Source organism: Schistocerca americana, chromosome 9 (genome assembly GCF_021461395.2).
Source record: "Schistocerca americana isolate TAMUIC-IGC-003095 chromosome 9, iqSchAmer2.1, whole genome shotgun sequence".
In the NCBI taxonomy this organism is placed as follows: domain Eukaryota; kingdom Metazoa; phylum Arthropoda; class Insecta; order Orthoptera; family Acrididae; genus Schistocerca; species Schistocerca americana.
Genome location: NC_060127.1, coordinates 62,337,049 through 62,469,658, shown reverse-complemented (window position 1 = coordinate 62,469,658; position 132,610 = coordinate 62,337,049). Strand labels below are relative to the sequence as shown.

The 132,610-nt window shown below is 39.2% G+C and overlaps 1 protein-coding gene across 2 annotated transcripts; it reads left to right on the top strand.

The window, feature by feature from the left end:
* Positions 1–41,383: 41,383 nt before the first annotated feature.
* Positions 41,384–121,710, top strand: LOC124551051 (zinc finger and SCAN domain-containing protein 31-like). 2 transcript variants are annotated; one of them, XM_047125921.1, is made up of 9 exons: positions 41,384–41,488; positions 42,205–42,451; positions 42,594–42,739; positions 62,505–62,567; positions 65,234–65,302; positions 74,402–74,458; positions 107,274–107,323; positions 115,227–115,280; positions 119,740–121,710. In XM_047125921.1, the coding sequence occupies exons 1-9, from the start codon at positions 41,399–41,401 to the stop codon at positions 120,506–120,508; spliced, it is 1,545 nt and encodes a 514-aa protein (XP_046981877.1). In that variant the 5' UTR covers positions 41,384–41,398; the 3' UTR covers positions 120,509–121,710. The 2 variants fall into 2 exon arrangements, with proteins under 2 accessions (XP_046981877.1, XP_046981878.1); XM_047125922.1 differs by lacking the exon at positions 115,227–115,280.
* Positions 121,711–132,610: the final 10,900 nt, after the last annotated feature.

Sequence of the window (132,610 nt, the reverse complement as noted above, 5' to 3'; positions counted from 1 at the left end):
TGAAGGATATGAAAGGGAATCAGTAGTAGAAAAGGGTGTGAGAAAGGGTTGTAGCCTATCCTAGAAGTTATTCAATCTGTACACAGAGAGAGCAGTAAAAGAAGCCCAAGAAAAATTTGGAGAAGGTATTAGAGTTCATGGAGAACTTTGAGGTTTGTCAGTGGTTTTGTAATTCTGTCAGAGACATCACAGATCTTGGAGGAGCAGTTGAATGGTATGAACAGTGTCTTCAAAGGGTGATAATATATTAACATCAACAAAATCGAAACAGGGTAGTGGCCTGTAGTCAAATTAAGTCAGGTGATGCCAAAGGAATTAGATTAAGAAATGAGACACTAAACGTAGCAGATGAATTTTGCCATTTGGGTAATAAAATAATTGATTACAGCCGAAGTAGAGAGGATTTAAAATGTAGACTGGTAATGGCAAGAAAAGCATTTCTGATGAAAAGAAGTTTGTAAACAGCTAATATAAATGTGTTACAAAATAATTTCTGAAGGCATTTGTCTGATATGCCAATCTACAACTCTACTGAATAATGCTGAAGATTGATTGGGTAGAACACATAACTAATGAGGAGGTACTGACTGTAATTTGAGAGAAAAGAAATTTGTGGCATAACTTGAGTAAAAGAAGTGATCGGTTGATGTGACACATTCTGAGACAACAAGGAATTGTCATTTTAGTATCGCAGGGAAGTTGGAGGGGTGAGTTAAAATTGCTGAAGGAGATGTTTGTAGCAAGTAGCTTGAAATGGGTGTGGGATGCAGTAGTTATTCAGAGATGATGATAGCATGGACAGCTGCGTCAAACTGGCCTTTGTACTGCAGACCACAACAGCAACAAATAAAAAAGGTTTACCCCAAACACGTAAGTAGTTTTTATTTTTGCACGGACTTTTCAAACGCCCCTCATATGCACTGATATGAGACGTATTGGCAGATTAGAACTTTGGGAGGTAGGAGACAAGGTACTGGCGGAAGTAGGTAGTTCAGGCAGTTGAGTATTTGCCCGTGGAAGGTAAAGGTCCTGGATTTGAGTCCCATTCCCACACACAAATTTAATCTGCCAGTACGTTTCCTTTAAAAATGGTTTTCAAAACATTCATGCAACCCACTATAGAATACTACACAGCTGTGTAGGACCAAGATATTTTGAATGTGTGCAAAGAAGCACAGAAAAAATGGTTACAGGTGTGCTCAATTCATGGGACAGAGGTAAGTAATTGCTGAAAAACCTAAATTGGCAGACACCAATTATCTCGTGAAATTCTGTTTAAAAAAGTTTCAAACTCTGTTTTAAGTGAAGAATCTAAATATATACACATTTAACTGATAGCCAAACAAAAAATGCTATAAAAGGTTGTGGTTCAAATGTAAGTAGGAAACAACACAACGAAATTAAAACAAATGTGTGCAGTGGCTCAATATGTACAAATAACATCTCACGTAAACAATATCACACTTATACAGTGTCATATGTGTTGTAACCATGGCTGGGACAGTCGTGGGGTTGCCAAGAGCAAAAGCACAGCGGGACCAAATGGGAGCAGCCCGCGAACATTCAAAACAAACGGGGAAGGACGGACATGAACGACAGACGACCGAGCAAGACCAAATGAACAACAACACACAAATAGCAATGGGGTCACAAGCGAAACCTCACAAATACACAATGTCCACTCGTACATGGAAACCAAGTAAACACGCTGCCTGTAGGCGAGATGACGATAGACTAACGCGGATATCAGACTGCCTGCTGAGCGAGATTCAGGAGCTTAAGTACCTGATAAAGTACATTGTTATTGGCCGCTGGGCCCACGTGCTCCACTGTGGTGCCCTCACATTATCTGCAGGCCAGGAGGGTGCACCCAGCCACAGCTTATGGCACGACAGCTGGAGAGACCTCTAGTGGTAATCGAGGTCCATGCCACCTGGCGTGGATTCGAAACCCGAGGCGCTTGGTACCAGATCCCTCCCCCCTGAAACTTGCACATAGGGGCGGAAATGCCCTGGACAGTGCCAAGATGGTTGGCAGGTGGGAGAAGACCCAGGCTCATCAACTGCTGGTGGCCTGGAGGAAGGGATGTCCGAGGTGTCCATGAAGGCAGACCCAGAGGCCAGGGCGGCAGAGGGAGTTGCTGATCCACCTAGGGATGGGGTAGGCTGGCTGCAGACCCGCAAGGAGGCAGCAACTGGGGGCAGTGGCGTCAACTTGAGAACCATGTCTGTACCCGAAGGAGGTAGCGGAGGAGGAAGCGGCGGTGGGGGTCCTGCGGGAGCACGCAGGTGGAGCTGGTTATTATGGTGGCGCTCCAACCCTTTCGACGTCTACACCGATGTCACACGCCACCCATGAGCCACAACGACTATGGTGGGCATCCAACCCGTCTTGCTCCCGTACACGTGGGCCACACGGCTGCTCCAGGGGTGTAATGCTGAGAGGGCCGGGAGTGGGGGTGGGAGAGGGATGGCATCACCAAATGGAGCGGGGTCCACGGCTGTCGCCCATGGAGGAGCTCCACCAGACTGCAGCTGTCAATTGGTGTGGGGGGATAAGTGCTCAAAAACAGGGTGAGAGCTGATGTGGTTGGAGACGTGTCGATTACCTTCGCCAACTGTTGTTTAAATGTGTTGACAAGCCTCTCCACCGCGCCATTGGAGGAAGAGTGGAAACGCAGGCTACGGATGTGTTTGATACCGTTGGCCTGACAGAAGTTGTGGAAGGAGGAAGCTGTGAATTGGAGGCCATTATCGGAGACCAATGTGTGAGGGCAGGCCCTCTAAGGTGACAACCTGGGCCAGGGCTGTGAGTGTGGCCTCCGTGGTGGTGGACGCCATGCGAATGACATATGGGTTTTTGGAGTAGGCATCAACGATATGTAACCACATGGACCCCAAAAATGGGCTCGCAAAATCGAGATGGATGCGATCCCAGAGCCGGCAAAGCACAGGCTAGGGTGCAAACAACTGAGGGGGACTTGCCTGGTGAAGTACACACACAGTGCACCCGCAGACCAGGCGGTTAATATCACCATCGATGCGGGGCCAAGACACATGCCAGTGAGCCAAAACTTTCATGCTGGACACACCCCAGTGCACACAGTGTAACAAAGTGAGCACTTGAGGCCACAAATCCAGAGGGATGACCAACCAATGGGCATCCGACTCCTGGCTAACAAAAGGACATCATCGACCATGGAGAGCCTGTGGGTCAGGTGGCGCCAGGGGCTGAAATCGGTCCACATCTGACGAGTTATATAGGAGGGCCACCCATGTACCACGTAGCAGAGAACCTGCTGCAAGATAGGGTTGTGGCGGGTAGCCGCAGCAGTGTGCGCAGCCATAAGAGGCAGACAGTCCAGCACATCCCGGCGGGCGGAATCAATGTGAAAGCAGAGAACCTCCTGTTGGCCAAACGCAGGATCAGGGCCTGTTTGCAGACGTGAGAAAGCATCTGGATTAGCATGGTGGGCGGTAGGCTTATACCAGATGGTGTAAGTGTAATTTTGTAAAAATAACGCCCAGCACTGGAGATGTTGAGCCGTCCACTCTGGAAGGTGAGAATGGGGTCCAAAAAGTGTAACTAAAGGTATGTGGTCCGTCAGGAGGGTGAAATTTCTCCCATAAAGATATGTGTGAAATTTGTGGATGGTGAACACGATCGCCAGGACCTCTTTTTCAATCTGGGAGTAGTTCCATTGTACTGGGGTCAATGTCTTAAGACGCATAAGTGATGGGCTGTTCGGAGCCATTGGCATTCTGATGTGTGAGGATGGCCTAAATGCTGTATGTTGACAACCAAGGGGTGGTCCGGAAAGAAGGGAGTAAGGCAAGGGGCGGACTTCAGCATTGCCTTTAAATGGAGAAGAGCCTGGTTACAGGCAGGAGTCCAATCAAAAGACACATGAGATTGAATGTTTTTTTAAGAGAAAAGATTAAAATCGATCCACGGGAAATGGTGGGAATCCTTTTAATGATTGTTTCAAGCATCATCTATGTCAAGGTTATTGATGAAGCGGCTTGTGAAAGACTTCTACAATGATCACGGAACGGGTATCATTTCTGTCATGCCGACGAGAATGTTGGTGCGGTTACAGTCGACCATGCGGTAATGGGGATACGCACCATACGGGTCTCTGAACTTCCGTTTGAGGTCCCATCTGAACATTTGATTGATGCCTTTTGACCATACGGTACAGGTCTATCCCATGTGGCCAAAAAAGTGGTCGAGTTTTACCACATACCCCGTCTTAAATGGGGTGAGACAAATACAAATAGAACTCTGAAAGCATGTCCCCTCTTATTTGTAAATAGGGGGTTGTCAAGTGATTATAATCTATGATGGGCAACCTTGCACTTGCTTGGGGTGTGGGAAAGGAGGTCACGTCCGCTCGGAATGCCTCCAGTGATGTTTAGCGCAAACCCCGCGGGTCGACGTTCAGGCACCACAACAGATGACTGTATTACCAATGACCTTTATGAGGCCCTGAGAGAAGAAGTGAAGGAGATTTCTAATGGTTGCCAGCAGCTGCGCACTATAGAGAACATGGACACTAACAGATTGGAGCTCCGGCCACCGGTTCAACCACGGCAGACACATGACCCCATGCAAGAGATGCAGCTGACGGTCGCTCCAGGCTCAACCATGGTGGCTGCCAGTGCTTCCACCAACAGCGTGATAGAACAGGCCCAAGATGGAGGATATGCAACCCAAACAGCCAATGTGGAAGCAAGGCAACGGAAACAGCATTCGCCGAGGAGAAGAAAGAAATGTCGACTGACTTCTGCTGACGAGAGCCATAGTCCTGAGGGGACTGTTGTAAGGTGTCTAACTGGAGCTGCTTCTGCTGCATGAGCTGCTGCTGTTGCTCCAGAAGACAGATCAGCTTCGCCTCTTTGTTCCGGTTGTGGAGTTGCCGAGAATGAAAGCACGGTGGGACCAAACGGGAGCGGCCAGTGAACAAATAAAACAAATGGGGAAGGACGGACACGAACAATGACGGACAACTGAGCAAGACCAAATGAACATCACTCATGCACAGAAACCAAGTAAACATGCTGTCTGTAGGCGAGATGTCAATAGACTATCGTGAATATCTGCTGAGCGAGAGGCAGGCGCTTAAATATCTGATAAAGTACATTGCTATTGGCTGCTCGGACCACGTGCTCCACCATGGCCCACTCACATTATCCACGGGCCAGGACCACATGCCCAGCCATGGCTTACGGCGAGACGGCTGGAGAGACCTCTAATGGTAACCGAGGTCCATACCGTCTGGCGCAGATTCGAAACTCGCAGCGCTCGGTACCAGAATATGCACCAAATGTGAATAGCAAACAATCAAATGAAACTGAAACAAATCAGTGTTATGATCTAAATAGTCCTAACAGTGTTGCAAATATCACAAATGAAAATGCCGTAAAAAATGCAGTGGCACTTTTCCAAGTACACTGGAAAAGGAGAGGAAAAGTACATTACGACAATGAAGCACATTCTCCTTTGAGTACTGAAGGGGAAAAATATGTTGAGACTGTGGCTCAAGAACACAAGCATTGATACAAATGTGCACTTCTAAGTACCAAACAGAATTATCTTGCACCTGGAAATTGTTTTGTTGTTGTTGTGGTCTTCAGTCCAGAGACTGGTTTGATGCAGCTCTCCATGCTACTCTATCCTGTGCAAGCTTCTTCATCTCTGAGTAACTACTGCAACGCACATCCTTCTGAATCTGCATAGTGTATTCATCTCTTGGTCTCCCTCTGCGATTTTTACCCTCCACGCTGCCCTCCAATACTAAATTGGTGATCCCTTGATGCCTCAGAACATGTCCTACCAACCAATCCCTTCTTCTAGTCAAGTTGTGCCACAACTTTCTCTTTTCCCCAATTCTGTTCAATATATCCTCATTAGTTATGTGATCTACCCATCTAATCTTCAGCATTCTTCTGTAGCACCACATTTCGAAAGCTTCTATTCTCTTCTTGTCCAAACTATGTATCGTCCATGTTTCACTTCCATACATGGCTACACTCCACACAAATACTTTCTGAAACAACTTCCTGACACTTAAATCTATACTCGACGTTAACAAATTTCTCTTCTTCAGAAACGCTTTCCTTGCCATTGCCAGTCTACATTTTACATAAAACTGAAAACAGATGATGCAGCAGGAAGGTTCAAAATTCAAGGACTAGTAAAACCAAATGCAAGCCAAGTTGTTGACAGTGTTGAAGAAGAATGCAAGAATCTATCATCAAACGACTATGCAGTGATTATAGGAGGTGCTAATGATGTGTATCACAATGAAGCAGTTGCAGGAACAAAAGCACTGAAAGAGTCACTGGGTAATCTAACACATACCAATGTAATAGTGGCTAAAACACCTCACCGTTATGATCTAATAGAACAATCATGTGTGAACAACGAAATTAAAAAAGCAAATAACATCTATGATTCAGTATGTAAACATTTCAAAAATGTAACAGTGATTGACATGAATGATATTTCAGACTGCTGCCACACCACAATTGTGCCCCTTGGCAAACCGTGTCACTGTAACAGAGCTTGTCATACAAGCCATGGTCAGCATCTAAATGGCGTAGGAAAGTCACTTCTAAGCAAAAAAATACATGGGATTGTAAGAGAAAAATTAAGCTCTGCTAATAAAACAATTTATAGGCTTCAGTTCAAAGATATGGTACGGGGAAACTCCCAGTAGTGACCAATTCTAACACAAGTTGGATTTGGTCACAACAGTTTTCAAGGGACAGTAAAGATAATGCAACAGAAAAAGCAACAAGTATTCCTCCCAGTAACAAAAACAATTTAATGTTATTTCATGTTAATGTACAATCCCTAAGACATAAAGTTAATGAGTTACAGTACTTGGCAGACAAAATTAACTGTAGCATACTGTGTATTAATGAACATTGGTTGCATGACTCACAAATAGATATGTGTGTACCTTATGGCTACATATTAGCCACAAAATATTGTAGAACAAATATTGCACATGGTGGAGTTGCAATCTACATCAAAGAAAACTTAAATCTGCAGCGTCCAGTGATAGACCCACACAAACATTGCATTGAAGGTGTATTTGAAGTAGCAGCCATAGTACTCACCAGCCTCTGATGAGGAAGTTCTTATAGAAAAATTAAGTTCACTAATCAAATTATTCACTGAACACAAAAATCACAAATTTTTTATTGCAGGTGACTTTAAAATAGATATAATGGAAAGTAGAAAAAATGTAAATGACATGGTTAACAGCCTAAAGGCACTAAACCGCTACTGTATAAATGAAAAACCTACTAGACTATATGCATGCCTTGACAATGTAATTAGTAATGTAAATCAGGATCAACTAAAGCATGATGTGATTAAGTTAGAGTTATCTGATCGTGACGGGATATGGGTCAGAATGGGCAGTATGAACCCAGAGAGAACTAAACAGTTAGTCACTTTCAGAATACTAAAAGAGAGCAATATTATACAATTGAAACATGAACTGAAGGTGGTAGATTGGCCAAATACACTACACAATATAAAAAATCTTGATGAATGTTTCTCTCTGTTTCTATGTATCATTAAAAATGCAGTAGATAGTCACTGTCCACTTATCACAAAAAGATGCACCTCTAACAACAGAAAAAAACCTCAGCACTCTAACAAGTGGTACACTCCAGAGCTCAAGCAAATGAGGACACTGCTACTTATACGAAAAAATAATAGTGATAAAAATGAGGAAGCCAGGAAACACTATGTGACCCTTAAGAAGTTGTACAAGTATGAAATAAAATCAGCTAAATGTAAAGTAAATGATGAATATATTGCAAGCTCAAAAAATGCCTGTCAAGCAGCTTGGAATATAATAAAAAGTGAAATTAATATGAGCAAACATGAAGCCACAGTGCCTATAGATTGCAACATCCTTCACGAATATTTTATAAATTGTGCCAGCTCTCATTCTTCTTCTTCTTCTTCTTCTTCTTTTGGTAAAAATAATTCTGATAATATTTCAGCTGCTGTAACTCTTCTTAAACAACAAGCACCAGCAACCAAGAAATTCTCTTGGTCAAAAATCACCTCTGGCCACATTATCAAATCTATAAAGAAACTTAAAAACTCAAAAACAGAGGACTATTATGGGCTTAGTAACAGTATTGTTAAACACATAGCCACTGCAATCTTAATGTCACTAACATATCTGACGAATCGCATACTTGAAGAAGGAATATTCCCTGAATGTCTGAAAATGACAGTTACACTCCCAATCTATAAGAAAGGTGACAGAAAAATGCCAAACAATTATAGACTTATATTAATAGTTCCCATTATATCAAAAGTAATAGAAAACTGCATACATATCCAAATTTACAATTATTTTGAAAGTAATAAATTATTGAGTAAGAACCAGTTTGGCTTTCGATCTGAACTATTGACAACCAAAGCAGTTGAATGCCTCCTTAGTAATATATATGAAGTATATGAAAACAAGAAACTCACTTGTGCTACACTGTTAGATTTAACAAAGGCCTTCGACTCAGTCACACATGAAATAATGATTAAAAAACTAGAACATTAGGGTATTGTAGATAAACCATTACAATTTTTTCGATCATTCCTAAACAACAGGGTACAATTAGTAAAAACAAACTATCAAAAGTCAACACCCATGAAAGTAAAGAGAGGAATTCCACAAGGCTCAGTGCTTGGCCCTTTCCTGTTCATTGTTTACATCAATGACTTCTCAAATTATATGCCATGCAACAATGTACTGTATGCTGATGATATAACACTAATTACAGATGGAGAATATATGCAAGACATCATAGAATACAACAAAGTAGCAACTGAAATGAGCAGTGACTGGTGCAGAGCCAACCTTTTATCAATAAACAAATTGAAAACTGAATAAATTTACTTCACCCTGAAACCAATTGAACAGAATACAAAAAAGTCAAGTTACTAGGTTTACATATAGATCAAAAACTTACATGGGACAGACACACAAATTATCTATGTGGCAAACTTGCTCGAACTCTCTTTCTATTACACAATCTGAGACACGTTATCAGTAAAAATCTGCTAATCTCCACATACTTTGCTTTTTTCCGTTCACAACTGCAATACAGGGTACTTCTTTGGGACAACTTAGTGGGTTCAAGTACCATCTTCAAGTGGCAGAAGAAAGCAGTCAGGTGCATTTTAGGACTAGCACCAAGACAAAGTTGCAAAAATCATTTTAAATAACTAAAGATAATGACACTACCTAGTATATACATTTATAATTGTTTAATATATGCTAAAGAGAACATAAAGAACTTTAATTTAAGATCTGAAGTGCATGTTCATAATACACGAAATAATAGTATCATAGACCTACCATACACAAGGCTGACATTAACACAAAAGAGCCATAAACACCTTAGCTTGAAATTTTATAACAAACTCCCAAAGGCTGTGAGCGAACTACCAATGAATAAGTTTAAGCAAACAATAGAAATGTGGCTCAAATGTACGCCATATTACTCACTTGATGAGTTTCAGAACAGTGACACAAAAGAGATATGCTACATGAAACAAAAAACTGCCATATGAATTATACCTGTATGTTTGTGACAGTAATGTACCAACAAAGACATTTTACATGGATACGTAAGAAGTACCATAAATATATCTTGATACTGTCTCACTCCCTTCCCAACCACTGATTCCCTTTCGTGCCCCTCGACTCTTATATCTGCCATCTGGTTTCTGTACAAATTGTAAAGTCTTTCGCTCCTTGTATTTTACCCCTGCCAACTTTAGAATTTGAAAGAGAGTATTCCAGTCAACATTGTCGAAAGCTTTATCTAAGTCTACAAATGCTAGGAACGTAGGTTTGCCTTTCCTTAATCTTTCTTCTAAGATAAGTCGTAGGGTCAGTATTGCCTCACGTGTGCCAATATTTCTACGGAATCCAAACTGATCTTCCCTGAGGTCAGCTTCTACCAGTTTTTCCATTCGTCTGTAAAGAATTCGCGTAAGTATTTTGCAGCCGTGACTTATTAAACTGATAGTTCGGTAATCTTCACATCTGTCAACACCTGCTTTCTTTGGGATTGGAATTATTATATTCTTCTTGAAGTCTGAGGGTATTTCGCCTGTCTCATAAATTTTGCTCACCAGATGGTAGAGTTTTGTCAGGACTGGCTCTCTCAAGGGTGTCAGTAGTTCTAATGGAATGTTGTCTACTCCCGAGGCCTTGTTTCAACTTAGGTCTTTCAGTGCTCTGTCAAACTCTTCACGCAGTATCATATCTCCCATTTCATCTTCATCTACATCCTCTTCCATTTCCATAATATTGCCCTCAAGTACCTCGCCCTTGTATAGACCCTCTATATACTCCTTCCACCTTCCTGCTTTCCCTTCTTTGCTTAGAACTGGGTTTCCATCTGAGCTCTTGATACTCATCCAAGTGGTTCTCTTTTCTCCAAAGGTCTTTTTAATTTTCCTGTAGGCAGTATCTATCTTACCACTAGTGAGATAAGCCTCTACATCCTTACATTTGTCCTCTAGCCATGCCTGCTTAGCCACTTTTCACTTCCTGTCGATCTCATTTTTGAGACATTTGTATTCCTTTTTTGCCTGCTTCATTTACTGCATTTTTATATTTTCTCCTTTCATCTATTAAATTCAATATTTATGCTGTCACCCAAGGATTTCTACTAGCCCTAATCTTTTTACCTACTTGATCCTCTGCTACCTTCACTACTCCATCCCTCAAAGCTACCCATTCTTCTTCTACTGTATTTCTTTCCCCCAGTCTTGTCAATTGTTCCCTTATGCTCTCCCTGAAACTCTGTACAACCTCTGGTTTAGTCAGTTCATCCAGGTCCCATCTCCTTAAATTCCCACCTTTTTGCAGTTTCTTCAGTTTTAATCTACAGTTCATAACCAATAGATTGTGGTGAGAGTCCACATTTGCCCCTGGAAATGTCTTACAATTTTAACCTGGTTCCTAAATCTATGTCTTACCATTATATAATCTACCTGATACTTTCTAGCATCTCCAGGATTCTTTCATGTATGGAAATGTCAAATCTATAAGTTGGTACAGGAGATGAACAAGGAATGCTCTATGGTGGGAAAAAGGGCATGGCTGCATCTGAGCAGAGTCAAAAGTGGCACAACTCCAAAAAACGTCATTTACTTCCTGAAAAAGACCATTCCTAATCATGCCAGCTTTATTGCTGAAAAGCTTGAAACAAATGCTGTTAATAACAGTTTCAAAGTTAGTCTTGACTTTGAGCTTATAAATAAAGTAATGGATAACACTAAATGGCCAAAAATGTTATGATACAGTTTTTTATTACAAAGAATGACCAATATTCCTGTGAAATAAGCTTTTATGTTACAGACAGACACCAAGAGCAACTAAGTTTAAAGGAATCATATACTGCTCAGAATGTCACTCCAATAGTTATAAGCAGTGCCAATGAGGAATGTCTTAGAACTAAACTTGATGTATTATAATTTTTTCTAGAAGAAGTGAAGCCAGATGAATTGTCTGTGTGAACATTGGTTATCAACACAAAGAGCTGATTACTGCAACTGTATTGAATACCTAAATTTGGTAAGTGCATGGAACAGTGAATACCTAAGTTTGGTAAGTGCATGGTACAGAACAACTGCTGCCTTTGGTGATGTATCTTTATATACCAACAGAAAATTCAGTGTTAAAAAGTTGACTTAAAAAGGTTTTGTGTGGACCTAGATTTAGAACAGGTTGTTTTGGAGTTATTAGATCTTAATATAATTGTTTTCTCATAAGGAACCTCTTGAATGCAAGGTAGAAAAATACCAATTATGTTTACAGCATTTGACGTCCCACATATTGTCTACCAAGCAGCCACAGTACTGGCTGCTAAGGGCAACAGGATGTGGGACTGGAGGTATCCAATGGTGAACACAGCATGAGGCTATGGGGTGTAGCTGAGCTGATTAGTCAACGGGTAGCTCACAACAGTGCTACAGTACTAGTGGTGTGGATACAAAGCAGAGGAATGGCAATGACAAACAAAGCAAACATTGCACTATCTCTGCAACAACAGCTACTGAAGTTTCACCAGAAAGGAATCCAAGGGATTTTTCAGAGCAAGAAAGAAGAGGCAGATGAAATATCTGCAAGACGAGTTCATGGAATGTGAGGTGTCATATATGCTCGACTGTATGGACAATGTACATGAGGAGTACAGTGATGATGATACACGCTGAGACAAGTGAAAGTGATATTGAAACTGGTGCCATGTGGTTCATCATCCTTGTCAGACAGAGAGACACAAATCCAGGCTTCAGAGAAACACAGTAAAGGACAATCGTTTCCAAGGAGCAGGTGTTAAACATAATTTTGTACGTGGAAGATAATCTGCAGCATAATAAAAAAACAATTATGAACAGATTTTGAATAAGTCCACAGCAATACAACCATGTAGTGGATAAGAAAAACTATGGATAATCAAGGGAGGACAAGGGACACTTGTTACAAAAACTGGCATTTGAATGTTTCAAGCATGCTTGACACCGTTTACAAGATGTGCTTGATAGTGACCTACCATGTTACGCACATCTACATCTATACTCTGCAAACCATCATGATGTGCATGGCAGAGGGTACAGCCTACTGTGCCAGTTTTAGGGTTTGTTCCCCTTCCATTGACATACAGAGTGCTGGAAGAATGATTGATGGAATGCCCCCCCCCCCCCCCTCTCTCTCTCTCTGTCTGTATTTGTGTGTGTGTGTGTGTGTGTGTGTTTTGTTTGCATGCAGAAATTATTCTAATCTTATCCTCACAACCCCTATGAGAGACATATGGAGGGGATTGTAGTATATCCCTACAGTTATCATTTAAAATAGGTTGTTAATAGACTTTTTCAGGATAGTTTATGTCTATCTTCAAGAGTCTTCCAGTTCAGTTCCTTTAGCATCTCCATGGCATTTGTGATGGGATGGCTTAGTCTCACACTATCCTTTAAACAATCAGTCCACCTACCTGGATACGTTCCAGGTTGGCTGCCCCTTCACTCTGTGATGGTAGATACTGGTTTAGCCGACAAAAGCAGCACTGACGAAAATTCGACTACACCATAACTCCAGACACTGGAAAATGCCTAACATTTCCTTTAAGTTAGTTTATTGTCCTTAAAACATGGAAAATGGCTATCAAGTCTGTATTTAGTATCCCAACACCAATTACACAATGTTATTGATTATACCTGTTACAAGTTCACGTCTGAAAGCAGCCAGATGATATTTAGTATGACCCGATATTTTCAATGTCCTAAACAGCCACTGACCTAGAACCACTTGTGAGTAAACACATTCAGTTACTCGGTTACACTCATCTGGTGTGAGACATGAGACGTTCCCTGGGGGAGGGGGGGGGGGGGGGCACTGGGGGTCAAACCACACGATAACCCTGAATGAGTGGTTCAGTGTGGGGCGGCAGAGGGGTGTAGTGGACTGCAGTAGTCGTCATGGGGTTGAGGACCACTGCAGCTGCGGCGGAGATGGACCCTCTCCGTCGTTTCTAGGCTCCCGGTTAACATACAATACAATACAGTACCATTTTTAGTTCTGAAATTTGTTCAAAAATTGTTTGTCAATAACTGTTATCTCCTACAAAACACTATGTACACTATATGAACAAGATAGTGTAGAAAGAAAAGACTGTAGCAAAAGTTCTGAATGAAGAAGAGGTAGGCTGACAATATGAAAATGAAAAGGAAATAATATTGCCTACAACTCAGGATGCCTGGTGTTCATCAAACATCTGATCCTACAAAGAACGCAGGGGCTAAGACCAGTTAGTTACTACTGTCCCCATCGTCTTTCTGTACATACTTCTTTAGGTCAATAATGTTGTATAGTCCTAACGGTTTGTGTGTCTTACAATATTCTAGCCTATAGGCATTCGCATGAGGCCTACATATTCATCTGTGAATTCTTGGATTCTGCAGACAGGTTTTTTTTTTATTTTTTTTAATGAGTACCAAGTCTCCAATATGAAAACTTGTGAGAGGGGCCCTACCATCATATCTTCTCTTTTTTTCCAAGGCCTCCTTCCTAATTTTTGCCCTAGCTACTTTGTTTTTCTGTTCCATAGCCATTTCTGTTAGTTTTTGGATTTCCACTCGCTCAAATAATACATTATTAGGTCTAATCTCACGCATAAAATCTGCAGCAGAAATCGAGTGACTTCATGCTTTAAATCATACTTTAAATCATATTCAAGATAGTTGGTCCAAGATGAGAGTTTCTTATAACAATATGTCCTGCAAAGTTGATTCAGTTCTTTCATTATTGGTTCACACATATTACCTTGTGGGAAATGTACAGAAATCTTTATATGTTCAATATTTATATTTCTCAAACACTCTTCAAATCTTTTAGATGCAAATTGTGGTCCATTATCTGATAGTATTGCCTTTGGTACATCAATGGTCTCAGAATAGTCCTTTTCCAGTTTACTAACCATTACTGTGGAACTTTCCTTTTTAAAGTGGTAAAATCTAACATACTTACTGAATCCGCTGACTATGACTAGTAATAACACTACTCAAATGCCCCCTCCCCTGCTGCCCTTGAAGCAGGCAATAGGCCAGACAGTTCGATTGTCACTAAATCTAGTCAATATTGAGGTTCTACTGAATAGTTTGCCCCTGTACTATTCTCTATTCTGTTACATGCTCTCACCTTTTGACATTATCACAGGACTCTAAATGATTTTGAACTCTTCTTCATAAGTTATTGAAAATTACACTTTCACTCAACTTTTGAATTCATTTTCTGGCCCCACAATGTCATATTGCTGATACATACAGTCTATTAATAAACTGGCATGTCGCCCTGGAAAGCAAAGTCGCCAGTCCTCCTTATTCTCCTTTCTTTATCTATACAGTATAATATTCTGGTAATTTTGGAAAATTTGGATGTCCTAATCAGCTTTTAAGTAATTTCAGCTTATCATCTTGGTTTTGTTCTCTCCTAATGTCATTACAAATTCTCTTCAATTGTCCCTCCTTTTCAATGTGGGTTGTTATATTAAAAATGTGTATCTCTTCTGGACCTCATCTTGGTTCTACCGTCTCATGGTATTCCTCTACACTTTGTGACAATGCATCAGCTATCACATTCTCAGAGCCCTTAATATATTAAATTTCAATATCAAACTGCTGTAAATACAAACCCACCTTGTTAGTCTTGGGTGCTTTAACTTACGATTTTGCAAATAGGCCAAGGCATGTTGGCCATTGTACATGATTACTTTTTGGCCTAATAGGTAATGTTGAAATTTCTCTAACCCAAATATAATGGTGAGAGCTTCTAATTTGGATATACCATAGTTCTTCTCAGCCTGTTGCAAAGATCTACTAGCAAACACTATTGTTTGTGGACTTGCTCTTCTCCTTCATTTTCCATTTGAAACAATTCCAGCCCCAGACCATACTTACACGCATTTGATGCTAGGCAGAAAGGCTTGGAGAAATCGGGACAATTCAACTGTTTACCAAAGTTGCCTCCCTCTGACACTCCTCTGTCCATCTATATGGTGCATTCTTTTTCAATAAATCTTTTAAACAAGGTGCACTGAATAATTGTTCTGGAACAAATTTTCAATAAAACCAAATAGTCTGAACATTCCCTTCAAGTCTTTTCTATTTGTAGTGCTGCCAACTCTCTTGATAGCTTTTATGTTGTCAGGATCTGGCATTATCCCTTATCCACTGACAATATGCCCCACGAATTTTATTTCTTTCTTCATAAACTTGGTCCTGTCTAATTTCAACTTCATTCCACCCCTTTTCATGGCTTCCAAAACTCTATCCAGTAACATGCAAAGTCCTTCCCAAGTGGAAGTTTAAATTAACACACTGTCCACACACACAGTTTGCTTCAACAATTTGTCACCTTGTACTTGGGATATCACCTTGAAAAAACACGAACACTGATATTCAAACCAAATGGAATTACATTGTACTAGTAACATCATCCCTCAAGTAGGAAAGCTGTGTACTTCCTTTTGCTAATGGAAGATTCCAGTAACCACAAGTTACATCCATAAAGATGAAAAATTTCATGGCTTTAAATTTCTGTAATAGTTCCTCTATATTTTCGGGCCTATCACTTTCTGGTAATATTACTGTATTTTGTTCAAAGCTCTTGTATCCAGCACGACCCTAATCAGTCCCTCTTTCTTTGGAACCGTAACTAAGGAATTATCATAAACACTAATGCCCTTTATGATTACATTCCATTTAAGCTTTTTCTGAATCTTTTCCCTTACCACTTCTGTAGGCATCTCCACAATCACAAACAGGTTTTTGAAAAACTGTATATCATCTTGTACACGATAACATTTGTAGTTTCTGAATAGTCCATCCCGGCTGGTCTGAAAATGCATCTGAGTGTTTACTTAAACCCATTTTATCTCATTTTTTTCTGGGTTTCTGTCAAATACAATAACTCCTCTGCCTTTTCTTCAGTTCTGATCCTGACATTTTCTATTTCATCGGGACCTATTTCCTTCCTTTCTCCATAGTCATTGCACCCCATGATATCCTCTTTTCCCCTGCAGCAACATGTAGGTACACCACATTGTTCACCTGCCAGACATCACTTTCTTCCTCCAAATTGCACTGTTAAACACTTTCATCTACAGTAATGAAAGCCTCATTATTCCTAAAATGGACCTTCCCTTTGTATTTTTGCAGAAAATCTGCCCCAACCAGCATCGCCACACTTAACCCAAAAATTATCAGGAAGTTCTGGTACAGTCACTCACTCTGAATCTTTATGGGTAACATGACCTAGTGAGTTACTACTTTCTTACTTTTACCAGTACCTACTAAAATGTTTATTTTGGAGATGGGCAAAATAACTATTTCTTTCTGACTAGAAATAGCGTCAACAAAATTTTTTGACACTGCACATATATCTGAACCGCTATCAAGCAAACAAGGAACTTTTTCACCAAAAACTGCAACCTCTGTTATCATTTGTCCTGATGACTATTCAACAGTTTCATGACCTAGTTCTTCCAATAAATCTCACACTACCTCATGTCTGTTGAATTCTATATCTTCTGCAGAAATAACACACTTATTTAAGGGGTCTTCTCCCTCTTTAATTGTGGCAGCTCTAATTAATCTGTCTATCAGTGATAAGTCAAAACATTCTCCAAAAATTCACCTTCTCTAATTCTCTCAGATTCAGCAGTACTTCCTTCTGTAATGTCAGAATTTTCAAAATAAGCCCCAGCTTCTTCAGCTTCTGTAGCTGCATCACTGTCCACTGAGCTTTCTTCCACTCTATTTACACCTTCTTCAATGCCTGAAACTGCTCCATCACCATAAGACAGAAATTCCTCTACTCTACCTAAAACTCCATCTGCCGATATATCTTCCTCATTTGCTACACTTTCCCCATATACAGTGCTTTCCTCCACATTTCCTATACAATCCTCTATAGCACTGCAGTGCTCAGTTAGACTGAGATCCCACTCCACAATTTCATCAGATAACTCCTGTTCCTTGCTAAACTGGTTCCTATATTTGCAATTTTCATCTAATCTCTCACAAAATTCTACCACATTTCCCTGAAAAGTAAATATTCTCACTTCCTCCCTTTCCTTCAGTATGTTTATGGTACCTGTACCACTACTATGTTGTTGTGTTGGTTGCTGGCTTACAAAGAGCTTTGCTAGTGGATTTAACCTGTATTTCGGCAGTCTGCAAATGCTAGGACCCTTACAGACTGCTATTAGTTTTCCTCATCACCTACTCTGCCATTAGCCATAGTGTTCCATTCAACGAGTGTCTGGAGTGCTGTTCTGCTCTCTAAGCTGATTGCTGATTTTTGATAACTGTCATTCCTATTTTTGTTGTACTTTCTATTTCCAGTAAAACCCCCTTGTCCTCTGGACCTTCCTCTGTCATTGTTAGATCTCTGCACATCTATTCTTTTTACTTGCACTTCATTTTGCCTAGTAGGAGCCCTATAATCTCTATTATTATTTTCCTCTTCTTTCAAAAGATTCTCTGCCTGTCCCAAACAACCAATGAACTTGTTAATGTCCTCTCTGGGTACAGAATTTATTTTATTTCACCAGTATAAAGACAATTTTTTTTTCTAACCCCATTATAATTTCTTCTTCTTCTAACTTCAAAGTCATGTAAGACAAAGTAGTTACCCACTTCTGTACAAACTTCTTAATAGTATCTTTCTCTGGGTTAAACTTTCTACATGGCCAAAAGATATTTAATACTTCCATCGGTTTTCTTTTTCTGCAGTATTCCTCAAAGAAAGCCTGTTAAAAACTTTCCAATTTGTCATATTTGTCTACAGCTAAATTTCCCCAAACATGAGCTTCTCCTATAACATTAGATACCACAAAGCCTGTTTTCTGTTAGTCATTCCTTGACCTATGCAACATATCCTAAAAATCACTCCAGAACTATTTGGGATGCACACTCTTATTGGGATCAAATCTCAAAAACTTTCTGTGGTTGTTGCTGTTGTGGTCTTCAGTCCAGAGACTGGTTTGATGCAGCTCTCCATGCTACTCTATCCTGTGCAAGATTCTTCATCTCCCAGTACCTAATGCAACCTACATCCTTCTGAATCTGTTTACTGTATTCATCTCTTGGTCTCCCTCTACAATTTTTACCGTCCACGCTGCCCTCCAATACTAAATTGGTGATCCCTTGATGCCTCAGAATATGCCCAACCAACCGATCCCTTCTTCTAGTCAAGTTGTGCCACAAATTTCTCTTCTCTCCAATTCTATTCAATACCTCCTCATTAGTTATGTGATCTAACCATCTAATATTCAGCATTCTTCTGTAGCACCTCATTTCGAAAGCTTCTATTCTCTTCTTGTCTAAACTATTTATCATCCATGTTTCACTTCCATACATGGCTACACTCCACACAAATACTTTCAGAAACGACTTCCTGACACACAAATCTATACTCGATGTTAACAAATTTCTCTTCTTCAGAAACGCTTTCCTTGCCATTGCCAGTCTACATTTTGTATCCTCTCTACTTTGACCATCGTCAGTTATTTTACTCCCCAAAACTCATTTACTACTTTAAGCATCTCATTTCCTAATCTAATTCCTGCAGCATCACCTGATTTAATTCGACTACATTCCATTATTCTCGTTTTGCTTTTGTTGATGTTCATATTATATCCTCCTTTCAAGACCCTGTCCATTCCATTCAGCTGCTCTTCCAAGACCTTTGCTGTAACCATACAGTAAAGCTGCATGCCCTCGGGAAAAATTACGGCTGTAGTTTCCCCTTGCTTTCAGCCGTTTGCAGTACCAGCACAGCAAGGCCATTTTGGTTAGTGTTACAAGGCCAGATCAGTCAATCATCCAGACTGTTGCCCCTGCAACTACTGAAAAGGCTGCTGACCCTCTCAGGAACCACACGTTTGCGTTAACATAGACAATTTTTGATGATTCTGCATTATTATTTATTATTACATGACCACTACTATTAGTAATTCTCTGTTCTACATTTGTTAGTTTAGTATCATGCTCTTGTACATTACCACTTTCAGCTGTACTAAAGTCTGATGAGTTTGTTTCTAAATCAGTCATTCTTGCACACACTTGCCCTCCAAACAGTTTACATTTGTCACTTTTCTCCTGAATTTTACTAGCCGGAATTTTATGATTCTCATTACACTGTTTTTCAACAAGATCTACTTGGGCCTGTACTTTATTCGAGTCAGCACTTAACTGTTTACCTTGCTGTTTACTATGTTCATCAGCTTGCTTTAGATGTGTAGTTAGCTCAACTTTCACTGTTACAATATCATTTTTACATTCTTGTTTCACATGACAAATTTGTCCTTTCATGCTTTCATTAAGCTGTGATATCTCAATTTTTTCAGAATCAGTTAAGCCTGAAATTATGATCCATTTCCCCCCGAGTTTCCTCTTTAAAATTTTTCAATTTATTATCAACCTGTTCTGACTGTTTTATAAACCCCTGATTAATTTCAGAAACCAATCCACTTATTTTACTATCCACATCAGACCCAAATTCATTTACTTTTGTATTCATATTACTTGTATCAGAACCTTGTCCACTTATTTTACTATTTATTTCATTACTTAATCCATTTATTTCAGATCTCACTCCATTCATAATACTATTGTTAATACCAATCATATGTTTTGTAGTACTTTGGAACATGGTTGGAATGCTACATTTCTGCTCACGAGCCTCCAATGCTGGCTCTATTTTCAATTGAGTAACAGTAAATGGTACTAATTTGACATTACGAGCAGGTGTCTGTTGCCTACTTATTTCCTAAATAGGAGTACTTATATTTTTCTCATCAACTTCAAAACCTGACACCCTTTTTATTTCCTTCATGAGAAATGGTGCTTGATTAACATCAGCTTCTACTGGATCTTCCTCATTAATTGATGCATAAGCATCAGATACTGAATATGGATAACCATTGTCATTAATATGAGACGCATCAAAACTAAAATTTCCTCTCATACTATCATCTGCAACTACTGACTCATCAAAATATGCATCTTCCTTCCTTTCACTTATTACAGGCTTACCACTTTTCTCCATGTTGACAAGCTTCTTTCCATACTCACACACCATGCCAAGCAAAACACTACATAGCTCTTTCTCCACGTTGTCAGCATTGCAAGATGCTACTGTGAGTCCGTCCACTAAAGGCTGCGAGCTCCAGTACAGTTTCTGGGACCCCATAGCACCGTCCATAGCTGCCTACTGCTCCTGCTGCCAGTCTGCTATAGCTCGCTACTGCAAGCTGCTTGCATCAGTGTGCCTGTAGTTTGCTGACCTCTCTGCCTGCTGTGTCCTGACCCTTGCAAGTACTGATCACAACTCACTGCACTGGGCGTAAGTCCTTCTTCTATCGCCTCAGTTCAAAAGTTTATCTGTACATGAGCAGGTCTTTCTATCACTGGTTTTACACTCCCGCTTTTAAAGTTCATTCAACACTGAACTTTACTTTTTCTGGATTCTAAATGCACCAAATGTGGCTGGGTGGATTGGTCTCTCACTATCCTTTAAACACGTTGTCCACCTACCTAGATAGGTTTCAGGTTGTCTGTCCCTTCACTCTGTGATGGTAGATAGTGGTTTAGCTGACAAAAACAGCGTTAACAAAAATTCAACTAAATAGCTACCACACAATGGGCACATAACTGCAGTCCATGGGCAGTAGATGAAAGCATTTGGGATACTTGCATGACTTGTTTGAAGAAATGTCTTAAATTTCCTTGAAGTTAGTGTATTGTCTTGAAAACACAGAAAATGGCTATCAAGTAGCTATTTAATACCTGATATCAATTATGCAATGTTGTTGACTGTCTCTGTTATGAGGCTTCTTGTAAAGAAGTGCTCACCATAATGTCTCAATCTGCACGAAACATGCCACACGGAGTTTATGTATAACATGAAATGTTTGTAAGGAAACATCTCCTAAAATAAACGAATCAAAAAGCTCAAACTTTTACAAAATATTCAGTACTATAGTCACTTTTCATCAACGACATGAGAACTGACCAAATGTATGAATTTCCTCATTTTGGTACAAATCTAATCAGTGTGGTTTAACATAGATGTCTATCAGAAGATGGTTCCTGAGCGAATATCTCAACTCAGAGCTGACGCACAATGCCCTAATCAAAAGCATGGGAAATGCTGGATTTCTGTTGGCTAGTATGTTAACTAGCCAATCAAATCATCTCAAGCACTTCTATACTCGCGTTATTTCTAATGTCAGTCATTCAGTTTACAACAAGGAATTTAGACTATAAATCTTGTAATTCTGAAACTAAATAAAATTTAATGAAGAAAATTACTATCTACAAAATAAATTACTAATAGATAATATGTGTGCTTGTGTCTGTATATGTGTGGATGGATATGTGTGTGTGTGCGAGTGTATACCCGTCCTTTTTTCCCCCTAAGGTAAGTCTTTCCGCTCCCGGGATTGGAATGACTCCTTACCCTCTCCCTTAAAACCCACATCCTTTCGTCTTTCCCTCTCCTTCTCTCTTTCCTGATGAGGCAACAGTTTGTTGCGAAAGCTTGAATTTTGTGTGTATGTTTGTGTTTGTTTGTGTGTCTATCGACCTGCCAGCGCTTTCGTTCGGTAAGTCACCTCATCTTTGTTTTTATATATAATTTTTCCCACGTGGAATGTTTCCCTCTATTATATTACTAATAGATTTAATATTAAATGCACCTTCTGGCTGCCTTTTATAAAATCAAGCTCACTCGGACACACCTCACAAATTCCTCTACTGCACAACAACTTTCTCAAGCATAAATTTACATAGTTTTAATAAAATATCACCTTCTCACTTTATGTATGCTCATTACACCAATATGATTCTATATGCATTCTTTAGGAATGGATACCTAGTTGAACATTTTGCATGGTTTATAACTCCCAAGGAGTTCACCTCTCCTCTTGATGATGTGTACCTTTATTATCACTGCAGCACACCATTTTTCATTTGGTGTTCATGGTGAAGTTGATGGTTTGTTTTCAATGTTTCTTGGCTGCCGACATTGTCCATTTTGTGAAGTGTAATACAAATGTCCTGAAGAAGGATGATCTCTGCACCTCCGGGATGCTTATTTTCCATCATCTTCCAGATGCACATGGCGAGTCATTAGTAGCTAATATTTTTCCTTTCATAATTGTTAACACAACACTTTCAAATAAGCCTTACTGAAGATTGAATTTTCACCTCATGTTCAAGTGGTTCCTCATCAGTATACAATTCTCCAAATGGCAACTTTGAAAATTTTCTCATTCAACTGAACTCTTGCCTGTGCTAAATATCACTCTTGACATCATAAATTGCATTAGGCTATGTGATGATATCCATACACACGTTGGTAAACAGAATACTGAGGAGGGAGAATTTATTAACCTAGTAGCCAATTATGAACTATTTGTAATAAATCATTTACTAACAGAGGTGATCCAGAATGAAATTTTCACTCTGCAGCGGAGTGTGCGCTGATATGAAACTTCCTGGCAGATTAAAACTGTGTGCCCGACTGAGACTCGAATTCGGGACCTTTGCCTTTCACGGGCAAGTGTTCTACCAACTGAGCTACCGAAGCACGACTCACGTCTGGTACTCACAGCTTTACTTCTGCCAGTATCTCGTCTCCTACCTTCCAAACTTTACAGAAGCTCTCCTGCGCAGGAGAGCTTCTGTAAAGTTTGGAAGGTAGGAGACGAGATACTGGCAGAAGTAAAGCTGTGAGTACCAGACGTGAGTCGTGCTTCGGTAGCTCAGTTGGTAGAGCACTTGCCCGTGAAAGGCAAAGGTCCCGAGTTTGAGTCTCGGTCGGGCACACAGTTTTAATCTGCCAGGAAGTTTCAACAGAGGTGATGCTTGCCTTGACTCTGTGATCACAAACCTAAATACTTGGAACAATAAGATGACTGTTATTCACCCAATGATTTCTGATCACAGAGCACTAGTCATGGAAATTTACACAAAAAGAGCTAATAATCAATCAAACTGTTTCCTGCATTCTAATTATGTATTCACAAAAAGGGCCATGAACAAGGAAACATTAAGTGCTTTTCAGACAGCATTATCTGCAGTAGAGTGGCAGCTCGGATACAAGTAATGGCAGTGGTTAATGCTTTTAAAGAGTTCTTTCAGACGATCGAAACCAAATTTGACTATATCTATCAACCAAAAACCAGAAAATGTTCTACAAACATTTTACAACACAGGAAAAATGGCTGAGAGAAAAAAACGTGGTATACTAGAAAACCAAAAAACATTAAAACCCGTTATAGCCATTTCAGTCACTGTTTTTTCTTCGCCAATGAAAAAATTTATTTTTGTGTCTCTTGTTCAAATGATTTATCTCAACATGTTCACTGAAAAAACAAGAAATTACAAACATGGTTTTTGAAAAACATAATGTTGTCATTTGACACCTGTGTCACTATGGGCACATATAACTAAAGAATGTGGTCAACAACTTCTTGGTACAGAAATAATTAGTAAACCATTCAAGTGACAAAATTTATTGCAACAAATTACTGAATATGAAATTTTACAAAACAATTGTTATTTTTGTTCAAACAAAGTGTTATATGGCATTTGGAACACTGAACTCAGCTTCTACCAATGCATTTTTCTAATTTGCATCTTTGCTCCCTCCCTTCAGTGTAATGTGGCCAATGAGAAAACCTGTCATATCTGGTATCTGAAACTGGCCTCACCTCTCTCTGCAATGTTTTTACTGCATCCAATGTGGATTCTTCATCTTCAAACTCATCCTCAATCAACAGCGGATGTCCTCTTTTCCTCAAAGTGAAGCTGTTTTCCTTCTCCATTATCATTAAAGTTTCAGCTCCCTGATTTCTGAACTTCAGCAGATCCATTTTCTCTTTACATCCTTTTCCTTTGGCATCCAGACCTCTCAGCTATTGTAACAAGAGCTGCATATGGAGAAATTGGCCATATGAAAAATTACTTTTACAGGCCACTTCTTAGTTTTCATGCATTTTCTGTACCGAGAGATCAAAAAATCAATTTTGTCAACATTGCCCATAAATGAACAGTAATCCCTTATGATGGCTGGTCTTGTGACCTTCAGATGTTGCTTCTGTGCCACATTCCACCTCTTTCCTTTATCGATAATGTCTGCACTCACGTATGAGGAAGTGACAGTAACACCACTATTATCGGGCCAGTGAACAACACAGAGATCTTCTTCTGTGGTCACACAAACATTGACAGACCCTGTTCCTTCCTTCTTCAGTTTAGACTCGGATTTCAGTGGACACTTTTGTAACCAGTTTGCTCTGATGCTCCCGTTGAAAAAGATCTTCTTTTTCAACAATTCATGCACCAGTGACATAGATGTAAAATAATTATCAAAATACAGTTTGTACCCACAGCCTTGTGGAATACGTTCACTCAGTTACATCACTATGGAACCACCAAGGCTCAGGTGCTTGTGCTCACTTCAAATTCCCATACTTTTATCCTGATATTTTTCAGAATCATATACATCCCAGAAACTCCACAGTGAACAAAATCTTTTGGACCAACAGGGTTTGGTTTACCACAAACAAATTGCTTCATTACATTCCTTCCTTTGAAAGGGGTCATTTCTCATCAGTACTTTGTCTTTCTTCTTGTATCAGACTGGTACAAATTTCCCTGATTCTATTTACCTGTAGCCTTACCTTCTTGCAATATATGTGCAGTCTGAGAAATCTTAATGTACCCATCAAAACATGTACCCCAATCAGTTTTTGTATTTCAGAGTTGGTAAATTTCACTGGCACTCCATTTTCCTGCACTGAATATAAATTTATTTGTTGCGAAAGCAGTTCCAGAAAATAATCGGTGAACTATTCTGAAAAATATTCAGCAGGACTTCTTACTTCTTCATCAGCTGAAATATCTGGACCACTGGAAGTAGTGTCAAGAAATGTAAAAGACATTTTTTTCCATATGAAGTTACTGTGCGGCTGTTCATTTTCTGCTTGTGAAACTACTTTCTCAGGCTCTAGAGTGTCTCTTTCATGTTGTGAGGTCTGGCACTCCTATTGTGCTTCTTCATTCATCACATTTGCTGTATCTCCAACAGTTTCAGGTCCAGACTCTTCACTGTCTGAGAGCTCTGAAAGTTCACTGGCACTCAGCTATAGTAGAATCTGCTCAATTTCCTCGTCAAAAAGTTTCACCATATCAGAGTCTGAAAAATTAAAATATTTACTCATATGATCTATGTGATGTGTGAAAATAATCAGAATATCAATCAAATATATTAAGAATGATTATCTTCCAAAATTATTTCAACTGAACATTAAAAATAATATCTACAAAAACCAGAATGTCCATGCCACATGAACGCAAGTCATCACAATGGCGTCAAATGACAACACCCAGATTTGAAAAAAAATGTAGCTAACAACGTAACAAAAAAACACCACACAATAACCTTACCTTTAAGAAACTTGTAACACCTTTGTCTTCTATAAATTGTCGACAGTACCAAAACAGAAAGGAAAAAATGGAAGCACATTCCACACATTACAGTACATGTAACACAGCATGACGAACATTCAACTGTTGACTTCCCTTTTCAAAGGAGATGAAGGTGCTCACGCCTTTACTAGATTGTCGTCATCCACCAGCAGCATGACAAAATGTAGACATTCTGTGCTTCCAATCTGCAGTCGGTGAAACATGATGGTGTCAACTGAGAACATGATGAGCGAAAGGGCTACTGCTATTACATGATCATTTCAAAGCAGCAACAGATCCTTGTGCAAAGGAAATGTTTTACAGCAAATGTTTACAGGCAAAACGTCTTTGTAGGAGGGACACAGAAGAAGCCAAAAAGAAAAATAATGACAGGTCCATTGAAGGAGCTATCAACTCACACAAGGAAGCCTGGGACCTGATCAATGAACAAAGGAAAAAACCCACCTCTCTATTAAGCTTGTGCAGTTCAACAATTATTTTATTCACATTGTGAGAAACACTGTAGGTGCAACTCTTGTCTGGAATATAGACCCTGCAGCTGCTGTAAGAAATGAAAACAGATGTGTTAGGTGAAATGGAGAAATAATAATAATTACAATATAATAAAGACTGTAAAATCTTAAAAGTCTTCTGACAGTCAGGATACATATGGGGTGTCCACTTATGTCCACACAAAAATTATCCATGATATTGCTGAACCATTAACTATGGTAAGTAATAAATGTCAATCTGTTGTATTTCCGGTCTTGCATGGACAGTACCAGCTAATTATAAAGGATGACCCAGGCATAGCAGCAAGCTTCAGACCAATATCAATAATTCCTTTTTTTGCTGAAGTCACTGAGACTGCAGTGAAAGGCCAAATCTCAATTTACTTTGAAATTAATGAACTTCTCTCAGATGCACAGAAAGGGTTCTATAAAGGCAAATCTACAAAAGCAGCAGCACTAAATCTTTGAGATAGAGAGAGAGCAGGGGGGTCCAGTACTCCGTGCAAATTTCTGTTCTGGTTGTTCCGCCGTTTATTCTCATGATGGCTGATGGTGTTACGGACAACATTTTCTGTCAGTTGGTCGAACAACAAGAATCATTCACTATGGTGTTGCACCACCAATCACAGGTGCTGGACAATCAAACTCTGGTACTTCAATCATTGGCTTCTGTTTTGTCAAGTCAGCATGCTTCTCAGTCTGTGTCACCTGCTGTTTTGCCCTCCGTGGCTCCCATGGTTTATCTGCCTCCGTTTTCTGCACACAGTGAGTCTGTTGAGGAATGAGACACAAATCTGCACCAACACTTTCAGGATTTTAGGATTACTGACACTATTTTACATCATGCCTTGTTCCTTGCATGGATACTGCCAACAATGTAACAAGTCCTATGTCAACTCGCCCCTTTGCAGGATCTGTCTCTTTAACGTTTGACCAAATGTGTGAACTACTTTCAAAATTCTACCATAAGCACACCCACATTATTGCATCACAGGTTGCGTTTTACCGATCGAACATTGGTGGCCGAGCTCCATGGGTTAAGTCGTCCTCGTCATTTTGTGTCTGGTGCGCATAAAGAGCTGTATGCTGATCAGTAGGTGACAGATGCTATCATTCATTTAGCTCCGGATCTTGAGGGATGAGAGCATGACCTCCAGGGTGAAAATCCATCCCTGTCTGAGGTTTTAGCTATTGCACAGCCATTCAAGGTGTTGTACGCTATGGATCACCAAATTGAGTCATGGTGTGAGGTATCAGCAATTCAAGCCTGCTCCACATCAAGCTTCAGATAGTTCATGGGTGGAAGACACAGTCACGGTGGTCTGCACACCATCACAGCATCAATGCGGCAGGCCTCGCACCCAGCAGCAGCGTACCAACAAAGTATGCAGGCCAGTAAACAGAATTCCACATTCCCGCTCTGCCCTTATTGTTTCAATAATCCTGAGTGCCCAGGGGCCCAAATTATGGACTACCTGTCATAATTACAACAAAAGAGGTCACATTGCTTCTGCTTGTAATGCAAAAATTCAGCACAATGACCCTGATGAAGATATGGATGCAAATATTGTATCGGCTATTTCTGATGTGCCAAACAAGCTTTTCGTTGATGTTATGGATATTCATAAAGTTCTGCACATGCAAGTGGATGAAGGAGCTGCGGTAAGCTTGTTAAACTCATAAACTTATATGGACTTCAACTTCCCTCCATTTCTCCCTGTGTCACGGAAGTTAGGAAATTACAATAAGCAGAGTATTCCTATTCTTTGCCTTTGTGAGCTACAAGTCTAGCCTGGTCACTTACATTTCTTGTTGTAGATAATGCATGTATGGAGAATCTTTTTGGATTAGATGCTTTTAAGTTTTTTGGTTTTACTATTTAAGATGAAGTGAATTTATTGTCTGAGCAAGTGCCATATACACAGATAGATGCATTATGTTCTGAATTTTCCCCTTCATTCTCTCCTGGATTGGGGTGTCCCAACAATTTTCAAGTGCACATTACCATGAAACCTCCTGCTTGGGCTCATTTTTTCTGGGCCTGTCCAGTTCCAGTGGTACTCAGGGAAAAAATCAAGGATGATGTAGATCAGCTCACGGAATCTGATGTTGTTCAGCCTAATGCATCAAGTGAGTGGTCTACCCCCTTAGCTTTAGTAAAGAATCCTTTGGGCCGGTTATGCCTATGCAGTGATTTTAAAGTTTCTGTGGATGCACAATCTGTAGTGGATACATACCCGATACCGCACCCAGACGAACTCTTTGCAAAGTTATCAGGCAGTCAATATTTCTCAAAAATTGACTTGTCAGATGCCTATTTACAACGCCCTTTAGATACAGAGTACAACATATGTTAGTTTCAATACCCCTTTCAGATTGTACCTATACTTGAGATTGCCTTCTAGAGTCACCAGTGTTCCCGTCCGCCCCCGGTAGCTGAGTGGTCAGCGCGACAGACTGTCAATCCAAAGGGCCCGGGTTCGATTCCCGGCTGGGTCGGAGGTTTTCTCTGCTCAGGGACTGGGTGTTGTGTTGTCCTAATCATCATCATTTCATCACCATCGACGCGCAAGTCACCGAAGTGGCGTCAAATCGAAAGACTTGCACCAGGCGAACGGTCTACCCGACGGGAGGCCCTCGTCACACGACATTTCATTTCATTTCACCAGTATTCTCACTATTTTTCAATGTTTTTTGGAACAACTTACAGTATGTGTGCCAGGTTGTGCAAACTATTTGGATGACATTGTAGTTTCCGTTGCATCCACAGAGGAGCAGTCACAAAATTTCTGTACGCTTTTTTTTCTGTACTTGAAGTATACTGACATTTAGGAAAATGCCAGTGTTTTCAACCTTCTATCATTTATCCTGGGTTTGAAGTTTCTTGCGAGGGTCTCAAATCCCTGCATCAACCTGTTTCTGCTACTGTGTTTTTTCCGTGCCTTACATCAGTCAGAGAACTTGAGGCTTTTCTAGACAAAGTCACCTACTACCATAAATTTTAGTGTGGGGCAGCGACAATCACACAGCCGTTACAAGCATTGCTGCTCAAAGGGCATCAGTGTCATTGGTTGCCAGGTTGTGAAACCATGTTTTCCACGATTAAGACCATGTTCCAGTCTTTGTCCTGCTTAGTGACATACCAACCAGACCTCCACTTGGCCCTTGCAATGGACGCTTCCAGTACGGGTCAGGGAGAAGGGGGGGGTTAAGTGCTCATAGATATCCCAATGTCTCCAAGTGGCCTATTGCTTATGCCTCAGAAAAGCTGACGTCTGCTCAAACTAGGTACGCTCAGGTAGGAAAGGAAGCTTTGGCCATTGTGTATGCTGTTAAGAAATTCCACATCTTTCTCTGTGTTACCAAATTCCACCTGGTCACCAGACACAAACCGTTGGTCTCCTTACTCAGTCCTTCTGTGTCATTACCAGATAAAGCAGCACATCACATTTCTCATTGGGATCTTTTCCTTTCATTCATGTTACAACTATGAGACTCATTTCCAACCTACCAATCAACATGCAAATGCCGATGTACTGTTCTGCCTGCTGGCAAGTCTGGGCACAGGAAGTGATCAGGAGGAATTGCTTTGTTTCCACATTGATGTCACCACACAGCAGATGGTAGACAGTTTTCCTGTAAATTCAGATCCCATTATACACCAGGTCATAACATTTGTACAACTCGGTCTGCCAGATACACCACTTTCTCATGTGCCTGACCACTCTGTAATTATTACATCTTTCAACATTGATTCTCTGTTATGGATGGTGTTCTTCTTTTGGACACGGATCACATGGGCACTTGGGTGGTGATCCCCTCAGTGCTTCATTTAGAGGATCTCCACTTCATACATGCAGATTGCTGGGGTGTATCATGAACAAATGCATTGGTCTGTCGACATGTGTTTTGGCCCAGCTTGAACAGTGACATTACCCAACTGGTTGCATCCTGTTCACAATGTATGATGCACCAAGCAGCTCACTAGGTGTTACTGTCTCCCTGGATGACTCCATTGCATGCGTGGGCCTGAATACATGTGGATTTTGCTGGCTCCTTTCTCAACGCTTATTGGCTGTTGGTCATTGATGCATATTCTCATCTCCCATATGTCGTTCATTCAATAATAGCCCACAGTTTTCATTACAAGTGTTTGCAGCATTTTTTGATTCCCATAGTATCCTTCACATCCTCGCCCCACTGCTCCATCCACATTCTGAGGTGCTACACCTAGAGCGAACAGATGAAAAAGTATGTTGCCAACTCTTCATCTGGCATTGCCTTAGATCAGTTACTCTTCTCATATCATTTCATGCCATTTGGTGAGAAGTGATCAGCAGAGCCACTCCATGGGCAGCACCCAAGGACACTGCATCCTCCACCTAGACAACAACTAGTGCAGTGCCATTCCTCTTCCCTCTGGGAGTGGCTATCTGGGTGCACCGCTTCGGACTTCACCCTAAATGGATTCCAATTGTCATCATCAGTTGCCCAGGCAGCATTTTTGCAACATCCACATGGAGGATGGTCTCCACTCGAGGCACCATGGTCTGCTTTACCTTTGCATGAATGCGTGGGGGTGCCACCTGATGCCACACCGACACCTCTGTGCCCATCCATGTCGAGTGTTGCATCACCTGCTGCTGCCAGTTCTCCATTCACACACAGGCGAGTGCATTTATCCTAGGTGGTTGAACCAGCAAATTCTCTATTGCTTCTAACACCATTGTCAGGGATTCCATCATCTGTTCCTGAATATCAGCACCACGAGCACTATCACCAGAGCAGATACCTGAGGTCGACATGGAAAGAGCCCCAGTGTCACCAGTGTTGCCATATGGTTTGACATAGGAAGGTGGCCACACAATGTATCCATGACCAAAGCACTTCAGACTGTACACTCCCAATACAGAGCCCAGTGGATGAGAAGTACAATCCTCTAAGGGTACTGCTACAGCTATTTGTGTGTGTAATTGGCTCCTGCTGAAAGTTACTTAAATAGTGTTCAAGTTGTTATTGCTTCCATGGAATAAAGTTGTGTTCAGTCTACTGGCTGTGTTGTACTTATACCTAACTACAACAGTCACTGGCATAAAGCACAGTTTTGAAGACGCTAGTACTGAAACTTCGTGACCTTACCTTACTGATAACCTTCAGATCTTATCTGGAAAACAAAAAACAGCTAGTATCAGTCCAAGGAGCACTATCATCTGAATGGAAATTGGAATATAGGGTACCACAGGGACTGATAATGGGTCCCCTCCTGTTCCTAGTTTTTATAATTGACTTAAGCTCTTGTAATATGCAGACAATACAACTTTATACTCAAAAGGTATCAATGCCAGCAAGGCTCAAGAGGAAGCAGATGCTTTGTTTGATGTAACAAAAGAAAGGTTTGTTATAAACAAAATGAAAATTATGAGGAAAAATGGAAAAATTGATATGTAAACTCAGTGACAGAGGATACCTAAACTGTGCAGGGATTGTGAAACTTCTGAGGCTCATGGCAGACAGCAAACTACATCTACATCTACATACATACTCCGCAATCCACCATACGGTGCGTGGCGGAGGGTACCTTGTACCACAACTAGCATCTTCTCTCCCTGTTCCACTCCCAAACAGAACGAGTGAAAAATGACCACCTATATGCCTCTGTACAGGCCCTAATCTCTCTTATCTTATCTTGGTGGTCTTTCCATGAAATGTAAGTTGGCAGCAGTAAAATTGTACTGCAGTCAGCCTCAAATGATGGTTCTCTAAATTTCCTCAGTAGCGATTCATGAAAAGAATGCCTCCTTTCCTCTAGAGACTCCCACCTGAGTTCCTGAAGCATTTCCGTAACACTTGTGGTGATGATCAAACCTACCAGTAACAAATATAGCAGCCCGCCTCTGAATTGCTTCTATGTCCTCCCTCAATCCGACCTGATAGGGATCCCAAACGCTCAAGCAGTACTCAAGAATAGGTCGTATTAGTGCTTTATAAGCAGTCTCCTTTACAGATGAACCACATCTTCCCAAAATTCTACCAATGAACCGAAGACGACTATCCGCCTTCCCCACAACTGCCATTACATGCTTGTCCCACTTCATATCGCTCTGCAATGTTACGCCCAAATATTTAATCCACATGACTGTGTCAAGCGCTACACTACTAATGGAGTATTCAAACATTACAGGATTCTTTTTCCTATTCATCTGCATTAATTTACATTTATCTATATTTAGAGTTAGCTGCCATTCTTTACACCAATCACAAATCCTGTCCAAGTCATCTTGTATCCTTCTACAGTCACTCAACGACGACACCTTCCCGTACACCACAGCATCATCAGCAAATAGCCGCACATTGCTATCCACCCTATCCAAAAGATCATTTATGTAGATAGAAAACAATAGTGGACCTACTACACTTCCCTGGGCACTCCAGATGATACCCTCACCTCCGATGAACACTCACCATCGAGGACAACGTACTGGGTTCTATTATTTAAGAAGTCTCCGAGCCACTCACATACTTGGGAACTAGTCCCATATGCTCATACCTTAGTTAGGAGTCTGCAGTGGGGCACCGAGTCAAATGCCTTCCGGAAGTCAAGGAATATGGCATCCGTCTGATACCCTTCATCCATGGTTCGCAAGATATCATGTGAAAAAAGGGCAAGTTACGTTTCACAGGAGCGATGCTTTCTAAAGCTGTGCTGATGCATGGACAGCAACTTCTCTGTCTCATGGAAATTCATTATATTCGAACTGAGAATATGTTCGAGAATCATGCAACAAACCAATGTTAAGGATATTGGTCTGTAATTTTGAGGATCCATCCTTCTACCCTTCTTCTATACAGGTGCCACCTGCGCTTTTTTCCAGTCACTCGGGACCTGACGTTGGGAAAAGATTCGCGATAAATGCAAGCTAAGTAAGGAGCCAATGCAGTAGAGTACTCTTTGTAAAACCGAATTGGAATCCCATCAGGACCTGGCGATTTATTTATTTTCAACCCATTAGGCTGCTTCACAACCCCAGGGATGTCCATCACTATGTCTTCCATTCGGGAATCTGTACGAGACTCAAATGGCGGGATGTTTGTACGATCCTCCTGCGTGAAAGATTTCTCAAATGCTAAGTTTAAAATTCCAGCTTTTGTTATGCTGTCTTCCGTTGCCAGGCCAGACTGATCAGTGAGTGATTGGATGGAAGCCTTTGACCCGCTTACCGTTTTTACATAAGACCAGAATTTCCTTGGGTTTTCAGCAAGATCTTTTGCTAAGGTATGACGGTGGTAGTGGTTGAATGCTTCGCGCATCGCTCATTTTACAGCAGCATGAATCTCTACTAACTTTTGCCTGTCCTCATTCTCCGATCTTTCTTGTACCACGAGTGCAACTGCCTTTGCTTCCTGAGCATTCTCTGAATTGTGATGTTAAACCAAAGTGGGTCTTTTCTTCCGTAACCCACTTTTTCAGCACATACTTGTCCAATGTGTGATTTACAATGTGTTTAAAATTTGCTCATAATTCTTCCACGTCCACTGTACCGGAAGTAAATGAAGTCGATTCATTTACTAAGTGGGATGCTAACAACTGCTTATCTGCTCTTTCTAGTAAGAATACTCTCTTAGCCTTTTTGACCAACTTTTTAACTTTCATAACCATGGTCGTAATGACAACATCATGATTACTAATCCCTGTCTCAACACTGACACCGTTGATGAGATATGGTCTGTTCGTAGCTACCAGATCTAAAATATTTCCATTACACGTTGGCTGTCGATTTAACTGCTCAAGACAGTTTTTGGATAATGTGTTCAAAAGTAATTCACACGAAGGCTTGTCTGTACCACCTGTAATGAATCCATAGACATCCCAGTATATACTAGGTAGGTTGAAGTCGCCTCTAACTAATATAGCATGATTCGGGTACTTCTGCGATACAGAATGTAGACTCCCTTCAAATGATTCTAGAACCGTCACAGTGGAACCTGGTGGCCGGTAATAACACCCCACAATTAACTTTATTTCCCCTAGCCCTGTTAAACGTGTCCAGATAACTTCACAATCATACTCTACTTCGACCTCAGTAGATACAATATTTTTGTCAACTGCAATGAAGACACCATCTCCTACGGTGTCTAATCTGTCTTTCCGATACACGTTCCAACCCTCACTGAATATTTCAGAACTTCCTATCTCAAGGTTCAGCCAGGTCTCAGTCCCGAGAATAATTTGCGCGCCACATGCTTCCTGGAGGGGTAAATTCAGGAACTTTATTCCAAACACTCTGAAAATCTTGATAGCTGAGGTGTCTTTATACTGAGCGCGTCCTGATTTCCCTGCCTGCAAGACCCCAATGCACATGTGTGTGACCAACTGTCACAAGCCATATACCTCATGAGAAAACTGAAGCATGTGATAACTGATCAGTATCTCCTAATAGTATATTATTCATTGTTTCACAACCATATAAGCTATGGCTTGTTACTATGGGATGTCCACCCCTGGTAGCTGAGTGGTCAGCAGAACAGAACATCAATCCTAAGGGCCTGGGTTCAATTCCCAGCTGGGTTGGAGATTTTCTCCACTCAGGGACTGGGTGTTGTGTTGTCCTAATCATCATCATTTCATCCCCATTGACGCACAAGTCGCCAAAGTGGCGTCAAATCGAAAGACTTGCACCCACCGAACGGTCTACCCCATGGGAGTGCCTTGTCACATGACATTTACATTTTACTATGGGGTCACTCTCAGGGTGCAAGAAAGTATTATTACTCCAAGAAAAGAAATAAGGATCATAACGTCAACTAGGAGTGAGGAGCACTGCAGGCCACTATTCAGAACATTGGGAATAATCACTATTTGTAGTCACTATGTCTTTTGTACACCTTTCACACTAAGGAGCATCTACATTCCCTTAGCAAGAGGCATGACATACATGACCACAAAAACCCATAACAAAGGGAGCATAAATGCACGAACCTGTCGACTGTTCAAAACAAGATATAGCTTTTCGAACACTGCCCTGAGAATGTTCATGTCAATACCCATAGGAGTGCACATTCTCCCATTGGAGATGTTTTACTCCACCCAAGAATTTTTTTAGTGTGAAGAAAGTGTTGTATTTACTGAACTTTTCCCAAATCAAGTGAACCTGTCAGAGAACTCAAATGTCAATAGCAGCTTTAATGTATATATAGTAAAATGAGAGAGAGCTACATACAGCTGTACTTTATAATTAAATGATGGTGGCATCTCCTTGGGTAAAATATTATGGAGGTAAAATAGTCCTCCATTTGGATCTCTGGGTGGGAACTACTTAGGATGTCATCATCAGGAGAAACAAAACTAGCATTCTACAGACTGGAGCATGGAATGTTAGATCCCTAAATCTGACAGGTAGGTTAGAAAATTCAAAAGTGAAAGTCGGTAAATGGAAGTCAGACAGTGGGAATTAGTAAAGTTTGGTGGCAGGAGGAACAAGACTTCTGGTCAGATGAATATAGGGTTATAAATACACAAGTAGGTTTAATAATTAATAAGAAAACAGAAATGTGGGTAAGATAATATGAACAGCATCGTGAATGCATATCATAACCAAGAGAGACATGAAGCCCACACCTACCACACTAGGTCAAATTTATATGTCAACTAGCTCCGCAGATGAAGAGATTGAAGAAATGTATGATGAGCTAAAGAAATTATTCAGGTAGTTACGGGGGACAAAAATTTAATTGTAACTGGGGACTGAAATTCAATAGTAGGAAAAGGAAGAGGAGGCAAAATAGTAGCTGAATGTGGAGAGGGGAAAGGAATGAAAGGGTAAGCCACTTGGTAGAATTTTGCACAGAGCATAATTTAACCATGACTAACATTTGGCTTAAGAATCATGGGAGAAGGCTGTTTATGTGGAAGAGACCTGGAGACACTGGAAGGTTTCAGATTGATTGTATAATGATAAGACAGAGATTTTGGAACCAGGTTTTAAATTTTAAGACATGTCCAGGGAAAGATGCAGGCTCTGATCACAATTTATTGATTATAAACTGTAGATTAAAACTGAAGAAACTTCAAAAAAGTTTGAAATGAAAGGATGAAACCTGGATAAGTTGAAAGAACCAGAGGTTGTGAGTTTCAGAGAGAGCATTACACAATGATTAACTAGAAAAGGCAAATGGAATACAGCAAAAGATGAACTGGTAGCTTTGGGAGATGAAATAGTGAAGGCATTGAGGATCGAATAGGTGAAAAAGACAAGGTCTAGTAGCAATACTTGGATAACATGGGAGATATTCAATTTAACTGGCAAAAGGAGAAAATATAAAGATGCAGCAAACTGAAGCAGGCCAAAGGTAATAAAAACATCTAAAAATGAGATTGATAGGAGGTGCAAAATGGCTAAGTAGGAATGGCTAGAGGACAAATGTAAGGATTTAGAAGTACGAAGTATATATCACTATGAGAAAGATAGATACTGCCTACAGGAAAATAAAAGAGGCCTTTAGAGAAAAGAGAAGCAGCTATATGAATATCAAGAGCTCAGATGGAAAATCAGCCCTAAGCAAAGAGGGGGAAGCTGAAAGGTGGAAGGGTATATGGAGGGTCTATAAATGGAAGATGAACTTGCAGGCAATATTACAGAAATGAAAGAGGGCATAGATGGAGATGAGATGGGAGATATGACAATGTGAGAAGAATCTGACAGAGCACTGAAAGACCTAACTCAGAACAAAGCCTCAGGAGTAGACAACATCCTGTGAGAAATACTGATAGCCTTGGGAGAGCCAGCCATGACAGACTCTTCCATCTGGTGTGCAAGATATGTGAGACAAATTAAATACCATCAGACTTCATGAAGAATATAATAATTACAATATCAAAAACAGCAGGTGCTGATGGGCGTGAATATTACCAAACTATCAGTTTAGTAAGTCATGGTTGAAAAATACTAACACAAATTCTTTATGGAAGAATGGAAAAAACTTATAGAAGCCAACCCTGGGGAAGTCCATTTGGATTCTGGAGAATTGTAGGCACACGTGAGGCAATACTGACCCTACAACTTCTCTTACAAGGTAGGTTAAGGAATGGCAAACCTACATTTATAGCATTTGCACAGTTAGAGAAAGCTTCTGACATGTTGACTGGAATAGTCTCTTTGAAATTCAGAAGGTAGAAAGGAGAAAATACATGGAGCTAAAGGCTATTTACAATTGTACAGATACCAGACAGTAGTTATAAGAGTCAAGGAGCATGAATGGGAAGCACTGTTTGAGAAGGGAGTGAGAGAGGGTTGTACCCTGTCCCCAGTGTTATTCAATCTGTGCATTGAGCATGCAGTCAAACCAAAGAAAAACTTAGAGAAGGGTATTGAGGGAGAGGAAATAAAAACTTTGATCAGTTTACTCATGTTGAACTCGAAGGGACAATCTGTAGTGATGACTTAGGAGAAGGACTTCTTAGCTCAGATTTCTATAAAAAAAAATTTATTGTAGATAACCGGTTTTGGTAAAACAAAGTTACCATCTTCAGACCTTCATAACGGGTACTGATACAGAGGACCACAACCAAAAAATTAAACCGCTTATGTCGTCACTCAGCAAATGGTTCAACGAGAACAAACTGATTATAAACATACAGAAAACAACATACATCAACTTCAGACTCTCATCCCAAAAACAAGAAATGCCTGATGTGATTCTAAATAACCAAGAGCTTATGTGTGTGGACTCTGTCAAGTTTCTTGGCATATGGCTTGAAGGAAATCTTAAGTGGGAGACTCACACATATTATATCTCAAAAAAGCTCTCAACTGTGTGTTACATTTTAAGGATACTCAAAAAATCAGTAAAAAAATCTGTTCTCATACATGAATATTATGCTTACTTCCATTCTACATTACAGTATGGAATCATATTTTGGGGGAACTCACCTGGAGGTAGATATATTTTCAAAATGCAAAAAAAGGCAATACGCATAATATGTAATCTAAGGCATAACGAATCATGCAGACAACATTTCAAAACAAATGGCATTATGACACTGCCCTCTGCTTACATTTATAGTATCATCTCATTTGTCAAGTCATACCTGTTAAACAATGACTGCACACTAAAATTCAATGGAGATATTCATAACTATGCAACAAGGCAGCAATCTGACCTACATATGATTCAGTCCAGAACTACCTGCTACCAAAAAAGTGTTTTAAATGTTGGGATACAAATGTATAATAATTTACCCAATGAAATCAAAGCAACAAAGAACCCAAGAGCCTTCACATATAAGTTAAAAAAATATCTCTTGGACCATTGCTTTTATGCAGTTGATCATTTTTTTTGAAAGGGGTTAAAAATGTAAACAATATGATAAATGTTCAATTAGGTCTGAAAATTATATACTGTGCATGTCTATGAAATATACTGGATTATTATATACTGTGCATGTCTATGAAATACACTGGACTACTTTATTATTACATTTGTATTGGCTGTTTGTATTTTACCATACAACATTTGTATTTACTGTTTTGTTAAAGATAGCTAACTTCCTCATTGCAAAATAATATAAAATCAATTTATTAAATATTATTTGCAAATATGTTCCCTTGACCTGTCCAATATTGTATGTACAACCTTACAATTCTATGATTTGTATTAACTGTTTTGTTTAAGATAGATAATTTCCTTGCTACAAAATAATGTAAAAATCAATTTGTAAAAATTACTTGTAAATAGCTCTCTTGACCTATCCAATATCATATGTACAGCTGTACAATACTATGATTGCCTGGATCAATAAAAATACAACACAATAAAGATTATTTTAAACATGTTATGCCAGCTAAGCAGAAAATCTTTCCATTGAATTTCTAGGTACAAAAAACATGAAATGAGCGATGTGTTGGAGCAACAAAATTACAATTTGAGTAATTTTAATTTTGATGTGCCAATGAATTGCTCATCTACCATTTTATCTACCTGAAAATTTAATGGAAAGATTTTGTGTGTAGCTGGCACAAGATGTTTGTAATAACGTTGATGACAATCTGAAGACTGTAATTTAGTTTTAACAAAATTGGTTAGACCTATCTACAACAAAAATTTTTTATAGTGGTCTTGGCTAAGAAGTTCTTCTTCTCCTAAGCAAAAACTTTTGAGGTTTGCTGATGACCTCATAATTTTCTCACAGACAGCAAAGGACTTAGAACAGCAGTTGAATGCAATGGAGTGTCTTGAAAGTTGGATGTAAGATGAACATCAAGAAAACCAAAACAAGGATAATGGAATGTAGTTGAATTAGATCAGGTAATACTGTGGGAATTAGATTATGAAACGAAACAATTAAAGCAGTAGATGAGTTTTGCTATTTGGGCAAACAAAATAACTGATAATGTTCAAAGTAGAGAGGATATAAAATGGGGACTGGTAATGGTAAGATAAGTGTTTCTGAAGAAGAGAAATTTGTTAACACTGAATGCAAACTTAAGTGTTAGGAAGTCTCTTCTGAAAGTAGTTGTATGGAGAGTAGCTGTGTATGGAAATGAAACATGGATGATAAATGAGTTAGCAAAGAATAAAAGCTTTTGAAATGTGGTTCTGTAGAAGAATGCTGAAGATTAGATGAGTAGATTGTGTAACTAATGAGGAGGTACTGAACAGAACTGGGGAGAAACAAAATTTGTGGCGCAACCTGATTAGAAGAGGGGATTGATTGATAGGATACATTCTGTGGCATCAATTTAGTATTGGAGGGAATTGGGGGAGGGGGTTAAAATCGTAGAGGTAGACCAAAAGTTGAATACAGTAAGCAGGTTTCAGAAGGATGTAAGTCACTGTAGTTATTTAGAGATGAAGAGGATTGTGCAGGGCAAGGGACACGCAGAGCTGCATCAAACCAGTCTTCGGATTGAAGACCACAACAAGAACAATAAAATGCTTAATCTCTTTTTTGTATTGTTACATATTATTTATATATATTAATTTTGTAACTTCTGACACAGTCTATTCAGCAATGACTGTCAAACAACACACACTTGGTAATAAAGAAATGGTAATATGTCACCTTCCTAAGGACTGATCACATAGGGTATAATTTTTGTATACTGTTGGACTACTTGACACTACAGTGCAACAAATCATACCGCAAATGACATTTTGTTGATCACTGTAGTACACTGTATGAGTAAAACTGTGTGTTTTTGGAATATGCAAGTATAAATATTATATCCACAAACATTGGAACACTGAAATTAAGATGGCAGTTGCTCAATTTGTCACTGTGAGCCATCCACAGCGTGTGCAGGGCATGTGACTTAGTCAGCCAATTACAGTGAGCATAACTGACATGTTCCAGGCAGCCAATTACAACGTAACTTTTCTGTCATGCACGCACAGCCACTTTAATGTAATTACATTATGATTAAAGAAACAAGCAGAGCTATGCCTTCACATGTAATTTCAGTTGTCACAAATATTGCCTTTTTTTTAGGAATGTGGTCAGGCTGAGATGTAAGAGCACAGTTTAAATTGCTGCAAATAAATTCCTATTCTTGTTTGCAAGAAATACTTTAGCTGCTTTTTCCAAATATTTACGATTAGCGAGAGTATGTTTAGGTTGGTCATGTCAACACAACTTAAATTGCTGGGAGTGGGACAGTTGACATTTATATTGCTTGATATTGCGAACATTTGGGTGATGTTCTCCGAATACACCGCAATTTCCAGTAATGTTGTTAGGCTGTTTTTGGTAGTTATTTTTTCAAGTATTTCACAATTTCTGAAGCTGTGTTCCAAAGAATGAGAAGATGCGTAAAATATGGTTGCAACTCGCTCGTAGAGATCCAAATGAGATAGCGGTCTCGACGTGTGTTTATTTCTGTGAGGATCATTTTGATGTAAGAAAACGCTCCATATGAAACTACTTATCCTATTAGTTGTCTACGCCTTTGAAGTATTATCCCGGTTGCAAAGTGTAAAGTATAATTACGTACAGGTTAGTGTGTTTATGTTTACTTTTGCGAAGTAGCTCGTCACGATATGATACGCTAACCATATATATCTAGTTAAAAGTCGTTCTCTAAGCTACAAATTTCATATTGTTTTGTACCACCATAAAGTATTAAGCTGCGCTTACAGCTGTCAGTTTTAATATTTACAGCACTGATGCATTACTTCCGTATAGTACCTTATGGTTGATTTGCGTTTCCAGAAACGCATTTTCGAGAGCTTTCCAGAAACGCATTTTCGAGAGCATCAGATGGATTAAACTACTGAAATTCAAAGTTCATAACATGCATCCGATGAATCAGATACGGTGGCCTAGTCCAAAACTATTACTGCGAAATGCAGTTCAGCAGTGAGGGAAGTAATTCATCTTAGGTCACATTCACAACACGTTTTTAAAAAGTAGTGTTTTCAGGTAGACATCGTTGTACTGGCGTATTGGAAAGTATTTCGCAAAAGTAAATAAATAAACAATTTACAATAGTATTACTAACTAATCACGAACCAGTTATGCATTCAATTTAACGATATCAGTAAAGGATTTGCTACCAGACTAGAAAAATTCATGTGGTCTAGTGTCATTTGTAACTGAAATTTCATATTACAGCTAGAAAGGGATGTTGAAAACTTTTACCAGTACAGATTGGGCTTCAGTAAAAAATTACTTTTGGTGAAAGGAGTTTTGCCATCGAAATTACACTGCCAACAAAATCGCAGCAAAAGATTCAGTGATTGTAGTACATCCAGAAGACAAAAAAATTGCTTTATTCGAGAATGTGAAGCAACAGCTCAGTCAAGTTCAGAAAATGTGATTGCTACCAGTAACGAAAGTGTTGGTATTGAGATGCAAAATGGTAATGAATTAGTGTCCATAGTTAAATGACGAGTTGTTAATATAATAGTTGCCAAATTGTTATAATGTGTGAATTCTTATAATTTTTCATTGCCTATTGTGTTTCAAGTAATGTATAAAGAGAAAATATTTTGTATTTTCAGAATCCTGTAATGAAATAACAGCACAACATTCTGCAGCGGCTAATAAATGTATAGGCCTTCAGATAAATTTGGAACCTTATTGTAGAAGCAAGTCAGTACCGTGCCTTTCGGGGAAACGACCGTCTTTACTTTCCATTCCACTAAAGGTATGTTGCAGCACCGCTTTGCTAGGTATTTAACAGCGCTTTCCGGCTCTTTTCTCTGTCACAACAACGAATGGCATTTAGTACCACTTTTCACGTACCACTTCGAACAACAGTTATTTTTCGCATTGGAGTACACGCAGCTTAAGGACCACGTACAGTTCCGTCACTTAGTTTTATAAATATGAGTGTCAATCGCAAAGAACACTACCATACACGAATCAACAATAGGTTAACAATGGGTACGGCGCACAATAGTTGTAAGGTTGGCAGAGGGAATAACATTTCGGAGCACCAAGAAGCCAGCCGATTTCCTCTAAACACAGAGGGGCCAGGTAAGAGTGCGCGATCAATACAATTTTTACGTTACTTTTCGACATCCACTTTATTCCTCTTTCATGTCTAGTATTTTCGTCGTTTGTGTATTGGCGGATTGAAAAAGTGACGTGATTGGCTGGTTACTCCACGTGTCACAGTCGACCACAGTCTAACATGTTAGACTCTATGCTGCGATACGCTTCCTTTCTTCGGTTTGTTGTGTTACTGTACATTGGCAAGAAGTGCGATACCGGTATATAAAAACACAATCCCACAAAGACAAAAACAATGACGGCGCACAAAGACATTTAAGCATTTATTCTTCCCAGTTTGCAGTGTGTAAGCCTGGATTTAGTACTATGGGGAGGAGCGATAGTATAATAACGAGACTCTTCCCGTTAGCTTCGCGGGCGTATGCTAGTTAACTTTCCTAATATTGTGTGACCATGTTTTGCAAAACTGATTAGTTAAAACATGGCGCACAAGCCCATCAGATTGTGTTTGTTTTCCATGGACCATCCTGCTGGTTTGCCTTCATGTCATTAAAGCTACATTTGATAATGGAACCTAAAGCGAATTTTTATCATTGAAATCTTGTGTAGTAATACAATACTCCTTTCTTAAGATATACATATTTTTCGACACACTACATGAATGTAAATTTGTATCATTGTAGTCTTGGTATAGCAACACAATACCCCTTTCTTAGAACATATGATTTCCGACACTACAAATGCAACATCATCTAGCAAATGCTGTTATCTTATCGACATATGTCGGTTGCGGGTTGGACCTCCCTCGTATCACACGCAAACAAAACGTAAACTGTCAGATGCTGTTGATGTTTTCATGTGGAGGTTAAGAAAATTAGAAGGAATTTTTCAGTGAGAACTACTGATTTACGTCCCAAAACAATTGGCGTTGGAGATGGTAAGAAACAATGTCGAATGAGTCGTTGAGGTTTATTCGCCAAACTCTAGTGGTCTCTCTCTCTGCGTTCTCGTAATTGGCGCTTGCCGCAACAATTAATAATTTGCTGTAATCGTATCGAAGACTGTAATGCTTCAGGTTTGTATGATAATGATAACAATGAAAACTAATAAGAGAAATTCGATTTATAAGCCTGTAGGCTATACTTTCTAAGGAGATAATGCTTTCTACACCTAGCAATGAGTGCTTAAAAATTTTGTATTTCGTGTCTCTTAATCTATTAGACATAAATTGAATTAGATGATGGGGGCAGTATTAACCCTTTGGCATAATGTAAACATATACAGTAAAATGAAATGTGCTCGAGTATAAAAAAACTGATTTATTTTCGTCTCTTTGCTTTTTAATGAAGACCGCCAGTGTGTTGCAAAATTTAACACAAAAATTATTCACACACATTTACAAAAAAGCTTGTTTTGCTCATTTATGGTGAGATGTGCTGCTTCTTTGGTAGTTAGCAGTTGTCAGAAAATTCTAAGGCTGTCCTGGACACTTGTTTGTAAATACTAGGGTTGTTTTTGGAACATGAAACTTCTGAATGGAGGTGCTGTGTTTCCAAGGAAGACTGTGTGTTGACATACAGTGACTATGTTCTGAAGTGAAATAATGCTTTTAAATGCAAGTGGTAGAATCACAAAGTATTAGCCTGTATAATATGTTGCAAGGAACTAGAAAAAGCCACAGTAGAGAGGAAGTTGAGGTTAACTGAAATTCAGGTTTAATTGGACCATCACATTAATTAACAATTCAAGAGAGAAAATTGTTTTTTCATGCCGTAAATTTGACCATATACCATATGCCAGGAAGACAAGAGGTAGAAAGAAATGAAAATCAACTGTTCTTACCTGTTAGATGCAGCAGCAAAAGACAGAAGATCAAACCAGTTGTCAAAAAAGCATCCAGTCAACAAAGTAAAGCCTTCAGTCAAATGCCAAATATTGGAAGAGGGCAGTAGCAAGTCTCAAGATGCTCATTATGTGCAGTACATTGATTCCTCTGATACTGATATGTACACAAGTAGCGATGAAAATGTTGGGCTGAGGTTTTCAGGTGTTCTGCCATCTTACATTTCCCGGGCGATCCTTTGTAAAGTTTTATCAAATGTTGAAACAGTGAAGGAGAAGATTTCATTGTAATCAAAGTAGAATGGAAAACTGCCATTAGTGATCACTGTTAAGTTGCTCAAGTATTTAAAATGTACGATGATGGCTACTAAGTAAAATGTTTTACTAGAGTTGTTTCTACTACAATTTGAAGCTGCAGATGATGATGATGATGATACCTTTGTTGCTTCAAATAAAGTAACTGCCAGCCATGGCATTAGGGCCCATTATGAAAACATGATTTGGCTCTAGATTGACATTGCTAAATTCACTGTGCACTAGTTTAGTTATTTCCATGATTTTCATTGTTAATATACTTATAAAGGTGTATTTACCATCATTATTAATGTTGTTGCAATACATTTTTGTATTTAGGACCCTGCAATTCATTTATTTAACAGAAGGGTCCTTAAACCCTGACATATGGCCCAGTTAACTCAGCCCAGAGTTGCCACAAGTTCTGGAAATCAGGGAATTTCTTATTTATTTATGTATTTATTTTTTTACTGAGATGTCATGCATTGTTGCTGGCTGGGTGCAGCTGAGTACGAGAGTTGCTTCCCTACTCCCTCATTCTTACTGCTTCTCCCCTGTCCACCACTATGGCCAAAAATTTATTTGTGAGTGTGTGGTTGTCTTTTCTGTGCGCCTGTCTGCGGGCCTGCTAATCTGAAGCCCATCATTTCCCACTAATGTGCAGACCTGCCTGTCAGATATAGTCTCCTGATCTGCCTGCAGGTCAGGTCTGTTTGTGGGTGATTTTTGTGGTTCATCCATGGACGCAGGACTGCGGTCGTCCTTGGCAGGTCAGAGGCCATGGACGATGGTTTTCAGGAATAACGACCATGTCACTGCAAGTACATTGTACAGTGTGGCGTTTTATAGACATTTTATTTATTCTTGTACATTTTGACACTTCAACAGTATATATATATATGTATGTATATGTGTGGATGGATATATGTGTGTGTGCGAGTGTAACCCGTCCTTTTTTCCCCCTAAGGTAAGTCTTTCCGCTCCCGGGATTGGAATGACTCCTTACCCTCTCCCTTAAAACCCACTTCCTTTCGTCTTTCCCTCTCCTTCCCTCTTTCCTGATGAGGCAACAGTTTGTTGCGAAAGCTTGAATTTTGTGTGTGTGTATGTATGTGTCTGTTTGTGTTTCTGTCGACCTGCCAGTGCTTTAGTTCAAGACGCCTACTTTTTTCTGAGGTTATTTCTGAAATCAGTTAATGTATTTTAATCTGCCGTACGAATCCAAGGAAATGCATATTTTTGTCACCAAATGTGTTTCGTTTCATTGGAATAAAATAACATCATTGGTCTTGATGAAAGATACATACCATTTGGCTTGCTTTCTCTGTCTAAAAACAGAACATTGTGAAAGATGTTGATGTTAGTACTTAAGCTTTTTGCTCACACGTTTAGAAATACGGAAGTCATTACATTTTTTTGTCAACTTACATCTTTACGTACCATTGAGATCTCAAAACTTGTCTGGAAATCAGGAGAGTATCAGGGAATTTCACTTGGAGAAACTTGGGGAAACCCTGCCAGCCACAGAAATGAAACGGTCCAAATGTAGGGTCAAAGTTCTTCTCCAGTCCTATAAAATCTGTGTTAGATAATAAAAAAATGAAAGTTAGATAATAAAAAAATGAAAGTGCCTATAGTTTTTGTACATATTTTCCTCCAGATTCACGAATAGAGGTTTAAAAAGACTCATTCTTTGAGTAAGGTTTCAAGGGAAGAAAAAATATGTCAATTTAACTCCAGCTTCTTCTACCATCCTGGACACACATGTGCTGCAAATGTTTCAGGTAATTCTTAGAGCAAAACAGACTGAACTTAATCTTTGCAAGTTTCATTACAGGATCTTTATATAATTTAATTTGTGTCAGTAGATTTGTAAATTATGTTTTTTGTGATACTTTCATTACTCAACACTGGATTTAGGTCTTCATTCTGTTTTATTTTCACTTTTTGCATCAGCTTATCTTCATTTGCATTGCCATCATTTTAATACTGAAAGAAGAGTAGAACTGTCTCAATAGTTGTACACAAGGATTTCTTTGCATCATTTGCAACTGCATGGCTTTGGTTGCATTATCTGTTCATACCATGTATATAAATGAGAAACAGTATGAGACATTTCTTTGTGTCCAATACTAAACTGATTTTGTAATTGAAAATGACTGACATCAGTCCTGCAATCTCTGTTCTGTTCCAAAACATTTTTTGGCTTGTCCTTAGATATCGAATGCATCCAATTCTGGCTATGGAATTCTTTTCTGGGGATCACAGATACAAACATGGACACAGTTTTCAAACTGCAGAAAATTATTGTAAGAAAAATAACTAAAAGTAATGGTCGAGCTCATTACAAAGAACTATTAAAAAAACAGGGTGTCCTTACTGCTCCAAGTGAATCTATGTACCAGCCAGTTGTGTATATTTGGGAAAACATTAACAAATATTTGACTAATAGTCCTATACATAGTCGCGGAACAAGAGTCAGTTTGGACTTGCATTTACCAAGGAAAAACAAACAAAATTCAAAACAGGATTTTTTTCTATCAGAGAATATAATTGTACAATAAATTGTCCAAGAAAATGAAACTTATTCTAAATATATGTTTAACTTTTTACTTATATTTATTTATTTTCAGATAGGAAGTCGTACAATCTGTGTACCAAGTTTCATGTAAACATTCCTCTTGCTAAGACATCCACAACTGTTATTCATCACCAATGATAAAATCTGCTACATTTGTAAGAATTGTATTCCTAAAAGGGAAAGCATAACTCATATTCAGGACCTTTGTCCCATCTTCAGGTGCATGTGAAAAATTTTAAATCAATAACAACACCCATCCACATTTTTAATGCAAGAAGAGCTAAACAGAATCAATAGGAATCCATTAGGAAAAACCCCAATATATAGATTAAAATATGAATCCATACAAGGTACATAACTGAGTTAAAAATAGATAAAAATGTGTTAAAATAGTGCATCCCTAGTACAGGGCTTGAAACAGGAGATCCTATTTGATCCTTGGCCTGTCGGAAAGCCCCTTGTACAGCAGGACCTGCATAAATAGAGAAAGGTCCCTGGGAGATTCCATGGTTATATTTTGAAATCGGTGCTTTATTATGTTGGCTTTTTGTCAGCCTATAAACCGATATTTTCTTTTGTAAATCGTCATCATCATTATCATACATTGTTATTCAGGCAAAGATCTTGAATTGATACTTAAGCTGGAAAGAGCATTAAAATTAAAAAAAACAAGAATGTAATTTATATTGTGGCTCATGTTATGAATTTGGGACACCCTATTGCTAATGTACAATTTAGGCCAAAAGTGTCCGCAAACTATGAGGATTGTGGATCTGGTTTTTATCACGGAAAGTGCAAATTAGGTTGCAGATTTCTAAAAATATTTATACTATGTGAAATATTGTCATATATTGAAAAAAGCGTGTCACTCAATGTTATGTGACTCATGTTACTTGCTACTTATTCCGGGAAAAACTTTTCCCTGCAGGCAGAGAAATGAAATATGACACTATTTACCAAGTAAGATAAACTTAACATTAACATTTCACTTTTTTAACACTATTACTAATTACAAAAGCATGACATCTTGGGAAATAAACTGTAATTTTAATTAAGTCAGAGAACTGAAAATACCTTCTTGCATTGACAACATGAGGTGGATTAATTTTCTTTATAATTTTGTCCTGTGTGTACAGAATTTCATCACATTTTGCAGGCCAGTTCCACACTTCATTGCACTGAGTAGATAATAATTTCAAAAATTGCACATACTTCTCCAGCATAGAATTTACCATTATATTCTACTTTGTACCAGTCTCTAATTTTTGCTCTTTCGTTTCTTCAGTATGATCTGCAGCAGGGAAATTCTTTGGAGACAGTAGATATGTTTGTAGTACTCATATCTTGTAGTACCAGTCTCTAATTTTTGCTCTTTCATTTCTTCAGTATGATCTGCAGCAGGGAAATTCTTTGGAGACAGTAGATATGTTTGTAGTACTCATATCTTGTAGTGAAACCAGTGAATGCTTTTTATGTTTGGTACTGATGATGCTGAAGAAAATATTCAAGCCAGATTAAGTTTCACATTGATTCCTTGAACTTCATCAGTAGACATATGAAAAACATGTGCACATAATTGTGATACTTGCAGCTGCCTGAGCAAAAGCAGATGCATCACCTATTACAAATTTTTGCCTTTTTACTGCATTGCAGACTTGGCGTTTCGCAGCTGCACAAATTCCATTTTCAGGTGTAGTTGACAGTACATTGTATACAATCACAGTGTCCTTGGAGTGAAAATACTAACTTGTGCTTGTACCCAGTGTGCACTTTGCACCTCATCTTGATTCTCATCTTGATTAACACAAGTGTAATTTTCAGTAAAATCAATAAGCAGCAATGCATACTTCTTAGAATCTTGGCTCAGAACCATTTCCTTTTTCTGATAATAAGATGCAGATTGAATTCTCTTTGTATAGCAATGAAAAAGAAACTGGGGAGCTATGGAAAAAATGTATATCACTGTATCAGCTTTAGAGCCATTTTTTTCCATCTTCCAAACATACCACAATAAATTCACAATTTCCAGCTTCTGACATGTCACCTTAATTCTGCCAACAAAACTCACTGGGTGCATGGCATATGATAGCCGATACTAATGTGTTTCTGTCATCTGGAATATTACCAAGTTTCTTATGAAGGCTGCTGATAGTGTTTATGAAATTTTCATTATATTTATACAAACATACATTATGCGGTAGTTTGCTGCTTAATTGAACATGTGGTGGCCATATTTCCCTGTGTTTTCTAACTTTCACCCTAGTTTTAGCACTTCTTCCTTCTAATAACAGTCATTGCTTATGTTGACTCATCTGTTGTTTCTGCTTCTGATGACTTCTTCTAGCTTCATCCAGATGCTTCTTCTTAAATTCTTCATATTTTCCTTCACTTTTTAACTTTTCCCTCCTCCTTTTCTGCCTTTCTGCTGTTGTTAAGGCCAACCTTTTTTTTTTTTACAATGTTGGTTGAAATTGGGAAAATTTTAATAGTGATATTAGTAAGACCTTCACACAAAGAAGTAAATTACTGAACAAGGTGAATTTAGCTCTTACATTCATCTTAATATAATAACTTAATTACAGGAAAGCAGCTCATGTTACATGGAGGTTCATGCTGTTGTATTATATTATTTATCCTCACATATAATTTGCCTGCTTCAATTTTGTACTGTTGGTGCAGGACATTGAGCTATGTCATTGTAATGTAAATAATGATATACTAATTCTTACCTGCCAATTAGTTGAAAATTACATGAAAAACATACGGCCTTATAAAAATGATTACAAATTATGGAGGGAAAGCAATAATGGGCAACAAACCATTGTTGCTATACAATAAAAGTCTAGCCTTTTCAAACAACATGTAAAAAGTACCAAATTTTAAACATTCAAAAATCATAAGTATGTCCTACTTTACACAGAATATACCCTATCGATTTAAAAGAGCGGAAACTGCTGTTGAATCAGATATAGAACATTGATTGCTCAACATCCCATTATAAAACTAACTATTTTAATAGGGACCTTTATCCCTTTATGTAGGTCTTCCTCTGTAACAGGCTTTCTTACAGCCCAAGGGTCAAAGAGTATCTGCTGTTTCATGCCTTGTACCAGGGATCCACCATTTTAACATATTTTAACCTGTTTATGCATCATTTACCGACTCACATTGTAATGTACGTATAGGGTGTTTTTCTAATGAATTACTGTTCATTTTGTTTAGCTTTTGTGATGGTTAACAATCTTGATGGGAGCTTTTATTGAATGATGCAGATGCACCTGAAGATGGGACAAAGGTGCCAAAACCAGGTTATGCTATCCTTTTTTAGAAATGAATAATTTTTGCAACTGTAGCAGATTTTATAATTGACAATTATGTGAAACCATTCCAGATGTTCCAGAGTTTATTTTGTAGGACCCCCACCCGTCCCCTGTCAGGTTAGGTGTTATCAATACTGTCATCCATCAGCCAGTGATTTCAAATAATGTGGATTTGTCACCAGGTAATTTTTTTACCCCCTTAACCTCCCCAATCCAGTCATATGGGCACAAGTAGTGTTTTATCCCAGCTATTTGTTTTGCCAGTAGTGTCATGTATGTATGAAGTTTGATTGAAATCACAGGTCTAGTGAAGTGAACTGTGATGCAATTGGCTTACAACATTTTTTTGGTTGTTGTGATGGACTGATGGGCAGTGTAAAGTGATTTCTATTGTGCCCTGATATCGTGAAGTTTCTAATGTGATTTGAGGTATTAATAACAAGAAAATTTCCATCCAAAATCACTTATTCCTGTGGAGCTACCAACAGTTTGTCAGTTTTTGCTTTGGTTTTGTTTTCATATTAATATGAATTAATTCACCAATTACTGATGTCATCTGTTGGTTGTTACGTGAGGCTCGTCTGTCTGCCATGTTAATGAAGTCATCAGTTCAACAGTGTTTTTTACTAATTCCTACATTGCTCCAAGCATCCTAGTGATTTGCCTAAAAGTCATCACCCCCCTGCCCTTCATCCTTCTCTCTTTCCCCTTTGCAGCATCTCTCAGCCCTTTGAGTACTATGACTTCCCTAAAACACACATGCACACACGGGAGTCACTGATTATGTTACAAACTTTCAGGCATGAGGGATGATGGAGAAGGGTGATTGTATCAATTTGAGATGAGGAACCCTGGTCCAGAAATGACCAAGTCAAAAGTTATAAGCTAATATCAATTTGATACCTCTGACAGTGGACCTCTTCTACTGCAGATACTTTTCTTTCAATATTTTGGAAGGAGGTAGTATATACCAAATCAAGAAAAAAATGTGTAGTAAACATGGCATCTAAGGTGCTTACCCTAAGGGCTACGAGCACGAGATGTTTCACAGTGGCAAAGGTGAAAAAGTCCTCATAGCTCATAAGTCATACATTTTAGAGCTCAAGTTTCAACATTTTTTTCCCTTGTTTTGGTACATACAAGCTCCTCCCAATATATGGAAAACAAAGAGCTTCTAGTAGAAGAGCTGTGTGTCACAATATTGGAGGTGAACAAGTGCTCTTTTAAGATGTGCACTGTAGAACTCAAGTTGACCGGACATTTTTACCTTGTTTTGGTGTAAGGAACCCATCCTTAGAGACTGTAAAGGGATTTAGTTACACTGTGTGTGTGTGTGTGTTTCTTTCAGATAGAGAACCTCCGTTTTAATGAATCGCTGTGGACTCAGATATGTTTTCCTTAAATGGGGGTTCTGCCTAGGTACATGGAAGGAGTGACACTCAAATTTGAAATGCCGAAGTAAATTTAAAACATAAATGTCAACTGTTCGAACACCCAGGTTTTCATTTACAACATGAAATGTAGAATCAAATGCATCAGTTCTTAATCATGATAACAGACACACCTGATATTCTCCGATTACAGTGCCCTCTACCACAAATGGGAAACAGTTGTTTGAGTAAATCACACATATGAGGGTGGATTGAAAAGTTCTTGGAACCAAACAAAAAAAAAAAAAAAATACTTACATCACTGAAACTTTTTAAATTTTTCAATGTAGTCTCCTTGTAGATTAATGTGCTTTGTCAAATGATGGTCCAGTGCCTTGATCCCATCTTGAAAATGAGTTTCCTCCATGCCTGCAAAATAGTTGTCAACTCCGTCTGTCAATTCTTCTTTTGCAGTGAATCTTCGTCCACAAAGAAAAATTTTCAGTTTTGGGAAGAGATGGAATCAAGCCATATCAAGTGAATAAGTCGGGTGTGGCAACAATTCATACCTTAGTTCGTGTAATTTTGCCATGGTGGCTGCACATGTGTGCAGGCGTGCATTGTCTTGATGGAAGATGACTTTCTTCCTTGCCTAACCTGGCTTTTCTTCATGTATCTTTTGTTGCAATTTGTCCAGGAGGTTAGCATAGTATTCTCCAGTAATAGTTTGCCCAGTGGGGAGATACTCTACAAACAGAATCCCCTTTGCATCCCAGAACACTGATGCCATGACCTTTCCCACCAAAGAAATTGTCTTTGCTTTCTTTGATGGTGGAGAATCAGCATGTTTCCACTGCTTTGACTGTTGTTTCGTCTCTGGGTCGAGTAGGCACCCAAGTTTCATCTGTGGGCACAAACAATGCGACGAAGCTAGCTGCCTCCTTAAATTCGTTTTTTCATTTTTGACTAATTACTATTAACATTTGTGAGTATAATCTGCATTTTCATAAAAGAGAAAGTTTGGTCTTCAGTTTTAAAGGATATAGCACCAGATCTAATTTTGTGCTTAGTTTTGTGTATGTAATTAATTTGCTAATTCATTTTGATTATTCCTAGTTAGTATCTTTTGTTATAGGGTTAAATCAGTAATTGTTTTGCAACTTAAATTCTATTGTTGACTTATAAACTGATGTAAATTCTGTAATAAAGATAAACATTTGGAAAAAGAATCACTAGGCTTTTTAAGATATTTATTTGGCTCTATTCGGAAACCTGTTAGGAAAGCCAGCTTTTAATTAATTCCAGTTTCGTCAAAAGTATTGTTTGTATAACTATATCTGTTAATTTCATCATTTAAACAAATAATTCAGCTTAAACCTAGTAGTAGAAGAAACTGTTAAAAAGGAAGAATTTTTCCATTCATTTAGGTGATTGAATGAAGTATGTTTTAATTGTAATTTCTGTAACTTTAACATCGAACAGTGTATAGTTTCAGTACCTATTATTGTGATGATATATAAAGGCCCGGTTTTTAGTCCCAAGACAGTCAGTCCACGGCCGAGTTTCAGACAAGAAACTTCTGTTGATTAGAACAATAATAATGCATCAACTTAACTGTGAAATAAGTGTAACACAGTTAGGCCATGTATTAAAACAATGACAGTGTCTGTTCAATACATACCATATTATTCTGCAAGCACTGCACGGTTAGATTTTTTCTGCTCATAGCCCGCATCTCGTGGTCGTGCGGTAGCGTTCTCGCTTCCCACGCCCGGGTTCCCGGGTTCGATTCCCGGCGGGGTCAGGGATTTTCTCTGCCTCGTGATGGCTGGGTGTTGTGTGCTGTCCTTAGGTTAGTTAGGTTTAAGTAGTTCTAAGTTCTAGGGGACTGATGACCATAGATGTTAAGTCCCATAGTGCTCAGAGCCGTTTGACCGTTTTTCTGCTCATAGATATTTAACAGCAAACTATTGTAGCAGGATGCTGATGTTTGCCTGCAACCTATTAGTGAGGCTTATTAAAATTTGCCAATAGTTAACTGGCCATATTAGCTGTGTATATTGGGGGGTTGTGGACAGTGAAAGTAAAGAACTGTGAAACGCTACTGTGCACCTGTCCTCTACATCATTTATAGTAGTCAGTGTTGAACTTCCACCTCCTATTTTTCGGCCAGTATAACAATGCAGTACATTGACACCATCAGGAAAGAAATAAAGCAGGCGAACTTCACAACCGGTGCAAAAAATCTTGTTCATTTCTTCTAAAAGGGGCCAAATATTGTTCTGGTATGTCCATTCTCATGTATTTTTGATCCAGCGTCAAGAGTTGCAACACCCACCTTGCAGATAATTTCTAATTTTTCTTTTGAAATATGATATACCCTTTCAGATGACATCTGGCAAGCGGGAGCAATTTCACACACTTTCAATCGGCGATCCTCCACGACCATTTTGTGCACTTTTGCAATGATTTCTGGAGCAGTGACACATCTTTGCCAAACACTGTACAGATCATCATCCAAGCTCTCCCAACCAAATTTGAATTCATGTGTCAACTTGGCAACAGTTGAATATGAATGAGAAGAATACCCCATTGTATTCTGGAAATCGGCATGTATGTCCTCCGCTTTCATACCTTTCTTTATGAAGTGCTTAATCATTGCTCGAGTCACAATTTTTTTTTATCTTCGCAAATCACTATGTGGTAACAACAACAGAGCCATACCACCACAGCTCTCTTCCAGGAGCACTGATGTGGCGTGTGTTTACAGACAACAGTCCAATGAATATCACATGAACAACTCATTGTGCTAGTGCTGACCTCTTGTGGTGATTCCGAGAACTTTTCAAACCACCCTCTTATTTCTTGGCATAGAATCTGAATATGCAATAAAGGGGGTGGGGGATTCCCACTTGAAAATATGAAGTTGACCACGGGGGTGGCTGGTTATGTGGTGGCCAGTTGTAGCACAGACCAATGTCCTCTTTACAAATATGAACTTCTCATCTAGAATTTATTTTATTTTATTTATTTATTTATTTATTTTTTCATTCAGTGTTTCATTTTCGAGATATTTAGTTATCACAAATTAAAACAGTCACCATTTATACTTGATAGACAAAGTTAGTTACTTATCGCAAGTGTCGGGCTTCACACCACACTTGATTAAATAGACAGCACATGAGTAAAGGTTCTCATCTCTTTCATGTGTATCTGTTGCACAAATACTATCCACTAGTGCACTAGATTACATCCATTAGTAATACACGTTTCTCAATTTAGTCAGTTATGAGTATTGAAACTGCCTGTCTGTTTTAAGTTTGAATGTATTGCCTTTGCAGTGACATTATAGTCACCATGTTCTTAATGTTGTTTGTCACATGTTCACTATGTCACTGGTCAAAGCTGATGACCGGTATCACAATTTCCTCCCTGTCGGTTATGTCTTTCTCCAACAGAACGTTTCCATCTATTAGGGCATATATTTACTAAGTTTTATTCCAGTAGCTCCTAGTGTTCCAGAGTTACACTGATATGTCACTACATTCCCATCCCATCCCCACAAATAGAGCTGCAAGAATTGCATTATTCTGACAGTATCTTTTTTCCCTTGTGGACGTATCACTCCCCAAGACCTGTGTACTAAATTTGGTTGAAGTTTCTCCTTGCCTTTGGAAACTATGCTTTCATGTCATTCCAACATACTCATCACCTTTCCTAATAGTTCTTTGATTGTGTAAGTCTCTTAATGTTTTTTTTTCCAGATATTAAGCCATGTGTAACAAATTTGGTGGCTTCAGGTGTTCTCGAGTTGTGCTTTCCAGTTGTCACTGAATGTCATCAGTGCTGTCACTGATCATACAAGCAACCACAAAAAGTGTAGTGTACCTCACTTTGATTATTTTTGTGTCAACACCTTCTCCTCCACACTTGCCCTCCCACCTCACTCCTAAGGGTGCAGGGGTTGTCTTATCCTAACATCATGTTTCACCAGATAATAAGTCATACATTTATCAGATTTTGCTGAAAGTGTTCCAGGCATTGCCAAGTTATGGTTGTGTGTCATTTTCCCTACCCAATCTCCATAAAGAAGGGCTCTACATTTTATGAAAGCCATTCACGTGCTGTGCTTGTTCACAGTATGCTGGTAATGTGTCTCTATCAAGTTGGAGGCAACCAGTGGGGTATTATATGGTAGTCAGTGGTAATTTGCTAACTAGATAAATTTTCGTGCCACTTTATGTAAATACAGAAAATTTAGATAGCGCCATCCGCTCTAATTCATATCTTTTGCCACTACAACAAATATTTATATTTCATACAAAATCATTAATTACATTTCAACATAAAAAAGCATATGAATATATGTAATAATTGCTGAAGTCATATTTGTAATATCGGCAATATTGTATCATAATGCGACAAAAAGAAAATCGGTCCAGATCGCGAATGGTGTTTATTTTTTTGATTGACATAGTTTATTTTTTTGATTGACATAGAATGAAAAATGAGAGAAAACTCATTGCCTTGATGGCTATTTAATCTTGGATTATTGCTGGAGTATTACACAGCTGCAACATGGTTTTTATGAAGGGAGGTTAACATCATTGACACACTGTCAGTTACATTATAGTTGACTTGGGGCATTTTTGACAGTTCCTACCAGGTAGAATTATACAGATTGACAATTTTTTTTAATAGTTGTATATTTGAGTGCTGAGATGTTGGATAAGGAAATAAGTACAGGGGGAAAGAGAGTGTCGGACTCTCACCTGTAGTGATATCTGAAGTATTGAGTTTTGACTTCTTGTTATGGATTGACAAAATACCACAGCCAACAATAAACTGTGGGTTGATGAGTGACCCATAAGGCACAGCAGACACCTCTCAGAGCCTCTCACAAAGAAGTCATTGTACTCTATCAACCACATATTGGTCATGAGACACTTGCCTGTGAGTTCATCTGATAGTGTGTATGAGGTGCCCCATGACAGTGTATGAGTGGTAGTCATAAAGTTTTAGTGTTATCGTGAAAAAATAAAATTACTTAATGCAGGAACGTGTTTGCAGTTGTGGTGCACATTGGAGTCCCTTAACCACAGCACCACAAAGGCCACTAGGGCATCCAAATCAACTGTCACACAATGTTCACAAAGAAGTGTTGTGTGGTAATTCATTTTCGGCAGCTGCAGAAATGTCACAGCTGAGTCACGACAATCCAGCACTAAAGAAGTCATATGGATTGACCTTACAGAGCTGCAGCATTTTTGCTCCTGCTGAAAAAAAGTTACTGCACAACACACTGCTTTATCAGTGCGTTGTGCTATTCTCTCTCAGTTCCTCTGGTGGCATTTGAATGTAACAGCTCATTCTTCATATGATTCCGAGAACTGATTTAGCTTACCTTTCATGCAAAACGATCTGATTCAGGTTGCTTAATTAACTGTTACATCATTAGGTAGGATCCATGTAGGTAATTTCACTTTTGAACAATGAAATATAATTTTCAGTAACATCATGTCAAGTTTCTCATCAGTCTTGCATCCATCCACTGCAGGGAACATATAATCAATTTGTTTGGTTACAGTTAGAAGCATTCTGTTATGAACAATCAAATAATAAAACATACACCAAACATACTGATTTTATAATGTTTGAAACCTGTAACTACTCGGATTAACATACTAAAAAGTCAGCTTAATATGCAATTGGTAATCATCACAACATAATTACTGAAACACATAAAACAAAATCTTATTGATGATATAACCAAAGCGATTATTTGGACCATTCTAATATTTATTGAAATTCTATTCATATAAAAAAAAATGTACGCATATTTGAAACCAGAAACATGTTAGGAAGATCTGGGATGGGGTAGTTATAGAACAGTTAACAACAATGTAATCAGCATTATTTATTCAAATCATTTCACTTATTTTTCCATGAAAAAGACAGATGTGTATTTGACATTGTATAGTATTTTATGTAATTCAACTGTAATCACTGAACGATAACATTTTCTGTAATAGTGAACAACTTCTGCAATAGTTATTAAGAAAATTACAATACATGATGGTGTTCTGACTGCCAGTGACTGTATATAAGGCCCATGAGGAAAAGTGTAGTACAGTGTAAGATCTTGATGAGGACTCTGTGACATAATAAATAGCACATCTGAAACAAGAACTGTCTACACTCTTATTGAGAACTGTGCAGTTCTCCTGCTCATTTTCGCTTTACAAACTTCCACGAAACAGTATCTGCAGTGGAGCATCAACAGCAAGATAAGATGGCGATGTTAATTATTATTCTGAAAATACTGAGTTACCTCCACCAAACTGCACATTAATGTTACGAAAAGATGATTAACTTCCAGTTTGTTTTCATTTTTGTGACAGTGTCTTTTATCCCCAGTGTAGCAGGTACGCCACATGTCCTTTGGTACTCTGGCACAGCGACACTAAAGTGTACCTGGGCTGCAGACATGTACCTGTTAACAAACAAGAAGTTAACTAAAAACTTTATTTGTTAACTTTTATTTGTAATGATGGCCAAAGTAGGGAAGATGTAATATGCAGACTGGCATAGCAAGGAAAACAGTTCCAAAAAAAGAGAAGTTTGATAACGTGGAAAGTAAATTAGTGTTAAGTATTGTGTGGAGATCTTTGCAGTGTAGCCTTGTATGGAAGTGAAGTGTGGACGATAAACAGTCCAGACGAGAGGAGAAAAGAAGCTTTTGAAAGTTGGAGCTGCAGAAGAATGCTGACCATTAGGTGGGGAGGTAATTAGTGAGGTGGTACTGAGATTGGTAAGTGAGATAAATGGGGGAAGGGGGGAGATGAACATTGTAGAGGGAAACCAAGAATTCACTACAGTAAGCAGGGTCATATGTTGCCATAGCTATGCGAAGGTGAAAAGGTTTCTGTGGGATAATAGCTTGGAGAGCTGTGTCAGACCAGTTTACAGGCTAAAGACCACATGTTTCATTTTTTGCAACAGTAATTAATATTTTATGTTTACCCTTCACACGCGTTACACTCATCTGAGTCAAGTTGAAAACTGAACCCAAACCAGTGGTGGATACATATGGGGGCACGTAGTGTGCGCACCCCTGCTTTCGGGGCTGCCCGCATTGCCATCTGCACCGGCCCCGTCAGCCAGCCCGCACGCTATTCATTCATTTTTTTTCATCAGTCAACTCAACTGAATCGAGTTATCGAGTAGTTGTACTTCCCTACGTAGCACGCATGTCCACGTCATCATATTTTATACATTTCTGTCTGGCACATAGATAGCTAACACATACCTACGAGCAAAGTCGCGGCCATTGTAGTGATCTCGATATGTTATTCTGTGTGGCAATTGTTCAAGAAAAGTCGCGAATATTCTACTGTTTTCTTGTACAGAGAACCTTCGATAGATGCGTTACAAATATGGACTATTTGCTGAAGAGGAAGCTAGTTTACATTCAGAAGCATAAACGTCCTTAATGATTGTGATTCTGTTATGCAAGCATTGTCTGTTTGTCCTAGATCTGACTGTCCTACTTTGCACAGGCTGTACAAAATATTTGCTTGTCTAACTGCATCTATTGCTACAGCAGAAATAAGTTTTTCAGTATTGCAGCATACAAAGACGTGGCTGAGGTCGACAATGGAAGAGGATTGACTTAATGGCTTAGCTCTATTGAACACTCGTCCTGACATTGATTGTCCTATTGACGATGTAATTAATCAATTTACCAGGAAGAATAGGTACATAGAATTCATCATTTAAGGAAGAAGATCACAATTGTAACTTTTTTATATCATAATATGGCTTTGTCTTGTCTATCTATATAATCAGTTTAGATTAAACTTTCGTAAACTTTGCATGTGACTTGATTATTTTTTATTACAGTAAAAGTAAATTATTTTTTACTATGGTAAAAGTTTTTTTTTTTTTTTTTTTTTTTTTTTACGGTAAAAGTAAAGGTAGCTCAAGATATTTTTCGCGCCCCCCTCCTTGAGGTTTTTCTGTATCACCACTGACCTGAACACCTTCCAACTCATAGTACTCAAAGATGGTACTGTAGTTAGTGAATGAGTGAATGAATACTGCATTTGTTAAGAGGAAACTGGATATTTCAGAAAAAATGTAGTGCCCTTTTAAGTTACTGTTGTGAGGATGGATGTGCAAGCCGTTGCTCTCACCACATCAAGGTTCTCAAGAGGTCTCCAGCTATGTTTTGGCCCCATAATGAGACACTTAAGTGTACATTTCTAGTGTTCTAACCTGATGACCATTTTAGTTCCTGCAAATAATATTTCTCACCCATTTTTAGGTAGAAAAGGTCAGTACTTTTGAGATCCCTGTTAGTACATCGTGCACTGGTGTCACCGTAAGGTGTGCACGCTTCTTGCCTTAGATGTTGTTCTTCGCTGGGGTCCTTTTGCTGAGCTGCTTCCACGCTGCACCCCCCCCCCCCCCCCTTTCTTCCCCTCCCCCTAAGTTCTCCTTCGAGTGCTTCATTTTAATAACACAGTACAGATGTTAGCCATGATGGCAAGGTCAATAGCACTGAAATAGACTGTTACATTTTCTCTTTTGGTATTACAATTTTAGTTGAATTTCCTGAGGGTTGAGGAACATATTACTATGCTGTTTAGTCCATTTATAACCATCATAATCTGTATTCTTGTTTCTTGCATTGTTCTTGATAACATGTTTTAGACGTTTCTGCTCTTTCCTTGCTCCTAAAAATAGTTCCTTGTGCCCCTCCTACTTCTACCAAATTAATAGTTCCTGACTGCCCTTACACATAATTTGAATAACATTTCGTGTTGTGCATTTTCAATAGACTTTAGCCACCATTTCATGATAGTGCCTCCTTATTGTGTTCATTGTTTTCTAAATTTTTAACATTTCAGTAACATTTGATGTTGACACAAGGCCCAAACTTACCCATACTGGATGTAGGCAGGAGAATAATGGAGGTGGCATGCAATTAGTGTACGACCAACAGCGTAACCTCGAATCTCATAAAAATTCTTTTTATATAACACCAAACAAATGTGGCTCACTGTTATACAGCAGGTGAGACTCCGTGTGTGAAGTTGCTAGGCATCCAGATGCATAATAAACTGAAGCGGCACTATTTCAAGGATAAAAGCTCAATTCTGCATTCTTTGCACCCAGAAATCCTTTTAAGTGTGTTGAGCTGCACTAGCATGCTTTTACTTAGTATTGTCTTACAGCATAATTTTCTGGGTATTGCAATTAAGTTGAAAGAGGTTTTCAGTATACGCAAGCGTGCAATAAGAATATTGTCTAAAGTTGAGAAACATAAGAGAACTTGTGATTGTTACACTTACATGATGATAAATTACTTCGGAGTGGTATCTGTACTTAATGACAAGGGTGAATTTAGGATGAATTCTGCAATTCACTACAACAATAGTAGTGATAAAATGACTTCCACATAAACTATTCATTCCTCTGTAGGGCTCAGAATGGAGTTTTATACTCTGATGCAAAGGTTTATAACAGGTTGCTAGTAGAAATCAGATTGGAAACCTCATAACTTGAAAAGCAGAGTAAGGGATACGTATCAGAATATTGCATTGTGTTACACAGACACTGAGTTTGCGAGTATATAGCCAGCTGACAGTGTTCTGTGTAAAGTAATTATTTTGTTTGCAGTATTGTATGAAACCAATAGCTGAGTGCTATAATGGAACAAGCAGTGGCAGTTTTTGCAGTTGCTGTTTTTCTCCTAATATGAACACTTAAAATAATCTAGAAGTAGTACCCAGAGCTGTCCGTGTGAGTACATTAGCACTAGTCATAATTTGTTGTTAGTATACGTTGTGGAAATGAGCTGCAGATGCTGTTTGTGCCTATTAATGTACAACTTGATTTATTACAAATGCCTAAAGCCTGTGTTTTATTATGTGATTTATGCTAAACAATGTGTGAAATGAATTAATAAATGACAGTTCTTTCAATTGACCGTTGCTCTTCTCTCTAATGTTGTGCTAATGTGTCGGGCCTGTTATCTGCTCACAGGCATCTACAGGAGAGGAAGCGCCACACGCACTGTCTGGCGAGATAGAAATCAAAGAGGAACCAGTAAGTATATTAATGGAAATATTCATTGTGGCTTTTCATTGGTGTATTTCTTTTTGTGCAGCCATCATTAAAATATTCAGTCCATTGTCTCCCCAACAAATCTTTGTGCACAGGTAAAAAGTAGGTGTATGGATGTACACATGGCTACTGCTGTGTGTGTGTGTGTGTGTGTGTGTGTGTGTGTGTGTGTGTGTGTGTGTTTGCTTGTTTGTTTGTACCTTTGTAAGTAACTGTATGCAGAATTGAAGTTCCATAAAGGATAATAAGTTGTTGGCCTATTAGTTATGTTATTTGTGAAAAGATAACACTAAGAATATAAATTCAGAGATATGCTACTTTGCTACTTAAAACCTTTTGAACTTTAATCAAAAGCTGAGCAGAAGTATGGCAGTGCCTCAGTTTCATTCATTTCACTCGCACATCATGTTGAGTGTTCCCATAATGGAGAAGATTCTTTTGGGATGTGGCATGAATAAAGTTATACATTGACAGCAGCCGGCATTGCTGTAAAGTATACTAATACCAAAACAAGTCTCATGCTGGCCTATTAATGCTGATAATTATGAAACATACAAACCTGTGAAGCTCTCCTGTTGATCAAATAAACCTATGACCATTTGTTCTGCTCCTCCTTGTATACCTTCAATAACCTCAGTTATTCCTGTTTGAAATTGGTTCCACACGCTTTAGCGATATTCTTAGATGGGACACACTGATGCTGTTAAACAGTCTCTCTTTTACATTGCTTTGAATTCATATTGATATCTGACAGAATATTTTCGCAGGTGTTTTCAGTTAGTGCTTAATTTAAAATAACTGCATCATCCACAAAAGTCTGAAGGTACTATCAATATTTTCTGCCAGATCATTAATGTACAACATGAATAGCAAATGTCCCAACACACTTCCCTGGGGCACACCTAAAGTTGCGTCTACATCTATCCAGTTGATATTCCATCCCGGAGTTTCTTTTGCTTGATTTCAGTTTTACTTCCAGTGTTCCCCTGCAGTGTTTACAGAGACTAGTTACTAACATTCCATTGCTTCTCCCTATAGTGATCCCCTACAATTGCGTCCTCTCTGTCTAGAAATGCTCTGTCCAGTCACAAATTACATCGTAATTGCCTTACTTCGTGTTACTCTGGTGCTGAGTCAAGTGCTACCTGAAGACTCGTATGTTGTTTCTGTGTTAAACATAAATTTAATTTTATAGAATTCCTTTCTGTTTTCAAGACCTTTAATTCTCATGCTGCTCTATTCTTCAAAAATCAGCTGAGAAATTTGGAAACTGAGGTTGATATGAACATAAATGTTTTTACTAAAGAGTTATTTGGGAGGGTCGGACATCATAATCCCCATGGATCGTCACCCACATCCCCCCCCCTCCCCCCTCCCACCTCCCTTTTCTCAGATACGCACTTGCCCACAAGGAATATTGTTGCTTTATGACATTGTCAGTATTTATTCCTAAATTCTTGACACTTTCTACAACACCACTATTTAAGTGAATGCATTGTGCAACATTTCAACACAACACAAAGAACTTTTTCTATAAGTATTACATACATAGCATCCAGATCCTTCTAGAGCAGGATGTATTTCAAATGAATTTTAGTATGATTGTCTTAATTGAAATTATTTTTCAGGTATAATTTTCAAAATGTTTTCTGGAAGTAATTATGTATATAAATATAATAGAGGGAAACATTCCAGGTGGGAAAAATATATCTAAAAACAAAGATGATGTGACTTACCAAACGAAAGTGCTGGCATGTTGATAGACACACAAACAAACACAAACATACTTGTGTGTATGTTTGTGTTTGTTTGTGTGTCTATCAACATGCCAGCGCTTTCGTTTGGTAAGTCACATCATCTTTGTTTTTAGATATAATTATGTATATAGATATTTATGTACCTAATAATTAATAATGAAGGTTGCAAATTTGGACAATATAAAAATTATCGGCTTCTTGTCATTGTATAATTGTCAGTTGAATTATTGGTAATAAAACTAGAAAAATAAAAAAACAAATTTTGTTTGCATAAAAACTGAAGCATAATAATATTAGTTTCACTGTAAAGTGCTTTTTGACTCATTTAGTTTAACATTTGTGATTACTAATTTTTGTGGCTGAAGACTAATGTTGCTAAATGGATCGATATGAAAAATAAAATGGTGTGCTGGTGATCAAATATATACAAAATTATCTGTAAATGTGTATTGTATAGTTTAAATATAAAAATTAACCCACGTCAGGCCGAAATTTATGCGGAATCGAATAACCAATTGAAGTATGAAAGTTCTGAGGAGGCAAGACTCATTAAAAGTGCTGAACTGCTCTCCTGACATTGTGTGCCCAATGTACAATATGTACTGTATGTGTATTTGTACTCTAGCTCTAGAAAGAATCAATGCTGGAAGCTAACAAGTTTTATGGCTTTTTTTTTTTGTGTGTGTGTGTCAGAAAATTAACCATTCTTTTTGTGTATCAGTCTTAGTGGATGTACAGCTTGCTTAATATGTGAACTGAAGTTCAAGTCTCAACCCTGAGAAATAAGGTCTTGTTATGTGCAGAATAGTATAATAAATTACTATTGTGCATGTAATTTTTTATTTTTATTTTGGGTGTCTGTCTGAACCCATTCTGTTTCCTTACCTGCAGATATTGACTGACCCCTACCAGCAATCACTGGAAGAAATTGAACAGATCTTCATAAAAGAAGAGAACATTGTAAGTATTACTATCTATTCTTTTCCACATGTGTGGTAGCATTTTACTCAGCTTTTAATTACATGGTGTGTCTTGTATTGATGTTCCTTTTTTAAATTGTGCCAGCACAAAAAAAAGATAATATACTGCAAATTAATGTATGTGTGTAAGACTTGTTCAAAAAGTGAGAGACAAGTTACTAGATTTCATGAGGTTTGTAACTGTCTTACTCACGAAGTTCTAAATTTTCCTGTACTGAAAACTGCTGTTATCATCAGTGTTATTACTAAATCTTGTGTTCATTCTTACCGTTGTTAACTGTAGCTGAAGAATCTAGATGATGACTATTAACAATAGCGACTGTAATGGCGAAAACAGGTTTAGATTAGAAAGGTTGATTTAATAGGTGACAAACTTCAGTAAAATTCACCTTTCAACAGATCATCTTAAAAGAGAATATTGCATGCAACATTAGGAATAATCTCCCTAGTTGATATCCTGTAGGAATCTTAATTACTGTTACCTCAGTATTACTTTCACAACTGTCCTGTTTGGTAGGAGCCGCTCTCCATTTGCATCTGTCAATTTGTGCCGGTGCCGAGCCGGCTCAGCCAGCATTGTTAGATTTAAAAAAAAATACCCTTTTATTATCAGTAATTATGGATTTCACTGGTGCACTGCTGTTTTGTAATATTGTGCCTGAGCAATAGTAACAAGTGTATAATTGCGAAGGAATAAATACCTAAAAATTAAATAGATGCTTGGTATGCTCATAGGTTTTAACAATAGTGTTTGAACTCACATCTTGTAGGTGGCTCTATGGGAGAGGACGAAATAACGCAACAGTCGCCTAATGTAATGTAGGGGCACCTGTACTGCCCTCAGAGTTCTTGAAAATGACACACACAATTTCTGTTGTCATATAAGGCCCCAGTGTTAATAGGAGCCCTTTACAGTGGGCTGTTCTGTGGGTGATTATTAATAAAACATTAAACCAGTGTGTCTGAGGAAACAAAAAAATTATTTTACTTTAACTTTTGGTGTTTTGAGTTTAGAGGAATTGTTTCCTTTTCATGTTATTTCCTTCTCTGATCACATTTTTTTTTTCTTTTTTGTGCATCGTAGCAGTTTAAATACATCCATTTGTTTTCCTAATGTTGCATACAACTCCAGTGTAACAATTTTTGTAGTCTCAAGTGTAGCTGTTCCTCACCTTTCTTCCTTTTTCAAACCAGAATCATTGTGATTTTACCATTAAGTTTAACTTGAGCAACAGGGAATTCTCAGATCCTCAACTGATTGATAAATGTACACAATTCTTCAAGTGCCTCATCTTCAAAGCAACTGGTGATCATTAGCGTGTTCTGCTGTGTGCCCATAACTTTTCTGAACAGCAATTCTTTTCTCAACCCAAACCTGGGTTCTTTAGCTAGGATAATGTTTTGTGTCCTGGACCACATCTGGGGACTGGTGATATTTATTATGGTGCATTATGTTGCCAAAGTATTAGAATTTGCGTTTCTTGATGGTATTTAGAATTTTTAAATTTTTGCTCATGCGGTGCAGTACTTCCACATTTGTGACTTCATCTGTCCATTGTATCCTCAGCATTCTCCGATATGCCCACATTCAGATGCTTCCAATTTATTACTTAATATTGTATAGAATTACCTGTGCATTCTTACTATTACATAAGAATACAAACAGTTACATGTCGTAATTCTTAGGCAGTGGGCATAGGACAAAAAATCTTGATATGGTTTCATTGTGGTTCTGAAATGGTTCCAAAAAGACCCAAATTGCAATGGGACACTCGTATTTTTGTGTTGCAATCTGCATCTGATACTATTTGGGTGTCAGTACATTCTGCATTGTGTAAACTTCTGAAATAAGAGCTTAACAACCACAAAATTATCACTCTACATATTAGATAACATTTATAACACACAAGTATTATAAATAAGTTACTTTCACATGAGAGAGTTCACTACATTAAATTATAGGTGACATGAGAACGTATGACTCTTTTTAATACGCCAATTTTTCTACCATCAAAATATGTAGTTGCAACTGTGACAAACATGTCATTCGTATGGCTGCGCTGTCTCCTCACAGTGGTTGATGGGATTTGTACCGTCATTGCATGTAGTTGCAACTGTGATTAGCTGGTACAAACATGTTGTTCGTATGCCTATGCTGTGTCCTCACGGTGGTTCCTTACAAAGAAATTCTTCCAGTTCTTGTAAAGATACTGGAAGATAACTGCAGGTCTGAAATTGCGTTTTTAAGACAGACCACAGTGGCTAGGCAGTATTCAGACCTGTGGATTGTGGACACCTCATGTGACCTGTGTTCCGTGAAGTTTTGGGTACTGCTGTGTGTGTGCATAACAAGCTGCCACAATATTTCAGCACTGTCTTCTAGCCACCTTCAGGTATATGTCATTGCACCAAGTTGCAGATATCTGGCAGTTCACCTGAAATTTCATAGGACGATATTGAGGGTGAGATATTGTGTGAAAAGCTTGTAAGGGTGTTCCAGGGTAGGTTGTGGTTAGAAATATTGTTAAAAAATTTTATATGCTACACCATTTCTGAGTTAATTAACATTGAAGTTAGCTGTAAAGACTGTTGTGTGTGCAGTTTCAAGTAGCCCACCATATACAGTTAGTGTCAGCTGTTCTCAAGCATAAATAATAGTACATGAGACTACTCAGCCTTTGGCTCTGCTTCAATCCTTACTGCCGCCCCGTGACCGATTTTTGTATCGTTCTCTCGTTTGGTATTTGGAAACCATAGGAAAAGCAGGTTTGGTGACCTCTCATCTCCAGAGGACAAATTTACGTAAAAGGAAGAAAATGAGCATGGAGCACAAGCTGTACTTCCTTTCGGAAAAAGACAGAAAGAAAGAATGGAAAATATGAAACGCAGAATAATATACATAAAGGCAGCTGGGAAGGAAACTGATGTAGATTTTTTTCTACCGAGCATGTGTATGGCTAAGAGTACATCCCACTGCTCTGTTATAGGCGAGTCAAAAAAGAAAAAAAGAGTAAGCAATTTAAAGATGGATGTACAGCTTAAAAATGAGCAATTAAGAGTGTCACACCAGCCATATTATTTGAGACAGGTGATCCTGGGAGCATGATGAGTGTCTTTTTAATATAAATTTATAGTACTGTCCCAATTTCATACTACCTTTTTATGTTCCTTGAAAGTAATTTGACATTTCAATGAAAACTACTTATATTAAAATCTTTACCTCTTTGCTGCCCTCGACCTGTTGATGGTGGGGGTGGTAATGAGGGCTTTAACTGTCTTCACTTCAAAGGAGAAATGTGAAATATATGAGGTATTACTTAACCTTCCAAGATGTGCAAAAATGTAATGAGTATTGCAGCCTTGCAACAATGAAAAAAAATATATTTCAGCTAAATTTATCCCAAGATGTGGAACTGAGGAGAAAGTAGCACATACAAAGATGTCAGTGCATGTTTGCAGTTGCATTGATGGGTTTCTAGTGCATAGATTTTTGTACATCAGTTTCTGTAAGTTGCAAAACCTGTGCAAACTGATCGACACTTAATGTGGAATAAAATTTGAATATTGGGTCATCATTTAGAAGTTGCTTCTTTGGTAACTTGAAGCGCGAACCTTTCAGCTTCATGCACCCGTTGTCTGTCACTCGCAAGCAGTTGATCTTCCATATTAGAGCCACATTTTATGCCTAAATTTCTCAGGACTTCCAACCTTCCTATCACTCCATCATTGAAACATATCACTGCATCTAGTACACCAACTTTTAATGTATTTAGTCCTACAAAAACATTCTTGGGTAATCTTTCCCATATGCAATGGTTGAAACTTTCATTTGTCTTCTGAGTGACTCCATGAAGACATTTACTAAGCAAAACAGCTTTACTCTGGTCTCTAAAAATTGATTTAGTTTCATTCATAACAGGCTCAGGAAGAGAACACGTATGATGGTATATTTGACCATTTCTTTTGCTTTTTGGTAACCACACCAAGATTCTGCTCCTTTAGGGCAAAGTGCGTGAACAGCTTGGTCATCTGTGGACAACTTATGTAAGTAGGTGGCCCATACTGCTTTTCTCATTGCTGTAACATCATTCAGAGGTGCAGTTCGTCTAATGGCCAGTCCATAATAACTCTGAAGAGGGTCTGTTTCAGTTGCCGTCAATCTGCCTTGGCCAGACAGAGATTTTTTTATTAGATAACAACTTTCCTTTCACTTCTCTTTGTAGCTTCCTTAATCTAGCACCCATTCTCTTTTGCACATGTCCACAACACTCCAGATTTGTTACCAAGGTATACCATAAACATTGAACTCATTAATTTTATTGTAAGCTTTAGAGTCCCCATTGCCTAGGTATTTCGTATATCTAACGTTATAAATGGGCACTGACCTCTGAAATATTTTTAGAGCTCCATCACACTCCATACCTCCACTGTAACCATGATAATTCTTAGAACACTGATGTTCATTATGTTCTTTGATGTTACCATTGCAGGTGTGTAAGTACTTAGATAAGCACTCAACATCAATAACTTTTGCATTCTCCAGAGAATAAGCACTCAACATCAATAACTTTTGCATTCTCCAGAGAAGTAGCACTTTAAACACCATTCGAGGGGCGATGTCCTTGACGTTGCCATGAGCCATCAAGTGCAACAGCAGTGTCCCTGAGTCCACTAATATTTACAGTTTCTTTTACTGAATGTTTCATAGATGCTTTAGACACAACTGTCAAGGCACCTAAAATATTTTTATGTACTTGCTGAACCTACTGGGAGGAGGAGCCAATGTCCATCAAACCAAAAAATGTTTGAGCAGCCTGTTTTCCTTTTCCTATTGCATGCATTGCGTACACTAACTTCAAATTCACATAATATGAAGTATGCACTATGCTCGAAGTCATTTTCAAGGTAGATTTATTGCAGGATCTACACAGAACAACTAATTTTGACACTAAACCCTTCCTGCTACTTTGTTTTTCTGTTATTTCCAGACAGCCTACATCATCACATTGTTTACATTTCACCACTTCCTTTATCAAAGAAAATAAGATGCCCACATCAATAACAATAAATCCACTACAAACAGCGTCATTGTTAACACAAAAATGTGAATTACCAGGAGGCGTGCCATGTGGGAGTTTCTTCCCTGAAGAACTGATACATAGGTTACTGTCAACAGTGTGGCTTGCTTTGTTTGTGAACTGGTTACCACAGAATTTCCTTTTATTTAATTTCTTGATGCATGGCATAGTTCGTATTTATTGCACACTAAAGGATATGTACTTCCACAAATATATATATATATATATATATATATTATTTCGAAAATAACTGAGCTTTCTGTTTCCAGCGAATATACGTATGATACATTGTGTATGTTGGTAACAGTGCGGCTTTCTAGTGTCTGTAAATGATTATCTTCCCTAGTATTTACTATTGTTTCGCTGAAGCAGTTTGTCCATGGACAAACTGCTTCAGTTATTTTCGAAATAATATTGGTTTCTGTAACAGAAATAAAGGGGCCGTGGCGGCATACATGACCAATTTTTAAAATTTGCTATATATAGGTCATTTTTCGTTTGGAACCCTATAATGTATATATCGATGTATAATGTATATATCGATGTAATCAGGGGAGACTATAGAATTTAATAAAGTCATAAGAAAATTTCGGTTTTTCCAACATTTATAAGTACCCTGTATCCTTAATACAGTCTTTTATTATAACATTTTGAATGAGCACACAACTATGTAGATGTATATTCACCTAAGCAAAGGTACTCTGTGGCTTGCTCTGTTGTCTTCCCTGATCATGCCCTCAAGATCTGGTTACCTAAGGAATGCATTTTATTTGCTGCTGAATTATATGCAATGTTTAGGGCAATGAAACAGATGAGCTGTGTTAAGACTGCTATGTCCGGAATATCTAGGACATCTTCTTGCCTGAAAAGCCTGGGGATGAGGTGTCTTTATTCTGGGTATCAGAGCACATAGGTATTAGGGTAAAAGAAGTGGCACATGTAACTACCAAGGAGGCATGTCATGATAATCAGATAGTTCACTGTGCCATCCCCCTACATGCTGTCACCTTGTTGTTGAGGTAGACGATCATGTGTTGATGGGAAGAAGATTGGCTGGAAGTGACAGGCAGGAAGCTGCACTTAGTAAAGTCAACTCCCTGTCTGTGGCGTACCTCCTTCCAGGCACCCAGATGGGATAAGGGCCTGTTCACTTGTCTCTACTTAGGACACATCCGTGGGACACATAGCTTCTGGCTCCAGCAGAGGGACCCTCCAATGTGCGGTGCTTGTGGCATAGGGATCACAGTACACCACATTTCAGTAGTTAGTGTGTTTTATTTCCAGACAAGAGGGCAGAGGCTAATTTACTGACATATTTGCTTTCTATTTTAACAATGAAATGGATGTGGTACATGTTTTAAGGTTTTGTGAAGTGTCCAACGTGTTTCCTAAAATTTTCAGAATGTTTTTTTAATATGATTTATCAGTGTGGCTGGCTCACAAGGGTCTATTGTAAGTGATCAGTCAGAGACATTTTCATGTGTAATTATTTTAATGTCATTCTTGTGTTAAATGTGTTTTAATTGCCAGTTTTAGAAAATTTAACCAATTTTATGTAACAATGTAAATAATCTCAATATAATGGAAGGAAACATTCCACGTGGGAAAAATTATATATAAAAACAAAGATGAGGTGACTTACCGAACAAAAACGCTGGCAGGTCGATAGACACACAAACAAACACAAACATACATACAAAATTCAAGCTTTCGCAACAAATTGTTGCCTCATCAGGAAAGAGGGAAGGAGAGGGGAAGACGAAAAGAGGAAGTGGGTTTTAAAGGAGAGGGTAAGGAGTCATTCCAATCCCGGGAGCGGAAAGACTTACCTTAGGGGGAAAAAAGGACAGGTATACACTCGCACACACGCACATATCCATCCACACATACAGACACAAGCAGACATATATGTCTGCTTGTGTCTGTATGTGTGGATGGATATGTGTGTGTGTGCGAGTGTATACCTGTCCTTTTTTCCCCCTAAGGTAAGTCTTTCCGCTCCCGGGATTGGAATGACTCCTTACCCTCTCCTTTAAAACCCACTTCCTTTCGTCTTCCCCTCTCCTTCCCTCTTTCCTGATGAGGCAACAATTTGTTGCGAAAGCTTGAATTTTGTATGTATGTTTGTGTTTGTTTGTGTGTCTATCGACCTGCCAGCGTTTTTGTTCGGTAAGTCACCTCATCTTTGTTTTTATATATAATGTAAATAATCTGTTATTGATAATATAATGTGAATGGACAGATAAAAAAATCTACTCACAAAGTGGCGGCAGGGGAACACAACACACACAAAAGGATTTAACTTTCACAAGCTTTTAAACCCAGTGGCTCCTTCTTCTGGTGGAAGAGTTGAAGGGGGAGGAAGAAGGGTGAAGGAAAAGGACTAGAGAGGTTTAGGGAAAGGGGTACACTTTAGAAAAGTCACCCAGAACCCCAGTCCAGGGGAGACTTACCGAGTTGGACCAGAAGGAAAGGTGGATTCCTTCTCATCCCATCCAGGAAGTGTCCCCTGACTCTGGGTTCTGGGTGACTTTTCTAAAGTGTACCCTTTTCCCTAAACCTCTCCAGTCCTTTTCCTTCACCCTTCTTCTTCCCCCTTCAACTCTTCTGCGAGGAGGCAGAACCATTGGCTCCCAAAGCTTGTGGAAGTTAAATGTGTGTGTGTGTGTGTGGGCGCGCACACGCAATCATCGTAATGGGTAGTAAAGAGAAAACTACTTCAACTGAACATGCATTAGAATTCTTCTAGACAACTCACTACTGTTGAACATACCCCAGAAGTGTGGCTAAAATTGAATGGACTGGCACAATGGCTGTGATTAACAGTCTATTCGTGTAGTCAGTGTTGTAAAGAAGAGGCAGTTACATTGTCAAGCTGCTTATTGCCACTGGTGGTTGTTAAATGCTTGGCAGTCACCCTGTGGGTGACTGCTGATGGGGGCTGTGAGACGAAATATTACTCGCGACTTTTCTCAGTGTTCCGGTTATGACAGGCTCTGCTGGTCAGTTCTTATGAAATAAGACAGCAGATTCATGGTGGACGAGGTTCCTAACTTAGTTCATGGAAATGGGAATCTGATGTTAGCAATATTTGTCCACCAGGAGTCGTTTTCTTTTTACATAATGTGAAATATATCGTAAATATTTCAATGAAAGCCAGCACCTCCCCCCCCCCCCCTCTCTCTCTCCCACTATCACCTCCACCTCCAGAACCATGATCACTCCCCTCCCTCTGGATGGGACACACTCGTCATTTTGAGGATGGATTCTATAGACAGTGGATAGTTTTTAAAATGCAGTAACATGGAGAAAATGTATTCTTTTGCTCTAAGCACTGCATGTCATATGTTTGTCATCATTGAGTTCGGGGTGAACCTTGTGACAGATATTATAGTGACAGCTGTCAGTTTCTCATATCATGTAGAAACTAACAGGTTATACATTCATTGTGGTCAGCTCTTCTCTGCCATTTGTTGACTAGGAATAAGAATTCTGGTTTGCAAAAGGTCCCAATTTTCTTTGTGTATGCATATATTTAATATATTATTGATGAGGCTAAATTAATTGATGACAGGTTGCTCCAGTTGCTGGTATATTCTTTATTTAGGTCAACCACTGGTTTCACCATTCAAATCCTGGCCATTTTCAGGTGGATCTGAGATGTGTGCACTTTCCATGTGGCAGTACTCTGTCAGCATTATTACTGTCTGTGGTATTGTCTGATGTGATTTCATCGATTTGTCTTCAGAAGAGGATAACGTGTTGAAGAAGCAGCTTCAAACGACTTACATCTTGCAGTATTGCCACATGGAAAGTGCATACACTTCAGATCCACTTGAAAATGGCCTGGATGTGAAGGCTAAGGCTACTGGTGGTGGATCTAACCAGAGAATACATCAGTAACTGGAGCAGCCTGTCATTAACTGGATATATCCTTGTGAAACAACAGTCTACACATGGAGAAACTAATAAATTAATTAAATTTGTGTTAACTTTTGCAGAAATTGGAAATTCCTGAAGATCTCGAGGCATGTGATCCACTGCAGTTGGAGGAAGAAGTAAGTGAATTTGTATTTTGAGTATTTCCTTCTTATGTAAGCTAGGTATAAGTCCCATTATTAATAATGTAAGCAGATTAGCACTATAATGTGATCAAAATTGCTTGATAGTGGACCCTTCATGTGTTAGAACTGGTTTCCTACAATCAGGGTGCTCATTGCCAAGCCTAAAATGTTTGTTTGTTTGTTTCTTCCTGGCATTCTTTCTTGATATGTTTGGATCCCATATCGGGGGTATGACACATTTATTTTGTATTTCATCACACGTGATGAAAACAACAGAATAAAACACACAAACACACACACACACGCACACACACAAATCATGATGATGAAACACGCACGTTTCATACACAGTAATAACCAAACATTACTGGATATTTCCGCACAAAACGCGATCAAGCGTCACATGTACAGTTGTCATAATCTCAGAGATTGGCTTTTTTAAATATATGATTCATTAGCTTGTGGCTGATTTGGTGCAGTCTTCTATGAATTCCTCTCTTGTGTCAACTTCCTCAGCTCAGAGTAGCGCTTGGAACTTACATCCTCAGTTATTTGCTGAATGTTTTCCAATCTCTGTCTTCCTCTGCCGTTTTTGCCCTCTAGAGCTTCCTCTAATACCATGGAAGTTATTCTTGATGTCTTAACTGATGTCTTATCATCCTGCCCCTTCTTCTTGTCAGTGTTTCCCCCACATTCCTTTCCTCTCTGGTTCCGTGGAGAACCTTCTCATTCCAACCTTACCAGCATTCAGCTGTAGCACCACATCCCAAATACTTTGATTTTCTTCTGTTCTAGTTTGCCCACAGTCCATGTTTCACTACCATAGAATGCTGTGCTTCAGCTGTACATTCTCAGAGATTGTTTCTCAAATTAAGGTATATGTTTGATACTAGCAGACATCTCTTGGCCGGGAATGTGATTTTTTCCAGTGCTACTCTGCTTTTGCTGTCATCCTTGCTTCGTCTGCCATTGGTTATTTTAGTGCCTAGTTGGCAGAATTCCTTAACTTCATCTACTTTGTGACCATCAATCCTGATATCGAGTTGCTTGTTATTCTCATTTCTGCTGCTTCTCATTACTTTCGTCTTTTTTCGATTTATTCTGGATCCCTATTCTGTGCGCTTTAGACTATTCATTCCATTCAGCAGATCGTGTAATTCTTCTTCACTTTCACTCAGGATAGCGATATCATCAGTGAATCGTATCTGTCCTTTCACTTGGAATTTTAATTCCACTCCAGAACATTTATTTTATTTGCATCATTGCTTCAATGTATACATTGAAAAGTGGGGACAAAAGACTACATCACTGTCTTACATCCTTTTTAATCTGAGCACTTTGTTCCTTGTCTTCCACTCTTATTATTCCCTTTTGGCTCATGTACCTGTTCTATATTACCCATATCTCGCTATAGCTTAATACTATTGTCCTCAGAATTTCGAACATATTGCATCATTTGACATTGTCGAACACTTTTTCCAGGTTGGCAGATCATATGAACGTGTCTTGATTTTTCTTTAGTGTTGCCTCTCTGGTGCCTTTACCTTTCCTAAATCCAAACTGATCATCATCTAACACTTCTTCAGATTTCTTTTCTATTCTTCTGTAGATTATTCTTGTCAGCAACTTGGATGTGTGAACTGTAAAGCTGATAGTGCAATAACTCTTGCACTTGTTAGCTCCTGCAGTAATTGGAATTGTGTGGATGATACATTTCCAAAAGTCAGATGGTATATCACCATACTCATAAATTCTACACATCAATGTGAATAGTCTCTGATGGAGTATTATCTATCCCTTCTGCCTTATTTGATTTTCAGTCTTCCAAAGCTCTTTTAAATTCTAATTCTAGCACTGGATCCCCTATCTCTTCTAAATTGGCTCCTGTTTCTTCTTCCATCATATGAGACAAATCTTCCTCCTCATAGAGGCCTTCAGTGTGCTCTTTCCACTTATCCGCTCTCACCTCTGCATTTAACAGTGGAATTCCAGTTACACCATTAATGTTACCACCCTTGCTTTTCTTTTTCTTTCCTTTTTTTAAATTTCATCGAAGGCTGTTTTTACTTTCCTGTATGCTGAGTTACTCCTTCCGACAATAATTTCTTTTTCGATTTCTTCACATTTTTCATGCAGCCATTTTGTCTTAGCTTCCGTGCACTTCCTATTTATTTCATTCTTCAGTGACTTGTATTTCTGTGTTCCTGAATTTCCCTGAATGTTTTTGTATTTCCTTCTTTTGTCAATTTTTCTTTCCAACCTCTGTTATTACCTTTTTAGAGATGTCCACTCCTCTTCAACTGTACTGCCTGCTGAGCTATTCCTTATTGCAGTGTGGCATCGATAGGTCATATCGACCTTAGACAACGTTAATCTTTGGGACTCAGGTCGCTCATCCAAGCCGCTATGTTAATTCAGTCTGTTCTTATACCTTGTACTGTTTGCATGTATATGATAATTGTTGAAATATATGTATGTGCAGATATTAGTGTGGACAGTTTATTCTGTATACTGCTATTCGTATCCTGTTCCCATAGCAGTATTTATAGTATTAGAGAACTTTAAGCATGTCTCTTCATTCCTTGGTGCTTCGATATCCCCCACTCCCCACCTTTACACATAGATTCTTTGTGACTAATCTATTAACCTCCAGCATACATTAGGTAAACTTTGTATGGTATTGTGTGAAGCTGAATTTTTGAAATCAGCAATTCACTGTTGTAACTAGGTCACCACAGTCATAAATATAATCCCATTATATAGTATTGTGCTGTAGTGCAGTGGTTAGCATATTCACCTCATGTACAGAAAGTCGTAGGTTCGAATCTTGTCAGAGGAACCAAATTTTTTTTATTTTGAAATCTACGTAATAATAAGAGTTTGATTGTTATTTTTATTCAGTTAATTTGTTTAAATTTAACTTTTTATTTCTAATTCTTTGCCACATCATTTTTCATCATCTTATTGATTTTTTATATTTGTTCTTATTTTTCTTCCTATTATTGTTTTTTCATTTGGAAACTGCCTGTGCCACCCATAATATGCAACCAAGTGCCAGAGAGGACTGCTTATCAGTTGGTAATGCAGCAGCTCATGTATCCAGTGTGAGAATAGTTTCATGTGACCAATGACTGCAAGGAACTAACTTTTAGCACTGAAACTGGATTTTTTTGTCTTTGAGTTCGCTCATGAAGGTTAACTTTAATCGCTGTGAACAAGCAGTTGTGCTATATACTGCATACAGTGATGTGCAGAAGGGTGCTGAAAACATTTTCAAACAAAAGTTAGTCAGTATTTTTCATAGAGTCATAAATATAATGAAAGGTGTGGGTTACCATTTTATGAAAATATAGCTTATGCAATGTTTATCTGCAGCAGTGTCAGTTAGTGTGCAACTGATATACAGGGAAGGAAAAACATTTTTATTTTATAGCCAATTTTGGTGTTACCTTTTGCATATTTCAATTATATTTTCCTATGTTTCCTGCTGGCTTGTTTCTCTTTACTGTTATTTGTTTTCCTCCTGTTCAACCATTTTCAATATTATGTTGGAAATATAATATGTGTCATTTACATTATATTTACTACACCATGCAAATAACTTTTATTTACATTACACCAGTGGTTCCCAGCTTGGCAGCAATTACCCCCTGAGGGATAAAATGAAATATTCTGAGGGGTAGAGACTAAATTATCTGATTCTGTTTGTCATGAAACTAAATTATTTTCAAAAGATCATTACTGTTATCACAATTTTTTAAGATTAATAGTAATTATACAAGTTATCAATAACTAATTAGTAACATTAATGTGGTGGAAGTTACATACTCCACACATGTGCTTTCTCCCATACAGCACTGGTGTTAAAAGTGAGACCTATATGTAACAAATGCTAAATATCTCAAGAAAATGTCTTCTCCAAGTTATGGATATTACCTGCAGTAAATGAATTAATTGACAGCACTACGCAGCAGTATAAATACATAAGGGTTGCTATAGTGCTGTACATATTATTATTATTATTATTATTATTATTACACAAAGAGTTAATAGCATAAGTTTTCCAATATCTGTCATATCAGAAGTAAGGAGACCAGCATTCAAGTGATTTATGAACAGTAAATATGGTGCACACATTTTAACTTGGTTGATTTTAAATAGGGTTGCAATGTGCAGGGTAACAAGTGCCACAATGGAGAGGAATAATGCAAGGGAAATTTGTTTTGTAACAAGCATCTACCCTCATTGTAAATAGTTTGCTTTCTTATTTGAGATAGAGTTGTGGATAGTGCTTGGGGTGCACCACAAATTTCTTTCTCATTCATTCTAACACACACGCAAGCATGTGCCCACACATACACACAAAAAAACTACGTGTCATTCATATTTCATCATTTAAAAAATTCTACAGTTTAGTTAGGTGCTTAAGTTGGTGGTAATGTGTCTGTCTGTGTGTGTGTGTGTGTGTGTGTGTGTGTGTGTGTGTGTGTGTGTGTGTGTGTGTGTGTGTGTTTGTGGGGGGGGGGTGCGGGGGGGGGGGGGCAGCAGTTGGCAAGGGGAGGGTGGGAGGTCGGGAGTACCAGCTAGTGTTAAATTGCTCTCAGGGGTAATACTTTAAGAAAGGTTGGTTACACAGATTTGAGAAGAAAATAGGGAAAACAAAACTTTTATGCTTCACTTGATAGTTAAAGATAAAATTAACAATTTAATGCGAGTAGATTCTTGTACAAACACAACAGATAGCTTTTCAAATGACAGCATTGTCATGATTTTTAGATTATCTTCCAAGTTTTTGGCACCTATCTGTCAACTTTTAACTGCGGTCACAGGCCTCTTGCTCTCTGCATTGGAAAACAGAATCCAAAAAGCCATCAGTGCCACAGCTGCAAACTGCTGATTATCAACTTCTGTGACCTGTCTCAACATTTTCTCATTGCATAGACATTTGCTTTAGCAAAATTCTGAAGAGATTTATATCCCTTAAGAATATCTGCGCTACTAAGAGCAGTCATTCGGAATAGACTGCAAGAGCCTTGCTGTGTCCACATTAATGGAGTTCAAGCTTATTGTCCTTAACTTTGGAGACTGACTTGTTTTGATCCGTGGCCATGAGAATTGACAGCCTCATCTGAAGATGCAGCTAAGTACACTTCAATCCCCTCTTAACTTATGCATGGAGCACTTGCTTCTTTATCTTTTTAAAAATCTTGTTTGTTTAATCACTAAAAATTCCTGTGTCCACAATACTGGAACATTCTTCAAGCCTTTTTAGCTTGGAATGAAGTTCATGCAAAGTGGGATATTTCAATGTCTCTAAGAAAAGTCATATTAATTAAGTCACAGACGCGCTCTTTAATGAATGTGGCCTCCACTAGAATCCAGTTCAGTTCATCGTCTGACACGAATTGACATACTCAATGCCTGCATTAGACAGCTGTGGCATATCAACACTGTGGAAGAATTGAATAATTTTATCAAAATATTCTGCCATGTAACAGTTCCAACATGTTAAAACTGGTAGAGTAATAACCTTGGCATCTCTGTTCCTTTCTTGCAGAAACTGCAAATACAATACCTTTTCTTGATGTTCGAAATAGTATTCTTTAAATTTTTTGACATTATATTCATCTTCGTAAGTTCCTTTAAAAAATGTCCACAGTCAGACACTACTGAACATGGTTGAAGTGATCACCTGTGACTGTTTTCATAGAGTGAACATATTTGTTCATGTATCAGCTCGCAACTGTTTTCACATTATTGTACTGTATATTGTATTAATGAAGAACACGCAATATTGTGTGACAAATTGCGAGTTTGCTGCCATGAGAACATGTACATGTTTGTAACAAAACATTTCTGCTTATTGCAAACTTCAGTGGTTCTCAACAACAGAGTGAAAAGACAAACTTCCTCTTCAGTCAGTGGTCCCTATGATAGAAAAAAGATATCTTTTCCTGCTAGCTGCTCCATTACATCATTTTTTTGGCATTGCTGTACGGAAGATGCCATAATCTCCCTCACTGGAGGGGGTGGGATGTTGCCAGCTCCTAAAAAGTTACAATTATTTAATTACATCCAAAAACAAAGATGATGTGACCTTCCAAACGAAAGCGCTGGCACGTCGACAGACACAGAAACAAACACAAACATGTGTGGATGGATATGTGTGTGTGTGCGAGTGTATAACCCGTCCTTTTTTCCCCCTAAGGTAAGTCTTTCCACTCCCGGGGTTGGAATGACTCCTTACCCTCTCCCTTAAAACCCACATCCTTTCGTCTTTCCCTCTCCTTCCCTCTTTCCTGATGAGGCAACAGTTTGTTGCGAAAGCTTGAACTTTGTGTGTATGTTTGTGTTTGTGTTTGTTTGTGTGTCTGTTGATGTGCCATCGCTTTCGTTTGGTAGATCACATCATCTTTGTTTTTGGATGTATTTTTCCCACGTGGAATGTTTCCCTATCAATTATTTAATTAGTTATATTATTTGACACTGTACTAGAAAAATACTTTATTTTATTAAAATTAAATTTTAACTTTAATAGTGTGAACAAACAAAACACTGCTCACTTTCAATGAATCCGTTCATCTGCTGATAAAAATCTTAAAGGGTTGTAGTTCTTCTGGAAAACCTGGAATTCTCAGGGAATTACAATGTATCTGGAAAAATAAGGGGAATATCGGGGAATTCTGTGTATTTTTAATGTGGCATTGGAATTTAATTCTATTGTAAATCACAAATTTTAAAGTATGGTACTTAATATTTGAAAGCATGTTAGTTACATGACTATTATTCCGTATAAATTATTAATGTTTTACAATTTTGGTCATGCTACTGCTTATGGCTAGTGTATCTTGGGCAAGAGGAAAGAAAAGTCTTTATTGTTAAGATGCTTGATCCCCACTCACTGTAAATTACCATGAGCTTCTTATAATGCCCTCTTGTTCCCCATACTTGGAATTCTCAGGGGATCCTTTTTTTTTCTTTTCCAATTTTTTTCTGAGTAGTCACCTTGTCTAAGTTTTCTAGTTTGTGGAGTTGAATTTTGACCTTCAGAAATGTTTCCACAGTCCTTTGGCTCAAATATCCAAAGCTACCCTTTTTTTCCTTTTTCACAGTATAAAAATTAGCAGTAATTAGCAGCAGTGCTAATTTGAGATTGCTACTTTATTTGCAAACTGGACTGCTTCAATTGGTTGTCCCCTATGCTTTTGACTTTGTGTATGTTTCAAAATGCTGTCTTTGTGCTATTATGGAATTTTCTATTACAGTATTTATGAAACACTTCCGTTTTGAATTCTGATGCCATATTGACAGCAGTCACTGCAGTCTTTGATATTTTCACAGTCATCAATTATTTTAGCACATGTGTTCATCATCAAGATTATCATACAATGAAAAGAGACAGAATTTGTTCTTGTCAAAGATTTTCAAAGAATTTTGGAGAAAATATTGATAGCATTGCACTGCTGCAAAATTTAAACATCTGTGTAAAACAGATACATGACCAAAAACAATGTAGCACATCACAGATTTTGCAGTATTTCATTAGAAACTGCTGATTTCAAGCTGGTGGCCACATTCTCGTTTAAACGAAATGATCTGCCCTTACTATTACAGTTACCTTATGACTTCCTTTTTTCACAACAAATTTTATCTGTAACTGGTATATTTCCTGAGATATTTTTCTGCAGAGGTTAAGGTGAGACTCTTATATATTCATATTGTGAAGATCATTGCTCATCTTTCACTTTCAGCAATTTGAATGCTGCATAGACAAAGGTGGGTTTTCAGGCTGTGTGGCATCCAGGCTTTGTGAGTTTGCAGTAGACTCACATGCGCTTTCCAAATATTAGGCTGCATGCTGTTAAAAGGCATAAAGATGGATACTTAAAATGCTAAATTTATGTAAATAATACTGTGCTTGTAATTTAATTACACTGACCAACAGTGAAAATGTTTTGGACTCGAAATAGTTAATTATCATGGCTGAATGAAAAAAATCACCATAAAAATGACAGATCAGCTTTTGCTTTGGAGATAAAGTGATATTTTCTTTTTATAGTCAACGTTTTCAGTTTGAGGGAAATTTTGTTTTCGGAGTTAGCACACCTGTCCAATAACAAAATGTAAATGTTCTTAAGCTGTTTGTAAGTCATAAACATAGATACTGTTGCTGTGACTGTGAATTTCATGTAGTTTCTGGTATAATTAAAGCAGAACCTTTGGTTTGAGAGTGCTTTTGCAGTGTAAAATTCATAAAAATGCCACAAAAATGTGTAAATAAAGTGAATAATTTTTGTTACATTTGTGGTGAAATAACATTTTCCTCACAGAAACGCAATCTGACACCTCTTGTGAAGACTGCCTACCAGCATTATTTCAGTATGAAAGTAGGGGACAGGATACATCTTCGGCTCCGTGTATATGTTGCAACACATGTTCAGTTACACTGTAAGAATGGCTGAAATAGAAGAAACGACCTATGGCTTTTGGTGTGCCTATGGTCTGTAGGTTCCTGCCAAACCATTCAGTGAGTGTTATTTTTGCTTGACTCCACCTATAAAGCCAGGATTGTTTAGGAAGAAAAGAAGAACAGTTCAGTACCTGAATCGTCGATCTGCAAATTGTCCCATTCTGCATTCAGGTAGTTTACCAGTTCCTACTCCATCCAAAAATTGTGAGTTTGAAGTAGTAAATGAAGACAGTGTGGAACAAGGAGGAGGGGAGAACCATAATAGCCTTCCACATCCTGCAACCCTGGTTTTGGGAAAAGATGATAAACTGCACAGACTGAGTCAAGCAGAATTTAGTGATCTTGTGAGACACCTTGACCTGTCACAGGAGAAGTCAGAAATTCTTTAGTCTTGACTACAGCAATGGAATCTTCTCGAAAGTGATGAGTATAATGGCATATTTTAATAGACATGTATGGACATTATTGGATGAACCATCACGATATTTACGAACAACTGCAGAATGGATGAATGCTATTCAAGCTAATAATTTTAATTATGAACCAGTGTTTCATCAAAAAACATACTGGGGAATTGCAATGACTTTACCATTAAGAACTTTTAGTTTTAATGGAATTGCTGAATGGTTCTATCCAAATGAAAGTAGTACTTGGTTAAGAAGTATTTATCAGCCTTTATATACAGCTACAAATGAATATATGCATCATGATTATTATGAAAATGATGATTTGGACATATTTTTAATAGATTTTGACTGGTATCGTACAGAACATGTATATTATACAAATGTGATGCATTGTTTTATCACAAATCTAATAATGGAGAAGAACAAGAAGCTTAAATACTTCAAACCAACTCAATTTGAAGTAAACATATTTTTTGATGGCATGTCTAAAAGGAAACCTGAAATACATTCAGACAATTCTGATCTGTCTAACGAAAAGCATAGTTTGGACCCCATTACCAACCCCAACAAAGAGGGTGATGATGATGATGATGCAGAAGATGATGATAATAATACAGATGGACTCGTAAGTGGAAAAACTAAAAGAACAACTTGAAGGTATAACCGAATTTATAACACTTTTGATAAAATGTCTACTTCTATTCAACACTTTGGAAGAAGCAATGAGTTCTATTTGCACTTTTGCAAGTATCACAAAGAAAGTAGTCAATAGTGGAATTTTAGACATCATGGAAAAGATACAAGAAATAATGGCTGCTACTACTACTATTCAAAACTTGCCACGAAAGCTATGGAAACACAAATAGGAGATCTCACACATTGTATCTACATCTTTGACCAATATAAAAAGTGTTATAGTTGCATTGAGGAATTTCTACGAAAAATATTTGAACGACCAAAGACGTTTGGATTCTTTATGTTCTACATCGAAAAGATTAAAGAGGCAGGAGAGCACAACCACATCATCCAGCTTGTAACAGAACCAACAGACAATGGCGATGCGAGTTCTGGTGAATCATCAATTATCACCTTGGGACTCCCAAACACAAAATGGTGGGCCAATATAATTGAAGAAGAGACCAAAAAAATATCATCGAGTATTTACGTCGCAAACAACGAGGGGTTCGGTTTCATACTCATAACACGACCCTCATCCTCAGAAATACATACTACAGTTACAAATATATCTTACGAAGCAAATAGCATTGAAAGAGAAATGGAATTGGTGGAAATACCACATTAAACATCACATCAGTCACATCGACTTGGAGAATATTTAGGATCCCAGAGCACGACTGTTATAGAAATTCATCGAGGAGGAACACAACTATCTGGAACGTTCAAAAAAGAGTTAATCACAATATCAGACAACCTCTCTTTTTCGAATCTCATTTTGCAATTGAACGGAGTCTTACAGGGTGACACAATGAGACCTTTGCTGTACATTCTTGTCACTGAAGAAGTACTGTGAATTGGAGAAAATGAAGATGATGTATACATATATGCATATGCTGACGACATAGCCATAGTATCAACAGATATATAGAAGCTACAGAACATTGAGAAAATAGATAAGCGGTGCAGTGAACACAAGCTATGCATAAACATAACAAAGATCGAAATGGTGGTTTTCAGAAAAGGAGGCAAAACACCCAAGAATGCGAAAATCAACATCAGAGGACAAAGAATAAAAATCTCATCAGACTTTAAATACTTAGGGGTGACATTGCAGCCAACAGCCAAATGCTTCACAAAACATACAACAGAACGTACAGCCCATGCAATAATAGCAATACAGTACATCAAAAATATCTGCCTACTCAGTCTGGAAACGGCAATGAATTTATTCAATGCAAAAATCTTGCCAATCCTGGCCTACAGGGTGGAGGTTATATGGGGCCATCTGACAGAAAGAAATCTAGAAACACTAGAAAAGGTAAAATCGACTTATCTAAAAAGAGCACTAGGTCTCTCAAAGACAACAAGATCTGGACTAGTGTACCTGCAAGCGAGAGAGAGACATTCCTAATTGGACATCAGACTTCGATAGATGATGCCACATACCAGGGCTTCCAGAAATCAACTGAAGATCATGGAGGACAAACAAGAAAAAGTATGGTCAGAGTTCTATGGCACTGAAGCAATTACGAACCGCTCATGGACAGCACCAAACATCAAACTGCAACATGTCGTAACTAGATTTTCTAGTCACGGCTTTCATCATCTAATTTGCAAAAACAAAACTTATCACGGCCCAACCACAACAAGTGTGTGTGAACTGTGTAACAAAGCCTGTGAATGATATCACATAGATCTGAGTAGTAAAAGAGTGAAATCTAAAAATGAATAAGCAAAAATGTAAAATGCAAATGTAAGATGTTAAGCAAAGTAATTGTATATGGCTAATTGGCTGCAATTTATTAAATAATAAATAAAAAGAATGGAATCCCTATAGAGGAAAATATACGTTCGAAATTCTCATAAATACTATTTCAAATATTCCTAGTTCAATTGGCTTCCAAAAGCTTTGTTTCCTTAGTGTTACTTCCCACTCTTTCATAACTTTGTCCAAAACTATATTGAATAATAGTGGTGAGATCCCATCTCCTTGTCTTACTCCTGTTTTAATTGAGAATGGTTCCGAAATTTCCCCTCTGAATTTAATTTTTGATTTGGTTTCTGTTAGTGTTTGTTCAATTAGTTTTCGGGTTTTAGTGTCTAGGCCTCGTTCTTCGAGAATGTGACACAGAGACTGTCTGTCTATGGAATCGTATGCCTTTTTGAAATCAACGAATGTGCAGATTATTGGTTTTGACCTGATTGCTTTAATCTTTAAAATAGTTTTAAGGTTGAATATCTGTTCCGGGCATGATCTATTAGGACGAAAGCCTGCTTGGTAGTCTGAAATTGTATGTTCTAGTTGTTCTTGTGCCCTCTTTAGGAGACATGCAGATAGAATTTTGTAGGTAACTGGTAAAAGTGAAATGCCTCTGTAGTTGTTTACGTTTGATCTTTCTCCCTTTTTGTGCAATGGGTGAATTAGTGCACACTTCCACTCCTCTGGGATATTTTCTGTCTGCCAAATTTCTTTGATGATGCTAGTGATCTCTTTTAACGAATTTGGACCAAGGTTTTTCAGTAGTTCAGCTACAATTCCATCTTCTCCCGATGATTTATTATTTTTGAGTTTTCTAATGTGACTATAAATTTCTTCTTGAGATGGTGGTAGTGAAGTCTCATTCGTGTGTTCTGGTTGTAATCTGGGGAATCTTGTACTTGGTTGTGGGCAATTTAGGAGTTGTGAGAAATATTTAGCTAGTTCTTGGCAATTTTCTTTGTTAGTTAGTGCCAATTTTCCATTCTGTTTCCGGAAGCAGAGATTTTGTGGAGTGTATCCTTTGATTTGATTTGCGAATATTTTATAAAAATCTTGAGTGTTGTGGTTCTTAAAGTTTTCTTCAATTGTGTTTAGCTGTTCATTAAGGTATTTTCTTTTAGTTTGTCTAAGTATTTTAGCTGTTTGTTTTCTCACTTTGAAAAATGTTTGTTGTGTGGTTTCTGATTTGTCACAATTGTAATTTAAAAAGGCTTGTTGTCTCTCTTCTAATGCGTTATCACAATTCGAATTCCACCATGGATGCTTGGATATTTTCTTTAACGGAATCAAATCTCTTGCTTTCTGTATAATTTTCGTTCGGAAATCTTTCCAGTTGTTTGTTGGTTGTTTATCCCATGCTTCTGTAATTTCTGATTCCTTGATATTTTTCAAGTCAAATTTGGGAATTAGTGGTGATTTCCTTTGGCGTTTCCTTTTTGGAGTGAATTTAATTTTAACTCTGGTAAGGTAGTGGTCAGAATCTATATTTGCCCCTCTGCGGACTTGAACGTCGTGTATTTCTTTCTGGAAGTCATAGGAGATCGCAACATGGTCTATTTGAAATTCACCAAGCTGAAGGTTTGGTGCTCTCCATGTTTTTTGTTTCTTGGGGTCTTTTCGAAGTGATGTTGTCACGATTTTTAGGTTGTTTTGCTGACATAACTCGATGAGTCTCATGCCGTTCTTGTTTGTGAATTTGTGTGCAGGGTAATTACCGACTGTTTTTTTATATTTCCTCTCTTTGCCAATTTGCGCGTTGAAATCCCCTAGAAGAATTTTTACATCCTCCTTTGGAATTTTGGACATTTCAGTTTCGAGTTTTTCCCAAAATTTTTCTGTCTTCTCCGGTTCTTTTTTGTTGGCAATGTTGGTAGGTGCATGAACATTAATAAATGTATATATTTTGTTGGTGTGCTTGATTCGCATGGTCATTAGTCTGTTACTGATTTGATTCATGTCTATAACAGAGTCAAGGGTGTCCTTATTTACAATAAAAGCCATGCCAAATATTGCAGCTCCTTTGCCAATTTTCTTGTCTGTTTTACTTTTAAAGATACGGTAATTGTTGTAGTCTATTGTTTCTGAATCAGTGAATCTGGTCTCTTGGAGAGCAAGGATTTGAATTTTCTGTTTGTTGAGTTCTGTTGTAAGATTATGAAGTTTGCCTGTCTGAATTAGTGTCTGAATGTTAAAAGTGCCAATAAATGTATGGGACTTTCGTGGACATTTACTAGAGAACTCCGACTTTCTCTGTCGTACGAGCCCAAGCTCCCCAGAATCCGATAGCTTGGTTGTCGCCACAGGGCGAGTGGATTGGCCACCTGGGGTAATATTAATTTTACTTGTACGAATCATACTGCTTGTAATTAAGTTCCAGCTAATGCTGGGTAGTTAGAACCAGGGATTGTTAGTTCCTGGAGCTTGGTGTTCAGCCGCACCTCACATGGTGAACAGACGCTGGCCAGAGTACCGGTGGTTGCCACACAGACGTGTCTGGGCTTTTCAATATGCTTTATCTTGTTGATAATGCTTGCCTCTTCCGCCAGTTCCGCCGTACCGATGATCTTCATCTCCGTCTTCACTACCGTTGAGGTCTTCGCCGTATCCCTGGCAAGGGACCCTCACAAGGTACTATCACCCGGGCCAGGTGAACCAAGGTTTTTTTACGAGGTGTTACTCCTCCCCCTCCTCCTTTTACAACCGGGCTTGGGACCGGCTTAGGCGGAGTTATATATATATATATAGAGGGAAACATTCCACGTAGGAAAATATATATTTTTCCCACATGGAATGTGTGTGTGTGTGTGTGTGTGTGTGTGTGTGTGTGTGTGTGTGTGTGTGTGTGTGTGTATATATATATATATATATATATATATATATAGGGAAACATTCCACGTAGGAAAAATATATCTAAAAACAAAGATGATGTGACTTACCAAATGAAAGTGCTGGCAGGTCGACAGACACACAAACAAACACAAACATACACACAAAATTCAAGCTTTCGCAACAAACTGTTGCCTCATCAGGAAAAAGGGAAGGAGAGGGAAAGACGAAAGGATGTGGGTTTTAAGGGAGAGGGTAAGGAGTCATTCCAATCCCGGGAGCGGAAAGACTTACCTTAAGGGGAAAAAAGGACGGGTATACACTCGTGCACACACACACACACATATCCATCCACACATATACAGACACAAGCAGACATATTTAAAGACAAAGAGTTTGGGCAGAGATGTCAGTTGAGGCGGAAGTGCAGAGGCAAAGATGTTGTTGAATGACAGGTGAGGTATGAGTGGCGGCAACTTGAAATTAGCGGAGATTGAGGCCTGGTGGGTAACGGGAAGAGAGGATATATTGTAGAACAAGTTCCCATCTCCGGAGTTCGGATAGGTTGGTGTTAGTGGGAAGTATCCAGATAACCCGGACGGTGTAACACTGTGCCAAGATGTGCTGGCCGTGCACCAAGGCATGTTTAGCCACAGGGTTATCCTCATTACCAACAAACACTGTCTGCCTGTGTCCATTCATGCGAATGGACAGTTTGTTGCTGGTAATTCCCACATAGAATGCGTCACAGTGTAGGCAGGTCAGTTGGTAAATCACGTGGGTGCTTTCACACGTGGCTCTGCGTTTCATCGTGTACACCTTCCGGGTTACAGGACTGGAGTAGGTGGTGGTGGGAGGGTGCATGGGACAGGTTTTACACTGGGGGCAGTTACAAGGGTAGGAGCCAGAGGGTAGGGAAGGTGGTTTGGGGATTTCATAGGGATGAACTAAGAGGTTACGAAGGTTAGGTGGACGGCGGAAAGACACTCTTGGTGGAGTGGGGAGGATTTCATGAAGGATGCATCTCATTTCAGGGCAGGATTTGAGGAAGTCGTATCCCTGCTGGAGAGCCACATTCAGAGTCTGATCCAGTCCCGGAAAGTATCCTGTCACAAGTGGGGCACTTTTGTGTTTCTTCTGTGGGAGGTTCTGGGTTTGAGAGGATGAGGAAGTGGCTCTGGTTATTTGCTTCTGTACTAGGTCGGGAGGGTAGTTGCGGGATGCAAAATATATATATATATATATATATATATATATATATATATATCGACCTGCCAGCGCTTTTGTTCGGTAAGTCACCTCATCTTTGTTTTTTATATATATATATATATATATATATATATATATATATATATATATATATATATATATATATATATATATATATATATATATCAAATGTATCTAATTATTTTTATACTACTGAAGAAAGTGAAATAATTTTAAGTTCTCTACTCAGTCATCATTTTGATAATGATACTGACATATTCAGTATTTCATTTCTGATCTTTTTCATGCATTAAATAGAACTGCTGGTAAAAAGAACTGTTTGCAAATACTTGGTCCCCCTAATTCATTGAAAACTATATTTGCTAGAATAGTTGGATCTGCAATGTTAAATACTCGACATTGTAATAAAGTCTCTACAAGAATTTACCCATAGAAGACTTGTCATTATGGATGATCCTAATTTTGCTCATGATCAACTTGAAACGTTTAAAACAATTTTTCTGGTGATCCAACAAATGTTCAAGTTAAATTTCAACATGATTATATTATTCATAAAAATACCCATTTTGCTTGTTGCAAATCATAATCATTTTAGGGAAGAGTTTTGGGATTATAGAATATGTACATATACTTGGAGAACATGGAATATTTATTTACAAAGAAATATGCATCCAATGACATTGTATATGTTGTTCAGTAAACATGGTTTATTATATTAAGGCATATCTTCTTTTACAATTTCCCCATCCCCGGTAGTTTCCATTTCTTCTATATCCTGTTAAACTGGAGCTTTCTTACGTTTATTCTTTCTATATGTTTTACACACTTTAGAATACTTATAATCTTCCAATTGACATTTTTCTTCTAATGTTGAATCTTAAATTTCTTAGGAGTAGTAGTTTTTATTACTGGAACAGATGGTTTTACAGTTGCTACATTAGGTATTAGGTAAAGGAGTAACATTAGGAGCATGAATACGTTCAACATCTTTCTTTTTTGCTGTATTAGCTTGTTCAATTAAATAAGATGCAGTAGTTTGAGAAGTTTATGGAACAAAGATATCAGAGAACGTCACGTGGAACTACTTCTCTTTTGGGAGAAGAAAAACAATCTTGTTTGCTGCGACATTGACGGCTTGATGACATCTTTGAATTTAAACCATGATCCAACTGAATGGAGGCTATTCATAGACTCCTCCAAGCGTAGTTTGAAAGCTGTGTTACTTCACAATGGCAATCGTTTTCCTTCTATTCTTGTTTGTCATGCGGTTCACATGAAGCAAGTATGACAACCCTCGACTCAATCAAATATCATGAACACAAATGGAAAATCTGTGGCGATCTAAAAGGGATGCGACAGGGATACACAAGACATTGCTGCTTCTTATGTATATGGGTCAGTATGGCTAGGAAATCGCATTATATTAAAGCAGACTGACATGCAAGAAATCTTAACCCTAGTGAGAAAAGTGCCATTTCCGAGCATCTCGTGGACCCAAAAGATGTTCTTCTTCCACCCCTGCATATAAAGCTGGGTGTGATGAAAAATTTTGCCAAAGTTATGAGCCAAGAAGAACAGTCTTTAAGTACATAAGAGAGAAATCTCCAAAATTAAGTGATGTAAAAGTTAAGGAATATATTTTTATTGGGCCACAAATTCGAAACTTGTAAAGGATCCTGCATTTGACTAAGTTTTGGTGGGGAAAGAAAGGGAAGCTTGGGAAGTCTTCAAGAGAGCTTTTTGCACATTTTTAGGCAGCAAAAGAGATGATAGCTACACTCACTTGGTGACAGCACTCCTGCAAAACTACCACAAACTTGAATGCAACATGTCCCTTAAAATCCGTTTTCTCTACCCACACCAAGACTTTTTCCCTCCTTATTGTGGAGCTGTCAGTGATGAACATGGAGAAAGATTCCTTCAGGACATTTATGTTATGGAACAAAGATATCAGAGCCATTGTAACGAAGCAATGCTTGCAGATTACTGTTGGTCTTCGTGCAGTTACAAGAGGCAAGCTAAAAGACGACAGTCTCATGCAGCCACCACAGCTGTTCTGCACATCCCCCTCCACTAACAACTGGCAGCCAATAATATTCATTCTCATTCAGAGCGGGTAGCAGTGAGTTACAACTAGACAGCGAAAACCTCACTCCTACGTGCTGCACTATTTACTGCATTTAAAACTTTTCCAAACGTGAACTTGAAAGCTGGTATCCTGCTGTTGACATTTGAAGACACAAGAATGGACTCCAGAACCATGTGGTGTCAGCAGGAGAACTGTAAAGGGAATTGTAAACAAAAGTGTCATAGCTGTAGGAACCATAGAAAAAGTTGATTTCGTGTTGCCTGGAAAGCATTGAAATCACAAGGAACCTATTACACAAATGGATGGTTAGAACAACAATGTTTTAAAGTGCTCCATGTGAATGATGAATGCCCAACACCACAAAAACGTGTTACAGTTATACAGGAGAAAGTTAGCTTCAATGATAAGTGCTTCACCAACGTAAAGAATTTTAAAAGACATTGGTTCCTGATATGTTAAGAAGAGAGTTTTTAATTCAAAGAAGTGACGTAGGTGGAGCACAAACTACATCCCATATAAAGATTCACGATATAAGAGGAGGAAGTAGTTCAACAGTGTATTACCTTGATGATACATGGGTCGATTAGAATCATTCCAGGAAGATCTGCTGGAAAATGAGTGATGGTACTGGCAGTTTTAAAGTTTTGATAGGAATAGGTTCTCGGATAATTATTCTGCATGCTGACTTTTCATCTGCTTTTGATTCTGAGAGTGAGCTTGTATTTACGTGTAAGAAAAACAGCAGTGACTACCATTCGGAAATGAACCCTGTCAGTTTCATGATGTGATTCACAGTTCTTGTCATACCTTGCTTCGATGTCGGCCATTGCCATTTATAATTCACCTGTTACAGAAAAAACACCAAGTATAAACACCAGAAAAGCGGATATTTTTCCATGGCTTAAAAATATTAAGTACAGTATAAACCGGACTCGTTAATTTATGCAAGTCATGCGACAGAACATACAAACTTGACTTCCTTGCACATGAGTGGGCTCACACAGTTTTACGTTTACCCATGTGTCACTGTCAATGTAGCCCTATGGAACTAATTTGGGCAAAATAAGGCTATGTAGGAGTAAAAATAATTCAGGATTAAATTCACTGAATCGCTTGTGCATGAGGCAATAGACAACATCCCACCTGTACATGGGCACAGTCTGTGCAGCATGCTGAAAAGCTTAAGAAAGAATGATTTGACATGCAAGTGATGATGGATATAAGCCTTGAACCTATCGTTGTAAATTTACAATCAGGTTGTTCAGAAACAGATTCGAATAGAAGTGACGGTGGTATTGCGATGTACACTTTGGAACAAAGTAATAATATTTCTCAGTTTTAAATGCTCTTGGTTTAAATAATGTGTTAGCCAACATAGCAGTTGCGTACATAATAATGAGAACTTCCTAGTGCTTTTGATTAGGACTTTGTAGAATTATGCGGACTATAATGTTCAACATATGGCCCAAGGAGAAGTTAAGCTTCTTCCACCATGGGGTATGCTCTAATAACATGCGAGAATGCATCTGCATAAATTCATCAAAAGTCCAATATTTCCATGTGTAAACCCCTGCCATTTTCAAGGCATGAATTGGATAAGGTCCTAAAATGACGACAGTAACTGTTACGTATCAAGATATCGGTCATTTTCATTGTTATCGGTCATCATTCTCTGCAGTTATTCACAGATGGTTAATTGTTTTCTTCAATACGAGAGAAGGAAAGTTGCTACTCACCATATAGCGGAGATGCTGAGTCGCGATAGGCACAATAAAAAGATTCACACAATCATAGCTTTCGGCCATTAAGGCTTTTGTCAGCAGTAGACACACATACACGCACGCGCACACACACACTCACGCAAGCACAACTTGCACGCACATCTGCAGTCTCAGAGAGCTGAAACTACACTGTGGGCAGCAGCACCAGTGCATGGTGGGAGTGGCGACTGGGTGGGGGTAAGGAGGAGGCTGGGGCAGGAAGGGGGAGGGATAGTATGGTGGGAGTGGCGGAGGGTAGGAGAGAAGGTGCGGAGGGGGTAAGTAGCAGAAAGGAGAGAAATAAAAATAAAAGAAATTAAAAAAAACTGGGTGTGTCGGTGAAATGATGGCTGTGTAGTGCTGGAATGGGAACAGGGAGTGGGCTGGATGGGTGAGGACAGTGACTAACGAAGGTTGAGGCCAGAAGGGTATGCATAATGAAGTGTGATTTTGAGCTCATTGGCAACAACTTTCTACCTGCTGCCCCACCCCCCTCCCCTCCTAGATTGCAGTCTTTGTATGCATTAATATGCATTAATTTTGACATCCCGTAGCACTGATCATAGAGGATTGTGTTTATAAAATTCATAGTTCTCTTGTTTGTCTATTGCTGTGAATAATAAATAACAGGCACCCATCTGCCTATTTACGTGCATGTGTGGAGTGTGCGCACATGCACGTGCCACCTTTCGTACTAATATTGTTTTCGATCAGACAGTTGTCTGCAGCACTTTCGGTGAGAGAAGTAGAAAACAAAGAAGAGAGTGACGGGATGCATTTGCAGATAAGGACAGAGATAGATATTTCCCTGCAGTGTGAAGTATTTTCTCCCTTGCTGGACAACACCTGCAGCCGCTTCGCAATACATTGGCAACTGCTCACAACATTTGCAAAATTGCCTTCTATCGCAGCCACATTGCAGAAATGTTGACAACAATGCTGTTGCCACCAAATTTTACCATAACATATAGCCACTCTAAATACACCTTAAGGTCTGTTGTATGGAAGGTGTATGGTTGACTTTGGGTTATTGAGAGAATTCTAGAAAAGTGTAGCTCATGTAAAAGGAGGTCATATATAGAACAGTTGTACAGAAGTAAGCGTTACAGAAATGCTCCATGAGCTGAATGGAAATTCGTGGCAGGAAGATGACGATCTTTTCATGAAAGACTAAGGAGGAAGTTTAAAGAATAGGCATTTGCGACAGACTGCAGAATGATGTTACCGACACCAATCTATACTGCCATAAGGGCCGTGAAGGGAAGATAAGAGAAATCAGGGTTCAAACAGAAAGGTATAAAGTCTTTTTCCCTCAGTCCATGTGTGATTGGAACTAATAAAAGAATGATTAACTATGGTACAGGGTGCCCTCTGTCATACACTATATAGTGGCTGTGGATTATATATGTAGATGTAGGTGACGTCAGTGAATCTGTGAGTCCGACTTATCACTAGAATTCAACACAGCTGTTTCATTAGATTGGCAGAAAAAAAGTGAAGCATGAAATTTTGTGTAATATTAGTCTTTTTGAATACATTAAAAGAAAAAGAATGTTAGCTGTAATTGAAATGTTTCTTTCACTACATACCATGTTAACCTGAGTACAAGATGTAAATTTCTTTTCCCATAAGAATCTTCTTGAGAAAAATTTATTTTTCACATATTCTTGGTAATCAAAATTACAAAGTATTTCGTTGAACTACAGTATCTGCCTAAACAGTTAACATTACATCAATGTTAAATTTAAAGTATATATTGATTGTCAACATTTTCATAATACAAAGAGAAATAAAATAAATGAAAAGAAATGTTTTACATTAATTTGAGGACTGGTTTCTTTTCTGCATTTTTTAGCTTACTGAGCCTGACAGTGGTATAAGGATTTTTAATCACGATCCTAGTTACACAGCTGTGAAATATATATCTTTGTTATCACAAATATTTGCCTGTTTCTTTTGAATTTGTTGCGATTTCTGAGGCTGTAGTTACCGTGGGATCTGAGAAGACAGCAGTTTTTATCTGAAAACAGGTACATACTAAATTTTGCATCTGTACTGATGTGAGAATGTTATAATGTCTCTTGCATCTAAGCATATTGTCTGCCCCTACTTCGACTTTTACCATCTTCTGCAGAAATGAATACTGTTGTAGTGTCCTTGCCAATGGATGCAGCCAGAGGTGATGCATGGAGACTGTTCATGATTGGCACCATGGTCAGTACTTTGAAATTCACTACAAACCACAAGTGCGGACCAATCATCAAATTCCATTCCACATGTTCGACGTTGATGTACAACAGTCCTAGTACAGAGTTCCAGGACTGCCAATAGTAGCGGAGATCAGTGTGCAAGACTTAGTCTACAAGTGGAGCCGCCTGTAGCTCTTGCATAGGGACAGGTGTTACTACAGTGATTGATAGTGTGGCATCCAGGATGGACGTAGTCTTGTTGACATTGTGTTCAGTAGTGCACCTCTTGATGCGCCACTGCTTAGTCGTATCTGTCTGCAAGGACGTCCAATGAATTGCTGTACAACTTTAGTTAAGTACCACAGCACAGTCTACGCCTACATCTACATCCATACTCGGCAAGCCACCTGACAGTGTGTGGCGGAGGGTACTTTGAGTACCTCTATCATTCTCCCTTCTATTCCTGTCTCGTATTGTTCGTGGAAAGAAAGATTGTCGGTATGCCTCTGTGTGGGCTCTAATCTCTCTGATTTTATCCTCATGGGTCTCTTCGCGAGATGTACGTAGGAGGGAGCAATATACTGCTTGACTCCTCAGTGAAGGTATGTTCTTGAAACTTCAAGAAAAGCCCATACCGAGCTACTGAGTGTCTCTCCTGCAGAGTCTTCCACTGGAGTTTATCTATCATCTCTGTAATGCTTTCGTGATTACTAAATGGTCCTGTAACGAAGCGCGCTGCTCTCCGTTGGATCTTCTCTATCTCTTCTATCAACCCTATCTGGTACGGATCCCACACTGGTGAGCAATATTCAAGCAGTGGGCGAACAAGTGTACTGTAACCTACTTCCTTTGTTTTCGAATTGCATTTCCGTAGGATTCTTCCAATGAATCTCAGTCTGGCATCTAAATTTGTAAATTTGTTTGCACTGTCACAGTTCCTCCATCCACCTCGGAGCTCCTAACCCTAATACAACATATGCGAGCCTTTCTGCCCATATGACCTGTACTCATCAACCTGTACAAATCAATTGATTTTAAAATCAATTCAATTCTGAATACAAATGGCTTCAGGCAAACTGTTCCTAAAAAGCCAAAGTACACAGTATAGATTTCCATGATTAGCAACATGATGTAATTTGCTGCCCACTCGCTACTCCCCCTTCCCACACTCGACTAGTTCTCAGCCAAGCTCATGTTGCTGTTCCCTCACCAGTCTTTGCTGTTCCCACACCAACCTTTCTGTAGTGCTGTGTTTTAGCAACTGTGAGAGAGACAGAGTGCAATATCTTCTAGGGTGCAAGACATATGTAACAACAGCAATGAATGCATAAACCAAAGATCCCAATCACAATTCAGTCCAATTCTTGAGCTTTTGCTCGTCCTGCAGTCTACTGATGTATGTTGGCACTTTTTCTACAATGGGTCTTGTTGCTGTAATTTATTCTCATGTCAGCAATTAGTCAGTTTAATATGACTTATTTCATTTATTAGGTATTTAATTCTGGATTTCCTTCTCATTTCATCTTAACATCACCATGTCCTAAGGCTGTTAACTCACCTGATATTCTAATACATGAACAGCGACTGAATTTCTCATTTGCAACCCACTTACTAAGTCATTACAGTCTCTTGCAATCAAATAACATATTGATATCAGTTCAGAACCCAGTAATGTTTTTTGAAGATCAGCAACTGTGCTTTTGAATATTATCATTACTTAAAAAGCAACATTAATTTTACCTTTACTAAAAAAGCAACATTAATGATTGTACCCAATATTCATACATGTATGAGAACTTTTACTGCAAACCTGTTCAAATACAACAAGAGTCTGTAAGATATAGAATTTAGTGCTGTTTCCTCTTGTGTTTCACAAAACTGTCAAATCTTAAGCAGAGCAAAAGATCATTGTTGTGGCCAGTTCATAGATTCTCACGTATCCCCTGGAATAGTGCCGTGCGAGTCAAATTTCACGTGACTGTTTGAGCAGTGCCGTTACTGGATAGAGTGCATCGGTGTATCGGGAAATGCTAATATCATTTGTGCATCCCTGTCCTTCTGAATTTTGTAAATGTAAGACAACATCTATATACTCCATAAAACAACATAAAATTGTTAACCTCAGCAATAATAGTTTAATCTGTGGATGTAGGACAACCCTGTAGTTTTCGAATGGCGAATTTGAGAAGAATTGGGTAAATATGGTATGTGGCACCTGTTGTTGATCATCATTAGTGTTCTTGCTCCTCCCACCTGTAACTGCAGCTCGACTGGCACAAGTAGAAAGACTTTAGGTAGTGACAACTGTGAATGTAGATAGGAACACCCACACAGGGCACGGGACAGTGCTGAGTGCACATTCACTTGTCACCTCTCTTCACTTCTGCTCGTCTCCCACTTCAGATTCCTAACTTGGAGCCATTCCCATCCATCTCACTTCCACACACCAAGCAGTGCAGTGACTAAGGCACTGAATTCTCTGTGGGAGGACCGAGTGTTGAATGCCCATCTTACTGTCTTCACTCGTGTTTTATGCAGTTCTCTAAAGCAGAGCACCCACCGGAGTGAGGTGTCAAGTGACGTGGTGAGCTACAAAGCATTCATCTGCCTTGTGTCTTCAGATGGACCACAAAATCTTGTGCAACAGTGTCTTCTGGACTCAAGCTACATAGAATGCTGTGCCACAACCAAATGAGCACATCATGCTCCACAAGCTCTGCTACTGAGAGTTCACAAATGTTTCTGCTTTGGTTGTGTGACTGCCTCTGTAACATTGAAAATTAGACATCATCATCATCATCATCATCATCATCATCATCATTCTACAGTTCTAGTTTCTTGGGTGCTATTAATGAGCCTCTTCAACTTTCTTGTGCATGTATGACCTGTCACAAAGATCATCATCCACTGTTCTTCCTCTGGCAATGAGGTCATCCTTGATAATGTCCATCCAACTGGTTTTGGGTCTTCCCACAGAGTGTTTTTCATCCACTTATCTTTTCACATTTAGTTGGGAATGGCTTCTAAAGTTTCAAAAGACTGTAAATCACTTAATGTATGCTTAATTTTTTATTTTTGGTCAATCAGAAGCACCCTTTTTTTATTTTTGGTCAATCAGAAGCACCCTGTACCATACTGTATATCATCCTCTTGATCTTTTTCCAAGTTTTTTCTTCTTTCTGGACTCTTGGTGTCCAACTGTGCAGCATACTCTGCTTTATCAATGTGAACCTTGTCCATCCATTCAAGTTCTCTGATGCAGTTTGCTCCAGGATTAATTCCCCTCTGCTGTAGCACTTTCATCCTACCAAGTTGCCATCGTTAAAAGCAATAACAGCATAATTGACTCCCACTTCAATGTCTTCATTCCAACAAAAACATTTTTTGGTAAGAGAGTCCATATAAGATTGTTGAATGACTCATTGGGATTTTGAGTCTGACGATGCAGATTCTTCCTCAGTAATTCAGGATTTGCCAGATCTCTGTAAATAGGTTTTATGATATCCATGACTGCTGCTGGGATGGAATGTTTATGGCTGTATGAACTGTTTGAGTGCTGGGCATTGCAGTAATTGCACCATGAATCAGGTCCAGGAGGGCTAAGGTGGTGTACTGCTTTTTCATCAGTTGATGGTCTCTGGAAGAAGGTAACCCATACTGCCTGCTTCATTTTCAACAAATCCTCTGTATTATTTCTACTGCTGTAGTTCATCAATCATTTTGTCTGTCAGCCTGCCACAGAAAGTTTCTTGTCTCTAAGACTTTGTTTCAACTTCCTCAACCTGGTGCACGCCCTCTTCTGGACATGACATTTATAACACAGCAGTCCACAGCTTACCATATAAAAAATTACCAATTTTATTAGCTCTTGATGTAATGCACATAAAAATTTTAACATGATTATATTTTAAAATATAAAATAAAATACTTCCCATGTGAATTTATAAGTGATATATATACCTTTGTTTGGAAAATTGCAAATTTTGTGATGAGATAAAAATTCGAAAAAGTGAAGGAAAAAAATTTCCGTTCTAACTCCCCTTAATTCCTGCACTACAGTGTTGATCAAGCTCATAAAGCTGAAAGCAGTTTTTAAAATGAGATGCTGCACCATCAGTCACATTCACTTGTTTAGGAAATGCATGGTCTCCAAATGCTACATCATCAATTATCATGCTGACAGCATAGCATGCTGTGCACTGTCATGAATGAGAGCATCACTGACAATAGCAAAACAGTGTGATGTTACAAGGAAGTGAACAACACATGTGAATAGTGAATAGTGATATCTGTGATGTGTGCCAGTGATAACTCTGAATTTCATTCTGCAAAGCAACAGACCAGCTCTCAGCAATGTCAAAATGAAGAAGTAATGTGTCAGTATTTTGGGATGTGGTTGATTTTGCTTCTGCTATGACCTGTCTCTGAATCCTCCAGATATGATGGTGAGCTACTCCTTCCATGACCCAATACCTAACCTCTGTAACAAACTTCTCTGACTCTGCTGTCTTCTTCAACTACTCTCCTCCCTCACACAATACATAGGTTAAGCCATTGTCAATATCCTGAAGGTGTAATGCCTCAGCAAAGGTGTAATGCTTCAGCAGTCATCACTACAGCAGCAGGACACATTGCACACCACTGCAACTAACATTTAACTTGGGCTCTTGTCATACACACATAAGCATCAGGTCCATCTCTGTGTAATTCTTTTCTGAGACTGTGCTTGTGGTGAAACATACACATTTCAAATTAGTGCAGTAAATTCGTGTGCATACTTCCTCTACTGGCTGCTGTTTTACACATTTTGGTCATAAGGAGTAGAATTTTGTGAGACCAGTTTTTAAATTTGGGTTCTCCTTTTTAATTCGGAGGTATGCTTTGCTTATTGATCTTGTTGTATATATTTTTACCTTTTAACTTTTTCACCATTTTCACTAGCAGAGATAACATCACTTGGTTAGGACTTTGCCTGCTACAATCTTTGTGACCACTTAGGTAATATTCCAGAGCAACAGTAAGCGTATCATCTTGCGATGGATGCCCACAGTAAGAATCTGGGCACGCCCAAATACCTTTCTCACTCGCTATTGTACGAGCTTTTGAAATCAAATAATCTGAGCAAATGGGTATGTATTTCTGATATGCTGCTTAGAGTAGTTACCTGTTACAGGTGTCAGTAACTGTGCCTTCCCAGTATAGGTGGCTGCTGAGACAGCAGTATTTAGGTTTTGAAACCACATATCATGTACATATCACTATCTTCAGGTTCTGCACCAAGTGCATCTACACCTCACACTTCACAAAGTTTTGAAGAAGAGATTGTGTAAAACTTGTTTCAATTTCTTCCACTTTCCTTTTTACATACCGTTTTCTTCTTGTGCGTCTTACCTTTCATGGACATTTAAGGAGGGATATAGTTGGGACTACAGCAGAAAAGCTAACATTCAATGTATCAACAACTTCACACCCAGGAATATAAACATCTGCACAGTCTTCTTCAGTTTCACATTCAGGTGTTGATCTTTTAGGTGGGTTGTCACTAAATTTCTTCTTGTAGTGAGTGTAGCAATTCCTTCCAAATGGATGTGACGCTAATCTGCAATACCTCTGACAGATTTCCAACAACTGTGAAGTGTCTTTCACTTTTCTTAGACACCACCTTCATGTGTTTTTCTTCACTCTTGCAGTTCTGTATTTCCTCACTGACATTGTATCCAACAAAAAGTTCAAGCCAAACACAAAATTTGATGCAGAATGGTTGATGTGCAAGTTCTCACTTGTCTGTTTTAAACAGAAGAGCACTGGAAACAGTGTTGCCAACATGCATATTTTACATTAGTAATTCAGTGATGTGAAATATGTAGAATGTTGAAATTTTTTATCACTTTACACAGAAGAATATTGCCCATTATGTTTGCATCAAGTCCTAACATATTAACCAAACAGTATTTTGTGTAATTTTCAAAAAGTTTTTGGATGGGTTTGTGGAGTAAAATATTCATAAAAACTTGTAAAAAAGCATTTTTTTTACATTTTTTAGTAATAAATATTTACATAAGACAGACAGCTGGATCAGAGAAGATACTGTTTATAATTACATTAGTATCTGGTAAGATGACAGAAAAGATAACATTCTGTGGCCTTCCAAATGATAAGAAAAATAATTTTTAAGTGGAAAAAATAACTTAAATGTCATATTTTCTTGTCTTAAATTTGCAAGTTAAAGGAGGGAGCTTTAACACAAAACATCTGCCAGGTCTCCAGTATGAGTTATTTACAATTTTCAAAGGGCTGTACTATTTACAAAAATTAAATTAAGATAGAACAAAAATACTTTATTTCTGAACACTTATATAGAGATCTAATATATTTTTTTCCAGAGAAATTCTTTACCACCAGTGGACATGATCTGTATGATTTGCCATGAAATGATTCTATTGCTCTCCTTCCAGTGTTAAAAACAACTTTGATATGTTTGCTGCATTTCATATGCAGCAATGTCATTGTTGTGGTATTAAGTCTGAAAACGGGTTTGATGTTGTTCTCCATGCTACTCTAATCTGTGCAAGCATCTTTATGGTCTCCCTGAACCATTTTTACCCCCCACCCCCAACATTTCCCTCCAGTACTAAACTAATGAGCCCTTGATGTCTCAGAATGTGTGCCATCAACTGATCCCTTCTTTTGGTCCAGTTGCCACAGATTTCTTTTGTCGTCATTTCTGTTCAATACCTACTATTTAGTAACCTGATCTACACATCTAATCATTAGAATTTTTGTGTAGTACCATATTTTAAAATCTTCTATAAAGTGTTTATCGTTCATGTTTCACTTCCATGCATGGCTACACTCAATGCAGATACTTTTGCAGATGGATTCCTGACACTGAAATCTGTATTCAGTGTTAGCAATTTTCTCTTCTTCAGAAAATTTTTTATTGCAATTGCCAATCTATATTTTATATCGTCTCTACTTCGGCCATCATATTTTGCTGTCTAAATAGCAAAACTCTTCTTCTACTTTAAGCATCTTGCTCCTAATCTAATTCTCTCAGCCTCACCTGAATAATTCGACTACATTCCATTATCTTTGTTTTGCTTTTGTTGATGTTCGTCTTACATCCTCCTTTCAGGACACTGTCCATTCTGTTCAGTTGCTCTTCCAATTACTTTGCTGTCTCTGACAAAATTTGACAAAATTATCATGTCATTGGCAAACCACAAAAGTTTTTATTTCTTCTCCTTCAACTTTGATTCCTACTCAAAATTTGTATTTTGTTTCAGTTACTGCTTGCTCAATGCAAAGATTGAATAACATTGGCGACAGGCTACAACCCTGTCTCACTCCCTTCTCAACCACTGCTTCCCTGTCATGCCCCTCAACTCTTATAACTGCCATCTGGCTTCCCAGGTTGTAAATAGGCTTTTGTTCCCTGTATTTTACCACAGCTGTCTTCAGAATTTCAAACAGAGCACTCCAGTCAACATTGTCAAAAGCTTTCTTTAAGTCTACAGATGCTGTAAATGTAGGTTTGCCATGCCTTAACTTATCTTCTAAGGTAAGTTGTATGGTCAGTGTTGCCTCGCGTGTTCCTACATTTCTCTAGAATCCAAACTGATCTTTCCTGGCGTCGGCTTCTACCAGGTTTTCCATTATTCTGTTAAGAATTCATGTTAGTATTTTGCAACCGTGCCTTTTTAAATTGATCGTTCAATAATATTTACGCATGTCAGCATCTGCTTTATTTGGAACTGGAATTCTATATCCTTTTCGAAGTCTTGAGGGTATTTCTCCTCTCCCATACGTCTTGCACACCAGTTGGAAGAGTTTTGTCATCGCTGGCTTTCCGGAAAGTCATGTACTCTCAGAACCTTTTTTCGACTTAGGTCTTTCAGTGCCGTGTCAAATTCTTCACGCAGTATCATATCTCCCAATCTCCTTTTCATCTACATTATCTTCAATTCCTATAATGTTGGCATCAAATTCATCTCCCTCATATAGACCATCTATATATATACTCCTTCCATATTTCAGCTTTCCCTTCTTTACCTAGTACTGGTTTTCCATGTGAGCTCTTGAAATTGATACAGTTGCTTCTCTTTTCTCCAAAGGCCTCTCTAATTTTCCTGTAGGTGGTATCTATCTTCCTCCTACGAAATGTGCTTCTAAATCCTTACAATTGTCCTGTAGCCATTCACGCATAGCCATTTTGGACTTCCTGTCAATCTCATTTTTTAGATGTTTGTATTCCTTTTCACGTGCTTTGTTTGCTGCTTTTGTACATTTTCTCCTTTCACCAGTTAAATTCAGTGTCTCCCGTGTTATCCAAGCATTTCTACTAGGTCTTTTTTTTACGTATTTTATCCTCTGCTGCCTTCACTATTTCATCTCCTAAAGGTATACATTTGTCTTTTACTGTATTCCTTTCCTCTGTTTTAGTCAGTCATTGCCTAAAGTTCATTCTGAAACTCCCAACAACCTCTGGTTCTTATAACTCATGTAGGCACCATCTCCTTAATTTCCTACCTTTTTGCAATTAACTTTAAAATGTCTTACATAATATAATCAATTTGAAACCTACCACTGTCTCCAGGTCTTCTTGCCACTCACATTGCTCTTGTGGCATGGCATTCTTCTTATTATGTGCTGAGGCATCGCTATTTCCATGGCTGTATGGATTTCTTTGGCATTGTTCACAAACTTCACAAGGGTGACTTCACAACACAATGATAAAATACAGATGAGCATTGCAGAAAACAAGATGGCAGTCAAAACAAGGCCAGTTTTTGATTTGACTATCGATATGTCAATCCTGGTCCATAACATCACACAACCTACAGAGAAACTGAGCAAATTAGGAATTTGTAGAATTAAATATAGTCAATGCAACAAATACTACATTGGGCAAATGAGAAGAAATTTTTGAACCTGTTTTAAAGAACACATTGCTCATTTCAGACGGGATAAAGCTAGTAAGTCAGCTATATCAACCATGTAAATGAAAAAGGACACAATGTTGTGATAGACAATGACCTCAAAGTACTGCGTACATGGGAAAAGAGCTGGAGAATGGACGTCTGAGAAGAAATGGAAATATTAATCCAATGAGATCCTAAGCGAAATGACAGTTCAAAAATTCATATTTCTTTATGAATTTCAATTCAGTACTCTTAAAATAGTAAGTACCAATATTGGAGAAGGAAAGTTGCTACTCACCATATAGAGGAGATGCTGAGTCGCGATAGACACAACAACAAGATTCACACAATTATAGCTTTCGGCCATTAAGGCCTTTGTCAACAAAAGACACACACACGTAAACACAACTCACACACATCTGCAGTCTCAGGCAACTGAAACCACACTGCGAGCAGCAGCATCAGTGCGTAATGGGAGTGGCAACTGGGTGTGGGTAAGGAGGAGGTTGGTGTATGGACGGGGAGGGATAGTATGGTGGGAGTGGTGGGCAGTAAAGTGCTGCAGTTTAGACGGAGGGCAAGAGAGAAGGTGGGGGGGTGGGGAGGGGGGGGGGAGCGGAAAGGAGATAAATAAAAAGAAATTAAAAGACTGGGTGTGGCAGTGAAATGACAGTTGTGTAGTGCTGGAATGGGAACAGGAAGGGGGCTGGTTGGGTGACGACAGTGACTAACGAAGGTTGAGGCCAGGAGGATTAGGGAAACGTAGGATGTATTGCAGGGAAATTTCCTACCTGTACAATTCAGAAAAGCTGGTGTTGGGAAGGATCCATATGGCACAGGCTGTGAAGCAGTCATTGAAATGAGGGATACCATGTTTGGCAGCGTGTTCAGCAACAGGGTGGTCCTCTTCTTTCTTGGCTACAATTTGTCGGTGGCCATTCATGCGTACAGGCAGCTTGTTGGTTGTCATGAATGGCCACCGACAGACTGTGGCCAAGAAACAAGAGGACCACCCTGTAGCTGAACGTGCTGCCGAACATGGTATCTCTCATTTCAATAACTGCTTCACAGCCTGTGCCATATGGATCCTTGCCACCATTACCAGCTTTTCTGAATTGCACAGTTCGGAACTTTCCCTGCAATACATCCTACATTCTGTTGTGCGTCTCCAGCTGAGCCAAGACACGTGTTTGCTTATTTTGACTCCTCTTTAACTGAGTGAAGTTCCTGGGAAATCTGGTGATGGCACCTGCTGTGTTCTCCTCATAAGAACAAGAAAAAGAGATTGGACAGATGGACAAATCTCTTTGTATGAGGAGGAAGAGGTGCCTCTCTACACGAGGTGAAAATACCTGACTAACTCCTCCTCCACTCTCCTCCCTTCCAGTCCATATTTCTGCAATTGTATCCTATTTGCTCCCTCAAAAGAAATATGTGTTTCCAGAATCCCACAATTTTTAGTCTACTAATGTATGTTTTATCAGAAGTATGCGAGTTTGAAGGCCAATACTGGGCATCCCTTCTGTCTTTGTACACATAACTGGTGTCAGATATGCTCAGAAGTGTAGTTGGATTGTAATTACACTGGTGTCCATTACAGTTTTCTGCACCACTACTGGGACAGGAACATGCTCAATAGTAGTGTCATGTGTTTGGTACTTTCCTTAGTTTCCGGAACTGTGATAATATTTCCCAGATTTTTGGAAGTCATTGCACTTTCGAAAGTTATGAGACAGTAGCATCTTCTTCTGTGTAGCCATGAAAAAAAAAAATTAAATTTTTATTTAAGTACCCATACGTGCTGCTATATAACTCAGTGCTTCCCACTTAACAAATTGTATGTGCAACTGGATTTCCAAATACTCCACTCCTTTCTGCCAATCCCCCATCTCGTAGAGTACGAGTCTTCTTGTAAGGGATAAATTTTTATATATCATGGTGTACAACAAGCAGAAATTTATCAGACTGAACATACTTGTTTGCCTTTCTGTTTTTCATCTTAACCTTAAATTTCTTTAAAATTAATCGTCATCCATCCATGATTGGGCTTGCACCCTATTCCTTTTTCTTGAGTCGCGCCATTGCTTGTACAGTCGCCCTCCACTGCTTTTCTCAAGGAGATAATACATTATCATTTTCGGCTGCCTTCTTTCTTTTGCCCCTCTGTACATGTTGAAGGCAACAAACATAATCAACCAAGATGGGGCGTAGGGGAGGGAGGTGGGGTCCAACAGTAGTTCAAATGTTCCCATATAGAGTTATGTGGAACATTATGGCATCCTTCAACATTTTGTAGAAACCACATTTCGTCAGTGTGAACACTGTTCTTATAGTTTTGCAATTGTCCATGTTTCAGCACCATACAGTAGCAATGGATTTATTTTTATTTTTATTATAATTGTAATTATAATTGGTGGTGGTGGTGGTGGTGGCAGTGACAGTAATAATAGTAGTAGTAATAGTGATGTTAATCCTTTCAGGAGCTCAAAACTGAAGCAGAATCAACAGGTCATGGCAGTGAACCAGAAAGGTATTGTATAGTTTCTTGTAGTTTCTATTTTTCTTCTGTAGTTTGGAAAAAAACTTTCTATTACTTCTCTGCATTGACATTATTGTGATTAATTGAAGCATTCATGATAAATCTTCACATTTTGAAAAATTCTTGCTGGATAAAATACTGCTGCCTAAGATTTATGACATTACATTGAGGTTCCACATCTGGATCTGTTCTCTGCAAATCACTGCAGAGTGAATGGTTGGAGGTACTCCCTACTTTATACCACATATTAGGGTTTCTTCCCATTATATTTGTATATGAAAGATGGGGAGAATGATGGTGTGAGTGCTCATACACAGTGTAATTTGCCTAATCTAATAACTGAACCCCTATGGGAGTGATATACAGGGGTTGTAGTATGCCCCGACGTTCATCACCTCTTGAAACTTTGTATGTAAGTTTTCTCAAGATAGTGTACATCTATTTTGAAGCATCCACCAGTTCATATGTTTCAGCATCTCTGTGATTCTCTCCTGTAGGTTGAACAAACCAGTGAACATTTGTGCTGCCCTTCTTTGTGTACCTGCTAGTCTTATTTGGTACAGGTGCCACAAATGTGAGTGATGAAATACAGGGTGAGTGGGGGAAAAAAGAAACTTTAGAAACTGGCAAACACCACGAGAGGGCGTTGCAATACAAACACGGGTGGAGTGCATGGAGACCGTCACCATTCACTCCGTGGAAGCATTGAGAATAGCATGGCTAGCCACACATACCATGAAATGGCTGAGATGGATTTGATTTATGGCATAGCCAACTACAATGGATGAGAAGCCGTATGATTGTATCATGTGAAATATCCTGACAGAAAAATTCCATGCCACACATTGTTCGCCACCCTACATTGCCAACTGTGCGAAACCGCTCCTTCCTTGTGCACAAGCCAGATGCTGGTTGCTAATGAACAACATGGACAGTTGCATCGTAAGAAAGCATTCTCAGACATATGCAACCATACGCTGTCTACAAGTACATGAGGTGTAATCCGCACCACTGATATCCCCCATTCTTTCTTCTGGTGCGTTGTACATGATGAAGGACTGCATCCGTTTCATTTCCAATATGTCCAGGCATTGCAATCGGTAGACTACAACAAGCACTTGGGATTTGTGCAGTGATTTCTGCAAGAATCTGCTGCAGTGAAGCTAACAGCAAGTGTCCTCTTTATTGATGGGCTGTATTCTCACTCTGAGGGTCTGCTGAACATTCAAAACCTGCGTACGCGGATGGATATGAACTAATGTGCTACATGTATGCATGCCTCACAATGCAAATTTGCCCTTAATGTATATGTTGGCAGCATTGGAGACCGTTTAATTGGGCCATGGTACCAATGTGATTACTGGTACTTGTATGCCTGGTGTCCCATGTCAGTTTGTAAATGTTTTTTTGAATCAGCCTGTATAATGTGTTGCATAACAGTTTTGTAAGCAGTCTGCTTTGTAGACAGCCTGAATTTTTGTTATATGCTGCCAATAAACTGAATTCTGCCATGAGCTTTACTCACAACTGAGCTTATGTGATAGTTTCATATACTGTTGGTGGTGGTGGTGGTGGTGGTGGTGGTGGTCGTTGTCGTGGTCATGGTCATCGTGGTCATCTCCATTTTCGTCTTCATTCTCGGTCTTCAGTCCAAAGGCTGCATTGATGCAAGTCTCCACTATAGTCTGTGATGTCTCTGTAAAATGACCACAACCTACATCCCTGTGAACCTGTTTACTGCATACAGTCATTGGTCTCTCGTTACAAGAGGATGTGACGCCATATCCCTGTGAACCTGTTTACTGCATACAGTCATTGGTCTCTCGTTACAAGAGGATGTGACGCCATATAGCACAAAATACAAAGTGCACACACATGAATTTTAATCAAAATATCCACGGGTGTACTGCCGGTCTACAGTGTCCAACGGGGACAATATTTCGGCGATCATACATGTCGCAATCATCAGGTGAACTGACGGACTGAGCTCCTGTGAACGTGCCGGTACGGCTGCTCAGGGGGATCTGGGTTCGGTCGCGGCGACGCCTGATTTAAATACCCTCCGCCCACGGCGCACTCCCTCCGCTGTCCACGCCCTGCACCACAGTCGCGCGGTAGAACAGATTGCGACGGCGTCTGAGATGACGTCAGTGTGATGACTCTGTCCACCGTGGTCGTCACAACTATACATTTGCTCGGTACGCATCGATGCCGTGAACACCAGAGGCACACTCGACTGATGTATCTGAGCAAGTCGGCAGTCGCTGAACATTGTTTGTCGGAAAATCACGCTATGGTGTATGAACACACGAGGATTCTGGTACAGGCGTCGAGATACTGGGACAGCGTTGTTAGAGAGGCCATCAAAATTCGCACCAATGACGACCTCATAAACCGTGTCTGTGGCTATAATCTTAGCAAGGCTTGGGAACCAGCGATTGGGTTAATCAAGAGTAAACCGAGGAAATGTATAGTTGTGACGACCACGGCGGACAGAGCCATCACACCGACGTCATCTCAGACGCCGTCGCAATCTGTTCCACCACGCGACCGTGGCGCGGGGTGCGGACGGCGAAGGGAGTGCGCCGCGGGCGGAGGGTATTTATATTGGCCGCGACCGAGCCCAGTTCCCCCTGAGCAGCCTTAGTGTACGGATCTCCGTACCGGCACATTCACAGGAGCTCAGTCCGGCAGTTCACCTGTGCCCGTTGAACACTGTAGACCGGCAGTACACACGTGGATATTTTCATATCAACAATATCTTCAATCACTAATTTTTTAAATAATTTGCGATTCATATCCACAGATAAACTGTTCCAGAGACACAATTGTTGCACAAGTGAACAGCAAGGGCAAGAAAGGGCAGTGTATGATGTTTCATTAGAGACGACTTCCATCAATCAGGACTTCAGTTTGTTTGCATTAAATATTTTATAACAATTCCTGTAACACAACTCTTATGATTATTTTTAACAACAATGAAATAATTCCTTCTTTATTCCCTATAGTCATCACAAAAATACACCTCGTACACCTGATAAAAGAACAGTTAATACATTCAGGCACTTTACGGTGATGACTAGTATTTTGTTTGGATAGAACTGGCATGGAGTAAGAAATGTTCGTGGCCATTCTTCTGCATATTTGATCAAATTTGTAAAATGTGGGGATGCAAACTGAAAATGTAGAAATGACTGAAGTTTAACAATATGGTTTTTCTGTAAACCTGAAATGACAGAGGTGTAAAATTTTCTGAAAAATGCTTTACACTGTTGATTTTTTTTTTTTTTCTTCTCTGGGAGGCTGAGCACACTATTAGCTCTTTGTGGAAATTGAATTATATTTCATTGTCCCCCTAAAGACACAGGTGTTATGTCTACTCCAAGAGTGCAGCAAAAGCAGTACATTATTTTCTACAAATGGTAAGAATACGTTTCAGTTTTATCACTGAAGATTATTCTCTTTCATTTTTACAGATTTTGCTACATTGATTACAAGACTTTTTCCAATTAATAGCCCATTTTCGTAATTTTTGGTCCTCATTGAACTTGATGTTCCAGAAGACAGAAAGAAATCTGCAGAAACAGTAACCCACTGATACTTACCGTGGGCGTTGTTGTATACGAATGTGCCGAAGCACTCATTGACTGCACAAGCAACTCTGTGTGTGGTTTTCGCTCAAAATGAAAATGAGTGTTTTGCACAAAATCTTATTGACTGGCTTTACATGCGGCTTTTAGGGAATAACAAGAAGCTTTGTCTTCACGTCAACAATGAATGTCTCTCTAGTATTACCTGTTAATGACATCTCTACACATTCACTTGAGATAATGTTTGTAATATTGTGATTACCTTCCCTGTGTAATTTCCGAATCTGTTTAACCAGGTAGAAGCAGCCTGAAAAACAGTAGTGTTCCCTGGGTTGCCACAGGTTCTGGAAATCAGAGAATTTGAAATACAGCATGTAAATATGAAAAAAAGAAAAAAAAAACACTGGAAAAGTCTCATTTTTGTCTCAGTAGATGAAATAGTTTGTTTACATAGGTGTCGTGCTGGCTGGGTACAGCTGAATATGTGCACAACTTCCCCACTCTCTCATTCCTACTGCTTTTCCCCTTCCTACCGCTCCCCTCAGCTTATGGTCATTGCTGCCATCACTTCTTGCCGCTAGCCTAGCAGCTGCCGACGAGAGACAGAGGCATAAAGAGTGGATTGTTTCAATCTGAATCTCAGAGACTGTAGACGCAGTGGCAGGAGACGGCGGTCGTGTGTGCATGAGTTGTATCAGAGTGATTGTGTGAATGTGTGTGTGCTCTAGCTTTCTGACAAAAGCTATGACTGAAAATTTAGTTGTCAGAGTGTGGTTGTCTTTTCTATGTGCCTGTCTGCAGCTCACCAACCTTCTTTAATTATCTTTATGGTGAGTTGCTACCCATTCTCATTATTACTGATTTTCAGAGTATGTGAGCAAGTTACCTGTTATGTGGATTGATCACTGTGATTTCATTTCCTCATCATGCTGTCTGTGGATCGTGAATTTCCATGATGGACCAAAACTAGAGGCCGTTTCTACAGGTATCTGCAATGGATTGGGCCTGCCGATCTGAAGCCGTTCGGTTCTCACTAATGTGCAGGCTCTGCCCGTCAGATCTAGACTCACCAATCTGCCCGCAGGCCGGGTCTGTTTATGTGTGGCATTAATGGAGCAGATTTTCATGGCTTATCCATGGGCCCAGGATTGCGGTGTTCCTCAGCAGGCCAGAGACCACGGGTGATGGATTTCAGGAATTACGACTGTCTCACAAAAAGTACATTGTATAGTGCGTTGTTTTATAGACATTTTATTTGCTCTAGTACATTTGGCACTTCACAAGTAGTTTATATGTTAGAAAGTATGGATAATAAGAAGAAGAAAATGGTGCCAGTCGCTGGCAGTTTGTGCACTGTGTATTCACATATTTCTCTAAAGAAAAGTCACACAACACCTTTAAAATAATTGATATTACAGAGTGGATAATAAACTGACAATAACGAACATAGTAGAAAAAACATTTTATTGGCGGTCACCTATAATGTTGGATTACAAAATTCTTCCCAGCCTTATACACTTCTTTCAAGAGGCCAACTTTTTTCTGATCTCCATTGGTTCATCAGGGCCATGGGACATCAGCTGGTAAGTAATTTTCAATGTCAATAAACTTCACCAACAGCTACATACTTAAAGATATTTTATTTTGAAAACAACCTGTTTTGGCAATTCATTTTGCCATCTTCAGGCTCCATACGCTTTTATCCAAATGAACAAATTTGTCATACAGCAGCATAAATCACTACGTCATGAATTCCAATTGTTGCAACACAATGTTGTTGCTGTCACATCTTCATATGAAGCAATTGTATCATGATTGGAATTAATGGTATCCAGTGATTTATGGTGCTATATGGCAAGTTTGTTTATTTGGATAAAAGTGGTAGGGGCCTGAAGATGGCAAAATGAAATGCTGAAACTGGTTGCTTTCAGAATAAAATAAAATATCTCAAAGTATACTGCTGTTGGTGGAGTTTTTTGACATTGAAAACTTTTTTCTGAGGTTATTTTAAATCCGTCTTGTGACTCCAAGGAAATGCGTATCTTTGTCACCAAATGTGTTTTGTTTTATAGAAATAAAGTAACTTCAGTGGTCGTAATGAAACACACATACCATTTGGGTTGCTTTCTCCATATAAAAACAGTTCATTACAAATGATTTTTATGTTAGTACCTGCAATTTTTACGCACATCAGGAAATACCATATGCTTGCAAGAAATTTTTATATTTGTATTTTTATTTTTTTTAGACATTTCCTTGTTTGCAGTATTGTTTCTTGTACCATAGATGCAGAAACAGATAGTCAACTTAGGTCTTAACTTACCCTTGAGATCTCAAAATTTATCAGGGAAAAATGCTAAACCTTGTCTGCAAATCATGGAATTTCACTTGGAGAAACTTCTTGTAACTCTGATAGTTATCTTGACAATACTGTTGTAAAGAAATGCACTCATCATTTCAATCCAAGAACAAAATATTATACTGCATCAGTAAGAATTTTCAAGTAAGAAGAGTATATGAGTTAAACTTCTCTATTTGTAGCTTATTCTGGAAACATATGCCTGATATTCCTAATAATTGATTTTGATATCAGTGTTCTATCATTTCACAAAAGTTACTATAATACTAGATATGTGAATTGACTTGGTTTAAAGTGTGGTGCCCTGAGTAAATCTAAAAGGGTAGCAAAGTTCTGATGTAAATGTTCAAACCATGGTGAACATTCAAGCTTATTACAGTTACATTTTAGGCTGGTGCATAAGTTCATTCAATTTTTTCCATAAGTTTAATAAACAAAACAGATACACATAACAGATAATATATTCTCCTTTACTATTTACAGCAGTCTACCAATGGTGGGGTAACTTTTCAATTCCATGACTGTAGAAATCCCCCGGTTTTGAGGCGAAGAACTCGTAGAGCCATGTTCGGAGTGCTTTTTCATCTGGAAAGAAAGTTACTTGAAGGTTTTTTGATAGAGAGTGGAAAAGTTGAAAATCTGAGGGCAGATTATCAGGTGAATAAGGTGGCTGTGGAATGACTTCTCGACCCAAATCCTGTATAACGTTTTTTGTCACTCTAGAAAAATGTGCACAGGCATTAATCCACGAGTCATTTGATGACAAGCAAGCAGAGATGCACTTGCTGGATTTTTTGATTTTGGCTTAGACCATACAGTACCCGTACAAACAATTTTTGAACCTTCCCTATTGCCCTATTGCATGCAAATGCCATACATTGGTGGAATGATCGCATTTTCCAATTCTCTAGTAAGCTGGTGTGAATCATTGTTGATTAATAACTTTAAAGGTTTTCCTGAACGTCGAGAGTCACTAATGTGAAAACAATCCTCCTTAAAACGAGAAAACCGTTTTCTTGCTGTGCTCTGACCAATGGCATATCCACCTAAATGGTGCAAATGCTTCTGACTGCCTCTGTACTCAAACAAAAGAATATGCTGGAAATGTTCCAATTTCTCCATGTGGCTCTCCATTTTATAATGCCCATAGCTCCACTAACTTTCTCCAAATGACAATATGTAAACTCAAATAGTGACAGTGAACTACTAATAAAAAAGGACAGTCAATAAATAAACCACAGCAACCAGAATACCAATGTGCAAAACAAAAGCTTTGTGAGCTTATGCACCAACCTAATATTTTTGCATCACCAAAACTCTTTCCATTCATTAGTTCTCCATATTTCACAATTCTCAAGAAAAATTCATTTAGCAGATGATTAAATCTGTGGTAAAAGTGGAAAATATTTGTATTCTCGTTATGTGCACCATGGCTGCACAGGCTAAACACACTTTTTCATCATAACACATCCCCACATCTGCAGTGAGCTACAAGATAAAGGTTTTTTAAGATAAATTCATGTTGTTCATTAGACTTCTATCATCCTTATCACAGCAGAGGAAAGTTTGTAGGCTGTGTTTCCTTGTTACTTACATGTAAATCCTGTAGATAATCTGTGCCATATTTCTTATCTTTTTCAGACCGAAACCAAGCAAGTATCTACAAGGTGTCCTTGTAGTCTTTCATGGTGACATACCTGAATAAAATCTTCACAGTTTACAAGCCTTGACACTTTAAAGAAAACACTTGAGTTTCATGACTGCCTCCACCATGTTCATCGGGAGTAAAGATTACTGACTCTGGGAGCTGTTAAAGTGTTCCATTTCTATTCACTTCATTCAGTGTTGATTAGCAGTCTACCTATATAACTTCTGCAAATTAGAAGTTTGAAATATATGTCAATGTTTGTGTGAAGATAGACTTTAGTACTGTCTACTGCCACAGATCGTGTTACTGGCTGCCCATAGGTAGTGATTGCAGCAGCACTTGTTCTGGCTTGTGAGTATACTTGTGGATTAATTTTAATTTAAATTATAATATTGAAAATATTTATACTGGTGGACATCGGTAACAGAATGTGGAAGGAGATAAGCATGGGGAACGGTGAACAGTGCAGTTTTTCTGGAGGAAAGCAGTGACTGCTTCAGACATCCACAATAGTCATATGTGAGGAAACAGCACTAAGTTGCAGATCTGCGATTCATTGGCTATCAGAGTTCAAAGACGGCAGGAACTGTGCTTGTGCTGAAAAGTGCAAAAGCGCTGGGGGTCCAGAAACTGCATGCAAACCAGACAATGTCCAGCATGTCAGTGATTTGATATTGGGCACAGGCGAATCATATTTGATGAACTAAAGACAACAACAGGTCTATCACACCATGAGAACTTGAGGATGAAGTTGTGTGCACAATGGCTGTCTTATTCCCTCACCATTGTGCAGAAACATAAGACTGTGGAAATGTGTCATCCATTGAGTCCTTTTGAGTGCACCGTCGACGAGCCATGATTCTTCCACGAGGCGCCAGAAAAGAAACGCCAGGCTATGGAATGTGTTCTGAGATTGGGAAGGGATACTGCTGCTGCACTGGCTCCCTCTCAGTGTGACCCTCAGAGATGATTGGTTCTGCCTGTTCAGTGCGCCAACTCTGCCAACACACTGCCACTAAGGAAAATGGGGCCGCGGCATTCTGTTTTAATACAACAACGTGCAGCCACATGCCAGTTACCTACCCATTTCCAGTATTTGTGAACTAGGGTTTACTGTGCTCAATATCCTCCATATTTGGTGGATCTTCCTCCTAGCGACAATGCCATATTTAACACTATTAAAGAGGTCATTAAGGGTAAGAAGCTCACCACTAATGATTAACTGCGTGCAGTTGTCCACAAAGTGGTGCTAGGCCACCCTCAAAGAATTGTTTGCTGTGCAGATATGGACGCTGCAAGAATGATGGCAGAAATGCATTGCATAGACATTGGTGGGGAATATCTGTAATATAATTTCATTCATTTGTTCAGTAAATGGCTCCTGTGGGGGGGGGGGGGGGGGGGGGGAAATTTGCATTGCCAGTCACTTTTTGAATGCTCCAAGTGTAAGTCAGAGTGCAGCATTTATAACTTTAAAGAGAGGGCTGAAGTGATGTGTGGCAGGCGAGGTGGACATCTCCAGTCTGCCATGGGACTGATGACATCAAGAAACCACATTAGAAATTGCTGCTCCCACCTTCCTACAAGCATCAAGCATCTGCCTGTGCTTTCACTCGATTTTCAAAGCCTGCCCCGCTGAGGGTGTGCCTTTGGTCACTGTTAAAAATGTCGCATTTTATTCTAATCTCAGCCAACTCTTCCATAACGGAATTCCATGATGGTGACGTAAGGGCCAAGACTTTTGTATTTTCGAATTGTATTGATGTTCATTCTCCAGGCAATGTTCATCTATGGCCGACTTCCTAAGCTTCCTGTGTTTAATATATCAGTGTAAAGCTCAGTGACATTGTGATTTATGTGACCTATATAGATACTGCCGCATTCGCAGGAGATACCACGGACAGTGGCAACTTGCGAGAGCTATGCTATCTTTAACAGGGTGTATCAGGTCTCATTTCTTGGAGACTGGCCCGAACACTGGTCTCAGTCCACGTCTCTCCAGTACGCCCTACCTTGCTTCTCATCAACTCACAGTATGGGAAGTGTGCAGCTGTCTTGGTCTCTTTTGCTGATTCACCAGGAATTGTTCTTCATCAGTGGCACCTAAAAGCATTTGCATTGTCACCCTTGTTGTAACCATTTGTGAAAGAGCCCAAGCTTGTTGTATTCCAGCCACACTGTGGACAACGAGGAGGACCGTAGGACATGTGCTGTGGAGACATGTACTAAGACCAGTTGTCTGGCCTGCCTCCAAGATTCAAGATATGTTACACTTGGCTAAAGACAACATATCTCTTAGAGTGCCCTGTGTGTATGGTGATCCATTGCAAATACAGCAGTGCCTATGTAAGTCAGAATAATCAGAGTTTCTGGGTGTTGTACCGAGCTCAAGAGACATATTAAAAACAGGAGCATGAACATCATGTGGAAAACAGACATAAAACACAATTTAAAAGGATGGAAGCCTTGGCTCCTGTTTCACCATATTTACATTCCTTTATGAAGGAGACTGCCAAGATTAGAACAAACGACAATTTTAAGACACCAGGGGTATGCACATAGCAGGATATGAGGGTAAGCTTTAGATATTAGCTGAAAGTGAAGACAGATGCTTGACACTTATATGGACGGACAGTGGCACTTTCAGATGTAGTGCTGGTCCTTCACGCCACCTGTCATCAGTGCCACAGTGAACTGAAGCTTCCATGAGTTTCTCAACTCGCCTTATGCACATACCTCACTTCGGCCCACTCTGGAAGGTTCCAGATGCTGCAATTACGCCTATGTAATTGGAACACTTTGCCAGCCCTGGCTGTCAATGGTTTTTAATCCTGATGATGGGGTAGGTGGCTGACAATAAAGTATCCTGTTGTGGTATGGTGCAAGCAGAAAACAAGAAGGTGCACAAGTAGCATTAAACAGTGAAAGTTTATTTTTACAAGAAGAAAGAAAATGTGAACAACAGTAAAGAAATTCTCCATAAAGGGAGTGTAAGAGATGGTCCTGATCTATGAGAATAATTCTCACCGCAGATACAGTTCCAGGAAGGTGCAAAAGAAAGTTCACAGTCTGCCACCCTAGGTTATATTGCCATGGGTTAGGTCGGAATCGGTCACTATTACAATTGGCGGTTGCACTGGCATGTTCCTGATCCTGGTGATTAGTATTGGAGACTTGTATGTCCCTCGGATTCATGGTCAGTTTCAAACTCGGATTCAGACTGTCAAGCGCTGCAGGCAGCAGTCCTATAAAATGCACCCAGTGTGTGGAACCCAGGAAGTGGCCAGAGTCATGTAGCTTCACATGTACGAGATAGTGCTGGCTGTGTTTAGTGATCATAGTGCCATCGATACTGCAGCAGATGTTACAGTGCAGTGGAGCTGTGTCGGCTGCAGGGGCGTGTCAGGGTGACAACCTGCTGGGCAATGCTGTGTCGCATGTGTGCTGGGTCATCAGACACAGCCATAAATTGCATTCCTCTGTGCTGAGTCATCAGACACAGCCATAAATTGCATTCCTCTGTGCTGAGTCATCAGACACCACCATAAATTGCATTCCTCCGTGCTGAGTCATCAGACACCACCACACACTGCATTCCTCCGTGCTGGGTCATGAGGCACCACTCATACTCTGCAGTCCTCTGTGCTGGGTCATCAGGTACCACCTTTACACTGCACTCCTCTGTGATGGGGCATCAGAAACCATCCGTATGCTTTTCACTTTGGAGGGAGATGGTGAAGCAATCTCAGTGCATAGATGGTGGTCTTGGCTGAGGCGGCAGCCAAGGTCACAGCACTCATCTTCCCCATGCAGCAAATGGTACAACCAGTTGCAGTATGTGGAATGGAGAACAGGGGCACTGGCAAAAAGGCCAGGGATGCAACCAGGGCCAAATGGTGCAGAGCAGCATCGAAATGAGGATATGTGATGTGCCGCGAAGGTGCCTGTTGGGAAGAAAACTCTGTGCATGAGAAGAAGCAGATGTTCTAGGGCTGAAGTAGACAGCCAATAATATGGATGTAGCAAGGTTAACAAGCAGAAAGGAGGATGGTGAGTGGGTTATGTGTGCGGATTGGTAGGCGCGGGTGGGTAGGCAGCGGGCGTACAGCTAAAGTGCCAAAAGCAAGGTCAGAATCGATTGCTAAGACAATCGGTGGTTGCACTAGTGTAGTCCTGGTCTGGGTGTATGGTATTGGAGACTTGCCATATGTCACTCAGATTCAGGTTCGACTTCAGATCAGACTGCCAGAGAGCTGTAGGTGGCAGTCCGTGGTCTGCCCAGCATATGGGTACCAGGAAGTCGCCAGTGTCGTGGCTTTGTGGATATGGAATAGTCCTGGTTGTGTTTGGGGATTGCAGTGCCCTTGTCAGTGCAATGGATTTCACAGTACAATGGAGCTGCGTGAGCTGCAAACTCGGCAACTTGCAGGACAATGCTGTCTGGCATGTCTGCTGGCTCTTCAGACACCAACTATACACTGCAAACCTCTTCCCTTCAGTGGGGGAAAGTGAAGCCATCTCAAGGCGTAAACAGTGGCTGTGGTAGAGGTGACAGCCAAAGTCAGGGCAGTCGAAAACTGCATTGTTGCATTTTAAGAGACGCAGCTTGTAACCCGAGAAGATTTTATTTAAGTATCTATGATGTTAATGGATTATTTCATTCATTTATAAGTTTATCCTCAGACCATGCAGATTGCCCTGCATCTTAAGACGTCTGGGGATCTTGTCTATGTTAATATAATCCTAATTTCCTAGAGAATTCTGCTATGAGAACATTTTTTGATACAGTTTTTTCTCTGTAACTCTGCAGTGTTTTCGCCGTTGGCCTGGAGGATGACAACAGAACTGGTGGCGGTGGCAGTCTGTTTACACGATTTGGCCTACCTACAGGAATGGGCAACACCACAGAGTGCACCATCGAGAAGGATGCATTCTGTGAGGTAAAAAACGGGGGAAGTCACGACACACTATATTCCTGCAGTGTGTGTCCCAAAACATTCAGAACTAGGCTTGGCTTGAAGACACACTCACGGTCGCACAGGGGAGAACGTCCCTATAAATGTGAAGTGTGCCACAAGGTATTCAAGTTTCGCAGCAAATTGAGGAAACACTCGCAAGTGCACACGGGGGAACGTCCATACACTTGTGGTGTGTGCAATAAGGCATTCACAGAAAAGTGCCACCTCAAGAGCCACTCGCGACAGCACACAGGGGAACGACCATATGAGTGCAGTCTGTGTCAAAAGAAATTCTTGTATAGCTCCAGCTTGAACATCCATTTACGTCTGCATACTGGAGAGCGGCCGTTCGCCTGTAGCGTCTGCCCTAAGACATTTACGCAAAGTTCTGTGCTGAGGAATCATTTGCGAATGCACACAGGGGAGAGGCCGTACAGTTGCAGAATTTGTCATAAGAAATTCTCGCAAGAAAGCAGTTTGAAGAATCATATTAATGTCCACACAGGCACCCGCCCATACAGTTGTGATTTGTGTCAGAAGAGCTTCAAGAGCAGAGGCAGCCTCTGGAACCACTCGGTAATACACAGCAAACCGTCTCAAGACCTTCAGACAAACGTGTAGTCAGATGAGACACTCGCAGCTGCACTCCAGCTAACGCCCTTTCTGCTGTGACGTGTGTCATAAGTGATTTAATACGAGGCATGACACTGAAAGCCACACTGAATCTCACGTCATGCGTGGTGAAAGAACTCCTGAAGTATGCACCTTTATTATAAAGCTTTGGCAAAAAATGGCTTTTACTCTCCGTTAACGATAGCGCTACACTGATATGCCTTTTTTTGCTTTAGACAGCTGAGGGAAAACTGCCTTAAACAGAATGGATATTACGAACTCAAGGCAAGAGTTCGTCAAGAACGTGGAATAATGTAGTGCCGCGACATGCTTCTGATTCTCTTTCCATCTGTGAAGCTATTAGACCAATGCGCGAAACCTAAGGACGAAAATAGATTTCCCATGATGTGTCACTGCCAAGTAACATAGCCTGATGAAACTTTGAACATATGTGGGAAGAACACCTGTTGTATTGTACATTAAGTAACTGAAAGAAATACGCGACAAGATGAACAAAGGAGAGACGGTGTATTCGAAGATAATGCGAGGGGCGTTCAGTAAGTAATGTAACACATTTTTTTCTCGGCCACTTTCGGTTACAAAAATGTGGAATTTGTTGTGAGACATCGTGGAATATTCACTCTGCAACCCCTACAGTTCCATGCAGTTCCGATAGCTGGCAGCACTGTAAGGTGGGCATATCATCTTGATTTTTGTGAGTTATCGATGTGCATGTCACAGAGAGAGAGAGAGAGAGCAAGTTGTGTTGCAGTTAATCTTCGGTCGTGCTATGACACAATCTTTGCCACCGCACAGTCTGGCAAGTTCTTACTGAAGTATGGTAGGCGACGGATGTATTCAGAAGTGCTGTGTTGACTTGTGATTCTATCTGTTGCGAGAAAGATTTATTGTAAGGGACAGGAGAGATGAATTGAATGAATGATATATTGAAAGGCGAGAAGAATATAAAGTTCGAGGTTTTTTTTTGAGAAGTAGCTTGAGGTAAGACAGCAGCACTGCGCATCTACTTAATCGGAATGATTATTGTCAGCTAGTTAACTTTGTTCGCTTTCTCAGAGCTAAGGAAAGACCACCCCACTTCCCTTAATCATGCATTTACATAACTGATAAAGCTGTTTGATTTTTATGGAAATTCTCTGTTAATAAAGTACTCTTTTTAAATCATTGATCACTTTGTTAAGCATAGTATTCTTCAGACCAGTTTTATACATGTAAAGATCACGCAAAATTTACCCTTGTCCTTTTGAATACATATTTCATTCTAAAATCGTTGTCTTATTATTTTATAGGATTAGTTACTCTCCCCATCCCTCTGTTTAAAGAAGGGTTACCATTGTGTTGCACCATGTGGTATGCAACAGTTTGAATATTGTGTGGAAATTTTATTTAAAAATAGAAATCTAGCTTAGACGCTGCCTGCTTGCTGTTTGTTATTGTGCTTTCGAGAAATCTGTGACAATGTCAAGATGCGAGGTAAGTGGAAATTTTGATTAGGGCCAGGTAATTGTTTAACTTCAGTTGCGCATTTAATGAAGGCCAGTTACAGTTCAACTCAATTACGTTCAGTTAAGTCGAAGGTTGGCATACGAGTTTAAGTTGGATAACAGTTCGTGGGTACATACACTCATGATCAGAAAAGAAACAGAACACCTTGAACAATTAGTGATGGGACATACATACTCACAGGACCTGTATGTTAGTATGGCTACCATGTTGGCCTGAATGTTCAAGGTGAACATTGATATTGTGACACAACACCACCTATCGGTAAAATGTGCCTGTGGCTTTCAGCGTTGCTGTAAACCGAATTATTATTGGCGCTGTTAACCAAGGGACATAATAGTAATAAAGATTTTCCTTTCAATAATTGTTTTTTTATGAAAATGTGTTTGTCAAAATACTTGTTGTTGCTACTGTATATATAAGTTACTCTTTCAGTTTCTGAGTGCAGCACGATCACGTGAGTAACAGTCCACGGCCACCGTCTGTAGCGTAACGCAAAGCTTTGACCACGCGGAAACGACAGTTTGTCGTACACACTGCTTTCATTCGTGTCGTTGCGTTTTGAGACCGCAAGTCATGTACTCGTGTTTCATACAAGAGTTTTTGCACATGATGCCACACCTGTTCACACTTTTCGACATATCAGTTAAAGTAAGTGTAAATTTTATTCTGCATTTTCAGTACCAACTTGGTTGTCTACCACACCACATTAGTGCAGTCGCACAGTTTTTGTTATTTTGATCTCAAAGTTCATGTACTATAGCTTTCTATGAAAGCCCGTAATAGTACTGTCATTCGGTTTCACTGTTAAATTTAGATTACATAAAGCCTTGTTATCAGATCACTGATGTTGAAAATATTCGCTTTGTGTAAAATCCAAGACATTGCGTTTCGATGGGGGTGTGATTTTTTTTTTAACACGCGTATTTCATCGGTCAACTTTATTTACGTACAGTATGAAGATGTTAATACATATGAGGTTTGGAACTTAAATAGTGACAACTATTTATTCACAACCGAAACAAAAGAGTTACATGTTTGCATCTGTTACTGTTCTTCAAAGCAGTCACCAGCGTTGTGTAGAAACCGTTGCCAGGGATCTGGAAGGTGTAGTATACCGTTAGCAGAGCCTGTTCCGTTGATTGTGCGAATGGAGCGGTCTAGTGACTGTCGAATCTCTGGAACAGTCTGAAGCGAATGCCACGAAGTGGTTCCTTCATCTGCGGAGTCAAATCAAAGTCACAAGGACTTAAGTCTGGCGAGTATGGTGGATGGTATAGTACTTCCCAGTCCCATCGACCGAACAGAGCAGCCACAGCTTGCGCTGTATGCCCCGCACATTGTCATGCAAAATGATGGATGGGTTGCGCAGAAAGTGTCGGCGCTTCTTTCTCAAAGCTGGTCGCAGGTGACACTCCAAAAACGAACAGTAATACTGTGCATTGACGGTCTGCCGTGGAGGAACGTAATGCGTTAGGATAACACCATCAAAGTCGTACACGAGAATCACCATACCTTTAGACCGCTCCATTCGTACCATCAACAGGCTCTGCCAACGGTATACTACGCCTTCCACATCACTGGCAACGGGTTCTACACAACACTGGTGACTGCTTTGAACAGTTGTAAGTAAATAGTTGCCACTATTTAAGTTCCAATCATCATATTTACAATAATTCTTGCTTATAATCTTTAATAGTCGCGATGCCGACAGTGTAAGGAATATTTGTGTAAGGAATATTTGCCTCACAGTTTAGTTCATCTCTCCACTAATTCATACTTTGATAAATCTTCATATACTGGAAGAATTTCCTTCTGTACGTCGGGGTGCAGTGGAGTAGGGTGCGGTTCATTTTACATTCCAAGGCCTGTTCGTTTCTGCCAGTCACACCAGGTGCCTTCTCCCTCTGGGCAATACTCGTGTCGAGGATTTTCATCCGTGGAAATCATATGATGGTATGTTGCCCTATCTGTGCTCGAGCCTGTACCCGATGTGCATTCGGTTCTATGCTCATAAAATGTAAACGAATGCGAATTTCACTTTAACATTTTGACAGCGCATTCTTGGATAGTTTTTTATGCGATATTTTATTTATGCAATAAGTGCGATTTTTTTGAACCTCCTAATGTGGTTTCCCCCCTTAAACTTTTTAGTTCGTATTCTAGTTTAGTAACGTTCTTTCTTATACAGCACACACACACACACACACACACACACACACACACACACACACACACACACTAAAAGGCACATACATAAAAAGTACATACATAAATAACACCAAAGTTAGGCAGAATGTCTAGATAAAACTTTGACAACTGAATATACTTGAAACTTTGATTGCTATGGGCATTTATCAATTGCTGTGTTCCGTAACATTACGTAGATTGTCTCTGAAGAAGATATCATACTGTTCCACAGGCGTTTTGCATAACGCAAGTTCTTTATCTTAACATGCCTAATTTTGTCTATCACAATTACAGATTTATGCATGTTCGCAGAGACATCAGCAATACCGCTTGTAGCAATTCAAGTTGTTCTTCCCATGTTGATGCAGCTGTCAGTAGGTCGTGTACATGCACTGTAACTTTATCAATTTGATGACGACATAGTACTGTGCCTAAGGCGGTTATAAATATACTCCTACTCACATATAGATCAAATGGTAAAACACAAAATTGGTAGCTTCTACCGTTGAAAATGAAGCTGTGGATGATTCTCTGATAACAGGACCTGCCATACGAACTTCTCATATCAATCGAGGATAAATACTTACACCTCAATAAAACTTTTTGTATTTGTTCATCTAATGTACGAACTTCTCAGATCAATCGAGTATAAATACGTACACGTCCATAAAACTTTTGTATTTGTTCCGCAAGGTTTCTAGGCTGTGTCCCAACAGGTGAGATTTTGTTTAAAGCTCTTGCATCCATCATCAAACTTACGCTACCTCTGATATTTCTACTGATAATAAGGAACTGCTGTCGGGTGAAAGTGATGTTTCTACAATTCCCAAATCTAGCATGTTCCTAATCTCTTTATTTACTACCCCTCTTTTGGTCCAGGGAACTGAGTAGGTGCCACAGTAATACATTTCATGTTGTTTTACTTGCATATGATATACGTAACCTTTGATTACACAGGGCTTCTCAGTGAATACCTGCATTTGTACGAGATACTACTGAGTTCATACTTTTGTTGATCTGTTAAGTATCCATATTTGAAGGTATTGCCCTGTAATGCTGCATTGAGATCGTGCATATCATTAATGTTATTGGTCCATTTAGCGTCGATCAGCTTGAGCAACTGAAAGATTCCTTATTAACGTTGTTTCAATAGTCACAAACTTAGCCTCCCTCTGGCAAAATTTGCCATGTTTAGCTTTCGTCTTAATGAAGATCCGAGCCAAATCCTTACCATACATTTTAACACAGCATTTATCTACAGAGAGATCGATTTTCGCGTTCCCCAACTGTAGAATGCCCCTTCCTAATATGTAGCTGGGTGACATTGCCTCCACTATCAGGATCGTGCCATTACTATACTCGCAGACATACTCAGTGCAGTAGCTGATGGGAGCGACCGTAAAGGCATTCCCCATTTACAGTCTCTCCCATCAGCTACGCGCCGAGTGTTAACTTCGTTTGCGCGTATAATAAATGTTCCGTTTCCTGCAACAATTTCCACCTGCGTCTGCCAGCCAATGTTGCCAAGTTAGTGGTCTTCCCACGAAATCTGAGTCTGATGTGCAAATTTTGCATTAGTGGGTAGTGGGAATTATGATGGTTTTAAAAAATATTTAGGTAGTTTTACATTAAAATTATTTGATCCATGCAACATACAGCGACAGCAGTATTTAATTTTCCAACGTCTAGTAGCTCTTAAACACGGGTGTTGGCTGCCAGCCCTGTGGGTAAGTACTTGTTTGTTTACTTTCGCCGCCGTCTGCAAGGGCCTATGATACATTGTGCGACTGATACCTGTTGTGGTGGTGTTATTCTGCCTTCCTTCACGTATTCTTGTGTTCCTGTATTGTTATGCACTATAGTATAAATCTCCATGTGCATTCATGCATGGGGACACTTTTGCGTGGCAGTTAGGTGGGGAAGGGCTGGGGGTTGGTTTTCAGTTGGGTAAGATACCGACAGAGGTCAGACCTGCACTACTACGTTTACGACAATGCTAGCCTCAATAAACAATTGCGCCTTAGCCGTGACAGAATGTTTTGTGTACTCTACTTGACCTGTATTACTCTATCAAATTTATTTGTCAAAGATTTGATCATAGATGTGATCAGATATTCGTCAAATATATTTGACAAAGATCTTTGATGTGGCGCTGAAGAGGGATATTACACTGTCATCATATTTTTCGTCAAAGTTCAAGATGGCTGACAACAACACCTTGTTATTAACCGCAACAGTTGCGTGTACCACAGTTGCACTGTGTGCACATGCGGAAGAGAAGCGGGGGGAAAAATGGAAAAGTACCCAGGTGAAGCCGTGGGTTCTACGACGACACGATAAAAGCATTCAACAAAACTTGTTACGTGAGCTTATAGTGGAGGACGTCAAGTCATATATCAATTACTTAAGACTGGATGACCATACATTTCTGTATGTGCTCAGTGAAATGTATCCTCATATCACAAAGCACAATACTCACGAGCTGATATATCTGCAGAAGACAGGCTCACTGTAACACTCAGATTCCTTGCTACAGGAGAGAGTTAGGTTAGGTTTGGTTAGGTCTCCTATCTTCTTAATCTATTTTTGTATTCATGGTGCCACACGTTGTAAAGCGCCTCATCAGCTTCAAACTTCTCTATTAATTTTGCTGTTGTCGGTACACACCAATTGTATTTACCGGCAATGTTTATAAAAACACTATAGACGACAGAACGCTGCATCGATGCTCGCGTTCCACATGGTAACACGTCACATTGCAGTGAACAGAGACAAGCGACTGCTTTGATCAAATCTACAGCGAGGCCCTAGATTTGATCAAATTTATGACGACATTTGACAAAGTTCCCTATTACATCATCAAATTTCTTTGACAAAGATATTGGACAAAGAAATTTGACAGTGTAATGCAGGCCTTAGCTCTGTGTTCTGCATTGCTAGATTTAAGTGCTTTGTGTAAGAGTAAATTCACCAGCAGTGATGTTATCAGAAAACTTCATATATATAGAACAAAGTCTAGTGCAGTTATGAAACATGTACTGAGGCCCTATTTTGTGAAAATTGGCGACAAGATATCGTTGAGAGCACGTATAGCATTTTAATTGATGAATCAAAATATATTAGCATGATCAAATTTGTGGGAATAACAATAATACACTACAGTGCTGTAACCAACGCGATCATTTCAACATTTTTTACAGTACCCACCTTGACCATTGTAATGCACAGTCTGTTGTAACAGCAATTAAACGACACACTTCTGGAATTCAAATTAGAACGAAACACATTGCAGAGTATAGGCACAAACAATGTGAATATTATGGTAGGCGTTAATAATGGTTATTGAGAATGCAGGCTTTCTTGGCGGATCTCGGAGATCAAACCTTCCCAGGTTGACAACTGTCAATGCGTCGATCTCCGGCAACGTTTCAACAAATTTCTTGCTTACCATCTTCAGGCGAAGTGTCGGGTTGTCTCGTCCGGGTCTAAAAGCCGCTGGATCACGGGCTTCTCTGCATTCTTGGTGCTGGTCGGACCAATAAGGCTTGGCGGCCGGGGGCTTTTGTGTGTGTGGGGGGGGGGGGGGGGGGGGCGGGCGGGGAGGGGGGGCGGCGCACCGCGGACGGTGGGTCCCGGCGTCTCGTCTCAGTGCGGTGTGTTTGTTCCATCAGCGGCCAGCATCCTGCCGCTATCGGTTCGCTCTCGTCGTATCCTTGCTAATGTTGTGTCCCACACGGTGCTAAGTCGGAAGCTGCTATCCTGGTTGACCTGGTTATCATCGACTCATATCTTCACTGCCTCCTTAATAATAGAGCCTCAGAAGCCGTTCGCTCTACACAGTATCTTGGTTTGTTCAAATTGTGTGTTCTTCATCGAGGCTGTGCTCCACTGCCGGCCGAAGTAGCCGAGCAGTTCTAGGCGCTACAGTCTGGAGCTGAGTGACTGCTACGGTCGCAGGTTCGAATCCTGCCTCGGGCATAGATGTGTGTGATGTCCTTTGGTTAGTTAGGTTTAAGTAGTTCTAAGTTCTAGGGGAAGTTAAGTCCTATAGTGCTCAGGGCCATTTGAACCATTTGTGCTCCGCTACCCAGGATTTTTCCGTTTGTCCGAGGCAAACACTTATCACATTTTCAGAGAGGCGTTGCGTGATGCAATGCTGCGTCGGTCACAGGGAATCCTTTAGACACCTGGTGTTTTTAAACCCAAGTTGTCCGTGATTGAGCGCAGAATATTCCCGATTTTTGTTGGAGGGCTGAAGATGGTTTTTATCTTGTTCTTCTCCACTATCCTGGATATCTTTGCCTTGACCGGCCCCGCGTACGGGACGAATGCCAGGCCTGTGCTGATGATATCAAAAAGTTGGTCAGTAAACTCAATGTAGCACATATAGATTATGTTAAAAGTGCAAACCTAAATCATGATAAGGGCCAAATCATCATTGAAACACTTTAAAGAGATACGCCAACATGAAGTTCTTAAAATAGTCAAAGAAATGAAAAATTCATACAGTACAAATATTTTTAATGTCAAACAATCTATTGAAAGAAATCATACTTTACATTGCAGCACCATTAACATATTCTAGAAACCTGTGTTTCATGGAAGTGGTTTTTCCTGCTCCTCCCAAAGTATCCAAGGTGACTCCAGTCATTAAGAAGGGTATCAAATCAGATCCTGCAAACTAGAGACCAATTTCACTAATTCCAGTACTGGGAAAAGCCTTTGAAGGCATAATATATCAGCAGATGTATGATTACCTAGAACTAAATGACATGGTTACAGAAAAGGAAGGTCAGCTATACATGCCATAGAGCTCTTAGTCAGAGACATTTTAGCAGCATTCTAGGACCACACTAACACACAGGTAACCTTATGTTATCTGAGCAAAGCCTTTGACTGTGTTGGCCACTCACTTTTGCTCTCTAAACTTGAGTATTATGGAATATGTGATAAAAGTTTAAAACTCATCAAATCATACCTCAAACACATTCAAGGTTCAACAAAGAGTGCCACAGGGATCTAAATTGGGACCACTTCTCTTTCTTGTACACATAAATCCAGGAAATATAAATGTAAAGACATGTATGTATGCAGATTAAAAACTTTTCTATCTGTAAACCATGAATTTTATAACCTTGAAAGTGGTATGAAATTGGCAAAAGAAAATGCAACATCATGGTTTAATGCAAATGGTCTACTATTAAATGAGGAAAAGACCCATAATATGTGGTTAAGTCTATCAAAGACTACAAAAATAGAAAAACAAAAGGCAAAGTTTTTAGCTATCATACTTGACAACAGTCTAACATGGAACTCTCATGTTGATCACATAGTGGTTAGGTTGTCAAGAGTTACATATTTGTTGAAGAGATTGATGTGTTGTGTGAAATTTGAGTATGTAGGGACACTGTACTTTGCCTTTTTTTAATCTATTTTAAAGTACTCTGGGGAAACAGCAGAAAAATAAATGAAATTATGGTGATCCAGAAGAAAGCAACCTGAGTAATGGCTAAGGTAGATAATAGGACACATTGTAAACCATTGTTCATTAAATATAGAATTTTAAAAGTTAATAATTTATATATTCTTCATAGTGTTAACTAAATACTTACTGAACTACCTAATTTAAGTGTAACAAATCAAAGGCATGACTACTATACAAGAACCTGTACTTCTCTGCTGTTTCCACAAAATAGATGAGCTAAAACTAACAATAGTCACAAGTATATGCCAATTAAAATATATAACAAGTTGTCTAAGAATGCGTCAATCAAGCCTGACAAATTATTTAAAGAAAATGTACATAACTTCTTGTTAACCAACCCATTCTATTCATTAGAATAATTTTTAGAAATGTCCAATATCAACTTAAATATGTAAATATTTATTTTGTAAAATTAATAGGTTAAGTGAACTGACCAAGTCTATTGCATGTAATAATGCTGAATGACCAATAAAGAATCTGAATCTGAAACCTTGTTCTCTTCTTCCTGGAATTCCTGCTTCTTGCTCGTCTTGAGAGTGTGTCTAATCTGAGTTCCAGTGTAGGTACTCTGCTGTGAGGTTTTCTTCAGATGCTGCATCTAAGTGGTAAGACTGTCCCTGTCACATATGTCATGGGCTCTGCGGACAAGGGTAGTGAGCACGGATTTCCGTTGTGGGTGATGGCAACTGCTGGCATTGAGGTACGATTCTGAATGTGTTTTCTTTCGGTAGACGGGGTGTCGCAGCGTGTCGTCCGTTTCTTCTTTGTTAGAATATTGAAGAATGGCAGACACCTATTTTCTTCTAATTCCATTGTGAACTTGATGTTCTCATGTAGGCCTAACCTGTTCAGAAGGTTGAGAAATTCTTTTAGGGTGTCCTCGGTCATCCACATAACGGTAAAAGACCTTGGATATAAGGCGTGCTGTTTCTAAGGCGATATACTCAAAGTATTCTATGTACAGGTTGGCGGTACACTGTGCCAGTGGGGATCCCATAGCGACTCCATTCATCTATTGGTAAACCTTGCCCCCACATTGGAAAAACGTGGCTGTGAGTGCATGGCGGAATAATTCCACTGTCTTCGTCGAAATGGTTCTCATGTAGTTACAAGGAGTCCTTTAGCGGTACCCTCGTGAAAAGGGATGTGACATCAAAGCTGACCATAATATCTTTTTTGTGAAGACACCACTCCTTGAGTGTCTCAAACTTCGTGGAATTCTTGATGTGGTGGGGACGTTTACCCACGAGAGGCTTGAGTAGTTATGCCAGGTGTTTGGCTATGTCACAGGAAGGAGAATTTATTGTGTCTACTATCGAATGTAGTGATACTTCTCTCTTGTGTGTCTTGTGGAGGCCGTATAACTGCGGTGGAACAGGAGCTCTAGGGTAAACAGCCTTTAATAACTGCTTTCTGGACATTGGGTAAAGAAGTATGAGCGTCATATCTCAGCGAGGATATTGTTTAGCTCTGAGCATGAGCACATAGAAGAACTGTCGCTCAAGTTTAAAAGAATACGTACCAGACACTGGATTGCTCCAGCAGACCCGTTCATGATGGGAGAGCCTCTCTGTGAAAGACTACGGTGTAACTGGTGTTAATCGAAGCATAGGGCTATAGATATACGCTGAATGAAACGCGTTTCGCTGCCTGGAAGACAATGCATGAAACTCTCAACGATTAGCTTAGCAGAGTATTATCTAAAGACGTCTCACAAACGGCAAGGAAAAAATTTAGTGATACGTGCAGGCTGTTAGTGACATTAAAGTTTGGGTTTAGACACTGAGGGATGAGACAGGAATTGTAACTGAGGGTAGCAAAGAAAATGCAAAATTGCAGAGCTCTGTTATCACGTGTTCCTTTACGAAGTAAAATCCGGGAGTACCAATATTGGCCCAGTTTGATTCTTGCACCACAGCAAAAATGAGTGATTAGTGTGTGTGTCGTTCAGAAACAGCTGAAATCGATGAAACAGAACAAGGCTCCAGGACCTGATGGATATCTGTCGTATTCTATACCGAATTTAGTATGAGTTAGTCCCTCTTTTACCCATAATATACGTAAGATTCGTTGAACAAAAACCTATGACCAGTAGTTGGGAGAACACACTGGTCACACACATCTCCAAGAAGAGTAGAAGAAGAGATATACTAAACTACCGTACACGCGTGTAAGGCATCAAGGAAATTTGTGACTGGGTTAACGGTTTCTAGGTATGGAGCACACTATCTTGTGTTGCGGGGAGAGTCATTGGAGGATGAGGAAGTAACTACAGGCTGTCCACGGGGAAGTGTACTGATGATCCTTTTCTCTTCGTATTGTACGAGGGCGGCCAAGAATTTAACAGACGTTTTGGTCTATAGCGGCACTGGGTGGGACTACATCATGTGGGCACATCTGGGGGTCATAACGTCCCTACACTTAGTATGCATACAACCATACATTGCTTTCTGTGACGTGGTAAAATGTGCGCTACAGTAGAAAATCCCGCCACTTGTGAGACACGTTCCGTGATAAGTTTTCTTATTGGCAAAAAAATGCAAACCAGTTGAATTTTATCGCGACCTTTGTGATGTGAACGGAAAAGGAATAATGAGTGAAAGCCGAGTGAGGCAATGGTGCATTGATTTTGAAAATGGCTGTGCCGATGTTCACGATGAGGACCGCAGTGATATATCTAGCCTTGCGAGTCACGAACTGGTGATGAAAAGCAACGACAAAAATCGTGAAAATAGTCGTTTCACGATTACGAAACTATCGACTACCACCTCTTCCCAGCACTGAAGACATGGTTCACTACTCAACGCTTTGATACTGACACCAGAGCACATACTAGTGTAAACCAATAGTTGCAATTGCAGGTGGCTACTGTATGATAACTGCTTCAATTTGATTGCTTATGCTGTAGAAAA

Coding starts and splice junctions, on each gene's coding strand:
- LOC124551051 (XM_047125921.1), top strand. CDS start 41,399: ATGCGTAAAATATGGTTGCAACTCGCTCGTAGAGATCCAAATGAGATA. Junction 41,489..42,204: donor TCTGTGAGGATCATTTTGAT/GTAAGAAAACGC, acceptor TTCATATTACAG/CTAGAAAGGGATGTTGAAAA. Junction 42,740..62,504: donor TACTTTCCATTCCACTAAAG/GTATGTTGCAGC, acceptor ATCTGCTCACAG/GCATCTACAGGAGAGGAAGC.